Consider the following 144,179-nt stretch of genomic DNA (forward strand, 5'->3'; position numbering starts at 1 on the left):
CATGAAAGCTTATGCCCAAATAAATCTGTTAGTCTTTAAGGTGCCACCAGACTCCTTGTAGTTAATATAATAATGTTCACTTAAAAGCTCTTCCTCACACATTAGCACTTATGTCAGCAAAACTTTCGTCGCTCAGGTGTGTGAAAAAAACACACTCCAAGCAACGTAAGTTTTGCCGGCATAAGCGCTCATGAGCACAGCGCTTTGTCGGCAGGAGACACTCTCCCGCAGACATCGCTACCATCGCTTGTTGAGCTGGTTTTATTATGTTGAGAGGAGAGCTCTCTCCTGTCAGCATAATGCGGCTTCATGAGTGCTCTTCCAGCAGCACAGATTATCGGTACAGCTGTGCTGCCCACAGTAAGCTTGCAAGTGCAGACATGGCCTGAAGAGTGGTTTGTGAGGTAACCTGCAGTGTAATGATTAGCTGGGAATGACACAAGTTCATTTGCTTACAGGAAATATTCTCTTCCTCCTTCTTTTCTGAAAATTGTAAATAATAAGGAAATCATATATTCCAATGGGATTTCAATTGAAATGAGATTTTCATATAACCCTTTTAATACATTCTTTTAAAGAGACATACATATCATAACAGTAAGAGCATAATATTTTGTGCATGGAGCTGCAGGTGATAAGGTCCACATGGAGAAATAACTGATAGCCTGATCAGCTTACTTGCTTACTGCAGAAATTAAAATAAAGGAAAGGAAAAATAGCAATCAGGGATGGCTCACTGTCTAATATTCACATCTATTTCTGTGGAGTAGTAATCTACAGCTCCATGCAAGTTATTCAATAAATAAGTTTAGAAGGTAAAAGTTGTTATAGATACACACAAGAATCCAAAACTTCTACTTCCTTAGCCTTTGAACTTCTGTTTTATAATTCAGATGGCTAAAGTGATTTACCAAAGAAGCAAAACAAAACATAACAAAACAAAACCATGGAAAAATAGAAATTGGTTGCTGCAATGCCAAGATTCAACCCAGATTCCATTTCTTTTAAAAAGTTGTTGAATGACAAAACCCGTGGGAAGAGGCCTTTAGCAGTGCTGATTTAACTGTCATTATATTGCTGTTATAATAAAAAAGACAATTTCATTTGGTAAGTCTGACAATGTTTTTCAATGCGTTATAAAATCTCTCTCTTTTGTCGTATACCTTCCATAGCTGAAAAGAGTGTGATCTGATTAATGAATAGCCATCTATCTTTTTTTAACAAGTACCAGGTGCCTGTCAGTTAACATTTGTCAGTTTTCTATCATTACCTGTGAACAAATGTTTCTAGTTAAATAAAACAGGAGGCCTGGGGACTATGAAAGGGTGAGTCTGTACCTTGGACATTGTCAGCTTCATTTGTTATTTTAAAGCGAAATGTCTGGACTACTTAAGATCAGAAACCTGCTATTATACCATACAACCTACTTAGCCTAATCTTTTATGCCCCGACTGTAAAGATTGTCATCACTAAACATATGAAAATGGTGCAAGACATAACCAATCAGTCATATTAAATGACCAATTTTTTGTCATTAGAAAATAGGATATTATGATAAATAAATCACACTGGCAGCCTATGCACCTTTCATTCAAATCTATTTTATAGATCAACCAGGGTTTTAATAATCACTCAAGAAATTGCTATCATTGTGTAGGTGAGTAACTTAACTCAATAATGTACACTCAGTCCAAGTGTTCATTTATTGTTAAAGACTAATTTGATTCCTATATTCCTTCACCTACTGATTTTCTAACCATGAAAGAGAATTAGTAGAAGACAGGGACTATGTATTTTGTCATACAGAGTGAAAACGAAGAATACAATGGGGATCCCATTAGCAAATGTTTCTTAGTTTATTTTTAATTACATCAATTTTTAGTTCATGGCACAGCAGGATGATCAATGAGGCTGTATGTTTGTCTTCCTACCTAACTGCAAAAGCCATGGGGTTGCTTGAGCCCCTCCCCATCTTACTTCCCCCTTCTAGTTTAAAATGTAAGTTCCATTCTATTTTTATTCAGGTAGAGGAATTGACTTCGTTATAAGTAAAGTGCTTGTATTTTGTGGGGACCTTGGAATGACGTAACTTTTTTCATTTTATTTTCCTTGAGTCTTTGTTCATCATTTTCTTAGAGCTTATTTGCTAGTTTAAAACCTGTAACTGTTGAAACACAAAACATAATGAATGAAATGTCAAAGAAATGAAAACAAATGATCTGTGAACTCTAAGGAGAAAGAAAAGATCTTTATGAAAGCGGGGGAATGATCCCGCTATTGTGGGGAACTTTCCTGGCTTCTGCACTACCCCGGTGAAGTGGGCTAGCGAAAGGATCTGAGTCCTCGCTCCCACTTCCTTTACCCAGAGGCCTCCATGCCCTTGAGGTCTCCCCTTCCACTCTCCTGTCTGGCAGAGTCCTCGTAACCCCGACAAGGCTGGGCCCAGGATTCTTGGGGGTCTCAACCCCCAACCCTGCTGTGGTCACCCAGGACCGGGGCTAGGGTGTCCCCACTCCGGGGTACTCTCTCTGCACTGGGCACCTCCCTGACCCACTGATCATTTCATACAATTTAAAGCAAATACAAGTAGTTTAATTAACAATTAATTTAAAAAAAGAATAAGGAAAAATGGGAAAGGTTAAAGGAAAACACATCACCCTGCTCTGTGGCAGGGAACATCACAAACAGTGTCTCTGGAACGTCAGGGCAGGTCACAGTCTGTTCCTTGTAGGTCCCAGGCCTCCTTCTCAGGCCTGGCTCCGGACTGCTCCAGCCCCAGCTCCAGCTCCAGCTCCACTCGGCCTCAGCACGGCTGCTGCTCTGCCTTCAGCTCCCTGGGCTGCTTCTCTGGCCTCTCTGGCTCTGGTTGCTACAGCTCTGCCCCCGGGACAGGTCTGCTCTCTCTGGGCTGTTCTCTGGCTTTGGGGCTGCAGCTCTGCTTCCAGCAGCTTAGCTCGGGCCCCTGCTCTCTCCTTAGCTCGGCCCCACTCTGTCTGACCCAGGCAATTCCAGTTCACACGGAGGACAGGACCCCCCCTGGCCTCCTGAGTCTCTGATTAGCCTGCCCGCCTTGTCAATCAGGCTGATCTGGAGCATTGGCCTCTCCCCATTGTTCCTGGGGACTGTCAGTCTCAGGCTCCTGATTTCCCATCGACCCTTCCCCTTTTAGTGCTGGGAGCTAGCCAACCAAAACACCCCACTGAGTGTTAGTAAGGGGGCAACAGTCCCCTTACATTTAGTCAGGAATATTCCACACAAGCATTGTAGGAACACACAGACAATACAGGGGGAATTTAAGAGTCGATTATGGCAATATTTAATCTTATGCAAAACTATAAGCCAAATTCTGCCCTCACTTACACCCCTGAAGTCAGCTGGTTTGCAGGGATGTAATTACGGCAGGATTTGGTCCATCATTTTGATGGCTCATCAGTGTTTTCCTTAAGAGAAAAACAAAACATCCAACAGTTTTAATAACAAAAGTATTAAGAATACACTTCACTATATCTAGCTTAATTGGAGACTATTGGAAGTGGAAAGTGAGTATGGAAGATTTAAAAGATCTGTGAAAATATGTTTTACTTAAAAATAAGAGCAACAAGCATTTCCTATGATGAGTCATATTTAGAATTATGTTCTTCTCAACTAATCATACACTAGCTGATAAATATTTTAATATTTGGAATACAACACCATCTTTATCAGATTTAATAATGGATCCCTAATCCCAGGTTGATGCCTCTAGGCACTACTGCCATACAAACAATATTTGTTCCATTTCATTATTTCCTCCTGATAGAACACTCAGGAACTTTTTGACTTCTGCAGGAGCTGCTTGGTGCTCAGCTCTTCTCAGAATCAAGCCACTTATTTAAGTACCTAAATATGGATTTAGGCCCCTAACTACAAACACATATTAAAAATCTTGCTCTACTTTTTCACTAACAATGTCTCAGGTTGTTAGTCGATAAGTGGACAAGGCCCTTGCCAATACAGTTTGTCCCCAAAGCTGATATCTGTATTATGTATATCTGATGCTGGCTGAAGGGGGTATCATATGAACCAGTGAATGAAAATTCATGCTACAGTAGTGGTATTGAGTGTAGACAAATGCAATACTTTGTTGGACTCCACCTAGCCAGGCTTGGGCAATTAGTTTGGCTATTAAATACTAGGCTTACGTTTTTGTTTTGTCATTTAAGTGGAGAGTGTCCATGAAGGAGGTGCTGTAGTCATAATGAACAGGTCAGATTATGAACAGGAGGCTGCCAGGCAACTCTCCAAGACCACATTCTACAGGCCACTATCCTCTGATCCCACTGAGGAATACCAAAAGAAACTACACCATCTGCTCAAGAAACTCCCAGCTACAGTACGGGAACAAATCTACATGGACACACCCGCAGAACCCCGACCAGGGGTATTCTATCTGCTACCTAAGATCCATAAACCCGGAAACCCTGGACGCCCCAGCATCTCAGGCATTGGCACTCTGACAGCAGGATTATCTGGCTATTTAGACTCTCTCCTCAGACCCTATGCTACCAGCACTCCCAGCTATCTTCGAGACACCACCGACTTCCTGAGGAAACTACAATGCATTGATGTTCTTCCTGAAAATACCATCCTGGCCACCATGGATGTAGAAGCACTTTACACCAATATTCCACATGAGGATGGACTACAAGCTGTCAGGAACAGTATCCCTGATGAGGCCACAGCAAGCCTGGTGGCTGAGCTTTGTGACTTTGTCCTCACCCACAACCACTTCAGATTTGGGGACAACTTATACCTTCAAGTCAGTGGCACTGCTATGGGTACTCGCATGGCCCCACAGTATGCCAACATTTTTATGGCTGACTTAGAACAACGCTTCCTCAGCTCTCGTCCCCTAATGCCCCTCCTCTACTTGCGCTATATTGATGACATCTTCATCATATGGACCCACGGAAAGGAGGCCCTTGAAGAATTCCACAAGGACTTCAACAATTTCCACCCCACCATCAACCTCAGCCTGGACCAGTCCACACAAGAGATCCACTTCCTGGACACTACAGTACAAATAATTGATGGTCACATAAACACCACCCTATACCGGAAACCTACTGACCGCTATACGTACCTACATGCCTCCAGCTTCCATCCAAGACACATCACACGATCCATTGTCTACAGCCAAGCCCTAAGATACAACCGAATTTGCTCCAACCCCTCAGACAGAGACAAACACCTACAAGATCTTTATCAAGCATTCGTAAAACTACAATACCCACCTGGGGAAGTGAGGAAACAGATTGACAGAGAAGACGGGTACCCAGAAATCACCTACTGCAGGACAGGTCCAACAAGGACAATAACAGAACACCACTGGCCATCACATACAGCCCCCAGCTAAAACCTCTCCAGCGCATTATCCACGATCTACAACCTATCCTGGAAAATGATCCCTCACTCTCACAGACCTTGGGAGGCAGGCCAGTCCTCGCTTACAGACAACCCCCCAACCTGAAGCAAATACTCACCAGCAACTACACACCACACCACAGAAACACCAACCCAGGAACCTATCCCAGTAGCAAACCTCGTTGCCTACTTTGTCCCCATATCTACTCTGGCAATAGCATCAGAGGACCCAACCACATCAGCCACACCATCAGGGGCTCATTCACCTGCACATCCACTAATGTCATATATGCCATCATGTGCCAGCAATGCCCCTCTGCCATGTACATTGGCCAAACCGGACAGTCCCTCTGCAAAAGAATAAATGGACACAAATCGGACATCAGGAATGGTAACATACATAAGCCAGTAAGTGAACACTTCAATCTCCCTGGTCATTCTATTACAGATTTAAAAGTCACTATCATTGAACGAAAAAACTTCAGAAACAGACTTCAAAGAGAAACAGCAGAACTAAAATTCATTTGCAAATTCAACACCATTAATCTGGGCTTGAATAGGGACTGGGAGTGGCTGGCTCACTACAGAAGCAGCTTTTCCTCTCCTGGAATTGACACCTCCTCATCTATTATTGGGAGTGGACTACATCCACCCTGATTGAATTGGCACTGTCAACACTGGTTCTCCACTTGTGAAGTAACTCCCTACTCTCCATGTGTCAGTATATAATGCCTGCATCTGTAACTTTCACTCTATGCATCCGAAGAAGTGAGGTTTTTACTCACGAAAGTTTATGCCCAAATAAATCTGTTAGTCTTTAAGGTGCCACCAGACTCCTTGTTGTTTTTGTAGATACAGACTAACACGGCTACCCCCTGATACATGAAGAGTAGTTAATATGTCAATTCAATCCTATCACAAACCTTTCTTATTCTAAGGAAGTCAGTAAACGGTAATAATCTCCCAGCCAGATTGACAAGGGAGTTGGTACAACCTAAGTCTAGTTATCAAATTGTCATTTCTCTAGAGCCAGATCTGAGTGATTTGTTCTTCTGTATTCAGAAGACTTTTTAAAAGAGAAATTTAGATAGGAACAAATATTCTTTATGAAGATATACTATATGTTAAATATTAATTTACTATCAATGAGAATCTAATTAACTATATGAGAGATTATCACATGTGACTTGATCCATGTCATTACTTCTGTATGATATCGATGTTATTTAGTTCATTGCTCCTGAGAAGGTCATTTTTTTTTTCTCTCTAGCACATTATTTATCTAATCAAAGTTGAGACATTCTGTCTTTACATGGCTCCGCAGCACTTAAAATGAAAGCTGTTATGAAGACACAGTCAAGAGGATATTGAGTATTTTAATGGGAGTTAGTTACGCTCCATTACAGTATATCTTTATGGTTCCAGTATGACTTTCTCTGTTCTTCTAACTGTTTCACATGGAAAGACTTGCAAAATCATCAAAGTATATTCTCATCATAAAATAGATTATCAAACTGATTTTTTCCCTGATATTCAGAATAGAATCATCTATATATTAATGTATTCCAAACATGGTAGAATCGATCACAAGTTCTAAAATATATTAGGTCATTGCCACTAGTACTGGAAATAAGCTGTCCTGTTGACAGTCATATAACATCTATGAAACACAATTTAAATGGTTTATGTAAAAGAGTCATCTGGTTGTGTAGTACTCCTCTGTCTCTATTAATCTTCTTCAGCTCAGAATCAAAGATGATGCTAACCTGTTCATAATGATAGGTCCAATGAATTAATGCATAATATTCCATGTTCTGTGATATTTTTATTATGCCTTAGACTGAAAAATATGGCCTCATACATTATGTTATACCCAATAGAATTAAACAAGTTTCTTATAACTATGCGGTTTTCACCAGAATTTGAGTGCTGTCAAAGAATCCTCTATAATTTGCTTCCAAAAATTTGCAAACTCCTTCAGAACTGTAAAGTTTGCAATCAAGAACAAACAGAAAATTGTGCCACTGAATCACCAAGCAGGCAATCTGAGTAAAATCTAATAGCTTCACAAATGCCAGGAAGGGCTATTGGGGGGTACAACAGCATTAAGAGGGAAAACATTGCTTCATGGCTCTTGGTATGTGAATGCAGAAGATATGAGCAGGCAGAAAAATGGGGAATAGCATGTATGTGGATGAAGGAATGTTATGATTAAAAAGAAATTTCTTAAAGTATCTATTCTATTTCTGAGATATCCTTTGTCCTCTGAACATTTTAAAACAAAGTTTATTATTCTTTTGTAGCTCAAATATATTTTCTTGACACTATGGAGAATGTGAGGACATTTGTTTAAATCCACAAAACAAAAAAAGGGCTTTTTGGTGATGCAAGATTAATACTCGGTATTTTATATTCTGCCATCAACTGGTTATTGTAGTGAATTTTTACAATCTTTTGGAATAGAAATATGGATGTTACAAAGCACTCTGAAAATATCTTCCTCAAATGCTTTGAAACCCCCTCAAATCCTATGAACTCTTGCAAACTGCACTGCAGGGATCTAACTGATGACAATGAAAGTGAAGCAGAAATATTGTTTTATACCGTACAAAGAGACCAACTCTCAGAACCTAGACAGCATGTTTCAAAGTTCAGATTTTTTTTTTTGGCAATTTAGTAGTTCTACAATATCTGAAACTTGTGGGAAAGAGAACAGTATTACTTTAACTCAAGAAGCTGGGAATGGGTGACAGGGGATGGATCACTTGATGATTACCTGTTCTGTTCATTCCCTCAAGAACCTGGCATTGGCCACTGTCAGAAAACAGGATATTGGGTTAGATGGACCTTTGGTTTGACCCAATATGGCTGTTCTTATATTTTCTTATGTTCTTATGTAAGAAAAAAATCACAGTTACATTGCTTTTTTTAGTAGTGCAGCAGGAAAGAGACATTTATTTGGCGTTATTTCTTTTGACCAGTTAAAGAAGTGACTTTATGGCTTGTAACAAAAGCAACATATGGTTTATGCATTTTTCCTCAGAAATTTAAGAATGAAGTTCATGGGCAAGATTAAAATCTGTGTGATGCCATTGAAGTCAATGGAGCTACGCGGAGTTCCTCTGGCTTAGGACCTAGCCTTGAATGTTTAATTATTTACTATTTCTCCTTTTTAAATAGAAATGTAGGGATGGAAGGGAACCCAGGAAGCTTTGTAGTTCAGCCCCCTGCACTGAGGCAGGACCAAGTACACCTACTCATCCCTAACAGGTGTTTATCTGGCCTGTTCTAAACAACTTCCAGTGATGAGGATTCCAGAACTTCTTATATCCTACCTTCAATGGACATGGAGAACAATTGCTCACCATTGTCTTTATAACAGCCATTCAGTATTTGAAGACTATCAGGTCTTCTACTCCCTCCTCCCCCCACCATCTTCTTTTCTCAAGACTACATATACACAGGATTTTTTAACCTTTCCTCATAGATCAGGTTTTCTAAATCTTTTGTTACCCTTCTCTGGATTCTGTCCAATCTATCCACAACCTTCCTAAAGTGTGGAGCCCAAAACTAGACACGAAATTCCATCTGAGGCCTTATCAGTGCAAAAGTACAGTGGAAAATTTGCCTCTTGTGTCTTATCTATGATACTCCTGTTAATACATGCTAGAAAGATATTAGACTTTTTTGTAATTGCATCATATTGTTGACTCATATTCAAATTGTGATACAAGATAAACCCCAGATCCTCTTCTGCAGTGCCTAGCCACTTATTCCCCATTTTCTATTTGTACATTTGATTTTTCCTTCCCAAGTGTAGTACATTGCACTTATCTTTACTGAATTTCATCTTGTTGATTTCAGTCCAATTCTCCAATTTATTAAGGTTCTTCTGAATTCTAGTCCTGTCCTCCAAAGTTACAACCCATCCCAGATGGGGTTATCTACAAATTTTATAAGCATATTCTCCTCTTCATTATTCAAGTCATTAATGAATATATTGAATAGTACTCAGCCCAGGACAGACTTCTAAGGTGCCCCATAAGGTATATCCTCCCATTTTGACTGTGAGACATTGATAATTATTCTTTAAGTACATTTTTTTTCAACCCACTGTGCACCAAACGTATAGTAATTTCATCTAGGCATTTCACTTGTTTGCCAATGACAGTGTCATGTGGGTCTGTGCCAAAAGCTTTATATTAAGAGGCTGATCCTGCAATCCCTGTGTAGACAAACCACTCATTAAAGCCAATGGGAGTTTTGCCTGTATTAAGGTTGCAGGTTCATACCTCCTAAATGTTTTCTTCACTTTTAATTGAAGTTTTCCTAAGGTATGCAAGTTTGTGTGAATTTAGGTGATTATTTTTACAAGGCAAGTTTTCCAGTACCTGAGCTGCCACTGAAAACTCCAGACATCATGTAATTATTTGCAGTTTATCAAAATCTGTTTTAGACATTTCTTAGGTAATAACATATTGTGAAACCTCAGACATATATTTTGAGAAGAACTTTTAAAATTCTATCAATATAAATCTTCGTGAATAAAGAACAAAGAAAACAACCTATCAATAAGAACAATGAATATTAACTCGATGGTTGATTTTACATAAACAACAAATGGTAGGACAAGAATATACTATTATGGAGTGCCAGTGTTTTGTAGAAAGTACACATTATATGACTGTACCTGCCAATGTAGTGAGATTTATATTGAAAAATATGAACAGGTCTTTATGAACCAATATACCAAGAAAATATTAAATGCATAAATTACATAAAATGCTATTAAGGGTGTAACAACAAATGTAAGGAAATCTGCCACTCTGATTTAAATCTTCCTATCTGGAATTTGATGTTGCTTCTCACTTCCAAAGATGTTGCTTTAAATATTAGTGGTGTAACAAGGTGCTGGCCAGGAGGTCCTGGGCCAGGCCCCTGTTAGCTGAGCTCCAATTAAGAAGCATTAATTGGGGCTGGCTGAGTATGCCACACCTAATTGCTAGAAGAGAAGCACCTGCGGGCCTCATTATCCAGGGGGCTATAGAAGGCTGGCAGGAAGGAAGTGAGAAAGGAAAGGAAGGAGCCAAAGGCTGTGCATTCCAAAGGCTGGAGAAACTAACTGTCCCCCAGGTTGCTGGTTTGGAGCAGATTGTAAATAGAAGGTGGTGGGAACTGACACTGAAAATAAAAAGCACGATTGCACTCAGAAGAGGTATCTGGCTGCTTTGTTGCGAGGGCAAGCGAACTCCTCGTTACAAGTGGGTATAATAGGCTAATTAAATGATTTTCAAACTTGGGGATGGGTAACAGCCACACCACTTTTGCCATATTTTACATGGGAGGAGGTTCACAGATAGAGCCTAATTAAATAGGACGTGGTCCCCAGGATGGGAAAGGGGGTATTTATATGAAGAAGGTTGAGAACCACTGTACATTAGTACAGAAGGAATAGCAACCTTAATTATTATTTGTTCTTGTTGTTTCAGCCAAAGTAAGACTTTTAACATTATTTAACCTTTCCTTTTAGTTAATGAAAAATTTTAGTTTTTTTTAGTATTTTCAGCATTATTTTTAAAATGCTGTCATTCTCATTATATTGCATCTTCAGGTCATTCGGTGTTTTTTTTTTTCTGTTTTTTTTTTTCCTCACTGATGTTGGTTAATTTAATGGGAGTTGGTAAGAGTCAAATACAGTATCTTTAATAGTTAAAGTAGAATTTGTATAAATCTATACAGTATTTCTGCCCAGATTTTATTTGTTTGTATTTCTACAATAATAAATGTTGAATAGTAATACCAAGCACTGGCCATTCCACACCTTTGTATATGACTATAGTACAGTTTTAAAGCAATATATGCGTCACCGAATATTCTTGCAGATGTTTGTATATTGTGGCTGTTTGGATATACTCCATTTGGTGCAGCCTGAATGTCTGATGGACTTTCAAGGTTGTCCCTAAGTAGCACAATTTCCCTGGTTTGTCTTGAATTAAGATAAAGTTTTTTACTACGTATTGCATATTCTCTCCATTGCCATCTGTTAGCTGCCAGAATCATGTATCTCTGTCATTCATGCTTCAGGTTCTAAGGTAGAATTTAAATATCATAGGTTTTTTTTTCCCCAAAAAAGGGGGCAGTATAGCAATACTCATCCAGCTTAACTTCTTGGAAACATTTAATGCTACATATCTCCAGATTCTCCTGTATCACTTTCAAGAATCCTCAGTGATAAACAGAAGCATCCTAACATGGTTCCAGTCCTTCCTCTCAGACCAAAACCAGAGTCATTAATGATAACTGTTTCTCCAGCTACAAAGTCTTCAGAGTCGCACAAGACTGAATCCTCTCTCAGTGTTTTTCCACATCTATAATGCAGTGATTGGGAGAACTGGGGGCATAAATTGTGCTGATGTATACAGATGACATCCAACTCTACATCTCCTTTGCATCAAATATAGACAGCACCGTCTTTCAGCTTTCTCACTGCCTACTGGACAGCAGCACCTGGAGCTGGCTATAGCTGAACCCAGGCAAAATTTACATGATGCTGGTAAGAAGGGAAAAGAAATCTGAAGAACTTGCTTCCTTTCTAACATCCCCGACTATCGAGAGACTCTGCCCTCCAATCGTTAAATCATTCCACATCCTTGGGGTTTCTTTGGAATACTAATTGGTACGGGATGCTGAAAGAGACAGCCATTTCCTTCTGTGGTGGCTTGCATCACATAAATAAATCAATGCACTTGTCTACCAATTTGTTTACAACAGGGTGTGATGTTTATCAGTATTTGCATAGTGGTAGTGCCTAGAAGGCGCCAATCAGAGATCAGGGCCCATTGTGCTATACTCTGTACACACAACAAGTTGTCTGTTTTGTAACAAAAAAAATAATAATAATAAAAAAAAATCAGCACTACGGGAAGGATTGTTTTTAACAAGTGGCTCAAATCCATAAGGTACAAGTTAGTCAGTAGGACAATTGTAAAGCTGGGTTCATTTTAAGGTCTAACAAACTTGAGCATGTTCCTTCATTGCTGAGAGTGTAACCATGTATGCTAAATATGCAAAGTGCCATTGAAATCAGTGGGATTTTGTATATTATCTTTGCTTTGCACTGGGCATAGTATGCAACAATGTGATTTAGAAACATTTATGGAAGGGAGTTACTGTGCATATACAATTAAATCTTTACAAACTCATATAACCCAGCTCCTTCCAAATGTTTCTGTTAACATGCCAGAGGGGGCTAATTAATATTAAGGGCTAACAATATGCAGAGCTTTTCTTTATTTTTTTAAAAATTAAGCCTGTTTAAAAAGTCACAAGCACAAAAATTCCAAAATAAGGAAACAATGAACAAATGTCATGATTTAAATAAAATTTTATACTGAAGGGAGGAGAAAATCCCCCTGCAACTTTGCTAAAAGCTTCTGTGCCAAGTTGAAGCCCTTTGTGAATTAAAGTAATAAACTCTTCAAATGCAACATTTTTTAATGGAAGGATGACAGGCCCTTAAATCTAGTGGTACTGCTGGTGCAGCTAAAAAGAGTAAAAAGAAAGGATCAAACCTTCCACCTAGCAGGAAAAAAAATAGCTCACTCAGGGGACACATGTCATATTCTCTTATAAAACAGGAAAGAATCTAGACAGATAGTTACGCTTAGGGCCTTATTTTCAGAAAATTACATTAAAAATACCTTTAGAAAATCCATTTCAAGTATATCTGGTTCATATCACTTTCTAAAATAAACTTTCTATATGATGCTGATTATACATACCTATTAAACATACAACTTAACCCATTGTTTCCTGTATAGGTCTTGAAAAGAGTGTGTAGAACACCCAAGGGAATGTACTTCTTCAAGTACTGCCTGACATCTAAAGTATAGTTTTGAGACCCAAGAATGGTCTCTTTTCCTCCATCGTTTGCCTGTCCAGGGTTGGTTCAGCTGACAATACTAACAAGCTTGTAGTTTGTGCTCCCAATGAATCTCGGAAGACACTATGAAATCTCATTGGCTATATGTAGTACTAAGAGGTGGTATCTACTATCCTTAGAAGGCTCAGAGCCAGATTAAAATTCATTCTGAGGTCCTTACTTTTGATGGCAGCCCCAGGGTTTTACCAAGATCCTGGAAGTGCTGATGGTCCTTTGCTAGAAAAGGATAAATGTATACCCCAACCCTAGACCCCTTTGTCATCTGAGCATGGTATGCGTGAAAATTCTCACTTGCCTTGCTCAGCATGCCTTTGTTATCAACAGGGAGAAGTCAAGAGGAGCAAATTTAATTTGATCTCTTCTTATCAGCTATTCCATCTAGACTCTTATCAACTCAGATAGTTAGAGGGCCTTCATTCTTCCCTGACACAAGTTCTGTCTGGGTACCCAAATTCTCTCATCCCTGTGATGATGAACTGTCCATTAGGCCCCATGTCTAGATATTCTCCTTTGCCCCTATAAAATCCATTCATTAGCAGAACATGTCAGTGAGGTTAGATGTAAGAGACAGATGGAAACACAAGACTGCAATTTAGTTCAATTGGACTTGGATCAGACCCTATGCCAATAGACAAAGATATTCAGTGCACTTATTTGCTTTCATAAGCAGTGCTTCTGAGTGAATCCTTGGCATTTCACCCTCAAGGAAAAATAAATTCTTTGACAGTCTGGTTAGAAAGCAGACACTTATCCCTGTGATATGGGGTCTCAAATGGAATTCAGTGAATATTCAACAAACCCCCAAAATGTGTGTGATTCACTCATAGAAATGTAGGGCTGGAACAGACCTCAAGAAATCAACAAGTCCAGCCCCTTATGCTGTGGTAGGACCAGAGGTGAAAGTAAGCCGGTCCGGTCCAGCGTACTGCCAAGAGCCGATACACAGCCGACCATACTGGCAGGGGCAGCTTCCCCAGGTAGGCAATTTAAAAGGGCCCTGGACTCCTGGCAGTGGCTGGAGCCCCTGGCCCTTTAAATCACTGCCAAAACCCCAGGGCTCCCGGCCGCCACAGCTACAGTTACCATGGGGCTCCAGCAGCGATTTAAAGGTCCCGGGGCTCCCGGCCACCGCTACTGCAGCCAGACCCCAGGCCCTTTAAATTGCCGCCGGAGCCCTGGGGTAGAGGGAATGATTTAAAGGGCCTGGGGATTTAAAGGCCCCGTCCCTTCAGCCAGAGGCCCCGCCCCTTCTCCCCTCCCGCTCAGGACCCCAGCCTGTGTACCTGTAAGTCCCTTAAGTTACTTTCACTCCAGGGTTTTGGCCGCCCCAAGCAGCCCAAAAAAATAAAAAAAGCCGCGATCACGATCTGCGGCGGCACTTCGGCGGGAGGTCCTTCGCTCTGAGCGGGAGTGAGGGACCGTCCGCCGAATAGCTGGACCTGCCGCCCCCTCTGGAGTGGCCGCCCCAAGCAACTGCTTGCCAAGCTGGTGCCTGGAGCCGGCCCTGTGTTTAATCATTTGCTGCAGTATCTTTCCAGGGATTGAAGTTAGGCTGACTTGTCTATCATTTTCCGAGTCTTCATTGTTCCCCTTTTTAATGATCGGTACTATGTTTGCCCTGCTCCAGTCCTATGGGACTTCTCCCATCCCCCAGATGTTCTCAAAGATAATTGCTAAAGGCTCTGTGATTGCTTCAGCTAGTTTCTTAAGTACTCTAGGATGAATTTCATCAGGTCCTGCTGACTTGAATATATCTAACTTATCTAAATATACTTTGACCTTTTCTTTCCCTATTTTGGCTCGCATTCTCTCCCCCTGGGTGTCAATTTTAATTATGTTGAGTAATTAACCTTTTTAGTGAAGACTGAAGCAAAATGGGCATTAAGCATGTCAGCTTTCTTGATTTCTTCACTTATTAGCTCCCCTTCCCCACTTAGTAGAGGACCTACACTTTCTTCTTCTTTCTCTTGCTCCTAATCTATTTAAAGAACCTCTTCTTATTGCCTCTTATGTCCCTTGCCAGGTGTAATTTATGTTTTAAAACAAATTGGCTTTGTGCATATTTTCACCCTTTTTGTGTTGGCTTTTCATGACTATCCAGGAAGGTAATTACATTTTCAGGAGTGTTCACAGGAAGGATGAATATTAAAGTGATAGTGGAGAATACTGTCAAAGAATTAATGTGGAAATTGTAAATGTGCCTTATGGTACAGTACCATTTTAACAATCTCAAAGTGGCTAAGACTTGGGTCATTGAGATGAGGCTTGCAAATGAAAACAGAACAAAAACAAAAAATCCACAAACTTGCTTCCAAGCACAAAAGGATAAGTGATCTTGGATACTATAGTTACTTGGTCAACAAGGAGTTTCTGCAACAGGCTCCCAGATTGTGAACGTGAGGAGCAAAAGGAGGCAAATAGTCTTTATTGATAGAATTGATCTAACTCTGCCATTTCTTCCAGCCAGTTTCTACAGAATAACTTCTGTCAGCCTAGCTGCATTTCAGTCTAGACATATCTGGATCCAAGGCCCATGATCATGATGATAGGAAAGACAACTGGACATGTACTATGTTATCCCAACACTCCACAAAATCACAATGGCCCTCTGACTTCTTCAGAGCTTTTGTGTGCTTTTTTGTTTGCTTGTAGTTAGCATATCATTTGATAAAATAGTTTTATTGTCAAGAAGTTATGTAATAGAAAATATCTTGTGGGAAAGCTGCTTTATCAATTCATATTTCAAATGTTATTTTCAGCTTGATATTCAATTGTATAGAGTACACATGCAATTATATTTAAAAATTTTATTTAAAAACTACATATTAAGCATCTATCCTCTCTCCTAGCATAAAATCAGAAAGGACATGTCAATAGAACTTTGCATTTCTCATCAAAGTATAATCATGCTGCTGGACCAAGAAATAATTTCAGAGTCACAGTTCATAGACGGCAGTTCTATTTGGAATTGTAAGACACTAAAATCTGTGCCAAACATTTAAATGTTACCAGTTCAGAGAGCATAATCTTTATTACATATAAGAATGAACCATGAGATAAAATACCAGTGAGTGATTTAAAATATTATAACTATGAAATGCATCACAGAAAAATCCCTTACATGGATGTGCTCACTAGTGCAAATAGGTACATTTAATTTGTGTTTGATTTCAATGGGGTGCATGGGATATAGAAAGTAATTATGGATTTAATATTCTTGTTCTTGTATTTCTTTACACTAAAAAACACTCCCAAAGCTTTAGCTGGGTCATTTAGCTGTCAAGTACTTAAAGATTAATGACCACACAAGATAATTTATTGTGCCCTTATCAGCACTAAATATATATCTGTTACTTCTCCCAGTCCTCAGCATTTGATCTTTAGCACATCCATTACATGCAGTCTGGTTCTGATTATTTTACGGTGCATCACCAGACTTGTTTTCCTCTGCTTGCACAGAAAATAAATATGAACAAAAGTATGTATCTGAAGCCTTTTTGAGCACAACACGTTACAATTGTTGCAAATAGTAATTTCCTGATAATCTTGCTGGTCTAGACCAAGAAAATTCAACATATTAGCCATGCTTGATGTTCTGTGTTTGTAGATGTTGCAAAACTTGTATTGTTTACATATATATTTTCATAAAAAGTCTTCTCCCAAAATGAAATGACCCAACCCACTCCTAATCTGAGTCCTGATTCTACCTTCTATATTCACGGTGAGTATTATCAGTAGTACTACTCCTAGAGTATGGTACCACTCAGTGTCAACAAAGATGGCAGAATCAGACCATTGGTGGGAAGGCAACTAATATCATGGGTCAAAAATAGTATAAATTACATCAAATAAAAGAAGCGCTGTATGTTTTCTTATATTTTAAAATTGATGCCTGTGAAAGTCTCTTTGACTGAAACCTAATTTATCACTGAATGGAGAGGAACACCGGCACACAGCTTACACTTCAAATACCATTTAGGGTATTAGTTCTTAATTCCTTTCAAGATTGTATTATTATTACTCACTTTTTAATGGTAGAAAATGAAATAGTACCATTCAGTGTCCTCCAGTGCCAGAAATAATGCCTGCATTAAATTAGACCACATTACTGCCACAACATTTTGGCAATCTTTAATGATATATAATTTTGAATAGGATCTTTGGAGTCCTGTAACGGCTATACCTTACATAAAGCCAAAAGCTTCTAGGTAGGTATCTGATTGGATTCGGTGAAGAAAATACCAAAAATCATATACAAATATTAAAAGCAGTGCAAAATAATGATTTTTGCAACACACTGCCAATAAATAGGCAGTCCATGAAAGAAGTCACTGAAGCCCAAGATATTTTATATTGCTATAGTAACATGGAATATCTTCTTATTTATTAATTTTAACTGCTCTTCATAGGGACACTTAAAAAATCAATTGGCTTAATTTCTTCTTTGCAAAATAATTTCTGAATTTGGGTCATAAAACAGAGTAAAGCAGAGCTGCATAAATAATATAGAAATAAATAATTTATTAAATTAGTTTCAGTTCATGTTCTGATCACAGGCAGTTTTCAATTGTCTTTTGTTTATTATTAAAATCATTAACAGAATAATTTCTGTGAATAATTTTTGGTTGGTAGATATTTTAGGAGGTAGACTAGTTTTGATTAAACACATAAGTCACATAAGTCACATCATCTGTTTCTGTTCCATGACTGGATGAATGAAACAACTTAGAATCAGAATTCTGGTGTGTATACCCAATTTGTTAATATACCTTGATGTTTCCGGGAACATCTGTAGGTTCAATAACAGATCCTCCCAACAGCATTCCAGAATGCCCTTCACATGCCTCCCACGAGCTTCATGGTCAAGATAAGCAGATGTAAAATTTCACTTTTAAAACAGGATCACTCAGATTTGGATTCATGTTGTTTAGAGTTGAGCAAAAACTGGAATTTTTCATCTTGCAGGGAATTCCATTATTTCAACATTTGTTTATACCCGAAATGAGAACAAAAAATTGAAATACTGAAATTTCTCATGGATCAAAAAAAGTCTAAAATATTTTAATTCAAAAATGGCAAAACACCCTATGGCTTCTCTTTCTCTCTCTCTTTACAATAAAATGAAATATTTTGACATTCCCAAATTGAAATATTTCCTCTGATTTGTTGAGCTGATCCAAAACATTTAAAGTAAGTTCAACTTTAAACTGCATTTCCCTACAGTACCACATTGCCCCACGCGAGCTATAGTTGTTGTGCCTGGTGCCCATATTCTCTCATGACCTGGGCTTCCTGACTAGATTACATCTCCCATGATACACCCACATTCATATGACTCTCATAAAGTGCCAAATGGTTTCGTTGAAGGGTAGAAAGTTTAAAGTTGAACTATCTCAAAAGGACCTGCAGAGTGAGAATGGTCGCTACACAGGGTATTGTAACCCAGAGCCCAGTCTAAGTGTGGGAGAAATGCAAAATTTTCCCTTGCAATTTTTTCCCTTGAAGGCAAGAGGCCTGGCACCTCAGGGGTTGAACTCAGAGAGACGATGAAGGTGCACACACTAGCATTCCACCATCACACACTGTGACACTGTCTTCAAGGCAGCCCAGAACCCTAAACTACTGTGTTACCCCTCTGCCTTAGTAACAATGAGCATTGCTGGAGATGAGACTGTGTATCAACTCTCTACCACACCTGTCTGTCTGCTTCAGCAACAAACTTCTTGAGAGTCTGTGAATATCAACCTTGCCTTGCAGTTAACAATCAGTGAACACCAGTTCCCGATTTCCCAGAGACTTCTCCCTTAGTGGCCAGTCCCTCTCACAGCACACTCACAGAAATTAAGTTTGCTTCCTCCAAAGAAACAGGTACACATCAGACTGTTAGGTTGGCTGAGGACTCCCTCTATCCTGCAACAGAGCAGCACTAACTAAGACGGTTTATAGTAAAACTAAGAATAAGCTGATTAATAAAGAACAGAAATTTAAGTGATGCTAAGCAGAGATAACGCACAGAAATGCTTACCAACAAAACAAATTTTCGCACTCCTGTCAAGCCTCCAGCACCTGCAGTCTTTTTGGAATATACACGGAATTAGTTTGCCTTCCCCTATGTCCCCTAAGTGATGGATAACAAAGAGGTTCTCTCCCTTTCTTTTTGTAGTCCAATAAACCTTTGAAAGGTATTCTTTGAAAAGTTAAACCCAGGCAAAGTTCCTCTCCACTGATGGGATGTAGACATCATACTGTCTTCTCGTCCTGTGATCAAGTTGCTTTTTCTTATTCTCTTTCTCTCTCTTTCTCGCTCTCTCTCTATCACCCACCTACCCACATACACGCTTATTGCTAGTTATTTATCTACTATCATTATCATCGATACACCCTAATATACTGCCTAAAATAGCAGGAAACTGCCAGGAAAAAAAGATTTGATTCAAAGTATAAATTGCATGGTCATTCACCTCAGCTATTTTCACCAGCTTTATATTCACAACAAGGCCTTAAAAACAAAATCTTGACAAATGTCTAATCATGAGAAATGAATGAAGATTGTACACGGCAATCAGTAAATGTGAAGATATATTAAAATTAATTAATTGGTTCTGTACCAATTTCTGCAAATGCAAATAAATAAATGAAACAAAAATGAATTCTTGGTAAGATATTAAAACCACTGAAGTTTCCTACTGCAAAGCCACGCATTTAAGTCTAAATTGTATCCAATAATTATTTTTTCCCTACAACCCTTGGAATCAGCCTCCTGTTAAAATTGGAATTTAGTTGCTATAATGATTGAAGTTTAATTCAGACTCATGTAATTTTCATGGAACAAAGGTTCATTGCCCAAATTGCCTGGTAAGAAGAAGGAAATAAAACATCTGTTATTTGTTTTAATTAATATGTATTTATCAGATAACACTTTACTCATTGGATTTGTTGCTGAATCCACTGTTTCTAGCTCAGGCAGAACCATTTGCAACTGACACTAAGTGGGTAATTTTTTGGTTTAATAAATAGCGTCTTAACTGAGATGTCTATATTTTTGGTAAATACAATAGAGCTTAGTTGCAAATAAAGAGACTAATGTGGTTTCTAAGCAGAATATTTACATTCCATTCTGTATTTTGTTCACTAGACAACAGAGCAGAGAATTAGACTGATGTAATACAATTTAACATAAAAGCTTGTTTTCAATCTATTTTTGCAGGACAACTCTTAAATACTCATGCTTGAAATGAGTGTAAAAAACATAAATGAAGTGTGGCTAATTAGTATCCCTTTTCCCCTGCGTGTATTGAGAAGTGTCAAAATGAAGCTTGAATGCATGCATAGTGCATGTGTTCAGAGATCCCATTGGAGAGTATTTATAAATGTGTTTCAATGTTACCAGAGACAGAGTGCCAATTTTATGAAATCAAATTCTAGCTGGGGGAGCTGGGTTTTTTCTAATTCCCAGTCTGCTCTGATTCAGAATCTTAAGAGAAGTATCTGCAGGAGACAGCTTAGGTAATGTATAAAATTAAAGAATTGTTAGTAAGTGTCAGCTTGGATAAAATATAACAGCGGTGGTAGTATGTTTTATATATTTTTCCCTTTATGTTAGAGGTTCTTAAAAAGAAATGAGACAAAGAGAAAAAACAGCAAGTTTATCCTGGGAACGAGCTGGTTAAAGAAGTACTCAGAGAAGAGGACACCATTATTGATACCAACCAAGCCCTCAAGCTATGTTTCCTTTCTGTCTGTAACCTAAAAGTAGCATAAAGCAGCTCAGTCAACACTGACTATGCCTAAAGGGCTTGAAGCTACAAATATCTAAGAAACAACAATAGAAGGAGAAGCAGCTGCAGCAACCCACTTAGACTCTATGTCCCTTATGACTTCGCTAGAGTGTTTACAATAGCAGCATGCCACCTACATCCACACACAGCCCATAGGAGGATCTGTGCTCAGGTCAGGAGCCTGGTTCCAGAAAAGCTTCCTCTCTATTAAAATTGCAGGAAGAAGAGACTGTGGTGGCTGTTCAGTCTAAATTGCCATGGAAAAAGAAACAACACTATATTGGAATATTATATATTTATGTGAATTTAATTATATAGACAGCTGACCAAACAACTTGCAACAAATTTTTATCTGAGTTAGTCTTTTATTCTTCCCATGGAATATCCATGAGCAGATGATAATTTTCTCAAATTTATTTCGTATTTGATCATATCTTGTAAACACCTTTTCAAATATTTTAAGCTGTGGATTGATTGAGAATATTCAAAATTAATCTTGCATTGCATTTACCACCCCCACCGTACTCTCCTTGAACCAGGATTATAATGTTTCATTCTAATATGAAGGTTCATAGAGGTCGGACCCCTTTCCTGGTTGCCATTCTTATAAAAATTAAGAGCACCAATGAATGAGTTTACTTCAACAAATAGGCAGGCCATGTGATCAGTTAGCCAAGCTATCATTTTTAATGTAACATTAACACATGTAGAGACAAGCACAATCATAAGAAGTTCTCCATTCTCCGAGTTATGGTGCACGTTCTTTTTTAGAAAAGATCTATATAAGCAGAATCAAGGACTTGTGTGTGCACAACAACTTTTACCACACAGAATCAGAGTTGAGGCACTGTTTTGCTTACAAAATGCTTCCTTAGTGAGGCTGTCTGCTTGGGAGGATTGCACTGCTGACCTCCATGTTGTTCCAGTCTCCAGGGGTGCAAATGCCTTTTTGTGCCCACAATTTTGTCAGTACAAATAAATGCAGGCACAATTGATGTCACTTAGAGCAGGAACCCAGCCCATTGAAATCCATGGAAAGACTTCGATTGATTTCAAGGAGCTTTGCATCAATCCCTTAGGTCTAAATAGCCGACTGAACGCACATATCAAATAGCTAGATGTAGTGACTTCTTGCACCTTCGTTTGTTTGAACCTTCAAAACTGAAGGCCCAAATTGGAAAATCATGTTAAGCATCTTCCAAAATCTAGATATTTACATTTATGTTAAATCATTAAGCTAGATGTTTTTCAGTTAGTAACAGTGATAATGATCATTAGTTGCGACAGTTACTCTAAGGTTTATTGATATTTATAAAATAATAAACAGTGTTAGTGCCCTGTGCCATATCTTAAATAATTGATCACTTAATAGCTTTTTTCAGGGATCTTAATTCCCATTGAGATTGATGTAAGAGTGAGATGGATCTTCACTTACATTTTAGTGTAGATTCTCTTTATTGCTTGAGCTGACAGGCACTAGTGGGGTGGGAGGGGCAAACCTCAAAAGATGTATAAGGTTATTTTAATTTGGCTAAATCTGGAAATGCTGAAATATTTATCTGCAGTTTAAAGGCCAACTTGAAAATCTCATTCCGTCTGCACATTTTCTACCTCCTATAGTTACAAGAATGTTCTAACATTACTGTAACTGAAAAAAGATCAGCAATTAAAAAAAAAATCGATGGTTTCAGATTGTTTTATTTTGTGCATTTGGCAGCATTTTGTGGCCAGTCAATTTCATTGCTGTGTTAACTGTCAGCTGTCTCACGCACTTGCATCATGGCATCACTTCAAGCAGTGCTCTGATACCTGTCCTTCATCTGGCTCTGCAAGAGGGTGTTTACCCACAGCATCAGCAAAGCTGAAATTGAACAGGCAGCAAGCAGGCTGGTGTATAAAAAGGAAAGGGAGAGGGAGGATGAGGAATGGGCTTGGACATGTTTAAAAAATAAAAATCAGGACATACTATTTCAAAGGTGCTTTAAAGACAATTTTTTTTAAATAAATAAATTTAAAAAATCAGGCTGCCTCCTTTCAATATATCCTTTTCCACCCATCCTTCTCCTGTCCATATGCTATTCCCAAGCTTCTTGACCCTTCAACAGCCTTTCTTCAACAGGTTCCCTGACCCCATTTCATTCTCATTCACCCTCAGCATTGGATGGTGTTCCTGGCAGAGGAATAGGGGAAGTCGTATATCTGATTGTTTTTATTTTGTGCTGTAACTGGCTTCTTTATTCAAATTTCTCATGCTCAAGGGGCATCCCCTGGCTATAGCTTCCACTAATATGTTCCCACTCCACTGAAGACAGCAGAGATTGTTAGCCCAGTAAGGTTCTGAGATGGGGTATGAAAAATAGAGGGGACATTCTGGGGATCTGGAGAAAGAAGGGGGTACTTAGCTAAGTGTTTTCATTCTTGAGAGGGATGTTTAGGTTTGGTTCAATTTGAGATTTGGGCTGTGGTTTGAATCTGTTGATATATTAATCCATCTAGTGCAGTCGTCCCTAACAGAAACCAGTCACAGAGACTGAAATACTTCTAGTTAGAACAAAACGAAAACTCTCCTGTAAGTGACCTTTTTCCTGATAGGTTTATCTAATTTTATAATACTTTGGTGGCCAATAAAGGGAGAAAAAAAAAGACTTTTGATTTTGTGCCTTGAGTAATATTCATTGTAGAATCAAGACTAAAATGTAATGAGAGAGGGTGATGATGAGAGTGGCGGATTTTTATGTTATTTTAACATTTTTTTGGTCACTGGTTTAGGTTTTTTGTTTGTTTGTTCTGGTTTTTGGTTTTTAATCTTGTTTGTGAAGTCATTCCTTCTGTGAATTCCGTTTGTGAATTGAGGCAGATCCTCCATCTCCAACAAGGAGAGGTCTTACAGCAAATAGCTGTTTCGTAGGTAGGTGTAGTTCTCTGCATTCCATTGTTGATGTTCAGAACGTCTCTTACACACCATGGATGGGACTTTAAAAGTGCTCAGGCAATGGCCTAATTTTGCTCTCATTGGAATCTATTGTAAAACTCATATTGAGCTCAATGGGAGCAGAGTTAGACAAATGCTGAGTGCCTTTTAATATCTCACCAATAACATAGGTGCTGGAACTAGAGCTGTGGGGGGTGGGGAGGGAGATGCTTCAGCACCCCCTGACTTGAAGTGGTTTCCATTATATACAGGGTTTGCAATTTGGTTCAGTGACTCTCAGCACCCCCACTATAAAAATTGTTCCAGTACCCCTGCCCAATAATGATACTTTATCACCTTTGCCTCCATTCAAACTATGGATAAAAAGGGCCATATAAGTACTAAGTAGAGTTTGTTGGAAAATAAAACAATTTTTCATAATTTTTTCCTTTCTTTTTTAGTTTCATTTGGATGGACATTTTTGACAAGTTCCAGAGCTAAGTATTTTTCATTACTACTACTAAGTGATGTACTACATTGGATTTGAATAGAATCCACCAGAAAGAGCACAGCAAGAATTTGAAAACAGTTTTTAGTTATCTTACATTTTTTAAACCTTATGTTATGTTTTGTTTCTCTCTGCTCTAAAATCTTTGCTTAAAGTTATCAATTGATATTAAATACATTAACCTTTGGCTTCCAAGCTTGGAAAAAGCCCTAAAAGTTAAGACCTGGGTGGATTTTCTCAGCTTCTGAACATTTTAAAATAATCCTGTCATATTTTATACAGAAATTTTCATCTTGGTGGGTTTACAAAATTAAAAATAAGTCAAGGAAAAATTACCAGAAGTGGTTTAATGTCAGGAATAGGGTCCTCTTCCTTCAAAAAACTATCAAACAGAAATCTCAGGAGAAACAAGAAATGTTTATACAAGTGCATACAGGTTCTAAATAAACAATCATGACAGAATTTGTTCCAGTGAATCCTTCCCTTTAGTCCATTAAATTACTTATCTTGTCTTGGTGGCAACACATGCTATGATTTCTGGAGACATGTGTTTGAAATCAATAAAGGGCTTCCTCTTCCAAAATCCTGTAGAGATCAGACAGCATTGGCACTGGGGATTTGGGGGAAGAAAATGATTCTAACCGAGGTAGTGATAGATTCATGTATCAGCTCTACTAGTGGCCTCAGAGGAAGCTGTCTCTTTATACTGCAGTGGGGGGGATATGGCTATTAGCAATAGGGATGGAAGTTTGGGCAGGAAGATTTGGGGAAAAGCAGCAGACTTCGAATGTCCATAAAGGATCGTTGCTCTCACTTAAAATGCTTGTGAAAATCCAGAGAGATTATTCATTTTTACATAAAGCCAAGACTCAGTGATGAAAGTTTGTTCCTGAAATTAAAATCAGAATATCAGAGTATCTATAGCTGGATAAATAGTGAGAGTTCTGAACTCCAACCCCGGTGGCTCATTTGTGAACCTGAATTTTTCTACATATCATCTGAATTTCAGGGCCTTGCTTTTTAAAGGACTTCCAATGGAATCTTTATTCTTTATTACCAGAACTTATATTGAACTTTGCAATTTAGTGAGAATGGAGCTTTTTTGATTCTTTGGTAGCTAAATATTGGATATTTGGCTTTTGTCTGAAGCATTTTTTCTATACTCCAATTTAAATGCATTGTAAAGGACTGACATAAATACAAAGAAATAGAACTATAAATCTATCAAAACTGAAAATCCCAGATACTGGTGGAAACAACTGAAAAGTCATTATCCAGTTGATGTAATCTAAGTTTTACATGATTTGTTTTGAAAAATGGTATGTATCCAGAACATAATTCAAATATGCAGACAATACTGGAAAGCTTTTTATAATAGATTTATGAGAGATTTCATCTTCCCTGTTCTTTGTATGAAAATGAAATGCAACACACTGGGGATGAATAGTAAGAGCAAAGAATAATACAAAGTTTAGAGGAAAAATATTGTACTCTTGAACATCAGTGAAGTTCATGAATGTCCTGATTACCAACAGAACAACCAACTAGTGTTGCTAAGAAAGGCTAACTGTCTTGTTGCATTGCTCTTTAAAACTGCATCATATAGGTGTCTGGATAGTAAGTCTTCCAACTGGATGCAATAGCGCTGCAGCAAAGTGGTACGTAGTAACACCTGTGACATTTTGGGGTCCACCCAGACCAGGTTCTGTCACTGCTTGCTCTGTAATTTTGTAGGCCTTTGTGCTATGCAGTTATGGTTCAACTCTCTGACGCCATATTTGGGGAGACTCAGGACTGGAAGGGCTACTGGTGTCACCCTGCAAGGAGTAACTGGACTGGAGAGAGCGAGGCCGAGACCTTGTACTTGTGGGTTAGCTACTGGTGTCAGGGATCTGAGCCATAGCTGCACAGCATAAAGACCCCCCAGATTATAGGACAAGCAGTGACAGAGTCCCTCACTGGTGTTGGGTAGTCCCCAAAAGTTCCCACATCCCTCAGTGTTCCCGTTTATATCTCCAGTTTTCAGAGAGAGGGGAATGGAATATAACTCAGCCATAAATTTGATTCTGGGCTGAAACCTGAATTACAAATTCATCACAAATTATGTTTTTATTAATTATTTGATTCAAAATAAATAAAGTCAAGCCCTATATTCTCTGTCAAATATGACTCTCTCAACCAGAGTCCAGACCAAGATTTTCAGAAATAAGTGCCTAAAATTGGGCTCCTAAATCCATTTTTAGACACCTAAACAATTGTCCCGATGTTCAAAGGTACTGAGCATCCAACAGGCTCTTATAGAAGTTTGTGGGAGCTGTTGGGTATTCAACACTGCTGAAAATCAGGCTAATTAATATCTTTATATATGGACTCAGGAACCTGTTTTAGGCTACCTTTTTATTTTAAATTGGCCACTCCATTGCACTGACATGCACTTATCATCCATATACCCAAACTTCATTTTTCCCATGGTTTTGTTTTTTGCTCCCCAAGCAGGGGGGAAATGGGTGTTATTGTGGAATGGGGTTTTACTGTTTATCACATTTCAGAAGTTTCTGGTGTTTGAAAGGGAAAGGCTTGATCCAGTAAACCTTCCACATCTAGAACTCACATAGAATTCTATTTACCAGGGACTTGTAGAATCCTATGCCAAGGGCTCAATCCTGCAAGGTACCAAGCATTTCGTGAAGTTGCTGATCAACCCTCTCTGAAGTCAACAGGAGCTAAAGCACTCAGGGCCAGACTTTTAAAGGTATTTGGGCTGCTAAAATGCAGATAGGATTTTCAAAATCCCACTAGATCCCTAACTTCCATTGATTTCAATGGGAGTTAGGCACTTTGGGACTTTGAAAATCCCACTAGGTGCTATCTGCATCTTTAGGTGCATAAATACCATTAAAAGTTTGGCCTTCAGCCTCTCAGGGGATTGCTTGGCTATCTGCAGGATTGAATCCTGAGTGAGTGGCTAAACAGTTGGAGATAACTTTTTTTTTCCAATATGCTATTCCATGAACCTTTCATGATTTTAGTCTCCTGCATATTATTTATTAAAAACAATCTATCATTTACAAATGTTCTGAACACTTCTTTTTCTGAACACACTACTCTTGGGCAAGTCTCCAGGCTCTAAGTAGCAGGTCTAAAGTTATCAATGTTAAATTCTGAGATGCTGGTAATTTATCAAGTAAATCAGACCTTTCTATCGAGGGGATTTCTCCTTCTTGTATTCTAGGGTCCACAAATCAATCCAAGGAGGGGTTGGGGGAGATACTCCTGACTCTTCGTGCACCAGCTCTTGGCTTTGGGCTTCACACTGTAAAATCCAAAGGCAGGCTACAGAAAGCACGTTATTGTGTATGGCAGGGATTGTACCTCTGATGTATGTCTTCTCTGCACATTGCGCTGGGTTGCCCTAGTCTGGGTGTAAGCAGCCATACTGCAAAGCCCTACCTGAATTACTGTGTCCTCTCTAGTGCTGCACTCCCCCGTGGGTTTTGCTAGGATTTGTGGGAGCACGTCCCATGATTTCTAACACTTCAGTAAACTGAGCCGCTGCATGTTCCTTCCCAGTGAATTGTGGGATAACTTGTCTGCCCTTCTGGGAACACAGGGGGAATTGTAGGAAGGCAGTGGAGGATTATCAGCCCTCACCCTGTGTCCTGACTGCAAAGTGGACAGTTTACCAGCCCGAATGGAGTGGAACCCAATCTTTAACTTACACCCCCACTGTACCAGCTAGCCCAGATCAAAAGCTTCAGCTAAGCTCAAGTAAGAGAGCTATGTGTGTGAATGGGAAGGAGGCACCACTCAAATAAGAGCCTACACTAACTCTGCAGTGAAGACATATGACAAGTTATAATCTTCAGAGCTTCTCCCAGGCAATGGGGCTCTGCACCACTCCTAGTACAAACCGGTGGGAGGGCTATTCAATCTAACCATATGTAAATAGATACATAATAGATGATAATGGTTCCAAATGAAATGTTGTGAAAGGATTATTTCTCCTATGCCAAGGAAACAAAACAAAACAGGGAGGGAAGGAGAAAGGAGGGAATTTCCAAGCTTTATAGACTGGTTTTGGAGATGCAGAAAAGCCTTGGGATCTGACTTCTCAAGACTGCAGGTCCTAGGCTGCATGGAAGGGATGTCTCTGTATTGCATATGTAGAGAAATCTACATGGATGAATGACATCTTTGTAGCATTGTTTGACTGATTTCCCCTACTTTTCATCCCCAATAATATGGCTACTGCAGGAGGTGTCCTACCACTGGATTAATTTCTACATGGTGACTTCAAATTAGCAGCTTTGGAGGATCCCAGTGGGAGTTAATACAGTCTGAACCAGCATTAACTCACAAACAAATTTCTGATTGAACATCCACTGGGGATGATTCCATGGTGAGTGGCTGCATCTGTCTTCCTCATGTAATCCCTTTCCCAGGACAGGGTTCAAGCTTCCTCCTGCATGCTTGCTAACCAAGTGGCTTCTCCCCACACCACACATGGGTTGGGGTCTGGGTTCTTTGTTGTGGCACCTGGTAACTCCAGCTAAGGTGACTCCTCTCTGTGTCTAGGACATGAGGAGTACTGACTCATGGGAAAATAACTAATTCTACTGCTCTTATGACCCCGTATGACCCAGTACAAAAGAAACAAAATACAATAATACAAACCGCAACCAATGAAATCCCACATCCAACAATAACAAAGTGGGACTTCACTGGGGACCAGAAACAGAGGATCTAGGGAAGGAAAGGGCTAAGAGTAACTAAAAGGCTCAAACATCAACAATATAACAAATTCCCCATGTCCCAACATTCACAATTGTACCACAAACCCCAGCTCCCTCCCCAGCACTTTCCCAGGCAGATGCAATGCCTAGGATGAATCTGGAGATGGATGTAGCAATTCTGCAAAGATTGGCCAACTTAAATAACCCTTTAGGGCCAGCTTACAGTGTTTTCACTCCTGGGTGGAGCAGGGTCTTCCCCTGGCTCTCTGGTCTGGAGCCCTGTGAGGTCTCAGCCGGGTCTCAATAGCTGGCATGAGGTTGGTTCTCTGCCTCCCTGGAGGCTGGTCTCTACCAGGCTGGAACCATCCAGTCATGCACTAGATCCCAGCAGTCCAAAGTCTCTTTTTGTGGGGATCAGGAGCTAAGCAAAGGCCAAGCTGCTTCTCTCCCACCTCCAAACTCAAACAGCTCCAAAGTGATGCAAACTATATATGAAAAATCATGGGATCTAAATTATCCACAATGAAGAAAGAGATCTTAGAGTCATTGTGGATAGTTCTCTGAAAACATCTGCTCAGTGTGCAGTAGCAGTCAAAAAAGCTAACTAAATATTAGGAACCATTAGGAAAGGGATAGATAATTATCTATCTATTTGTTATAACAAAACAGAAAATAGCATAATGTCACTGTATAAATCCATGGTACTCCCCACACCTGGCATACTGCATGTAGTTCTGTTTGCCCCATCTCAAAAAAAGTTATATTAGATTTGGAAAAGGTACAAAGAAGGACAACAAAAATGAGGAGAGATTAAAAAGACTGGGATTGTTCAACTCTAAAAGAGATGAATAAGGGGGGGATATGATAGAGGTTTATAAAATCATGAACGGTGTGGAGACAGTGAATAAGGAAGAGTTATTTTCTCTTTCACATAACACAAGAACCAGAGGTCACCCTATGCAATTAATAGGCAGCAGGTTTAAAACAAACAAAAAGAAGTACTTCTTCACACAATACACAGTCAACCTATGGAACTCTTTGGTAGTGGCTGTTGTGAAGGCTAAAACTATAATAGGGTTAAAAAAAGAATTAGATAAATTCATGGAGGATAAGTCCATCAATGGCTATTAGCCAAGATGATCATGGATGCATCCCCATGCTCTGGGTATCCCTAACCTCTGACTGCCAGAAGCTGGGAGTGTATGACAGGGGACGGATGACTCGATGGTTATCTGTTCTGTTCATTCCCTCTGAAGCACCTGGCATTGGCCAGCGTCAGAAGACAGGATACTGGGCTAGATAGAACATTGGCCTTGCCCAGTATGGCTGCTCTTATGTTCTGATGTATGCTCTTATGTGAATCTAAATCTAGTCTCTTTGTTTCTGGGGCAGCCTGTCTCCTCCCACTGAGGGATTGAGCAGCCCTGGCTCCTCATTGGCTCAGAAAACTGTCTGTATAAATCATCCCATGAAAAACTCCCCATTGGCTTTTGTGGAGTGTCAAGTTTATTCCATCCCTATCTCAGACATTGGCTCCGTCCAATGTCTCAAGAGCTGACAAACTCCAAAGGGGAGGTTACACGTATGTGGTTCCAAATGAAAATCCTGAAAATTTATTCACAATAAATATCACACTGCTAATTGTTTTAAGAGAAACCTCAAGCTATTCTGAGATAATGGAAGTACAGTACTACCACTTTCCCCTCAATTCTAGCTTGAATCTATAATTTTGCTCATCATGTGCTCCACTACCTCAATAAAATCAGAGATGGACATGACAGCCTTAATTTTGAAGTTTTCTTAATTGTTTGGTTTAAAATCATGGTCACAATACTAAATGAAAGCAGGGCTTTTGCAGCTCCTGTGGTAGTATGAAATCCCTGTTATGAAAACCTGATCTCTTATAACCAACAAAAAAATTAGGGAACTATTACATTTCAGGAAATAAAGGCACAATAAAGTTAAAGGATTGGGTTGTAATTTATGTTAAGTGAAGCCCATTACTTAAACAGATACAGTCAGTGAGGTATGAAGGAGAGCTAACATATTTTGGAAAAACAAACACTCTGCCTGATTCCAATATAGGATACTGCCCACAAAAAGTCAGTTAATAAATATGCCGTGGCAGGAATTCCAGATTAATTTCCTTCCCAGTATTTCCCAGTGCCTCATGTCTTTTCTGTCAGGCTTGGACTGTAAACTATTTTAGATGGGAACCCTATCACTTTTGTGTCTTGTACAAAGCTGAACATACTGTCAATGCTTAACAAATGATAATAATGTATGGTTATGTGTCCAATTTGAAGACAATCTCATGTGCTTAAATGTCTTTGTGTATTGAGTATTAGAATGCCCCAAAGTTAACAAAGATGCACATATTGGAAACATGGCAAAAGTTACATGTTAGCATGGGATTGTGGTACAGGAATCTAATTCCATATATGAAATTCCATATATTTCAATATTGTAGTGAGATTCTTAAGTTAATGGGCTAATTTCTTATTACTTTGCCATGTTAAATAGTACTTTACACCACAAATAGCCCATAGACATACATGAGGCAACTTGTGGAGTAAGGTACTATTTATCATAAGTGAGGGAGTAAGAATTGCCCTTACATGATTAATTCATGGTAGAGTTGTTGAATATGAAGCACTAGTTCATTCAGGCAGTATTTCTGCGGAAGCTCACGCTGTCTTTAATCTCTCATTCATCTTGTGGATGTTTCCTTTTCTTTTTTTCTCTTCCCTCTAATTTTCTCTGATGGCTGGAGGGATAGGTCATATAGACAAAGGATGTGATATTTAAAAGAGGGACTGTTGCCTGTTCAATGCCAGATAGCATTGCTTTGTCATGTGGACCCAGACTATGGATTCTTCGTGACTGGCTGGGGAGGACATCACAAACATTATTTGCCTATTTTGCTAGTACAGCTAGGGCTGGAACTACTTTTTCTCCCCTTCTCTTTTTTTCCCATGCCAATAATGCACCAATGTGCCACTTAAAAGCTGCTCAACTGAACTCAGTGCCTTTTTTCAATCAAGAAACACTGTATTTGGTTTCAAAGCAGCAGTTCATCTTACTTAAGGCCGTATCCAAGTCTCACTGGAGTAAACTGGACCCTTACTAATAGTAGGTGCTAAATCCTGCGGTGCCCCATCAGTGCAGCACATTAGTTGGGAAAAGCAGATGATCTGGACAATGTTCTTTGCGGGGGGGGAGAAGAATGTTTTTCCTACATCCTTTCTGCATGCACCAGTGAGCTCAAGCTATGTATTATAAGAGGATTTCTATGCTGCTGTCTCTCTCCTTGTCACACATGACACATAAATAAATAAATAACATTAATTAACATAGGATTTTCCACTGAGTATGTGCTGAAAACTACTTGGCACTAAATGGCAACCATTTATTCTCTTCTAAGGCTTTACTTAACTCGAGAATGGATTCCATCTATGTTGGCACCTAAATAAAGTAACAACTATAATTAGACTTTGAAATTAAAGCAATTGCAAATGTGTGAAGCATCTTAAAGAAGTAAAGCAAAACTGTGATGATGCATAGTAAAAACTGAGTTAATACTCAGTTGTTCACTAGAACAACCTGGAGACAAACTTGGAACATAGCACATGGTAGCTTGGCTTTATGTGATGTTTACAGTAGACATGAGTGCTACACAGAAATAAAGAACTTGGCTAGGTAGTGAAACATAGGACACCACTGGCACAGATACAACACATGCAGAAGCAATTAAGGTATCCCCCAGTAACCAAACATCTCCGAGAAGACAGAGACAAAATGAGATGCAAACCATAAACTACCTGATCACCTCTGGGCAATGCTGCAATCTACACAATAAAAATGGTTACTAACCATATGGTTGTTTGTTTTTTGATGACAGTCTCTTCAAATTTGTAAAGCAGCATCAATAGCCTTCAGGGGGAAGATAAGGCAATTCTTTTATCTACAAAACAGGACCAAGAGGAGGATTGAGGCGGCAACATTCCAAGACTATGTGGCTCCTAAAGCATGTAAGTAATACTCCATGTAAACTGTGCAGAGGTCTCTCAAAAATGATCTGAAACTTGTTTCTATGAATAGAGCCCTATATATTGTTCAGGTGGCCACACATTAAATGTAAGGAAATACTTCACCTTTAACCTGGCCTATCAGATCTCTAGCTTTGGATAGATTAGTTTCAAGCAGTTCCTGCTAATCTTGTGGCAAAGGGAAGCCCAGTTCAGATAAGATGACCCAGCATAGAAAGCTCTAGTGTTAATTTTAGTCTGACAGCTGTGAAATACAGCCAACATAGGTTAGTGAGGGCAGTAGATGCTGTGCAGTGTTCCATAGGGAGACATTATGTTCTGTAAGCACAAAGGAAAATATAAAAGATTTCTTCACTCCCTCAGTTCCTCAGGAAATTAATTGGATGATTTCCAAATGTTCTTTCATATATTTAAAACTATGTTGCAATCGACTGTTGTTTTGGCTCATTGGTTCAGCTCACAAGCCTTGATTCAGGATTAGCTGGCATTGTTGATTTAGTTCCTTTCTGAAAATCACCTGCTTTGCAAATGTTTTGATAATACAAAGGAAACATTTACTGCCTATTAAACATATAAGCTACATGTCTGTTGCCTTAGCCAGAGTTTTAAATGTCTAATTTTTAATACCATATAGCTGAAAGCAATAAATGTGAAATACTGTACCTCCATCTTTGGAAGGGCAAACTGTGTTCGTTGTAGTGGGGGAAGCGTTGCTTAATCAGTCTGTGATAGTTCAAGTTGTAGGTTGCAACCAGGAGTAAGGAGTGTTATGATTTGCTAATTATTCTTATGAAATGAACGCTAATATTGTGGTGATATTATTATTATTACTGCAGAAAGGGGAATAATTTAAAGATTTTTGTGTAGTCTTTGTACAGAATAAAGTATCCTGTGCAAATGTATGGGACTGACACAAATTATTTCAAGCAATGAGGCTCTTGACATTTATATTTACTATTACATACAATACTTACTTGTTCCAGGTGAAGTGCTTTCACTGCACTAATCTGCCGTTTACATGTTGTCAATTTGCTTGTGCTTGAGACTTTAATTCTTCCATTGCATCCATCGTTGTTTTCATCTTGTGATAGTTTTTCTCACCTTCAACTTATTTCTAAAGAAATATGACCTGCAAAATTCAACCTCCCAAGCTCAGAAACAAAGACCTTCTAAGCAGCTCTTCTTTTATTCCAGTTGGCACCCTGTGTAAAGTACCGTTGCTCTTTATTGCTACTCAGCAGCCAGGCTCTTGATCCAGAATAGTTACCAATGGGTTGCTTCTGAGGGTGGCAAGAATGAATTATATTTAAGGCATTTTGAACCAACTCAGACACTTGAACATTACAAACAGGAAAACCCTTTTGTTAAGACAAAGAAGAGGAAACAACTTAACAAAGTGTGAAATGGTTGAAGGGGGAAAGAGACCATCAACGGGGAAAGAGAGAGGTGGCGGATTAAGACAGGGGGAGAGAGAATGTAGCTGAATGAATGTAATCTAATAATGCAGTGAAAGAGGTACTAGGGGCCTGACAACAGACAAGGGAAGTGGTCTAGCAAAATGAGAGAGGGAACGCGAGAGAGACCAACAAAGAGGTACAGAGAGACGCAGCATGGTTTGGCGGATGGAATACAGTGTTGGGTGTCAGGAGACATGGGTTTCTATTCCCTGCTTGCCTATCCACCTGCTGTGAAGGTATTTTACCTCTCTGTGCCTGTGTTCAAGTGTTATGCAGGAGGTCAGACTAGATCATAATAGCCCTTTCTGACCTTAAAATTTATGAAAGTAGAGATGATATGATGAAAAGATTAAACAAAACGTAATGCATTTCCAAGAGTTTTAGTACTTAGAGATATATTCAGCTCAGAGGCTGAGATTTTCAAAATAGTTTAAAGGAGTTAGGCAGTGCTTAAATTGTGCCAGGGCTTTCGAGGGCCGAGTCCCAGCACCTGTAGGCTTGGCAGTTCATAGCGCTGGCACTTCTGGGCTTGCTGCATTGTTATGACTGTAAAAAAAATTTACTTGAGCCCTAGGACATAATTGCTTGAGCTCCAGCACCTCTTTCATTACAAATTAAGCACTGGTGTTAGAACCCTAGAGAGTTGGATGCCTACTTCTTTTGAAAATCACAGCCCACATGTGTAAGATGTATAACCTCAACAAAAAGACAGTATGTACATTCATCTATTTTAATTTTAAAAAACCACCAAAATAGTTCAGCAACAAAATTGTTTCAGAGTTTTCTGGAAAATTCTAAAAGCTTCAAGAAAACACAGCCTGCTTCCAGGTTTGTGTTCTGTAGTCTGAAATTAGAAAGAAAGCATAATTTTATAAAGTATCCAGATTATGGGGGAATATATTTTCCCATGTACATCACATGTAGCCTGGTATACTTGAAGGGTGAGGTTTTCAAGAGCGCCCAGGAGCAGAAGTCTCAGTGACTCTCAACGTGCTCCGAAGTCACTCAGGTGGTTTTGAAAAATCCACCTGCAGATTTTTTCCCCCCAGTGTTGGCAAGGTTGATACCAGTGCAAAATTTTCAGAATGCATCACAGTAAAAGAGGGTCATATCATACCATTCACTTTCATGAGCACAGGATAAAGGGACCAGTGGATCTTGGCCCTAGGGATACAGAAGAGGGAAGTTCCATCTCTGTGTCACACTCTGAAGAAGTCTCTCTATAGGGATTTGGGATCTAATTGTATGTGGATGACAGTCCAAGGATGGCAGCACAGAATTTCAGGGGATAAGTAAATGTTTATTCAAGATCTTATCGAAGTCTGTGGGAATGTTTCTACTGATTTCAATGGATTTTGAATCAGGCCTGGAGTCAGCATTAATTTGCCCACCTTCCCCAAACCTCCATGCCCAGGAAGAGAGGGAAGGACCAAAAGCTAGTGTGGGGGTAGACTTGAGCCTTTGCAAAAACCAGAGCATCTTGCGTTTTGCAAGCCAAATCTTCTGCTGTTTCTGTGGGAAGTGATGGGTGAGGAAACATTCACGCTGAATGGAGGAATGTACAGGAAACTCAACAGAAGAACCACAGTCTTCAGGCAAGATCAGCCCACATTAGGGGACCATGGGCCCTGTAATTGTTAGGTTACCTCTGTATATGTTACAGCATAACCCAAGCTATTCCTCATCTCCTCATTCAGCCTTTTGTTTTTCCAAATAACCTCTCCTCTAATCATTTCTAGCACAAGAACCATTTTTCTCTAGCTAGAACAGAATTCATGCCATCCCCCTCAAGGTCAATAACACCAAGACTGTCTTGCAAATGGTGAACTTGTGCTTCCTCCTTCTCCCATTGCTCACCCAGCCTGTGTTTTGTCATCTCTAAGGTCCTGATCCAAAGACCGTGGATGTCTTCATGGAGTTTTGAATCTTGCTGTAATTGAATAAGGCCCATAATGTTTTCCTTGCACAGTCATTGTCTCTCTGAATTTCTATAATCCTCTTTCCATTTTGTGACTTCAAGAAAAAACAAACAAATTGCATCAAGGAACAGGTAAAGAAATGAAATTTGACAGACTAGTGTAAACTTGTTACTTTATGTAAAACACTAAAATAGCAAAACAGAACCTGAACCACAGCTGCCGTAATATGTCATCTCTGATTGCATCCACAGGAAGCCAAGCAATGAGCAACCGCTCTCCCAGTCTCTAGTTTCAAATATTCTTTATTGCTGCACTTATAAATTTGCAGTAACGGCCAATAATTACCAAAACCCCGGGAAAGTCTTCTATCCCAGCTGTTTCTATGAGAAAAAACTTCAGGCATCAGACCCATCAGAAGGATTTGATTTTCTATTTACATCATTTGCCTTTAGGCCAGAAATATTGGGAAATGTACATTGTAAAGATATCAAAAGCAATGGTGTTTGTGTGTGTGCGTGCGTGTATTGAAAGAGGGATGAAGGTGGCAAAATGGAGGAATCTGTTCACTGAACCCCAGTTCTACACAACGGGCAGGAAATATTTTTAATCCTGCTGCAGATTTTGTGATGGGCTGCAGGCCAAAAAGAGATGTCAGCTAAAAAGGTTACAAGAAGTAACTTGTTACTCTTGCCATGTGAGTGTTCAGGGATGTAGGGACATGCCAGAAGCCCTCTTGTGTAGCCTGTCAGTGACATCTTTCCCAATGTGGAGGAACAGCTTGGTGCTTGCTCACTTCAGGAAACAAATTGTTTGAAATGGGGCAGGAAGAAAGCAGGGCCATTCCCCTCCTGCTTTGCCACACCAGCTTGCAGAATGAGACTTACTTACTATGGAACATTTTTCTCCAGCAAAGTGTGTACACACCTTCCCCACTGAACAGCATGGGAAGATTGTGTATTCTGAAACCATTACCCACCCTGCTTTTGGCCCCATGTAAATTGTACAGTTCAGCCCAAAGTAAAAGAGTAGATATATCCTCAGACAATTAATAAATCTGAGACTAATCCTGGGTCCTACTACAAAGCCAGAGCCAGTAGGTTTGTTGTGTGGCTAATCAAAGGGTATAGAGAGGGACAGACATCTCCCACACACACACTAATCCAGGCCATGAAGCATCTGCACAATTATTGTGGTCTCAGAGTTCCATTACACGTAGTGACCCATATACTCTTTGAAGAGAGGGTAAGATTTCCACTCACTGCTTTTTCTTCCCAGAAAGAACTACTTTATAGTAATAAGATAATACCAAAGAATAGGGTTTTGTGGACTAGCACAAATATTCTTGCAATTTTTCTTTACATGTGTGTTGAGGTGTGGAGGTTCATGTACCATTGCATAAAATACAACTACCTGTTTTCTTTCATATCCTTGAACAGTCCAGCTGTGGTTTCCTTTTCATATAAGATTCCACCTGATGGGCTGGATTCATGAAAAGGGCAATGGGGAGAATTAGTTAACAACAACAGCAATAATCATCATTATTTTAATATATCTACATTTCAGTTTGTTTTTTTTTAAATTGTGTTACTTCCCAGGCTTTCTATCTTTAAATGAAATTCACCGCTGTGCAGACTGCCAGAAACAAGACCTCCGCATTACTTAATCTTCACTGCTCTGAAGACTTAAGTGGGACGTAAGCAGTATTGCAACCCCCAAGAATTAAAACATCATGAATCAGGCCATCAAAGTCATTAGATTGGCTTAAAGAACCATGAGATTTTAAAAGTAATACATTTAGGATTCTTTTTTATTTGTCTCCTTGTGTCTGAGCCACTAGGCTGCCTGCAGGTTATGTTTTCAGGTTTTTCTCTATAACCATTTTTATGTTGTAAATATAAGCTGAGATTCTCTTGTAATCACACATCTCCAGGAGCTGAGCTTAAAGAAAGCCACCAAATAACATGAAATTTGGTCATGAGATAATATTCTGTGATTTAGCAACACTGTTTAAATAGTAGCCTTATAGCCTTATAAACACCTGGTTCTTAATCCCATTAGAATCCTGACTATCTAAGAAATCTCTTTAGGGATGCAGGGGTACCACCACAGTTGTAACTTTTGAAGTGCTCAGGCTAACAACCTCCTAGTTTACATGGAAGGGAACTGGTGGCAGGGCATTCTCGGTTAGGAGGCCTTGCCTCTGGAATCCTCTTCCCTCGCTTCTTGACCTACCAGAGGCAGAACTTCAGGCTCTGTAAGACTTGTCTATTCTTCTTCGAGTAGTGTCCCTTTGGTTCTCCACTGTATGTGTATTTGCGCCCCTAATCAGAGATTTAGGTAGCAATGTCAATTTGGCCCACACATGCACTCTTCCTCTCTCATGGTTTGTCCCGTGGCTATCTAGCACTGCGCAGGTGAACCACTCCCAGTTCCTTCTCAACTGCATTTGGCCTTGAACAGAGTGAGCAGTATCTCTGCCTTATCTGTGTCATTAGCATAAATAGTAGTTTAAGTTTAGTCTTTTTTTTTGTTTCCTTTAATAGTTAGAGTTTTTGTTTCCCTGTTGTGAAATAAAAGTTTTATTTGTTTGATCTCATCTCCCATGTTTAGTAGTCTAGACTTTCTGTTGTTTTGGTTTGTTTTTTGTAAAAATAAATTTCTTTTTGCATTCCTTGCCTTTGGAAGCTGATAGTCCCATGAGGGGCATGCCCAACTCCCTTGTTTTAAGGGGTGCCTCTCCTGCAAAGAGGCAATTCCGGTGACAAACGGGTACTCTAGCTGTGTCCAATGCCTGGGAGAATCACACATCCCACAAAAGTGCACCCTTTGCCAGCAGCTAACAGTGAGATTGCATAAAAACTATGAGCTGAAGTTGAAGCTCCTCCTGATGGAGACTGCACTTCTGCCACCAACTGACACCAGCCGTCTCCAGGACATTCATGAAGCACCTTCAACCTTCAAATGGGTAGAATCATGGGAAAAAAATCAGTGGATTCCACCCACAAAGACTCAAGAAAAAGGGCTTCAAGCCCTGATGCAAAGTCCTTGGCCAGCCAGAGGGGTTTCTCAGCACGCTTGGCCACCTTGGTACCAACAGCACCAGTGGCTCTGAAGCACAATACACATAAACATCAGGGTCCTTCCTCTATGAGCTCTGATGCACCATGTAAGGATGCCAGGGGCTCAGGCTCCGGGGCAGCAGTACTGCCTCCTAGACAAAAGGACAAAGACCTCAGCACCTCAAAAAGACCAGCACCAAAGAAATCTGTACCAAGTGAGACAAAGCTCCCCTCAGTGGAGTATTCCTCTCACAAAGAACCATCAGTACCAACAACACAGCATCACCACTCCTTCACAGAATGGAGTCAGTCAAGAGTACCGCAAGAGTTCCAGTACCTTCTAGACTTGGTGGTCACAGAAGAACTGGAATCTCCATTAGTTGGGCCCTGGTATCAAGCAAGTCTCAATGCTCGTATTCACCAATGACACATGGCCATTTGCCACCAGCACCCCAGTCAGTACCTCCCTTACCCAGTGACGAATCAGATAGTGACCAGTTATTTCCCTGGCCTCTCACCAGGGTCTGCTGTCACAATATTGGGGACCTCCCAAACTCCACCAAAATGACAACCCAAACCTGATATGGGCCTCCTTGGGCACCTGCACCACCCATGCTATCCCACTCCAGTGGTTCTGTTGGGATCCCTGGGCAATTTACAGATACCACACTTCCCAGGCATCCAGTATGTCTCAAAGAGAGTCTGCCAGATGCTTTCCTCTGACTTTAGTATCCCGAGCCCCTGAACCTGAGGAGGAAACTTCTGATGGGCAGGAGGAAAGCCCAAAAATTGAGGCTACTCTACCAACAAACCTCTACTTCTCATCACCAGATGAGTCTGTGATGCCCCCCCCATCTCTAGCAGATGATTTTTGACATTTTAAGGATCCTACTAAGAGGGTGGTGGATGCACTTCAACCCCTAAAGGAGGTAGCAGATACACATCTCAAACTGGTTGATATTCTGCATACTTCCTCCTCGTTCAGAATTGCCCTCCCAAATAACAAGGCACTTCTAGATCCTGCCAAAGTCATCTGGCAGACACCAGCCTCCATCGTACCAACATTCAAGAAAGCCAATAAGAAATACTATGTCCCAACCAAAGAGGCATCCTCAATCCAACTTGATTGTAGTAGATTCAGTCAATGCATGTGGCAAGCAACATCATGTCAAGTCACCCTCATACAATCAAGATTGGAAAAGGCTAGATCTCTTTGGAAGGAAAGCATACTTGCCAGCGATGTTGCAGTTCAGAGGTATGAACTACTAGGCTGTAATAATGGCCAAATACGATTTTAGTAATTATGGGAAACTTGATGCGTTCATTAGACATTTACCAAAGGTGCAAAAAGAGCAGTTCCAGGCTATTGTCAAGGAAGGCCAGTTAGTGGCCAGAACAGTGCTATAGACAGCATTGGACACAGCAGATACGGCTGCCCACTCAATCTCCATGGCAGTTGTGTAACCAGGTCTCCTGTTGCAATACCTTTCTGGGTTTCCCAAAGAACTTCATACAACAGATGAGGCTCTCCCATTTAAAGGGCTCAGGCTCTTCACCAATAAGACTGATGCTTCTCTTCACACTCTGAAGGATTCTGGTGCCAAATTATGCTCCCTGGAATTTATATGGCTGGGCAAAAGAGAAAATATGGCTCTGAACCATAGCACAGGTCACGACCACCTTAATACCCACTGTCACAGTGCTATTATGAGCCACAATGTAAGAGACCCAGGGTGCAAAAATGAAAGCATTCAGTCCAATCCACGACCTCTCAGCCCTACTCCTCTAAGCACTTTTGACAGATTAATTGAGGGCCCAAATAGCTATCCCTTTCAACATCAGCTGCCATCTGTGCACCTGTCACGTCCCTTCTGAACTTGCCTGACCCTCTGTGATGGGATGGACTAGGTCAAGAGGCCCAGTGCTGGAGGCCTAAGGGTCCTGCCACACCGGTCCCGGGAAACTAGTAGTGGAGGTAAGTCCTCCAAGCAGCTTAGAGAGGCTGCGTGAGAATCAGTCAATCAGGAGGGGAGCCTGCAAGGGGATAGCCAATTGGAGGGGTGCAGGCTAGTATAAAAGGAGATGCAGTGCAGACCAGAGTCAGTTGCTGCTTGGAGCCTGAGGCGTGAAGGCAGTGCTCCTAGTAGCTGAAAGACTGCAGCACCACAGATAGCTCAGTGCTTGCAGGGACCAGGGGAGCAAGAAAGCGCTCTTGGCTGGCTGCTGGGCCTCAATTTAGAAGAGCCCTGACAAAAGGTGAAGGCTGGGGCTGTGGGGAACTGGACCAAGGAACTGAAATGCAGTTAGTTATTGGGAAATGACACATGGCTGCTACTTATATAGTCCCTGGATTAGGGCCTGGAGTAGTGTGCAAGCCTGGGTCCCTCACAACAGCCACTGGGGAGAGGCCCAGGGAAGGGACTGTACATGAAACCCCAATTTTGGATCCTCCACCTCCAGGCTCAACTCCTTCTTGGTTCCAGAACTTAGAGGTAGAATACTCTGATGAGGTGAAAGACATTATTACACAGCAGAAAATCGACCCCTTAGTACACTTCCCTGCAAAAATGAAAACTATTCCAAATGTGGTGTTATTCTAAGCACACAGACAGAACATCATCCTCCCTCCCTCCCTCCCTCTGATTTTAGAATATATTTTTGGACCATAAAAAATCAGGACTCCCTTTCTCAGCTCCCTTAAAATACATCTAAGTGGCCATAATGGCCTTCCACTGTCAAGTAGACAGATACTTGGTGTTCGCTCACCGACTGACATGTAGATTTCTTAAAGACATTGGAAACCTCTTCCCACATGTGAAACCACCAGCTCTAACCTGGTATCTTAAGCTAGATCTCAGAACTTTGATTAGCCCTCTCTTTGAGCCTATGGCAACTTGATTTTTCTTACACCTGTCCATAAAGACAGCATTCCTGCTGGCCATCACCTCAGCTAGGTGCATAGGAGAAATAGCGGTCCTGATGGTACATGTGCCATTCACAGTCTTTTTAAAGACAAAGTAACACTGAGGCCACATCCCAAGTTTCTCCCTAAAGTAGCCTCCACTTTTCATTTGACTCAATAAATCCATCTTCCTGTTTTCTTCCCAAAACCACATACTGTTAGAAGAACATTAGCATTTTACTTGAACAGGACTAAGGACTTTACAAAGTCTGCTACACTCTTCCTTTAGTTTGCAGAAAGATCCATAGGTGCCGCAATATTGGCTCAGAGACTATCCATATCTGGTTGTATTACTCACTGTTACCAAGGACACAACCTCTTGCCTCTGTCCAAAATCCACACACACGCCTCAAGGTCACTTTCTACCTTTATTGCATTCCTTAAATTTGCAGAGCTGCAACTTGGGCCTCTGTCCAAACTTTTCTGGGATACTGCGATCACTGGAGACTCAGCCTCTGACACCATCTTTGGCTCCACACTACTCTCCATAATAATGGACTCTACTCTGAAGCCTCATAGCCCTCCATGGGGAATACTGCTGTGAAGTCACCTACAGTGCAGTACCCATAGTGACACTACTCAAAGAAGATGAAGTTACTCACCTTGTGCAGTAATGATGGATCTTTGAGATGTGTCCTTCATGGGTGTTCCTCAACCTCCCCTCCACCCCTCTACCATTAGATAGCCTCAAGGCAAACCATGAGTGAGGGAGAGCGCATATGCAGGCCGAACAGATGCTGCTACCTAAAATCTCTGATTAGAAGCATGGGCACAAATATACCTACACCCATAGGGATACACATCTCAAAGAACCATAATTACTGCACAAGGTGAGTAACTTTGTTTTCTCCCAGGCTTTTGTTAATGGTAGCTGCTGGGTGAGTGGTTCATTGCTACGTTCACTGGGAGGTCAGTAAAATGATGTTCAGTGACCAATTGACGACATTGGTATGTTGATGGATTTTCACAAAACACAGAGCACAAAAAACACCAGCACTTAACTGAAGCACCATGTGAAGGTTGTCATCTTGCTCCCAATCATCCTCCAGATTAGCCTGGAAGTGCCTCTTCTGTGGTCTGAGCCAAAGCTGCATTGGAATTTCCACAAGGCTGACTTGTCCACCTACACATCAGAAACAGAATCTCAGATCCCACAGCTCAAACCAATACCTAGAAACTTCGGTCATCCTAAAATTTACCACTAAGAAGTACATCCCTCATGGTCACTGCAAGGCTTTCACCTCCTGCTGGACAAAAGAATCTGAGTCTCTCCAGGGGGAATATGAAAAGAGCAGCAACCCAGATAAAGCCATTGCACTGCTTGAATCCTTGAATTTGGTGCATCTGGAAAGGTGGAAAGAGACCATTGAAAGCCTCAATTTCACCCATTCGAGGCGTAAGACATGGACTTTTCTGCGGCAATTTGGAGGATCCCAGCCAATAATTCAACGGTCAGCAAAGGTGACAGCAAATGCTGTTGCCTCTCATCTTCTTTCTAACAGGAAGATGCCGACAGAGAAGATTACATGCCAGGAGGTCCAGAGGGAACTCCACAGAAAAATTCAACAATGACTGGAAAAATCCCCACTCTCTCCCACATATTCTGTGAAGGAGATCAATGTTGTGCAGTTGGAAACCAAAAGCCAGAAAGTTTCAGGGGTTGAAGGCATTCCACCAGAGTTTCTCAAGAATCTGGGGAGATGGGGAGAGGAATGGCTGGTGGTGCTTTTTACTGTCGTGCATAGAACCGGATAAGTGCCAACAAGCTGGTGACAGACAACAATGGTTGCCCTACTGAAGCCTAGGAACCCCTCAGAAGACGCAGCCAGTTACCACCACATCTTTCTCCTCTCAACCACCAGCAAGCTCATGGAATGGGTGCTGGTCCACCATCTGTATGATATTATTGAAGACATCCTCCCAGTGGAGTAGGCAGGAATTTACTTGAAGAGGAACTGTTGTGACCAAGTAGCTTCACTTACCAGCCCCATTGAGGCAGGATTCCAACGTAAGTTGAAGACAGGAATTGACCTTGTTGATCTGTCCTCGGCATACAACACTGTCTGGAGACAGGGCCTCCTCCTCAAGGTCTCCCACGTCATTCACTGCTGGCAAACGATCCGCCTCTTGGCGGCAATGACAGGGGACTGCCGCTATAAGGTACATCTTAATGTCCAGATCAGTAGACCAAGAATTCTTAACTCGGGCATCCCTCAGGGCTCTGTCCTGGCCCAAATACTTTTTAATCTATACACCACAGCTATACCAGCAACGGAGTCATGGAAATTCATGTATGTGGATGATATTGCCCTAGCTGTTCAGCATACAAGTCTCCATACCATCAGCTGCACCCTAACCTGAGACCTTAGCACAATGGCTGATTATTTGCAATGCTGGAAACTTAGGACTAATCCAAAAAAACATGGTAATTGCTTTCCACCTGAACAATAAAACGGCTAATACCAAACTTGATGTGCAGTTCTGAAGTGAGAGCGATAGCCACAAAGCTAATCCAAGTATCTTGGCGTTACACTGGACTGGACCTTGATGTTTAGATTAACATCAACACCTTTCGACAACACCTTGAGAAAACCCACGATAAAGTCAGGTGTCGTGTCACACTTATCAGAAAATTGGCTGGAACATCCTGGGGCTCCAGTCCACAGACCCGAACTGCAACAATTACCTTGGTATATTCTGCAGCTGAATATTGTGCATCAGTGTGGTCTCACAGCAGTCACACTAAACTCCTTGACAATCAACTCAATAATGCTATGCTCATAGTGTCGGGGATGCTCAAATCTACTCCAGTTGACTGGCTCCTGGTCCTATCGCACATCCAGCCTCTGCAGATTAAGAAAGCGAGATGTCTGACCAGCTCTTCTAATCATGTCAATGAAAATACAAGGCTCCCTCTTCACCATGACCTGCAGAACCTGCCAAAAATGAGATTAAAATCCTGCTACCCTCTATGAAACTGTATCAAGATCCCTACATCCAACTTTGATGCTGAGGCTCAATGGAGAGTCACATGGAGCACTTCAACTGCTCAAAACAAACAGTTCATCATTGTCCCTGTTGAAGAACCAACCTGTTTTGATTTATGTCAGAAAGACTGGTGCAGATTGAATCGCATCAGGACATCTCATGGGAGATGTGGACAAACCCTCCTTAAATGGAAAATGATGCAAACACCTGTATGCAACTGTGGTCACCAGGCACAAATGATAGCGCACATCATATCTGAATGTCCCCTTCGTTCTTTTGCTGGGAGCCTGAAGGACATTCACCAGCTCAATGCTGCAGCAATGTGCTGACTATCAAACTTAGATATACATTTGTAGTCGCTGCTACCTACCCAAGCCATACGAAAGAAGAAGAAGAAGGTGAGTGGTTAACTAGGGGAATGTGGCAGGAAATACCTTGTTCTGAGGTTAGAGAGGTGTTTGATTAATCCAAATTTGCATATCCAAAGTTCTTATGTTTATTTTAAACTTGGTCTGTACCTAGGAAATAACTAACCCTTGTGCAGAGTGCTGACACAAGCTTTACATACTTACTTCAGCCCTGTATGTACACTACATATACATTATGCTAATTCTCTGCTCGGGGATGAATTTCACCCCTAGAATGTTACTGATAGGAATAATGAATAAATCCACATGTCAGATTGAAACAATATCTACTGTAAACTTATTCTGTTTTTTTTTTTCCATTTTGGTACGAATTATTCAGAAAAAGGAATGTATTTTATGTTATAAATTAAAGTAGGGAACATTTTTCACAGCTTAGATGTACTGAATTATATGGAAGGTTTTGAAAGTGCTCTTATCCACTTTATTCATCTTTAGAAACACTAAAAATCAGAAATGATCACCAGAGCTGCACATTTTCAATAAAAAGAAAATATAGCAATTAAGAATGCCAATAACCCACTAACAAAACTGTATTCATTATTCCATCCATGACTCAGACCCAGTTTCCCTATTTTTTTAGTCAAATATCTATTGTTGATATTCATGTAGATAACTTTGAAATCCATATGTATCAGCATGTACTAAAGAACAGAGCCATGGCAAAACATGAATTCAGCTTCATGGCAAATATTGTAAATGGAAACAGAAAATGCTTCAAATATAACAGAGTCTCATGAGAATTTAAATATTATAATCTTTTGGTTGTCCTCAGACATACATATTTAATAAATGGTGCCCTACCAATAAATAAGAACATTAAAAAAATTGGAAAAACAAAGGTTAATCCAAATATCTCATTAGTACATGGAGTTTATTTATAAGTTAACCTGACTAGTAATTTAACTTGAACCTACAGTATTTGTGTCATAGTTCTCTTTCTATAATCTTCAATCATTGTGGGGCTTTTGCTGACATTCAATGTAAATGTTGAGCTGTGATTGGGGTCTATCAACCCCATCACACAGACTCACACTAAGGTAAAGGAGTGGTGGAACAGTATTGGACCATGAAGGTCGCACCCCTCATCAGCTGCTGGGCATGATTTCTATGGAGGACCTGCTTAAAGGGAGCTCTAGCTAGGGGGAGAGTTGGGTGCAAGAAGGTGGACAGCTGGTAACTGCTGGAGTAGGGTAATCTGGAGGGGGAAGACTGGGTCTGTGAATAAGACTCAGACCTGCCTCTTTTTCCCCCTTCTTCCTGATAGGGGAAGCAATTGGACTCTGGGAGTGGTCTGGGAAGGTCCCCCTCCCAGCTGGGGCTCTGAATTGTTGAGACTGTGCAAGGAGAAGGCTGGGGCAACACCACAAACTGAAGGAGAGCCAAGGAAGGCAGGAAGTGACCCAGGGGAGGTTGATCTGGAGTGGCAGCCACAAGAGACTGAGCCCCTCCTTGTTCTCTTCCCTTGAGCCCTGGGCTAGAAGCTGGTGGAAAGGGAAGACCTGGTCCCTCTATCCTTCTCCCTGGATGCCTGAGAGATCCTGGAGGACTTGTGGGGTAAGAGGAAGATGACCTGTGTGCTTGGCTGCTAGCACCCATAGACTGCCTAGAAGGGCTGTCTCAAGACTTGGAGAGACTGGTTGGATATGGTTTGACCTCTAGGCCTGCCGACCCCAGAATGAAGCCTGCTACAGTTTGTTACTAGATGGAAGAGCACATTATGATAAATCAGTTTAAAGATACCTTTTAAGTTACCAATCATTACAGCTGGCTGACTAATGTACTTGATTCACTTAGCCATTTATTACTAGGAGAATACAATTTTCTCACATTTATTCTTCATTCAGAGTTCCTCAAGAAATATTGAGTTATATTTTCCATGTATGGGATTATTGAACAGTTTGCATACAGAATTCAGAAGTCAATACTCTAAATTCAAACTGGTTAGTTAGTAAATTGTGACTGGTTTCATAAGCAGCATTGGCAACCTCAAATTTTCAAATACTGTGAATTGGACCCCAATCCAAGAGATTTCTTAACAAAAACATATTGGACTCTTCATTTTCCTTCTGGTTTTGGGGGCATTAAGATTCACATTTTCAAGTTTCTCTCTGTAACCATGAGGGCTATAAACTTCTCTTTTTCAAATCAAAGCTGAGAGTCTCATATAATTGCAGGATTCCAGGAGCTGGGGCTTTAAGAGGGACATCAAAGGTGAAATCCTGGCCCCACTGAAGTCAACACCAAAGCTTGTGTTAACTTTAGAAAAGGCAGGATTTAAACTCAGATAATCTGAGACTTGTGATAAAACCACCAGACTTGATTAAATCTCATAGAATCGTTTTTGCTTTCTGACTGGATGGTAATATAACCAGGAGGAGGACTTGAAGCAGCCACTGTGTCTTTGAAGATCTGAAAGAGGAGAAAAGATTTAGGGAAAGGTATTAGGTAAACAGGAGTAATATTTAGAAAATAGCTAGACTCATAGAATTTAAGGCCAGAAAGGATCATCAGATCATCTAGTCTGACCTACCACCAGCGTTCTAAACCCACCACCAAAATTTGGCCAAAATATTACAGCCTACAGGAGACTCAACTATTATGGGCCACACCTCTTCCTGCCCCTGCCCCACCTCTTCCCCTCCCTGAGCGTGCTATGCCCTCCCCCCTTCCCCTCCCCCCAGTGCCTCCAGACGCCGGAGGCTAAGTAACCCAGGGGAGCTAGCGAACAGGGGACCACAAACAGGGCAGTTTGAGAGGGGGAGAAGAAGATCCCCCTGCTGAACGAACAAGGTGTGAGTGCTAACCTTGGGGTGAGTGATTTTGTTTGGCTGTTTGTGTTTTTCTTTCTCTTTCAGGTTATTTCAGTTATTGGGTCAGTTGGGATTGTGTGTCTGGAGACTGTTTGAGCTGTTGTTCCCTGGATCATCCTTGATCATCTTTGATTAGCCTCAATCAGCCTTGCAATCTCCCTCCCCCCTGTATAATTAACAAGGGGGTAGGGCTGACCTAGGAGAGAAGGCCTTAAAAGCCAGAGGCTAAGCGACTCAGGGAAGCTAACGAACAGGGGACTGCAAACATGGGAGTTTGTAGGAGGGAGTTGTAACATAATTGCTATGATTAGGAAGGGCCACATCGCCAGTCCCAACGCTGCTTTTGTCTCCTCCACCTGCGCCTGTATCCAAACAGAGAACCTAACCATGGGTTCCTCTACCCAGATCCTGGTGTAGATTTGCAGAGACTGTGGCCTGCATTTCCCACTCACAGAAAGCCAGGCTGGAGGGACCATCCAGTGTGAAAGGTGCCTGCTGGTAGAATCTCTCAGGAAGCAGGTGGGAGAGCTACAGGAGGAGGTGGCTAGGCTGATGAGCATCCATGCCCATGAAGAATTCCTCAAGAGTATTCATATGGAGACATCCAAGGCTGAGGAAGCTATCCAGTTACAGAGGATTTCTGTCATGCCAGCAGGGGAGGAGGATATGGCTCTGTCACATATCCAGGGAGGACACTGGCAGTTGGTTATTTCTGGCAGGAGGCAGTGCTTGACCCCTACTCCCAATCCAACCCCTCGCCCCCCCGGCGATGGAATACTCATATGCTGCCCTGGCAACAAGTGATGAGGAATCACCCCCAGAGGTGGAGGAGAAGCCATGTACTCCCAAGGCTGGGAGGATCACAGCCACCACTCCCAGGAGTAAGCACAGGGTAGTGGTGGTTGGTGACTCTCTTCTGAGCAAAACAAATCTAAGGGGAAAAACAAATGAAAACAGTTGGCAGTTTTTCAAACAGATATTATTAAGAGCACAAAAGCAAACTACCCACTGCATAGGAAAGATAGGAAGTATGGCAAGAGACCACCCTGGCTTAACCAGGAGATCTTCAATGATCTAAAAATAAAAAAAAAAGTACTACAAAAAGTGGAAACAAGGTCAAATTACAAAGGATGAATATAAACAAATAATACAAGTATGTAGAGACAAAATTAGAAAGGCCAAGGCACAAAATGAGACCAAACTAGCTAGAGACATAAAGGGTAACGAGAAAACATTTTGCAAATACATTAGAAGCAAGAGGAAGACCAAGGACAGGGTAGGACCATTACTCAATGAGGGGGAAACACAATAACAGAAAATGTTTCGGTTTTCATCAAGAAGGTTGGTGTTGATTGGACATCTAACATAGTGAATACCAGTGAAAATGAGGTAAGACCAGAAGAGGCTAAAATAGGGAAAGAACAAGTTAAAAAATACTTAGACAAATTAGATGTGTTCAAGTCACCAGGGCCTGATGAAATGCATCCTAGAATACTCAAGGATCCGACTGAGGAGATATCTGAGCCATTAGCAATTATCTTTGAAAAGTCATGGAAGACGGGAGAGATTCCAGAAGACTGGAAAAGGGCAAATATACTGCCCATCTAAGAAAAGGGAAATAAGAACTACCCAGAGAATTACAGACTAGTCAGCTTATCTTCTGTACCCAGAAAGATAATGGAGCAAATAATTAAGCAATCAATTTGCAAACATCTAAAAGATAATAAGGTGATGAGTAACAGTCAGCATGGATTTGTCAAGAACAAATCATGTCAAACGAACCTGAATGCTTTCTTTGACAGGGTAACAAGAATTGTGGTTAGGGGGGAAGTGGTAGACATGGTATATCTTGACTTTAGAAAAGCTTTTGATACTGTCTCCCATTACCTTCTTGTAAACAAACTAGAGAAATGCAAGCTAGATGGAGCTACTGTAAGGTGGGTGCAAAACTGGTTGGAAAACCATTCCCAGAGAGTAGTTATCAGTGGTTCACGGTCATGCTGGAAGGACATAATGAGTGGGGTCCCGCAGGGATCAGTTCTGGGTGCGGTTCTATTCAATATCTTCATCGATGATTTAGATAATGGCATAGAGAATACATTTATAAAGTTTGCTGTTGATACCAAGATGGGAGGGGTTGCAAGTGCTTTGGAGGATAGGATTAAAATTCAAAATGATTTGAGAACTGGAGAAATGGTCTGAAGTAAATAGGATGAAATTCAATAAGGACAAATGCAAAGTACTCCATTTAGGAAGGAACAATCAATTGCACACACACAAAATGGGAAATTACTGCCTAGGAAGGAGCATTGCGGAAAGGGATCTGGGGGTCATAGTGGACTACAAACTAAATATGTGTCAATAGTGTAATGCGGTTGCAAAAAAAGTGAACATCATTCTGGGATGTATTAGCAGGAGTGTGTAAGCAAGACACAAGAAGTAATTCTTTCACCCTACTCTGCGCTGATTAGGCCTCAATTGGAGTATTGTGTCCAGTTCTGGGTGCCACATTTCGGGAAGGATGTGAACAAATTGGAGAGAGTACAGAGAAAAGCAACAAAAATGATTAAAGGTCTATAAAACATGACCTATGAGGGAAGATTGAAGATATTTGGTTTGTTTAATCTGGAAAAGAGAAGACTGAGAGCGGACATGATAACAGTTTTCAAGCACGTAAAAGGTTGTTACAAGGAGGAGGGAGAGAAATTGTTTTTCTTAACCTCTGAGGATAGGACAAGAAGCAAAATTTGCAACAAGGGAAGTTTAGGTTGGAAAATAGGAAAAACTTCCTAACTGTCAAGGTGGTTAAGCACTGGAATAAATTGCCTAGGGATGTTGTAGAATCTCCATCATTGGAGATTTTTAAGAGAAGATTAGACAAACACCCATCAGGAATGGTCTAGATCATACTTAGTCCTGCTATGAGTGCAGGGGACTGGACTAGAGGACCACTCAAGGTCCCTTCCAGTCCTATGATTCTATGAAACAACTGATCCGCGGTAGGCGCTGGGAGGTAGGGGGAGGCGCTGATCGGCAGGGCCCGCCGGCGGGCAAGAGGTGCAGGGGGGAGAGAGGAATTGATCATTTTTTCCCCATGGGTGCTCCAGGGCTGGAGCACCCACAGAGTCAGCACCTATGAGTGTAATATACCCCACTGATCCTGGCCGGTGACCTGCACTCCGTGCTCCAGAAGAAGGTGCAAATCCCCCAAGGACACTGCCAGTTTGACCTGGGGGGTGGGGAGATTTCTTCCCAATGCCACATATGGTGATCAGTTAAACCCTGAACATGTGAGCAAGAGATAGGAAGCTTAATATGTGAAAGAGAGAATGCTTGGTGCCACCTCAGAGCCCATCCTCTCCAGTGTCCTGTCTCCAGCTGTGTCCACTCCTGATGTGTCAGAGGAAGGAGACAAAAAAACACACCAGGATACAAAGGTGAAAAATATCCCTTACTGACCCCTACTGGTGACTGTCTGTCTGAAGCCCTGAAACATGAGCTTTAGGGACATAAGATGTAAACCAGAAGGGATCACCAGGGCTGTCGAGCCCTGCCCCCCACCATCACAAGCTACCCCATCATACAAGCACAGTCATAAATGTGGACAGTTCTTCCTTAAAACTAAGATGTTTGCCTCCACATTCCTATTAAAAGGCTGTTCCAGAACCTCACCCCTCTGACAGTTAAACCTTCTTCTAGTTTTCAGCCTGAATTTGTTCAGGGTTAAAGCTTTTCCCTTCTAGGTCACACTGGCCGTGCCTGAGGCAGTATTGATAGAAAAAAATAGGCTTCTGTAATATTTATTGGCTGGGTGCACAGTTTAAATTCAATGTGTCACATTGCCATGAAGTAGTTGTGTGTGAATGCTTAGTTCTTGTTGTGAAGGATGCAATCAGACCCTTGTCTGGCTTGTTTAATTGCCTCTAAGTCAAGACTCTGAGGGATTTGGGGAATCTTGCTATTCCCAACAGTGTCTCATCCCATATAAATTATACTCAAGCGTGCAAGCTTAACAATCACTTTCCTTAAGCATTTGTACAACTCAAATTCAATTACTTGAATGTTTACAGAAAGCCAACTTAAAAGGGGTGTGAACTTGTTTGTCTGAATGAATTCCTTTTTAAATTCACATGAACACTCATGAGAATTTGTTGTTATATTCATCCAGCTCTAGAAATCACTCATCCAAGAGTTTATTGGTAGGGGTGGAGGAGGGATTGCTCTTCAGTTATGAGTATTTCAGTTCAAGGATGACTGCTAATACAATAGTATCATTACTGTGCTTCCTAGTTTAAGCAGTAATTTCTTAGAGGATTAAAAAGGATTTACCATATTGCATACTGTATATGCAGAAAATCTAATGCCAAGAAGTGAATCGTAGGGTTATACAATATAAACTTTGTCTGTTAGTAATGAAGTGAGACTTGTTTAAGTATAAGGATTCATGCTAAGGAACTAGCTATACCTCATTAGTAAGCATTATAACCAGAGTCTGTGAGGTTGTTCAGAGACCTATTTGTGGCAAATAATTTCACTATTAGCACTCTAGTAGCGCAGGCTACTCCTCACTCTGGAGGTGTTTATCTTGAGTAAATTCTCCCCTTGCCTCTAGAGGCATTTTTTTCTTTACAAAAATAAAATGTCCCTCTCACAGGTCTTGCCAGCATTAGAAAATGTTATCCTGTTTACACATGATTTAGGATGTTTGAGTTAGATGACACAATGCTGATTATGACTGTGCAGTCAATGTAACCAAGACTAGCTGACATACATGCTCAGTAGTCTACTTGTCTTAGTCTACAATGACTGCAGAATTGTGGCCAGAATGATGTTTTCTAATTCAAATGTTCCCAATTGTATTTAAACATAACTAAAGTGCATAAAAATTACCCATTCTGTGCATGTGTGTATTTCCCTGAGATATGTCTATTTTTTGACAAAGTAACCATTTTGTGTAATATAGATACTTATAAAGAAAAAATGGCTCCTTTGTAAAAATTAATTGGTTTCAGTTTTTTTACCTGAACCCCAAAAAATTAATAGAGAAAATTTGATAAACAAAACAAAAAAAAACCCAGCTGACTCTAACACTAACATTTTCTAATACAAACCCTAGGATGTTTTAGTACTGTCAGTGGTCATTTCAGTTTGTCTATGACTGAACAAGAAGTTTTGTATTAATGGAAGAAAATCTTGGTCCCATTGAAGTCAATAGGAGTTTTGCCATTGATTTCAAGGGGGCCAAGATTTCCCTCATAGAGTTTAGGAAGGAAACTTTTGTTTATTGAATAGGTCTGAAGTTTTCAATGGCTTCTACTGTGAAAGACCTGGGGGAGGGGCAGGGCCGGCTCCAGGCACCACTCTCTCTCCCCCCGCTCCCTCCCTATCCCCCTGCTTGCCAGGGCACATCTGCAGGGCAGGGAGTCTCCCTGCACCCTGGCTCTGGCCGCGCCGCAGGGTTTTTTTTTTTTTGCCTTGCTGTTCTAGCCGCCGCAGTTATTTATTTATTTATTTATTTGCTTGGGGGGAAGGGGAAGATGAAACACTTAAAAATATTTTAAAGATCTTTTGTTTTCTGATTTTTTTTCTTCTTCTTAGAGAATTAAGAGCTCTTTTGGCTGGGATTGTATGTGGTCCTCCATAGTTTTACCATTTGGAAACATTAGAATCTCTACTTTGCTGAAGGGGATTTTGTCCGCTCGACAGCTGAATTCTATTAAATATCATTGAGCTGCCATAAGAAACTCCCTTTTTTCAGGCCTGGTAGTTTTTTAAAGCTCCAGGTCTGTATATTACTTGTGTTGTCTAGTTGCAATACAGTTTTCATTGTAAGCCGTATCACACAACCTTGGACACACAACATTGATATTTCAGTTTTTCCAGTAGCATTTGTGTTAATATGTTCTGTTTCTTAGTAAAATTCTTTTTTTCCAGGCTCCTCCATAAGACATGACTTTGTAACAAATATTAGTTTAAATCCATGATGTAAAGGAGAAAATTATAAAAACAGAACAGCAACAGCAAAAGCCATTCACAAGTACTGGCAGTACTTCTGCTACTGTTAGAAATAGGGAGGTTACAGTTTCTTCTGTTCTCAATGCCATATTCTTATCAAAGGTACTGCCCAGACCACAGGCATCGACTTTCCAAGTGTTGGGGGGTGCTTGTCCCCCAGCTCTGCCCCAGGCCGCACCCCCACTCCACCCAAGGCCCCATCCCACCCCACCTCTTCCCGCCCCTGTTCCACCCCACCCTGAGCATGTGCTGTGTCCCCGCTCCTCCCTTTCCCCTCCCCCCCCACCTCCTGCATACTGCGAAACAGTTACCCGCAGGCAAGAGGCACTGGGAGGGAGGGGAGGAGCTGACGGGGGTTGCCGGTGGGTTCTCAGCACCCACCATTTTTTTGCCCGTGGGTGCTCCCGCCCCAGAGCACCCACAGAGTCAGCACCTATGTTGAGGAATTTTAAAAACACCATAATAGAGCTAAATATATAACCCCAATCAGAAAAAGATAATAAAAGGACCAAAACCATGGCTAAACAGGAGAGTAGTGGAGGTCATTAGAGGCAAAAAGGCATCCTTTAAAATTTGGAAGTAAAATCCTTATGAGGATAATAGGAAGGTGCACAAACTCTGGCAGGCTAAGTATAAAAGTATAATGAGGCAGGCCAGGAAAGAAGTCAAGGTGCAAATCTCATAGACGTTAAGGTGAGAAGGGACCATCATGCTCACCTAGTCAAACCTCCTGCACATTGCACAGAATGTTTTTTAGTGTATCAGGAGCAGGAAGCCTGTCAAAAAGTCAGTGGGGCCACTAGATGATCCAGGTGTTAGAGAAGACAAAGCCATTGCAGAAAAGCTAACTGAATTTTTTGCATATATAACCTTTCTGTCAGGTGGAGTTGGTGGCAATGAGGGCCAGGTTCAATATCCAGGTGTTCCTTTTAACAATGCAAAACAGAACTGGCTTGAGCCCCCACCCAGTAATCTGGGCAAACTCAACACTACCCTGGGATGCCTCTAAGAGGCAATACTTGCCCACTTGTAAGCACTGAGTCTGTGTAGAACAAAAGAAAACTTTTAGTAAAAGGAAAAGGAAACCCAGCATTAATTTGGGAAAACACCAGAACCATGATTCAAAAGCATGTAACTATAAGCAAACACCCACCCCACAGTACGTGGGGCAGTGTCCTTTACCTCATTTTCCCACCTGGTGCTGTGAAAGTTTGATGAATGAATGCCCCTTTTACAAGCCACTCCCATTTCCCTCCACTGCACCCTACTCACAGATGGCTGTCCTTAGTGTAAACTAGGAGTTCAGAGGTTCATTCATATGGGTCTACCTCCTATCCCTGAAAAAACGGAGGGAGGCATCGAGCAATACCTCTGCTACTGTTGTCACATCTGCAAATGGCTTGCTGTCGCTGATGCTGCTCACTGCCATGTCTGGGATGCCACATTTTGAGGTTCCCCCACTTAGGCCAGCATTTAGTGATTTCAGATCTATTGATTTCTGTGAGTAGAAGGGGACTTCTTTGCTGATGCCTTTTCATTGTCTTGCACTCAACAGTGTTCCCATACCAGATCTAAGGCTTAACCCTTGCAGCAGCTCATCAGTGATTTCAGCTTTAGTAATCACTGAACAGAAACGGGGACTCTGAGTCCAGTCAACTCCTTTCTTTAAGCACTAGAACAGAGAGTCAAAGGGTGTCTAGGACTCTTAATGCAAAGTCCATATCAGCAGGCAGGAACACCTGTTCTAACCCCCTTTCGTGTTCAGTGGGATCTGACATGCCTGCCCCCTTCTTGGCAACTGAGGTTCAGTTTAGGGTGACACCCTCAATCAAAGCATGCTAGGTATAGTTCTGCTGCCCTTTACTCATTCAATAAGGGTAAGAATATTTCATTACCCCTGCATTCAATCCAAAACCAGCCAAAGTTGACCACTTTGGTAAAGCAGGTCTGTTGGCTGAACACTTATACAGAGTAGGTGTGTCTATGAAAATGCAGTCTGCTCCTGAAGTCTCTTCCCCAGTGTATTGCTACCCGTCAGGGGAGAGCTTATTTAGACCCAACTTACACATCTGTTTTCACTGCAGAGGATGTGGGAGAGATACCCACACCAGAGTTTTATTTTTTGGGAGACAAATCTAAAGTACTGTCCCACACTGATGAGTCAATAGGGTTTTGTAACAAATTGATAAATTAAGCAGTAATAAATCACCAGAACCAGATGGTATTCATCCATGAGTTCTGAAGGCACTCATATATGGAGTTGCAGAACTACTGACTGTGATATGTTTCAGAGTGGTAGCTGTGTTAGTCTGTATCAGCAAAAACAACAAGGAGTCCTTGTGGCATCTTAGAAACTATTCAGTTTGGCCAATGTACATGGCAGAGGAGCATATACCATGTACATTGGCCAAACCAGACAGTCTCTACACAAAAGAATAAATGGACACAAATCTGACCTCAGGAATTATAAATTCAAAAACCAGTAGGAGAATACTTCCATCTCCCTGGTCACTCAATAACAGTCTTAAAAGTGGCAATTCTTCAACAAAAAAACTTCAAAAACAGACTCTAATGTGAAACTGCAGAACTGGAATGAATTTGCAAACTGGACACCATCAAATTAGGCCTGAATAAAGACTGGGAGTGGATGGGTCATTCAAAAACTAATTTCCCCATACTAATTTCCCCCTACTGTTACTCACACCTTCTTGTCAACTGTTTGAAATGGGCCACCCTCATTACCTCTACAAAAGTGATTTTTCCTCCCTTGGTATTCTACTGTTAATTGAATTGTCTCATTAGACTGATCCCCCACTTGGTAAGGCAACTCCCATCTTTTTATGTAGATATACCTGCTACTGTATTTTCTACTCTGTGCATCTGATGAAGTGAGTTCTAGCCCATGAAAACTTATGCCCAAATAAATGTGTTAGTCTCTAAGGTGCCATAGGGACTCCTCCTTGTTTTAACTGTGACATATTGCTGAAACAAGCCTCTGTATGAGATGACTGGAAGGTAGGTCATGTAACAGTGGTTTTTAAAAATGGCTCCTGGTGATCCTGGCAATTACAGACTGATGAACTTAAATTCAGTACTGGGCAACTTGGTAAAAATTAAAGAACAGAATGATCAGACACATAGATAAACACAATATGTTATGGAAAAGTCAACAATGCTTTTGTAAGGGGAAGTCATGCCTCACCAATATATTAGAATTCTTTGAGGATATCAAAAAGCATGTGGATAAGGGTGATCGAGTTGGTATAGTGTACTTGCATTTTCAGAAAGCCTTTGACAAGGTGCCTCACCAAAGGCTCTTAAGGAATGTAAGTCATCATAGGCTAACAGGGAAGGTCCTCTCAGGGCCGGCTCTAGGCACCAGCAAAACAAGCAGGTGCTTGGGGTGACACATTTCTAGGGGCGGTATTCTGGCGCCGGCCATCATAGGCACCGACTCAGTGGCATGGAGAAAAAGTGCCCCCGTTGCCCCAGCTCGCCTCCGCACTGCTTCTGCCTGGTCCCCTGAGTGCGCCACTGCCACTGCCACTCTGCTTCTCCCCCCTCCCTCCCAGGCTTGCTGGGCACAAAAATGCTGTTTCACGCAGCAAGGCTGGGAGGGAGGAGATGCCGAGCAGCGGGGCGCTCGGGGGAGGCAGTGGTGGTGGAGCAGAGGTGAGCTGGAGAGGAGAGTGGTTCCTCTTCCTGCTTCCCCCCCCCTTCCTCACCTGAGAGAGGGAGGGGGGAGAAGCGGAGCGGCGGCATGCCTGGGGGAGCAGGTGGAGCGGAGGTGAGCTAGGGCGGGAGGTCGTGGGGGGGCCACAGGAAGCAATGGGGGGGAATGCGGCACCCCCGGGGGAGGAGGTGGGGCCAGGGATTTGGGGAAGGGGTTCAGAAGGGGCGGAGTTGGGGCGGAGCTGGGGGTGGGGGGGGCACGAAAAACACGGGGGGAGGCCAAACATATTTTTGCTTGGGGTGGCAAAAATCCTAGAGCCGGCCCTGGGTCCTCTCATGGCTTAGTAATTGGTTAAAAGATAGGAAACAAAGGGTAGGAATAAATAGTCAGTTTTCAGAGTGGAGACTGGTACTCCCCTATGGATCTACACTGGGACCTGTGCTGTTCAACGTATCACTAATGATTTAGAAAATTGAGTGAACAGTGAAGTGGCAAAGTTTGCAATAAAACAAAATTTTCCAAAGCTGACTGCAAAGAGTTACAGAGGGATCTCATAAAACTGTGTGACTGGGCAACAAAATGGCAGATGAAATTCAATATTGATAACTGCAAAGTAATGCACATGGGAAAACATAATCCCAACTACACATATATAACGATGGGTCTAATTTAGTTTTAACCATTCAAGAAAGAGATTGTGGAGTCACTGTGGACAGTTCTCTAAAAACTTCAGCTCAATCCACAGCTAACAGAATGTTTGGAACTATTAGGAAATGATTCCCATGTCACAGGCATCCACACCTTGAATTCTTTGCCCAGTTCTTGTCACTCCATCTTGAAAAGGATATAGTGGAACCAGAAAAGGTTCAAAAAATGGCAACAAGGACGATCAAGGGTATGGAACAGCTTCCATACAAGGAGAGACTAAAAAGATTAGGGCTATTCATCTTACAAAAGAGATGACTACGGTGGGATATGATGGAGGACTACAAAATAATGAATAGTGTGAAAAAAGTGAATAGAGAAGAGTTATATACCCTCTCCTACCATACAAAAACCAGTGGCCACCTGCTGAAATTAATATGCAGCAAGTTTAATACAAACAAGAGAAAGTACTTTTTCTACCTGTGGAAGTCATTGCCATGATATGCTGTGATTGCCAATAGCATAACTGGGTTCAAAAAATAATTAGGGGAGCTCATGGAGGGAAAGTCCATAAATGGCTGTTAGCCAAGATTATTAGAAATGCTACACACAGGGGTGACCCTAAACCTCTGACTGCCAGAAGCCAGGAAGGGAAGCCAGGGATGGATTACTCCAATTGCCCTGTTCTGTACACTCACTCTGAACTTCTGGTACTGGTCACTGTCGGAGGCAGGATAGTGTGCTAGATGGACCATTGATCTGACTCAGTATGACCATTCTTATTTTCTTAATATGTTCTGAGGAATAGTATAATGTCATGCATACTGGCATCTGGGCAGAAGTGCTCATATAGTATGTAATGACACCAATGGATAACTTGACCTTTTCCCTCCTCCATTCAATGAACCAATAGATGGCCATTGTAGCAATGTGAAATTAAGAATTTGAAACATGAGCTATAGTGGCAGCAGTAATTCTCATGATAGTTCAGAAACAATTTTTCAGGCATATAACCACCTATACTTGGGAAATCTCAATTTTAAAATCTGACCAAGGAGTAATTTCATCCTGTTCATTCTATGGCATTTGCTCTCTATGCTGTTTACATGTGTAGCCTTTGAACATATTGACATAGGTGCAGGTGTTCCCCCCCCCCCCTCCTCACTACCAGGGGAGTGAAGTAATTTATCCTGCTATTTCTGGAGATTAGCATGAAGTACAAGTTGTGTTAATTCCACATTAAGTCATTTGTGTGATAGTGATGAAAATACGAGAGATGTATTAACATCCTTTTTGCATCCAAGTCATTACCGCTTTAAGGTTATGAGTCAGACACAACCCAAGAGGCCTATTTAAACCATTAAGGAATTAAACTAAAGTAGAAGTACACAATACACTATACTGGTGGCATCTCTAGGTGCCCTACCGCCAAAAAAAAAAAAAAATGTAATGGGTGAAATCCTATCTCCATTGATTTCAGTTGTGTCAGGATTTTACCCAATGTATTTTCACAAACTTATACATAGTAGTATCTGTGCATCTTATGCCAATATTGTGATAAGGTTTATAGATACAGCATTTAGTTAATCTGGATTCAGGAAACACTTTAATATAATGCATTTTACATGATGCAAATAACTATATTTAAAAAGCTAAATAATATCTAAAAGAAAAGTGAAAATAATGTTATTTCCTAGTATTTCCAGAACACAATACTCAGAAGGGATTCTGCCAGATGTTTTGGTTATCAGTTCACAGTCTATTATTTGGAAAAAAAATAGGTTTATGAGAAGATCTGAATTTATTCATCCAAGAAATTTGATCTCAGTGTTTTTTGTCAGGACTATTCTATTTATTAGAATGGACTCCATGCTGATGATTCCCAAATTTCAAATGTGTTTTAATTTTGATTAAACTAACCTTATAAGATTGCATTGATTAACAAAATGTATTTTGTATGCATATCTTCAAAAAAAATTCTACAGAAATAGCCTTCAGACAAGGTAGTGAAAATTGCAGAGACTTCTGTATGTGGAGAAATGTAAAAGACTGAGACTCTTGTTTGGAGAGGAAAGGTGACATTCAATGAAATTGAAAGGCAGCAAATTTAAAATGGACAGAAATATTTTTTTACATAATGTATGCTAAACCTGTAGAATTCATTACCACAAGATATCAATGAGGGCAAGAGCTTAGTAGGATTCAAAAAGATTAGCTATTAATATAGACCACCCACCATTAAATGGGTAATTTTTTATCATTATTATTTTGATGAAGGATATAGTCCTCATTACTTCTGGACATAAGACAGCCCCAAATTAATGGGGATTAGAAAGAGATTTCTTCCAAGGCAGTTTATTTCATTCAGTTGAGGTTTTCTTGCACCTTAGTCTAAAGCATCTGATACTCACCACCGTCACAGACAGCATATTGGACTAGATGGATCCACTGGTCTGCTCTGGTTTGCCAGTTTCTCTAGTCATATGACACATTACCCATAATCACCCAAGAATGAATTATTGTTGCATGACTGTGGAGTGCACTGCTCATCTAAATCACTTTATTAGGTTTTTTTTAAAAAAAACAATGCTCCAAAGCTCATTGCGATAAAGAGTTTTACAGGGCTAACAGTTCACATACTAGTGCTTTCAGGAAGCATATTATGGAAGTGCTTAGATGTGAATCAGTTCCTCAGGCTAAAAGTCAGATTGTACAGGGTAAACTAGGACTAGAAATGACTATTTGAATTATTTCATAAACATTTTTTTGGCATGGAGAAATACAGATTCAACAGCTTCCTGCAACAGATATGAAATCAGTTTTTATAATAGGCTAAACTGGAACTGAACTCTGACAAGCGCAGATTTTGTCTGAGACTATCTTGGCTGACAGTATGGATATAACAGATTAGTGCTAGAAGAAAAGATATTCTTGAATGATTTAATTTTTACATCGTTCTTTTGGGATTTTATTCTTATCAACCTGAAAGATGCTCACGTATTATACTTTAGTGAGGGGCAACCCGTGAGAACCTGAATAGATGGCAATTCATTTGAGGACAGAAGTGTGCCAGAATTTTATACCAAGAGACAATTTGTATTGTGGTCTTATCTACATACTCACCCACATCCTAGCATTTTCAGGAACATTACATTATAAAAACAGCATTTCTGAAAAGGAAGGAACTTTGCCATCTTACCAAATGACATCCCTTAATGTCTTGAAATACACTTCACTCTGGGTGGCAAACTATCAGCTAAGATTTTTCCGGTAAATGAGGTAGATTCTTGAGTCTGAGGACTTAGCCCTGCATTGTCAAGGACCATTTGTCAACCACATTTTCAGAAACCATGACATTTTGATAACCGTGTGGATAACATTTTCACAAAACTCCAAAAAAACTTGGCTGTAGGAAGATGGAAAACTAGTGAGTCTGCCAGACCAGGGGCTATTGGCTTAATTTTGCTGGATAGCCCTGCATAGAAGGAGATCTCAGTGTCAATACAGGACAGAGAAGAGGAACCTGCCACAGTGGTTGGCTCTCACAGTATCAGCCTGGAGGGGGTCTATAAAGTCACCTTCTTCTCTCCTTACATGGAGTTGTAGGTCATCTATGAAAAACAAAGGAAAAATTTGAAAAATGTAGACTTCCCGGGTGCTGCTCTCCCTGGATGAGGTACACCACATGTTGTGATCAGAATGTGTAGGATCCATGGATCTTGAAAGGTGGGGGGTCATTGTAGCAGTAGAGATATAGCTGCAGATTTTGCATCTGTTGTTCTCCCATGGTCTGGTGTGCTTTCAGTTGGTGTGTCCTGGTCAGAGGTGTTAATGGGCCCTTTCACTTTGAATGGTAACTTAGAAAATGTGCTAACTACTTATGCTAAATGATCTGTTCAATCTTGTTTTTAGCTGTGACACTTAGTACCTTTCCCAGACCTGAAGAAAAGCTCCATGTAGCTTGAAAGCTTGTCTCTCTCACCAACAGAAGTTGGTCCAATGCAAGATATTACCTCATACACCTTGTATCTCTTACATCCTGGGACCGAGATGGCAACAACAACACTGCATACATCTCAGCTGTCATAGCAGATTTGGAGCTTATTCCTTTTTTGGAAAGGGGACCTTGAGGTGCTGCTAACATTTCATCTACTCTTCCCTAGGGAAAATATAAAATATGTCACACCCACATTGGGCAATCATTGACTTTTTATTTTTTTACAAACTGAAGGTTAGCATAATTTAAGAATCAGACTTTTCAATTAATAATGAAGAACCAAAACCACAGGGACTAGATTTGCAAAAGGATTTAGATGCATAAGTTCCACTTTAGGTGCCTAAACCCCCAAATCAGGCCCCACTGGGATCATCAAAACCGTCGCTTAACTATTGCCAAACTGTAGGTGCCTAAACTTACTCAGTCTTAAATTTTTGCAGTAAAAATTTGCTCTCCAGTTGGGCTCAATGGAACAGTCCTGGACCTTACAAAAGAAGAGCTACCATGAGCAGAAGTCTTCTGCAGAATACCCCAGACTGGCAGAAGGTTTTGGTCTTGAAAACTAGAACCACAACGCTGAGCTCCAGCTAGAAAGGACTGGGAGTGGTGGCTTCATGAAGATTAGACTGAGCCAGAAAAGCTCTGGGTGTGGTGGTAAATGACAGAGCTCTGTGTGGATTTTTGTGTTGTGGTGATGGACTTTATTTTGAGGATTGTTGAACTGTTTCTGTTATTACATCAACCTGAGGTGGGGGTGATGTTAGCCCCAGGAAAGACTGTATAGAGTCCTTAAGGGGCTCTGAAGAGGGGATACAGAGGCAGGGCACTTGAGGAGCCATCCTTGGCTATGAGCCAGTGACCACCCTGCTACCCTTCCTTTCTCCTTCTTTTGTCTACTTTTTCTCTTCAGATTGTAACCTCTTTTGAGACAGGTAAATCGACATAGTGAACAAAAGTTGGTAGAAAGGAAGTATCCCCATTTTACAAATGGGGAGCTGAGACTCAGAGATTAAGTGACAGGTTTCAGAGTGGTAGCTGTGTTAGTCTGTATCAGCAAAAAGAACGGGAGGAGTACTGGTGGCACCTTAGACACTAACAAATTTATTTGGGTATAAGCTTTTGTGGGCTAACACCCACTTCATCAAATGTATGCCGTGGAAAATACAGTAGGAAGATATATATACACAGAGAACATGAAAAAAATGGGTGTTACCATACCAACTCTAACGAGACTAATCAATTAAGGTGGGCTATTATCAGCAGGAAAAAAAAACAAACTTTTGTGGTGATAATCAGGATGGCCCATTTCCAACAGTTGACAAGAAGGTGTGAGTAACAGTAAGGGAAATATTAGCCTGGGGAAATAGTTTTTACTTTGTGTAATGACCCATCCACTCCCAGTCTTATTCAAGCCTAATTTAATGGTGTCCAGTTTGCAAATTAATTCCAATTCTGCAGTTTCTCATTGGAGTCTGTTTTTGAAGGTTTTTTGTTGGAGAATTGTGACTTTTAGGTCTGTAATTGAGTGACCAGGGAGGTTGAAGTGTTTTCCGACTGGTTTTTGAATGTTATAATTCTTGATGTCTGATTTGTGTCCATTTATTCTTTTGCATAGAGACTGTCCGGTTTGGACAATGTATATAGCAGAGGGGCATTGCTGGCCCATGATGGCATATATCATATTGGTAGATGTGCAGGTGAATGAGCCTCTGATAGTGTGGCTGATGTGATTAGGTCCTATAATGGTGTCCCTTAAATAGATATGTGGACAGAGTTGACAATCCAGAAGTCACCTACTCCAGTACAGGCTCAACCATGGCCTTGGCTACACTTACCCGGTAGTTCGACGGCTGGAAATCGAACTTCTGGGTTCGACTTATCGCGTCTAGTCTGGACGTGATAAGTCGAACCCGGAAGTGCTCGCCGTCGACTGCGGTACTCCAGCTCGCCGAGAGGAGTACCGCGGAGTCGACGGGGGAGCCTGCCTGCCGCGTGTGGACCAAGGTAAGTTCGAACTAATTCGAACTAAGGTACTTCGAACTTCAGCTACGTTATTCACGTAGCTGAAGTTGCGTACCTTAGTTCGAATTAGGGGGGTAGTGTAGACCAAGCCAAAGAAAGTAACAGAACGCCACTAGCCGTCACCTTCAGCCCCCAACCAAAACCTCTCAAACGCATCATCAAGGATCTACAACCTATCCTGAAGGACGATCCCTCACTCTCACAGATCTTGGGAGACAGACCAGTCCTCGCTTACAGACAGCCCTCTAACCTGAAGCAAATACTCACTAGCAACCACACACCACACATCAAAAACACTAACCCAGGAACCTATCCTTGCAACAAAGCTCACTCCCAATTCTGTCCACATATCTATACAAGAGACACCATCATAGGATTAGCCTAGATTGCTAGTCACATAGGAAGTTGTTAGATCCATATCTACTGAATACAACTATAATACTTTAGGCATAGTTTATACTTAAATATTTACTAACATAGCTATAGTGGCAAAAAAAAAGCCCATTTTCCGGTATAGCTTGTTATGTTCAGGGAACTGGAATAAACTGTACCAGCAAAAGAACTCCTTAGCTGGATATAAAGTGACCATCAGTAAGTTTAGACTTGAAATTAGATGAAGATTTCTAACCATCAGAGGAGTGAAGTTCTGGAACAGCCTTCCAAGGGGAGCAGTGGGGGCAAAAGACATATCTGGCTTCAAGACTAAGCTTGATAAGTTTATGGAGGGGATGGTATGATGGGATAACCTAATTTTGGCAATTAATTGATCTTTGACAATAGCAGTAAATATGCCCAATGGCCTGTGATGGGATGTTAGAGGGGGTGGGATCTGAGTTACTACAGAGAATTCTTTCTTGGGTGTCTGGCTGGTGAGTCTTGCCCACATGCTCAGGGTTTAGCTGATTGCCATATTTGGAGTCGATAAGGAATTTTCCTCCAGGGCAGATTGGCAGAGGCCCTGGGGTTTTTTTGCCTTCCTCTGCAGTGTGGGGCAAGGGTCACTTGCTGGAGGATTCTCTGCACCTTGAAGTCTTTAAACCACAATTTGAGGACTTCAATAGCTCAGACATAGGTTAGGGGTTTGATACAGGAGTGGGTGGGTGAGATTCTGTGGCCTGCGTTGTGCAGGAGGTCAGACTAGATGATCATAATGGTCCCTTCTGACCTCAAAGTCTATGATTCTATGAACTATGTCTCAGCTAGCACTATTTGCTTGTTAATAGCTTTGCCAATATAGTTGTACTGACAAATCCTTTCTAGTAAAGATAAGTCCTCAATCACATTACTATTCTTCCTGCCAAAAGAAGCAGAAGGCTGCTATAACATTTGAGGTTTGCAAACATATTTAACTTCTGTAAATAATATTTAAGAAAGCATTGATGGTTTATATTTATGTCTTGGCACTATTTGAAATAATTCATTATTTTCCATTGATACTAATTAACTTAAAGTTCACCAAACCTAATTATGTTTGTTATTTCTATGAACTAATGTGTTGTGAGGTTAAACAGCTGTGTCACATTAATAGTCCCTGAGATGGTTACCATGTCAGCTTTTCCATAGACGAAAGCTTCTTCACTAGCATTTGACATTGCAGCTAAGCCTAGTGTCTCTCCTTTTGTTGTTACTGCTTTGCAATTCTGCATTCTCCAAACTTTGAGATAATATTGATATGTTATTTTTAATGCCCTTTTCCTCCTTTGTCGTTTTGGAGCACTTGGGACATAAGCAGAGTAATAAACAATTTACAAACTCTTAAAGTTCAAACAAATAATGTATCTAGTAGACAGGTCTGATACAGAGGAACAAGTGTGTCTCAGAGATAAATGGGGAGACAATCATAGGCACCGGCAGCCCCCTTTCAGCTCCCCACCCCCAACCCAGTGCCTCCTGTTTGCTGGTAGGCCCACGGATCAGCGCCTCCCCCTCCCTTCCCATGCCTCCTGGCCACCACAATCACCTGTTTTGGTGTGCAGGAGGCTGGGAGGGAGGAGGAGGAACAAGGATGTGGTGTGCTCAGGGGAGGAGGTGAACTGGACGAGGAGGGGTGGAGCAGGGGTAGGAAGAGGCGGAGCAGGGATGGGGCCTTGGAGAAAGGGGTGGAGTGGGGGTGGGGCCTGGGACAGAGCTGGGGGTCATGTACCCCAGGCACTTTGGAAAGTTGGAGCCTGTGAAGACAATTGTGGTCAGACTAGAAAATAATCTGAGATGAAAAGAGAGATGAAAAGCCATGCAAATGGAATCAGAATGAGCAACTGGATAAATTAGAATATTTATTTTAATTTAATTGATTTAATTTAATTTATTTTAATTGAGTGAAACTAGTGGAGCAAAAATGTTTTTCTTCCATTATGTTATTCAGTTTCTTCATTCTTTTACTTTTATGAGACTTTAATATAATATACTGATATTTATTGTATATGTGTATAAATATATATAGTGATAGACCCAGACCAGTTGGGTACAGCAGAGTAGTCAAAGGCAGATATATTGGCCACTGGATAAGCAGTTTTCGGTTCCCTGACTGACCAGATCACCTGACTCCAATTAACCTGCAAAGAGTCAGGTGAGGCCATTAAGCTAATGTGAACACCTGACTCTAATTAAGGTCCCTCTGATACTGTAAAAGGGCTCACTGTGGTCAGTCCAGAGAAAGCCAAGGAGCCAGAGGAGAGGAAATACTGCTGAAGGGTTGGGTAATGAAAATACCCTCAAGCCACTGGAGAGGGAGCCCTAAGGTAAGGGTGAAGAAGGCGTTAAGAGAGAGAAGCGGGAGAGCTGTGGGGAAGTTGCCCAGGGAGGTGTAGCAGCTCTGGCAATGAAATGTCGGCTGCCAACAGCTGCTGCCACTAGGGTCCCTGGTTCAGAACCTGGAGTAGAGGGCGGGCCAGGGTTCCCCCCAACCCGCCACTACAGAACCACCTCTTGGGAGGGGAAGACAGGCCCCTGTCAGGACAGGAGGCTAAATTGTTCTTGAATAAGCCTGTAGGGACAACAGAGACTGTGGGAGTTCTCTCACCAACCTCCTTGCTGGCTTATGATGAAAAGGGCTCAGTAGACTGTAACCCTGGCCCTAGAGAGAGAAGGGCTACATGGAGGGCTGTAGTGAGCCTCTGAGGCTAGCATAAACCACCTGGAAGTGCGGGACCCAGAGGGACAAGGTCAGAGCTCTGCCACAATACATACATACATATAAAGGAGTAGAACTTACAGTAGATTCAATCAGCATTCTCATTAGTAGTCTGTTCTTTTGATAAGATGTCATGAAAGGTCTTGAATATCTTTTATTGAAAGATGTGGAAAGCATGAATGAGTATGCTCTTATATCTTTTCTATGTGTACTTAGCTGATTAAGAGATTGCATTTACTGTGATTGTAAATTTTGAATGCTTTCCTATGTCATGCCTGGGTCTTGTATAGTGCAGATTATAATGATATTATAGGCTGTAAGAAGCACACTTCATTCATGTAATCTATTTGAAGAACTATGAATGATTCTAGTGACACCATATGACAAGAAGGTCCATTTCTAGGGTCTTTATTTTCCAAGTTTAGATTGCCTTGCAAAAGTTTCTTTACTATTGTATGATTCTCCCTACATAGTGCTTGTGGATTACTGGACTTTTTGGTGATGGTGGTGGTTGTTTCTATTACAGTAGTGTCAAGAGGCCCAAAAGACATCAAATCCCATTGTGTACAAAAAGAGAAACTGACAGTTCTTGCCCCTCAAAAGCTGAACTGGTCTAATTTAAATGACCTTAGTTAAATCAGCACAACTTTGTGTGTGTACTTGTATACTGGTTTAGAAATGGTTATATCTGTATATCTTGTGCCTATAAATGTACAGAAACAAGCTAAGTCAATGTAAGCCAGGTTTAAACACAAACAGTGGTTTAACAAAAATTGGTTTTAAAAAATCATACGTTTATTTACATTTCTCTGTAGATGAAGACTAAATAAACAAAACAAGACAAAACAAAATGGGCAGGACAGGTTTAGAAAGATGAACTGAGAATTTAGAAAGGTGTTTTGATTCTGCAGCTGCGACTTTAGAAAGAGATTGCATGAGATTTTTCATTTAAAAAAAGCTTCAAGCCCGGAAGGTTTTAGAGAAAACCTTGAAAATGAGAAGCAAGTGTAGTGCAATGTCTCAGGAAGCAGAAGGCAAATTAAAAACTGCCCAAAGAACCAAAATTAGCTAATTAGTTTAAAAAGTGGGAGGTGTTTTATTTTTTTTTTTTAATCTCATGATTCTTGGTGACCTTGACTCATGTGTTTTGAAAGCTTGAGACTGGCAATACCAAAATAGTTTATTTTTGTCTATACCCCAAAAGTCTGTTTAATCCAATGTTTTTCTTCTAAGTCAGTATTCTGTATGAGCAGCATTAAAATCGATCAGTAAATGTTTTGATTCATTTTAGTTTCATATCTTGTCATATGACTAGATTTTAGTCAGGAGCAATATTACCTACAGAGCAAACTATTTATTCACAGTAAACATGCAGCAGATGGTACATGGGGATTGGTGAATTTTAAAAAGTTTAGCGGTTCTGCTGGGATACATGTATTAAATACCTGAAACCTTGGTTGCTTATCAAAAAGCTTATTCACACTTGTCAAGGTTCCTCAAATGACCTTTTGGCCAATTGAACCTTTTCTTTATTTCACTTGTCCCCCAGGCTTTTAGCTCAATATACCCTAACATAAGTAGTCCCTGATATTCCATATTTTCCCCCAACTAGGTTCAGGACCCCCCATAAATCATCTTGTAAGGGCCAAGTCACTTTGGCCCTACACATGTTCCTCACACATTTCCCTCATTCCCTTTGATACTCTGCCGCTTAATACTTCCTTTTCTTTTGACTTATCCACACCAAAATTTTTGATTGTGCTGTAACTCTGGCTATCTGACTACCAAGTAACTAACACAATGGTAAATTCTAGTGCTGGACACTCAAATGTTTGTAATTACTAAAAGAGACACTCATAAACAGCCCTGGCGGAGTTTACCCTAGAGATCTGTGTAGGGTACACCACAATCAGGAACCAGTATGTGTCTCTAGGGATGAATGTTTGTGACATGTATCAGACATAATTTACGATTTCATGTTAGTTCACTGGGGTCAATTGACTATCAGTTAGCTTGAGTTACAACATGCAAAACAAAGTCATACAATGCAAACAACAAAAACTCATGTATAGATACTCTGTTTCATGCTAAAGCTGCAGGACCTACATGAAAACATTATCTAGCTACACTTGAAAATGGAATAAAAAGTCATTTCGGAGACAGTCCTGTTTGTCTGTTTATATTTTTCTTACTACTTCATAGGGTCTAATTAGCAAAATCTTACTTCCTTTTGTTCAACAAAAACAGATATAATTTCTTCAGAAACAAAAACTGGAAATTCTAGAAAGCGTGTATATATAAGCACATAACAAATGACTCCACTCATTAATTGACATGTTATATATTTTCCATATTTAATCATTCTCAGGAAATGTATTATGCCAATAGATGGATTATGGTTGGAAAGAATGGTTTACATTTAAATGGAATGCTAATCAAGTGTATTTCTTATATTTTCATTTTTAAAAGCTTGGGAGTAGAGAATGGAACATTAAGTTGTTTTTGCTCACTTGGGCTTCCTGCATTGAGAGGCTGCATTTAGTTGAAATAAGTGTCTTCCTCTTTTTATTTTCTTAATTTGACCGGCATATATGTGACATTAAGTAGCTTGTGCAATATGAAACTTCTGGTTTAATGATGCCACTTTCCAAAAATGACCTTTAAACTGTATCCTTGAAAAAGACGGGTGGATTTGTAGCTTCAAACTTAAGAATCTTGAGATCTTTTTCTGAACTGTCTGGAAACATCAGTAAATTATAATTGCTAAGAACCTGATTTTGATCCCAATGAAATCAGTAATAAAACTCCAGATTTCACAGTAATTAAAGTGTTAAATAAGATTGGTCCCAAGACTGATCCTGAGGAACCCCACTCATAGCCTTCCTCCAGCCTGAAAGTTCACCTTTCAGAATGTCCCTGTTGTAGTCTCCCCTTTAACAAGTTCCTCATCCACCTTTCAATTCTCATATTAATCCCCATCTTCTCCAATTTAATGAGTAATTTCCCATGTAGAACTGTATCAAATGCCTTACTGAAATCCAGGTAGATTAGATGTACTGAATTTTCTTTGTCTAAAAAAATTAGTTATCTTCTCAAAGAAAGAGATCAGGTTGGTCTGGCATGATCTGCCTTTTGTAAAACCATGTTGTATTTTATTACATTTACCATTCACCTCTATGTCCTTATCAGGGGGTAGCTGTGTTAGTCAGTATCTACAAAAATAACAAAGAGTCTGGTGGCACCTTCAAGACTAACAGATTTCTTTGAGCATAAGCTTTCGTGGGTAAAAACCTCACTTCTTCAGATGCATAGAGTGAAAGTTACAGATGCAGGCATTATATACTGACACATAGAGAGCAGGGAGTTACTTCGCAAGTGGAGAACCAGTGTTGACAGGGCCAATTCAATCAGGGTGGATGTAGTCCACTCCCAATAATAGATGAGGAGGTGTCAATTCCAGGAGAGGAAAAGCTGCTTCTGTAATGAGCCAGCCACTCCCAGTCCCTATTCAAGCCCAGATTAATGGTGTTAAATTTGCAAATGAATTTTAGTTCTGCTGTTTCTCTTTGAAGTCTGTTTCTGAAGTTTTTTTGTTCAATGATAGTGACTTTTAAATCTGTAATAGAATGACCAGGGAGATTGAAGTGTTCACTTACTGGCTTATGTATGTTACCATTCCTGATGTCCGATTTGTGTCCATTTATTCTTTTGCGGAGGGACTGTCCGGTTTGACCAATGTACATGGCAGTCCCTGCTCTCCATGTGTCAGTATATAATGCCTGCATCTGTAACTTTCACTCTGTGCATCTGAAGAGGTGAGGTTTTTACCCACGAAAGCTTATGCCCAAATAAATCTGTTAGTCTTTAAGGTGCCACCAGACTCCTTGTTGTTTTTCTATGTCCTTAGTTACTTTCCCTTTCAAAATTTATTCCAGTTGAGGTCAAATTAGCAGGCCTATAGTTTCCTGGATCACTTCCCCCCCCCCCCCCCCCCCCCCATTAAAACTAAGAACTATATTAGCAGTTCTCCAGTCATAGGTACGACTCCTGAGTTTACAGATTCAATAAAAATCCTTGCTATTGTGACCATTCATTTAATATAATCCATGCCTCCTGATTTAGTCCTATTAAATTGTTTGAGTTTGACTTCTACCTTGGATGTGGTAATTTCTATATCCTCGTTGCCATTAGCCACCCTGCCACTACCCCTAAGCTCTTCGTTAGTCTCATTAAAACCTGAGGCAAAGTATTGTTTAGGTGTTAGACCACACTTATACTATCTTTAATCTCCACCCCATCCTCAATGCTTAGTGGTCACACTTCTTTTCTTTTTATTCATATGGCTATAGAGGCTTTTATTACTAGTTTTAATTCCCTTTCCAAGGTCCAACTCTGCTTGTTTTTTGTCAGGTCTGACTTTATTCCTGCACTTTCTGACCTCCAAGAGGTAACTTTCCTTGCTGATCCTTTCCTTATAGGCTTTCTGCTTTCTCTTAATAACCTGTTTGAGATGCTTGATCATCCAGTTTGGTCTGCTACCCTTCCCTACAATTTTTTTTCCTTGCTTGGGATGCAGGCGTCAGATAGCTTCTGAAACTTTCACTTAAAGTAATTCCAAGCGTCCTCCACATTCAGATCCTTGAGTTCTTCAGTACAGTCCATGTCCCTAACTAATTCCCTTAATTTTTTAAAGTTAGCTCTTTTGAGTTCTTGTTGCAAATCTATTTTTGTTTGTTCTTCCATTTAGTTTAAACTGAATTAGCTCATGATGACTTGAACCAAGGTTGTCCTCTAAAACCAATTCTTCTATGAGGTCCTCACTACTCCCAATACCAAATCTAAAATGGCATCCCCTCTTGTTGGTTCAGCAACTATTTGGTGAAGAAATTTGTCATCTATCACATCCGAGAAAATCTGGTCCCTACTATGATTAGTAACACTTGACCTCCAATCTATATCTGGGAAGTTAGTTTCCCATAATCACACAATTCCATTAAAGAGCTCTTGATCCATATCCAGAGTGAATTCTGGTGGTCTGTAGCACACCCCAACCATTATATCAGGGGTATCTCTGGTAGCTTTCTTTCCCAAAGTGATTTTGGCCCAAACAGATTCTGTCTTATCCATTCCATTACTTCTAATTTCTTTACAGTCTACCTCATCATTAATATATAAGCCTACTCTACCACCTTTGCCTTTATTTCCGTCTTTCCTGAACAGCACATACCCTTCAATACCTTTACTGCAGTCATGACTATTATTCCACCATGTGTCTATTATCCCTATAATAGCTGGTTTCACTTCCTGCACTGATAGTTCTAGTTCCTCCATTTTGTTACCCAGGCTCCTTGCATTTGTACAAACATGTTGATTGTTGCTGTTTGGCTTTGCCCACATTCCTTGCCCGATTGGGTAGTTATTTTACTGCCAGTATTGCCTATCTGACTGGTATCAGCACTATCCTTCCTCTTAATGTGCATTCTCCTACCTTCAGCTGTTCCTTTCACATTCCTGCATCTTTTCTTACTTGATTTTCCTCCCTCTCAATGTTAAAATCAGGCATGGAAATTACATGAGCATCTCACAACCATATCCCCTGAGGTCCTATTTTAAAACTCTTTAAATAAGTTGTGCCAACCTCCATCCCAGAACTCTATTTCTCTCCCTACGCAGATGGAGTCCATCCCACAAGAACTTTCCACTGGCAATTAATGTGTCACAGTGGTCAAACATCTCAAAGCCCTCCTTATAGCACCTGCCTGAGCCATCTGTTGATCATCGTGATCTTGTCTCCCCTTCATTCTCCTCCTCTAGGGACAGGCAGAATCCCATTGAAGATCACCTGAGCCTTCATTTTCTTAAGCATCTTTCCCAGCCTGGCACAGTCTCCCTTGATACATTCCAGTGAGAATCTGGCTGTGTCATTTGTTCTCACATGAAGGACAATAAGTGGATTCTTTTCTGCTCTCATTAGGATCCTCTTTAGCCAGATCCCATATCTTAGCTCCCAGCAGACAGCACAACCCTTCTGTTCTCCAAACCAGCTCTAGTGTCAGACCTGTCCCCTTCGAGGCAGGGGATCCCCAATCACATATACCTGCCTTTTCTTGGTGATTCTCCATCCTTCCTTCTGTTATTTCTGGTTGCACGTCCTCTTATCTTTTATTCACCCTTTCAATCTTCTGCAAGTCATCCTTTATCCTCCTGGGGCTTTGAGCTCTGGGTATCTCCATTGGTTCTTCTTCTCTTCTTACAGGACTAGCTGCTCTTCTTTTCTTCTTTGCCCTCCCTCCTTCAGTTACAGCCTGCTATACCCCTTCTTCATTTTCCAACTCAGGAAACCTGTTCATGAACTGTATTTCTCCTTCACTATCTGGTCTTTTCCTCTGCCTCATTCTCATAATCACATGCTTCCACTGACTGTTTCCTCATCCAGCAGCCTCCCCTTGGAGTTCTTCAGGCCAGCTTTCACCTGCAAGTCTAGACTTGTCCCTTCAACCTCCGCCTGCCTTTGCTCTATCATCTGCTTGAATCCCCTTTGAAACTCAGGGTATGTCTACACTATGAAATTAGGTCGAATTAATAGAAGCCGGTTTTATAGAAATTGGTTGTATACAGCCGATTGTGTGTGTCCCCACATAAAATGCTCTAAATGCTCTAGTCCACAGTACCGAGGCTAGCGTTGACTTCCGGAGCATTGCACTATGGGTAGCTATCCCACAGTTCCCGCAGTCTCCGCCGCCCATTGGAATTCTGGGTTGAGATCCCAATGCCTGGATGATGCAAAACAGTGTCGCGGGAGGTTCTGGGTACATGTCGTCAGGCCCCTCCCCCTCCGTCAGAGCAATGGCAGACAATAGATACCACGGCAAACATGGAGCCCGCTCAGCTCACCGTCACCATATGTCATCTGGGGGCCGGCAGACGTGGGACTGCATTGCTACACAGCAGAAGCTAACTGCCTTTTGGCGGTAGAAGGTGCAGCATGACTAGTAGCCTTCATCAGCGATCTGGGTGCTGGCAGCTGTGGGGCTGGCAGCCGTAGGGCTGCATTGCACCAGCCCCTTGCCTTTTGCCTTTTGGCAGTAGATGGTGTATTACGACTGGTAACCGTCCTATTACAAGTTGGATCATCGCACATTAGCAGAGTCTTCCCTGAGCAGCAGATCGTGCAATAGGCCTGAAGGCCATCGTAGTACACTAACTGCCAAGCGCCCAGTATTTGCTGCCAAGCACTCAGAAGATGCCGAGGGCTATCAGTCATGCTGCACCGTCGTCTTAAGATGTAAAAAATACATTTGTTCTGTATTCATTTGCTTCCCCCTTCCTCCGTCAAATCAACGGCCTGCTAAACCTATGGTTTTCAGTTTAATCTTTGGGGGGACCATTCTGTGTGACAGTTGTTTGTGTTTCTCCCTGATGCACAGCCACCTTTCTTGATTTTAATTCCCTGTACCTGTACGTCATGTCGTCACTCGGCCCGCCCTCCCTCCCTCCTTCCCCTGGTCCGTCAGATACTAGTTTCGCACCTTTTTTTCAGACCAGGCGCCATAGCTAGCACTGGGATCATGGAGCCCGCTCAGATCACCGCGGCAATTATGAGCACTATGAACACCACGTGCATTGTCCTGGAGTATATGCAGAGCCAGGATATGCCAAGGCAAAACCCGGACCAGCTGAGGAGGCGATTGCAGTGCGGTGAAGAGAGTGATGAGGAAATTGACATGGACATAGACCTCTCACAAGGCACAGGCCCCAGCAATGTGGAAATAATGGTGTTACTGGGACAGGTTCATGGCGTGGAACGCCGATTCTGGGCCCAGGAAACAAGCACAGACTGATGGGACCGCATCCTGCTGCAGGTGTGGGACGATTCCCAGTGGCTGCGAAACTTTCGCATGCGTAAGGGCACTTTCATGGAACTTTGTGACTTGCTTTCCCCTGCCCTGAAGCACCAGAATACCAGGATGAGAGCAGCCCTCACAGTTGAGAAGCGAGTGGCGATAGCCCTGTGGAAGCTTGCAACACCAGACAGCTCTACCAGTCAGTCGGGAATCAATTTGGAGTGGGCAAATCTACTGTGGGGGCTGCTGTGATCCAAGTTGCCAGGGCAATGAAAGACCTTGTGATATCAAGGGTAGTGACTCTGGGCAACGTGCAGGCAATAGTGGATGGTTTTGCTGAGATGGGATTCCCAAACTGTGGTGGGGCCATAGACGGAACCCATATCCCTATCTTGGCACCGGAGCACCAAGCCACCGAGTACATAAACTGCAAGGGGTACTTTTCAATGCTGCTGCAAGCCCTGGTGGATCACAAGGGACGTTTCACCAACATCAACGTGGGATGGCCAGGAAAGGTACATGATGCTCGCGTCTTCAGGCACTCTGGTCTGTTTCAAAAGCTGGAGGAAGGGACTTTCTTCCCGGACCAGAAAGTAACCGTTGGGGATGTTGAAATGCCTATCGTGATCCTTGGGGACCCAGCCTACCCCTTAATGCCATGGCTCATGAAGCCGTACACAGGCAGCCTGGACAGGAGTCAGGACCTGTTCAACTATAGGCTGAGCAAGTGCCGAATAGTGGTGGAATGTGCATTTGGAAGTTTAAAAGCGCGCTGGTGCAGCTTACTGACTCGCTCAGACCTCAGTGAAAAGAATATCCCCATTGTTATTGCTGCTTGCTGTGCGCTCCACAATATCTGTGAGAGTAAGGGGGAGACATTTATGGCGGAGTGGGAGGTTGAGGCAAGTCGCCTGGCCGCTGATTACGCGCAACCAGACACCAGGGCGGTTAGAGGAGCACAGCAGGGCGCGGTGCGCATCAGAGAAGCTTTGAAAACGAGTTTTGTGACTGGCCAGGCTACGGTGTGAAACTTCTGTTTGTTTCTTCTTGATGAATCCTCCGCCCCCCCCACCTGGTTCACTCTACTTCCCTGTAAACCAACCACCCTCACCCTCCCCTCCCCACTTCGAGCTCTGCTTGCAGAGGCAATAAAGTCATTGTTATTTCACATTCATGCATTCTTTATTAATTCCTCAAACAAGTAGGGGGATAATTGCCAAGGTAGCCTGGGATGGGTGGGGGAGGAGGGATGGAGAAGGACACACTGCATTTTAAAACTTTAACTCTTATTGAAGGCCAGCCTTCTGATACTTAGGCAATCATCTGGGGTGGAGTGACTGGGTGGCCAGAGGCCCCCGCCACCGTGTTCTTGGGCATCTGGGTGAGGAGGCTATGGAACTTGGGGAGGAGGGCTGTTGGTTACACAGGGGCTGTAGCGGTGGTCTCTGCTCCTGCTGCCTTTCCTGCAGCTCACCCATACGCTGGAGCATATCAGTTTGATGCTCCAGCAGATGGAGCATTGACTCTTGCCTTCTGTCTGCAAGCTGACGCCACCTATCATCTTCAGCCCGCCACTTGCTCTTTTCATCCCGCCATTCAGCCCGCCACCTCTCCTCTCGTTCATATTGTGCTTTTCTCATGTCTGACATTGACTGCCTCCACACATTCTGCTGTGCTCTATCAGCGTGGGAGGACATCTGGAGCTCCGTGAACATATCGTCCCGCGTCCTCCGTTTTCTCTTTCTAATGTTCACTAGCCTCTGCGAAGGAGAAACATTTGCAGCTGGTGGAGGAGAAGGGAGAGGTGGTTAAAAAAGACACATTTTAGAGAACAATGGGTACACTCTTTCATTACAAGGTCGCATTTTTCCTCTGCCTGCCTGTTTGGTATGAGAGATCACTCATGCAGTGCCAGGCAACAGATTTCGGCTTGCAGCCAGCCATGGTAATCCACAGTCTTTTGGCTTTTTTAACCTTCTTAACATGTGGGAATGGTTTCAAACAGCAGCGCATTTCCCATAGTCAAGGATGAATTGGGTTGGCCATTTAAAATGGGTTTTCAATGTAAAAGGAGGGGCTGTGGTTTCCAGGTTAACATGCAGCACAAACCCAAGTAAACCACCCCGCCCCACACACACACGATTCTCTGGGATGATCACTTCACCCCTCCCCCCACTGCGTGGTTAACAGCGGGGAACATTTCTGTTCAGAAGAGCAGGAACGGGCACCTCTGAATGTCCCCTTAATAAAATCACCCCATTTCAACCAGGTGACCGTGAATGATATCACTCTCCTGAGGATAACAAAGAGAGATAAGGAATGGATGTTGTCTGCATGCCAGCAAACACCGGGACCATACGCTGCCATGCTTTGTTATGCAATGATTCCAGACTACGTGCTACTGGCCTGGCATGATAAAGTGTCCTACCATGGCGGACGGGATAAGGCAGCCCTCCCCAGAAACCTTTTGCAAAGGCTTTGGGAGTACATGAAGGAGAGCTTTCTGGAGATGTCCCTGGAGGATTTCCGCTCCATCCCCATACACATTAACAGACGTTTCCAGTAGCTGTACTGGCCACGATTGCCAGGGCAAATTAATCATTAATCATTAAACACGCTTGCTTTTAAACCATGTGTAATATTTACAAAGGTACACTCACCAGAGGTCTCCTGTGTGCCCTCAGGGTCTTGGGTGAGTTCGGGGGTTACTGGTTCCAGGTCCAGGGTGACAAACATATCCTGACTGTTGGGGAAACCGGTTTCTCCGCTTCCTTGCTGCTGTGAGCTACCTACATTACCTCCATCCTCATCTTCCTCATTCCCCTAACCCTCTTCCCTGTGTGTTTCTCCATTGATGGAGTCATAGCACACGGTTGGGGTAGTGGTGGCTGCACCCCCTAGAATGGCATGCAGCTCCGCGTAGAAGCGGCAAGTTTGCGGCTCTGCCCCGGACCTTCCATTTGCTTCTCTGGCTTTGTGGTAGGCTTGCCGTAGCTCCTTAATTTTCACGCGACACTGCTGTGTGTCCCTGTTATGGTCTCGGTCCTTCATGGAATTGGAGACCTTTTCTAATACTTTGCCATTTCTTTTACTGCTACGGAGTTCAGCTAGCACTGATTCATCTCCCCATATGATGAGCAGATCCCGTACCTCCCGTTCGGTCCATGCTGGAGCTCTTTGGCGATCCTGGGACTCCATCACGGTTACCTGTGCTGATGAGCTCTGCGTGGTCACCTGTGCTCTCCACGCTGAGCAAACAGGAAATGAAATTCAAACGTTCGCATGTCTTTTCCTGTCTATCTGGTCATTGCATCTGAGTTGAGAGTGCTGTCCAGAGTGGTCACAATGAAGCACTGTGGGATAGCTCCCGGAGGCCAATAACGTCGAATTCCGTCCACACTACCCCAATTCTGACCCGCAAAGGCCGATTTTATCGCTAATCCCCTCGTCGAAGGTGGTGTAAAGAAACCGGTTTAAAGGGCCCTTTAAGTCGAAAGAAAGGGCTTCGTCGTGTGAACGTGTCCAGGCTTAATTCGTTTTAACGCTGCTAAAGTCGACCTAAACCCGTAGTGTAGACCAGGCCTCTGCCATAGTTTACACCTGCATCTCCAAGACTTGGAGGTTTAGCAGGTGGCACTTCATACAATGTTCTTTTCAAGTACCCATTCTAGGATCATGTACATGCTGCAGCTTCAACATCTGGTCATCTTTATTGTCTCTTCCATTTCTTGGGTCACTACTACTGCTACCTCTGTATCTGTCGTAGCCTTCCAGCCTAAACTCCTGTCACGGAAAAAGAAACCAAACAAAAGCCAAAAAGAAAACATCCAAAAATCCAAAACAAAAACAAAACACCACACACTCCTTCCCCACACCCCCTTTCAAACTCCCCTGTTCACAGCTCTATTTGCTGGCTCCTGTGTTGCTGGCTAACCGTTTGTCTGTCTTTATAGGCCCCCCTAATTAGGGAAGCTGTGCCTGCTAATTAGGGCTCTCCTTCTCTCACACTGCACTGCCCCCTATAAGCCTTCACAAACTGAACAAAGGGAAAAAAACCCCCATACAAAACAGAAAAAAACACACAGATCATCCACAAAAAGATCCCTCATTGCCCCTAAAGACCAGTCTCCTCCCTTCTCCTCCAACAGAACTCCCACTCAAACTCCCCAGCTTACAGATCTATTTGCTGACTCCTGTGCAGTTGCACCTGTTGCCTGAGGCCCAGCTTTGTAAAGCACTTGGTGCGGTCCAGATTAAATCAACAAGATGAAATTCAATAAAGACAAGTGTATAATACTGCACTTAAGAAGGAAAAATCAAATGCATGAACATAAAATGGGAAATAACTAGTGAGGCAGTAGCACTGCAGAAAAGGATCTGCAGGTATAGTGGATCACAAGTTGAATATGAGCCATTATTATGATGCAGTTGTGAAAAGCAAGAATTCTGGCACATATTAATAGGAGTGTCCTATATGACACAGGAGGCAATTATTCCCCTATACTTGGCTCTGCTGAGGCATTAGATATAATATAGACTCCAGTTTTGGACACCACACTTTAGGAAGGATGTGGACAGGTTGGAGAGAATCTAGAGGAGACCAACAAAAATGATAAAAGGTTTAGAAAACCTGACTTTTGAGAAAAAGTTAAAATGGGAATGTTTTGTCTTGATAAAAGAAGACTGAAGGGGGACCTTCTGCATTCTCCAAACTTTGAGATAATATTAATATGTTATTTTTAATGCCCTTTTCCGCCTTTGTCGTTTTGGAGCACTTGGGACATAAGCAGAGTAATAAACAATTTACAAACTCTTAAAGTTCAAACAAATAATGCATTTAGTAGACAGGTCTGATACAGAGACAAGAGGAACAAGTGTGTCTCAGAGATAAATGGGGAGACAATCATAGGCACCAGCAGCCCACTTTCAGCTCCCCACCCCCAACCCAGTGCCTCCTGTCTGCTGGTAGGCCCACGGATCAGCACCTCCCCCTCCCTTCCCGTGCCTCCTGGCCACCACAATCAGCTGTTTTGTGGTGTGCAGGAGGCTGGGAGGGAGGGGGAGGAGCAAGGATGTGCTGTGCTCAGTGGAGCGGGCGGAACTGGTCATGGAGCAGGGGTAGGAAGAGGCGGAGCAGGGATGGGGCCTTGGAGAAAGGGGTGGGGTGGGGGTGGGGCCTGGGACAGAGCTGGGGGTCATGTACCCCAGACACTTTGAAAAGTTGGAGCCTGTGAAGACAATTGTGGTCAGAGTAGAAAATAATCTGAGATGAAAAGAGAGATGAAAAGCCATGCAAATGGAATCAGAATGAGCGACAGGATAAATTAGAATATTTATTTTAATTGAGTGAAACTAGTGGAGCAAAAAATGTTTTTCTTCCATTATGTTATTCAGTTTCTTCATTCTTTTACTTTTATGAGACTTTAATATAATATACTGATATTTATTGTGTATGTGTATAAATATATATAGTGATAGACACAGGCCAGTTGGGTACAGCAGAGTAGTCAAAGGCAGATATATTGGCCACTGGATCAGCAGTTTTCGGTTCCCTGACTGACCAGAGCGGGGACTGCTCCAGGCTAGGATGATCACCTGACTCCAATTAACCTGCAAAGAGTCAGGTGAGGCCGTTAAGCTAATGTGAACACCTGACTCTAATTAAGGTCCCTCTGATACTGTAAAAGGGCTCACTGTGGTCAGACCAGAGAAAGCCAAGGCGCCAGAGAAGAGGAAATACTGCTGAAGGGCTGGATAATGAAGATACCCTCAAGCCACTGGAGAGGGAGCCCTAAGGTAAGGGTGAAGAAGGCGTTAAGAGAGAGAAGCAGGAGAGCTGTGGGGGATGATTAAAAAAAGACTGAAGGGGGACCCGATAAGTCTTTAAATAGGTCAAGAGCTGTTATAAAGATGACTGTGATCACCTGTTCTCTATGTATACTGATCATAGGACAAGAAGTAAAAGACTTAAACTGAAGCAAGGTGACTTATTTCAGATTCCAGCAAAAAATAAATAATAAGTCTCCAGAAGACAGATATCACAGTAACTTGCTTTGTATTCCACATCTGAAATGAAACAAAATGGGAATTGCCTCTATTGAAAGATGCAGAAATAATGAGAACATTTCCTTTCAAGTATCTAGATAAGCATCATAATTTGCAAGATATAATGCGCTGAATTCAACCCCAGTGTAACTCCATTGACCTAACTGGAGATGCATTAGGGATAAATTGAGTGCTAAAATCCAAATAAAAGCCCAAGTCAATATTCAGCACTGCAAGCACTGTGAGAACTAGTACTGCGTCACTTCCAGATCTGAGTAACCTCAGACTTGCACTTGTTTGTTTGAGATCACTATCTGATCCTATGGGTTGACTGCTAGAATAAAAATGTTATATTATTATGTCAAAAGTTGGGCATATTGAATGTTGTATTGCCTTCTAGATTTTAAATCTTGGGCTATAAAATTTGAATTCTATGTATGCTATTGAAGCTGATCTTCTGTAGTAGATTGAGATTGGGATAAAAGAAGAGTGCTTCTTAATCTTAGCCCAAAAATCAAACCACATCCCAACTCAAATATTTTGAGGTGCAAAATAGTTAACTTTTTTCTTCATTATTTTCCAATTTTGCCTGCTACCACTCCCTGCAGCCACCAGATGCAAAATTAGAGAAATTTCACATAGATGTTCTTTCGATATTTCTACCCCAAATAGAAGGAAGACAGTAAGTTCAGAGTTAGTATGCACACTTCAGAATTGTTTATCTGAATCAAAACACTAAACCATTTGATGTTCACCCATCATTAGTCAATCTACACATTGGACCTGTTAATAGTGATTATACAGGAAAAAAATTACAAATGAAATTAGAAACCGAGATTTCCAACTCCCTAGGCAAATTCCACCTCACCTCACTGAAAAAACAGTGACAATTCTTGAAATTGATATAAGTTCACATACCAATTTAAATACTAACACAGAGATCTAATTGCTTTCATATGGTTAACTAAGTTAAGAATTCAGTAAATACTAACCAATAGTCTTGATTAATGGTTGTAATTGATGTTGAATGCTATAATAATTCCAGTTATCTGATACACTATATTAACATTAAGTTGGAGAACAGTAGTTTGAAGTATTTTTTGCAAATCTCTGAATGTTCATTGCATTGGAATGAATATCACATGGTATAGGTTTGGCCATATCTGAGTTTACAAGCTCAATTTGCTTCAAGTACTCTAATAACATGCTTGGTAAAGTGTATTTTTACAGTTTGTCTAGCTCCTGTAGACCAGCTAGTCTATTATTCTACTGTCAAACTACATTTAAAGTCTTTTGTGCTTCAGCTTCTTTTACTTCCTGGTAAATTCCTGCTGAGCATGAGAGACTGATTTTCCCTGGGAAAGGACTACTAAGCAGTGGGAAAACAAGAAAATATTCTGTGACAGGCGAATTATGTATATTTTTGTTTAATTTAACAGTTGGGTAGAGCCTATCACCAAGACAAACCCTTCCTGAAACTTTGTTTTCACACCTAATCCATTCCTCCCAGTTACTACCTGTGACCCAGTTCTCATGCTTCAATGTATTTCTAGAGTTCCTTCACACCCCTTCCAAATAATAGTGTTTTGTGTCTTCACTAAGGGCCCAATCCAACCTCTTTGACTTGAGTGGAAACTGGAACAAAGCCTAAATTTCTCATACTCTACTTCCTTCCCATCCTAACCACACCCATCCTGAAGGCTGACACACATAGCTAGGGTGACAAGATGTTCCGATTTTAAAGGGACAGTCCTGATATTTGGGGCTTTTTCTCATGTAGGCGCCTGTCCTGATTTTTCACACATGCTATCTGGTCACCCTACACTTAGCTGTGAGATTGACACATTCAATATAATATCAATATATTTAATGTTACTTCTGATTGGTTTATTGCTATATTTGGTGCAAAAATTAAGCCAGACCTTATACAGAGTACACATTATCTTGAGTGGAAATAATTAATGCTTTTATTCTAGAAGGGGATCTAGAAAGCTACAAATGCAAGATGGGTATAATGGGGCAAATCCAGATTATCATAATTTAAAGAGTCATCAGTACTCATGATAAACCTTCAAAACGTTCAATTTGAAGAGCTTTCTGACATCAAGGCACTCATTTTCAGAAATTTCTTCCCATGTTTTAATTTCTGGGGAGACTTTCTTGAAAATAAAAGTTTGTTATTCAAAGTCTGCTCCTGCCCGCTTTCATTTGCTGCTTCCTAATCCTGTCTTCGTGACAACACAATTTGCTTGTTGAGAAGTTGTTAAAATGTTACAAACCTAGAATGATTTCAGGTGAGGGATAACTAACAGGAAAATATCAATTATTAACAAAAATCCTATTCCAAGCACAGAATGTAAGATGCCTATAGATCAGTAGGTACATTTCTTCCAAATAATATTTTTCATGTTTTCCTCCATAAAGTACCATTGGTTCTATAAAGCTGATTATCTTTACAGTCCATATACTCTTTTTATTATTCACATCAGAGACTATATGCAATAAACTTGATGAATTTTGAGGAAGAACCAAATAATTTACAGAACAAGGTATGGGTTTAATTTACCTGGACATATGAAATGCTTTTGATTTCATGATGCACAAGAGACTAATTTGCAAGTAGGAATTTCAGGGGTGAGCTACTTCACAGGATAAAAAAAATGGCTTGTCTTTTATATTGAAATTAGAGAGTACTGTGCTTATAAAATCAATTTGGGACTAAGGAAAATGACTAATGGAGTGCCAAGGAAGATTGGTGTTAGGTAGGGATGGGTGAATTCATTTTGTCTAGTTTTGAACCCATGTGAAAATCTTGGGCTTGAAATGTTAGCTCAAGTTTGAATTATTGGCTTTGTGGTCCTCTAAGGAAATCCTGTGATAAAAGGAGCAGAGATATAAAAAGCTGGTGTGTGTGTGCAAGTGACTATGGTGAAAAACAAAAGAGAGGGGACACCGTAAAATAATAGTAATGATGTACAGAGACTGCAAAACAGGAGTCAGAGATAAGAGGAAAAAATTCTGGTGAAAACAGTATTCATGATGAAAGGACTCAATTTTCTCCTAAATCAAAGTTGAAGCTAGCTTCCCATTATATGCCTGACTTGAACCCCCATCCTAGCTTTCCTGGAATCTGAATTAGCCTGCCTGAAATTCCAGATACATGATCTTAGGCCATGGTATTTCTTTTTGGACAGACTTGTGAAAGCATTTGGGTGATGGATTTAGTCGGAAATTCAGATAGTGTTCACGTTCCTAAATTTATTTAATCTTATCGTTATTGTCTCCAAGATGGCTTGATCAAATGTGTTGGGCTTGGCAAGGAGCATGGGTTTTTGGAAGGGAATTACTGAAAGACTCAGAACTGTTTTCACATGCACAGTGAAGTCCTTCCGGCTTAGCGCATAAACTAGTTTGTGCATTACAATCTTTTTGTTAAACCGGAAACATCGAATGAAAGGTTTTCAAACCTTGAGCTTCATGACATTCTTCCACTCCTTATACTGGGGCTAATTTTACATCTAACTTGTATGGAGCACTGGCTACAGCTATGTCTTAGATTGTGTCTATATTTCTACAATGTTGTCTTTTCTGTAATTCATGACATACAGAAAGGTGAAACTTTCTGTATGAAATATTTTAGGTCTGGTTTCTGCACAGTCCCCTATGTGGCTCCCAGCTACTATAGATTTTGATGATTGTCATCTTCTTTTTTTTAAGGAGCAGAGACACAAGGACTCGGATGTTCCATGCCACATGCTGTGCTGCCCTGAATCGTCTGTGAATCTTAACATGCTGGCCCACAGCTATTGTCAAATGGATTTGGTCTTTCTTAGGCAAGATGCTAAAACAACTATCTAAGCTGGTGTGAAATGCAAGAACTTGAGGGCACTAACTTGTGCTACAAAATGATGGCTATTGAAGGAGTTCAGGCAGGGGTTATGCATGGAGAGCATAGCTAGTACAAAGAACAGTTGCCTTTGTGATTAGCTACATATAATCACAGCAGGTACAATACATTTTGCCTCTATTTGCAAGGGGAAATAGACAACTATGTGGAGGGTCCAACTGTTCAATATAAACCGAGCACCAGATCATCTCCCCGTCACCTTCTAATTTCAAATTTCCTACATTTCTGTAAAACTGTTTTCCTTATTTATGTTGATTTAAGAAAGCCAAGAAGACACATTGGAGAAATAAACAACATACTTCCACATTTTGGTGGTAACATTGCTTTTTTCAGCTGTTATTTTTTTGGGGGGGAAGGGGAAAAGGAGGTTAGGCATGTCTCAGACTCAAAGTATGAACAAAAGGTGGTTGTTTCAATCTGATATGTTGTGTTTAATTTGCCTAGTATGTTATCAGAAAACAGCTTTAAATCTTAATGTCCTTAGGCTTTTTGTCCCCTATCAAAATCCTCCTCTCTTGGCCCTGTAGGCTGTCCCTTATTCCTTCCTCGGGACCTGAGCCCGCTGATATAACTTCATACTCCCTAGCCACCTTAACTTCCCCATCTATCAGATTTCAAGGAATCATTTTGTGGCTCAATGACTATACTAACTCCCCTCATTCTTCCATTACCCAATGAATTCTTTCGACAGCTTCTTATTGTGAATAGTTGAGGTTTTGGTTTGGTGGCTGAACTGAAAAATTGGGCTGGGGGGGAGGATCTTGGGTTTACCTGAAAATGAAACTTTTTCTCACCAAAATGAAAAAACAAAATAATTGGTTCAGATAAGAACATAAGAACAGCCACACTGCATCAGATCAATGGCTCATCCAGCCTGGTATCCTGTCCCCTTCCAGTGGCCAGTGCCAGATGCTTCACAGGGAATGAGCAGAACAGGGCAATTATCAAATGATCCATCCCTGGTTGTCCAGTCCCTGCTTCTGTCAGTCAAAGGCTTGGGATTGCATCCCTGACAATCTTGGTTAATAGCTGTTGATGGACCTATCTTCCAGGAAGTTATCTTGTTCTTTTTTTTGAACCCAGTTATAATTTTGCCTTTGCATTATTCCATGGTAACAAGATCTACAAGTTGACTGCGTATTGTGTGAAGAAGTACTTCCTCATGTTTGTCTGCTACCTATTAATTTCATTGGGTGACCCCTGGTTCTTGTGTTATGTGAAAGGTTAAATAACACTTCCTTTTCACTTTTAGGAGGCCTGTCCTGCAGTCATAAACCTTCCCTTCTTTCCAGCACAACACCCCAGCTGGCCTTTTTCAAACTGTTAGGCACTAGCTAAATTTGGAGGGTTAAAACCTCTTGTGAATGGCTACTATCCTAACACTGACCAGTTCAGACACACACATGAGATATTTGTAATTTCAGTGTATGACAATGTAAATTTTGTAATGAAAAGTTTGGGCTGGAAAGTAACTCTGTTTCTAAAAAAAACTCCAAAAAAACCCCTTTATATGAAGGGGGGAGAAACCACCCTCGATGCTTATGAATCAGCGTCCTAACAAATGAAGTACTAAATGGGGTATTAGTTGGTGTATGCAACAGACCACCATATAACACAACGAAACAGGTTGACTGGGTTCTTATGCACCTATCTGTAATTTTAGGGGGAAATAGCTGTGTAATTATGGGGGACTTCAAGCTGAGTGACATATGGGGGTAGTCTCATGAGGCCAGAATTAAAACACCCTTTGAATTTCTAAATATGATAAATGGCAATTTCCTAACTCAAAGTGTTGCATCGAACATGCATCCAACATCCAATATTAGACCTTGTCTTGACAATAAAGAGGAATTGATCACAGAACTAAAAATTAATGGTAGCTTAGGTACAAGTGATCATGACTTGATCACATTTATAATGAGCAAACAGAATAAAGTGCTGACCAGTGAGATATAGAAGAAATTGACACGGTAAGCAAGAGAAATCTATAGCCAGCAGAGTTTAACATAATAAGGAGGAGGGCTTTTAAAGCTTATTAGGGAAAAAAATAATCTTAACCATGGTATTAGTCCAATATTATCCATAATAATGCATAAAATGCAGAAGTGTTCAATAAATATTTGTTCTGTAGTTGGAGGGAAAAACAGATGATAGTTATATCATGATAACACTCTATTCTATTAGTATCTCAGGAGCATGTTAAACAGGAGTTACTAAAGTTAGATATTTTAAAATCAGCAGGTATGTATCACTTGCATTTAAGAGTTTTAAAATAACTGGCTGAGGTGCTACTAGACCATTAATTTTCAATAAGTCTGGGAACACTGGGGAAGTTCCAGAAGGTTGGAAGAAAGCTAATATTTTAAAAAGGGTAAACAATGACCCAAGTAATTATAGGCCCGTCAGTCTAGCATCAATCTCAGTAAAAATAATAAAGCAACTGGTATGGGACTTGATTAATAAAGAATTAAAGGATTGTAATATAATGAATGCCAGTCAACACAGGTTTATGAAAAATAGATCCTTTCAAACTACCTTGATTTTTTTTTTATAAGATTACAAGTTTGGCTGATAAATGTAATAGGGTTGACACAATATACTTAGACTTCTATAAAGCATTTGACATGGTACTTCATGACATTGTGATTAAAAAACTAGAACAATATAATATTAACATGGCACACATTAAATGGATTAAAAACTGGCTGAATGATAGGTCTCAAAATGTATTTGTAAATGGGGAATCATCATAGAACATGTGTTTTTTTTTCTAGAGGGTACCCACTGAGATTGGTTCTTGGCCCTACTCTATTTAACAATTTTATTAATGATCTGGAAGAAAACATAAAGTCAGCACTTATAAAATTTACAGATGAACCAAAAACTGGGTGAGTGGTAAATAATGAACAGGACACGTCACTGATACAGGGTGATCTGGATTGCTTGATAAGATGGGTGCAAGCAATAATATGCCTTTTAAAATGGCTAAATTGAAATGTATACATCAAGGAACAAAGAATGTAGGCCATACTCACAGGATGTGGGGTGGGCTCTATCCTGAGAAGGAGTAATTCTGAAAAAAGATTGGGGGTTGAGGTGGACAATCAGCTGAACATGAGCTCCCAATGTGATGCTGTGGTCCAAAGGGCTAATTCAGTCCTTGGATGCATATACGTGGGAATCTTGAGTAGGAGTAGAGAGATTATTTTACTGTATTTGGTACAGGTACGACCACAGCTGGAAGACTGTATCCAGCTCTCGTGTTCACAATCCAAGAAGGATATTGATAAATTAGAGAGAGTCCCGAGAAGAGCCATGAGAATGGTTAAAGGATTGGAAAGCGTGTCTTATAGTGATAAGCTAAATAAATTTAGCTCTTTGAATCTACAAAGAGAAAGTTAAGGGTCTGACTTAATTAGTCTATAAGTATGTACATGGGGAACAAATATTTAATAATGGGCTCTTCATCTAGCAAAAAAAGGTATAACATGGTCCAATGGCTGGAAATTAAAGCTAGACAAATCCAGATTGTTAAAAATGTATGTCTTGTTACCTATGGGAATAATTAACCATTGGAACAGCATACCAAGGGTCATGGTGGATTCTCCTTCCTTCATTGACCATTTTAAAATCAAGATTGGATATTTTTCTAAAGGATCTATCTATCTATCTTTAGAAAATATATATATATATAAGATATCCTAGGAATTATTTTGGGGACGTTCTATGGCCTGTGTTATACAGGAAGTCAGACTACATGGTCCCATCTGGCCTTAAAATCTATAAATCTCTGAAAAGTTTTGTATAAAAAGAGCTTAGGTAGTAAAAAGAATTATATACTAGAAATAATGATTTTTCAGCTCTTTATGGAAAATATCTAATTTACATTAACGGAGCAAAAACAGTTGTTGTATTTGTGAACTTTCCCTATCTTCATAATGAAACATTGAAGCTGCCATTGACACTGCTTGCTTAAGTGTTTTCTATGAAATCATCAATACCTGTTAGAACCTGCCTGGGATTAAACTCATAACATCTGGTCAACAAATATAGTGTAAGATTGTTGAGAAACTACTAATCTAGAGCAATGTTTGCTTTCATAAGGCATCTGATGCACAGCTATAACATCAAGAAAAATGTGTATTATAATACCAGAACTTGGATATTACTAAGTTTTGTTTACTTAAACCTGCATTTGATTATAATGGAAACATCAATATTAGATATGGAAGGGAACCAGTTAAAGTGGGTGTCATTAAAAATTTAACCTTCATTCCCTCAGGAGCCACCGGATTTTTTGTAAAACTTACAATATACTTCACATTATGTAAAACATTATGTAAAACAAAATAAAGGACTGTCTTTCAGTGTTTGTTTTTATTGTTACATAGAGACTAGAGATGGGCCCAAATCATGATGTTTGGATCACAATTTTGATATAAATCTGAAGTCAGTAGGAGTCTTTTCATTGACTTCGGTGTGCCCAGGGACTGGTACTTTATAGAGGTTGACCAAGCTAGAAAGGTTTGAATCTGGATTTGAACTTCCTCATAGGGCAGCAGGGCTTGGACCTGGTGTTCAAAAGAGGTGGTGTTATAAAAATGACAAAACAATGATTGAACATTATTAATAGGGATAGTCAGACTGGTTAAAATAAGAATTAGCACAACCCTTTTTGGCATTTTGATAGAATCAAGTTTAAGTTTTGAAAAATGTGCGTCACTTGCTTCCTCTTATAGAATAGTTTGTGTATGTTTTTACACTGCCTCATTCTAGGCAGGACTGAAACAGAAGTGCTGAAGTACATAATCTTATGAGACTTCCAGCCCAGCTGTGCAGAATCATGTACTTTTTGACAGTTGAGATATAATTCAGAAGAGCAGCCACAGTTTTTGTTGCTTATCCAAGCATTGTACCTTTTTGTGGTTTGCCTATCGCTCCTTATAATGCACTGGGAAGTAAACACTTTCTGTCAATGAATAAAAGTGATATGAAAGTAAATCTGATCCTGATCCTGCAATCCTCTTGCATGCATGATTCTGATTTATTTCAATGGTAGTTACATATATGGAATGGCTGCAGGATTAGGCATCTGCACCGTGAACTAGATAATTTGTAGTAATGTGTGTTTTCTCTCTGGAATCAATTAATAGTGAGAAAAGAAAACGGATTATAATAACTTTCCCATGGATTCAGACTTTATGGCCTCTGCAATTCATCTATACAATAGTTTTATTTTGTATAGTTAAGTCATAGCAGAGGGAGATAGAAATTAGGAGGTATAGGCAAGAGAGAAAGCAATGTTTTCAGCTAATATTAGAAATGAAATGAAGAGTTGATGAGGCAGAGAAATAGAAATGCTTGGTTTACACAATAGGGGCTGCAAAGAAGTCTCTTCCCATTAGTCCCAGCATTGTCTGGAGGGGCAGATAGGAGTCCTCTCTGAGTCAGATGGGAAATTCCACTGTGTGTGTTTGTGACACTGAGCCAATGAGGGTTAAGCAACTAGTGAACCAAGTGACCTAAAATCAACCTTTAAGGACATATTAGAAAAGTATTGAAATGGTAATCAGGGCCATTCCTTGTTGATAATTATCAAAGACATGTTAAATTGATTAGAGTTCTGTATTGTTAGAGGATTAGAGGTAAATACTAATTGTATTTGTCTGTGTTTACCTATATCTTGTTAAAAGATTCACAATGTGATCTCATTAGCTTGTAGATGATAAAATTCTGTTCCTGTCTGTTACTATATTCTATTGCTTCAGAGATCAAAAGGAAATATTAACATTTAGATGAAATTTGTGGCATAATAATATCATTGTCTTTATTTCTTTTTGAAGTTGGTAGTAAACTATGAATTGCTTGAATGGTTAATTATCTTATGCTAATGAATAAATTTAATCAAAGTAACAATATATATTACCTATTGTTCATCCAAGAAATGCTTGCTGTGATGCCTGCTGTCAAGAGGATATTATAGAAACTATAAAAAAGGCCTCAGGCCTGATCCTTACCATCTCAGATCTGCTTAAACTTTGTCAGGGGAAGTTCAAGCCGCAAGACTGACTTCTCCAGGTCTGTCTGGATCAGCCCTGTAATTTCTCCTGGAAGAATTTAAACAAATGCACATGGACTGCCTATTGAATTGTTTCTGGAAGAACTTTAACAAAATCAGCTGCTCACCATCTCTGCTATGAAACTGACTTAAGAACTTTATTCATGTATGTATAATAATCTTTTAACCACAGTAACTCTCTTTTCTTTTTAAATAAATCTTGGTGTTAGTTAATAAGGATTGGCTGTAGGCCTGTATTGGGCTAAAATGTGAAATATTCATTGACCTGGTGTGTAATGTATCCAATCTCTTTGGATTGGTAGAATTTTCTATACGGTGAATAAGATTTTAAGTAACCCTCTGTTTGACTTGGCTGTCTGGGTGGGAGCCCAAGGCTGGATTGCTTTAGGGGAGCTGTATTTTTGGGCTTCTTGGTAACCAGGAAGGTATTACAGAAGCTGGTTTGTGACTGGTTTGGTGCAGCTAATTATGAGAATAAACCACTAGTTTTGGGGGATCATCTGCCCCATTCTTTGCAGCTTGCCCTGATTGAGCAGTCTCAGTGTGCCCCCTCCAGAAGCGACGCTCACAGTGTAATAAACAATGGGACAGAATTACCTAAATTGGTACAATGAAGTCTAAATGTACATCTCTCAGAGACAGCCTGACCCTTTGTGTATTAGGCTGATTCACCACCATCTGTTCCCCATTAGGGGGTGACTGCCTGGGAAGGACATCTTTGAGTTGCAGCCAGGACTCCACAAGAACCCTGCCAATGGTGGCTGAATGTCCATAGGAGTTGCACCAACAGAAGTTGCCACAGGAATCTGCTAAATTAGAGCATCCCCTGGCCATCCTACCCGTGTACCCATTGCTTTGGGCAGTGCTAACGCACCACAGGTTCCCAGTGGAGGAGAAGTTTTCTATTCTCCATCACTGCATGCAGACCCTCAGAGGACTTTCCACCATTTCAGGACTCACTGGGATTTATGCGGGCTGAAAGTTATACAGATACTTGGATGAATATGGGTCAGGGAAGACAATTTTGAACTGTATCCTGAAATAAATTGGGAGCCAATAAGGTTTTGGTGAATGTTGTCATGCCTCCTTGTACATGAGAGAAAGTGAGCAACTATACATGCTGGAGTCAATAGAGCTTAGACTTGGGAGAAGCATATTGGAATAGTCAGGACTAAAGACGGCATGAAAGAGAATTCCAGGAGAGGTGGAGGCAAGATAGTGGTATACATAGGGAATGTTGTGGAAGTGATTATGCACAGCTATGTGAATTATGGGAAGAGGAGTGTTCAAAGTCAAGAATGACTAGAAGGTAGTCCAGTGCCTCATTATGTACTTAATCCTGCACTAAACAAAATCCACAATTCGTATACATAGCCACATATTTGGTTTTGTAAAGAGATATCTGACTGGGCCATAGAGAGTGTACAGATCCCCTTCATAAAGTGCCTTTTGCACCAGTCATACAGTCCAGGACTGGTGGTAGCTGTGTCATTTCCTTGTGGGAGACATAATCTACTTTTCTATTTACATGGGCATTTGCTTTGTGATAGTGTAAAGAGCAGGCAACAAAAAGCAGTGGCATTTAAGATTTTAAAATAATATGAAACTGCATGTAATTTAGACAATAGCATTTGGAATATTAACATAGCAAATGTATATGTGAAAATACATCAGCTGTCTTTAGAGTCCCATAAGAAGTTACTGCATAGGGAGAATTACTGCTGGTCTGGGCTAGTTACTCTACCCAGGAAAAGAGATGCATAGTTACTATTGTTGTAGTAGCATGGCTTACCCATCTATTTGTACTTGATACATACTTTTGTCATGTCAACCATTTCCTGTCCACTGTTCTGAAGATAGTTACCCAGACAACCCAGAGGTTGCAGCCTTCGCACAAAGCTATGTAAAATATGAAGTCAATACTGCTGCAATGCCTGGCCTGCTTGCACATTGGAAGTGAAGTGTAAACCGATGTGCTACATGTAATATACAATAGATAGTAGTGCATATCTTGTTTCTACTAACTCTTAGGCCCAGTACTTTACTATTTGAACACAGAGGGCAATTGCCCATATCTTAGTAAATATAAAAGTATTTCATATCATGCAGATGACATTTTAAACCATTTAATGGGGTTTATTATCAAAAGTAATTAAAATATATCAGTTTAAAAAATAATTTAATCTGTCAGCTAAATAAAGTCCAGTTCACAGCTGGAACTATTTTGTTCTTTGAAATACTGCTAACCACACTGCTGGAGAAAGCATGAAGTGAAATTCTTGAAAACTTTTTTTGCTATATAATTTATTTTTCTTTCTATTCCAGATATTTTCCTAATTAATAGTTTTCCCTTTTGTGAGGCGCTTGGAATGACTTTTCCTTAGATAGTGCTAAAACGTAACTAAGGTCAGAATTTAAACTCAGATCATTTGGCCCTTGGCAGTAGTTTATACTGAAACCAAACCCCAGTACAATACCAAATGTATTTCCACTTAATAATGCTATCCTGAATGCACATTATTACTTATGTTTGGAACAAAAGAAGGAAAATGTTAAATGCTGCTCATGAAATTATTTCAATTTTATAAATCACACAGGTTTTTTTTTTTTTTTTTCATTTTAAATCATCAGTGTCAAAGGCCACGTAGATTTAGCACTGACTGTTTAAGACCTACCAGTAGAACAAAGAAAAAAAATAAAGAGAGAATGTTTCACACAGAAACTTTCACTGCTAGATTTTCATCATCTATTACTACTCAGATGAAACCAAATCGATAAATAGATCAGGACACTAAGCCCGAAGAAAAAAAATGATTGTGGCAGAATGAATTTTTTACACTCTGTTAATGTACTCTACTGGGTCCACCAATCACAGTGTATGGCACTGTGGAAAAATTTACAGTCTGAAGGTCTTATTTCTGAATCCACTGATTATCCTTAGATTGAATATCTATGAAGTATTTATGGGTCTGACATTAACTATTAACCTGGCACATCAGTGTAAGTGGTATGGCATATAAAACTGACTCATCCTGTTTAAAACATTTCAGAGATACACTAGAGTTTGTTTTACAGGTTAAGTAATCACAGCTTGGAAAGCTCTGTGGGTAATGCTATGATGATAGTCAACCAGCTGGATAGAGCAGTAAATTATAACACTATTCAGTGCTGACAGTTGTGATGACCCCACTTTCTGGCTGTTATATCTTTCTGAGAGCTGAGTTGTCCTTGCTCTGCCTTTCACTTAAATAATTCCAAATCTCCAGGCTTGTGTAATCCAAAGAAGGTTTAGGTCAGGAAAAGTAAGTATTGCATGTCTGGTCACATTTTTTGTTTTTTACACTTTCCTAATGTGCTGTCAGAAAAGTGACTCTGTAAACATTGAACCTTCTTACTCTGTTCCCTGGGTGTATTTCTGTGTATCTACTTACTTTGCCTCTTTTTGCCGAAGAAAAAAGGCAGGAAGGGGAGAATGAGCTGTATTCTATTCTGGCTCATACATCAACAGAATTGTTAACAAAATTCCAATTGCAGACTCTTTACATTGAGTTCAACTACCTCTATATAGTAATTAGTTAGTTCAGGTTTACTAGTGATTTTGCATGAGTCGGACAACCCAGCTTGTCTTTCAGATCCCAGACTGAGTTGCAGGGCAGATTTTGTAAAAAAAAAAAAAATTGTCAACTAGAAAAAACAAATGGTCTGGAAGCCATTCAGAAATCCTAAACAATTAGGACTGTGTGAATATTAAAGTTGGGTACAGGTATAAAAAACAGATTTTTTTTTGATCAGCCCAAAATGAAAAGTTTTGAAGGTTTCAAGAACCAAAATGTCAAATAAAAAAAAATCCTTTGTTTTGTGTTGACTGAAATGTTTCAGTTGAACCAAAATTAAATTGTTTTGATTTTTGAGTTTTTAGACACATTTATATAATTGTTTTTTAAATAAAAATAAGGGACATTCTAAACAAAATGTCTTCTTGAAATGAAGTTAAAAAGCTTAGTTTCAGAAATGCCAAAATGAAGCATTACAACATTTCCAAATTTTATTTTTTGTTCAACCAAAACAGTTCCTTGAAATGAATCAGAATTTGTCAATTGTTTCAGTTGACCCAAATCTGCATTTTTCAGTGAAAAATATTTTGCATTGAAAATTTCCCCAATGCCATTGTTATGGGTTGTTTTTCAGAAGCTCTGCTTCTGGATCTGGATGTGTTTAGATAATGTCACAGTAAGAGCTGACCACATGCTATGCCAAAAAACAAAGAAACAAAACAAAAAGCAAACCCTTGTGAATGTATGTTTGCATTAGATGTGAATTAGTTTTGCAACTCCTTTTATTCATTTTTGCAAATATATAGTTGAGTAAAATTTGGTGTTAAGTAGTGTTTGCTGAAACAGAGTAATGAATGCAATATCCATATAAATATCTATCTAAGGTACTTACGACACTCATTATCATAGGATATGACTGTCTCATAATTCTTTTAATGTACGTATCCTCACAACAACCCTGTGAGGTAGGCAAGTGCTATTATCCCCATTTTACAGATGGGGAACTGAAGGAGAGAGAGACTAGGTGACTTTTGCAAGGTAATCCAGGAAACCTGCTGTGGGGAAGGGAATTGAACCCAAGTGTCTTAAGTCCTATATTAGCACGCTATCCACTGGTCCATCGTTGCACTCTCATGGAGATATGAATGAAGGTATGCATTCATCTTTGGGTATTACATGTAAATGTTTGTACAGCTCTCTTGAAAATTGTGGGCTTGGGAATCATTCAGTCACAAAGCAGAAGTGGTATCATGTGATTCAGGTAACCAGTCATTCACTATGAATAACAAATTACAAATAGTGAATACTCCAAGCAACAGTTGAGGCAAATAGTACACATGGAAAATAAACTGTTTAAATTAACAAACATGCCCCTAAAAATCTGTTTGTGGATAATCTCTTAATAGAAAAAGAGGCAACATTTCTCAAATTGTTGCCTGCAAATAATTTGTCAGTTCTTAACCAAATACCCCTCATTTTACCTTTTGACCTCTTCCCCCTCAACATTCCCTTCACTGTTTACCCTTAGCTTTTCTTACCTTAAAGAATTTCTCTCAGACTGTGGTGGCAGGAGAGTAGTCACACAACAGGCTGCCTTAAAAAAAAAAAAAATTAAACAAAGCAAGATTCAGTTCATTTTAACAGTCTCATAGGATTAAAAGCTCAGAAGTCTGGAAACTGGTCAGAAAATTAGTTAGAAGAGGAAACAGCACAAAGTAACCCAGTGGATTTATCTAAACAGCTTTCCTCCTTTGGAAAGATTTTAATTTTTACTCTGAACATAAATGAAAAGTGTTTGAGACATCCAAATTCCCATGGGAGCAGCGAAACTACAAAATAAAACAAACATATAAGGGATACCATTGGCAGTGTCTGCTAGGACAATGTCAGGAATGATTATACTTGGATCAACCTTTCACCACAGGAAAGCCTTATCGAGTTTATTGGTATTGCACTGTTGAGGAGTTGCAACTGTAAACTATAACAGCATATCACACTTAGCCAAGGAATGAAGTAAGGCATTTCTTCTAACAGCATTAGCCCATCTTCTTTTACTTAAACCAAATGCAATTGATTAAAATTAAATTAAAGCAAAAGAAATTAACTCAGCTAGGAACAGTACAGGAAACAAAAAAATTGAAATTAGATGGAAAATATTAAAGTAGACAATTAATTAGTATATTATTTACCTTCATTTAACTTTCAAGGCTGACTGATACCACTAGCCTTACTTTCAATTAAAGTGGGGGTCATGTTGGGTAATAGATGGGCTTGTACCATTTTTTTTCTGAACAGAAAGAGAAGGAATTGTCCATAAAGATCCTCATGCAGAATTCCACAGCCTACCCAGAAGGCCACAACTTTCTGAAGCTCTTTCAGCCCCTGTCACATCTCCCCATCCTGTTATCCCCAGCAGGCAGCTCGATTGGATTTGAGCTACCAGGAATTCCCCTGAGAAAAGCGCCCCCATGGAGGCTCTGAAGGAAAAAAAAACCCTCATTGATTTTTTGGCAAAATTATTTCTTTATTTTTCAACCAGCTCTAGGGAGAAGGTTGATGGTGCTGCAGAAGTTGGCTTCTCCCTCCTCCTTTTTACATGCAGAAGATTCTCCTGAGTACATGGATCTGGGGTGGAGGCACACAGAGCCTCTGTCAGCAGTAGGACTGGGATAGCAGCAGGAAGAGACTGCTAATGCTGCCTAAACTCTAGCAATGTCTGAATCCATCAGCAGGAAAAACAGCTGATAAGAGTGGGGTTCTGAGGAGAGCAGCATTTGTAGTGCTAGACGAGGGGATGTCAGTGAAGCACCCTAAATCCTTCAGACAGTGGGAATGTCTGAATAAGGCTAGGTATTAGCAACTGTGACTGGATAGGAAAACAGGAAGCAAGGAAGATGTTGCTGGTCTCTCTAGGACTGGGGTTTCCAAATTTGGTTCATGGATTGTTCAAGGTAAGCCCCTGGCGGGCCACGAGACGCTTTGTTTACCTGAGCATCTGCAATTACAGCCACTTGCAGCTCCCAGTGGAGGTGGTTTGCTGTTCCCAGCCAATGGGAGCTGTGGGAAGCGGTGGCCCGGCACAATATACAGAGAGCATGTAAGAGTGAGACTAGAATAAGGGCAGGAGAGCCACAACTTTACTGAGATAAGAACATCGACAAAGCAAACTGTATAAAATATTTAATCTTCAGAGTGTGCTGGTAGCTTTTTTATTGTTACTGTGTTTTATTGCTCTTGTAATACTAGGACTGTTTGTTCTGAGGTGTGAAATTAAAAAATAGAGAATAGTTTCTACCCTGAATGTTTTTTAAAGTTTTTTTTTTTTTAAATCTAATTTTTCTGCTTTTAAAATGGATAAGACTTAGCACAAAACCTCATGTCATTGCAAAAGATATTTTTACCTGGTCCTCAGCAACAACATAAGAATTTAGTTTTCAGGAGATATGTAGTGTTTTGATAGTCAAACGCCTTTACAGCTATGGACAACACAAGAAAAATTGCACAAGCAAGGAAAACAAATGTATTTCTTACCCTTTTGAAAAAAACAGGGTAGAAACCAATGTTTACCAAGTTTTGTTTTAGATGTAAAATTGTAACAGAATCAAGTTTTAAAAGAAAGCCCTGAAGGGAGTATCTTTTCCAACAACTAAAGCTCTGCAAGTTGTTGGCTAGGGCTACATTAAATCAGTATGTCATCAGTCTGAGCTCTCACCATTAGAACTCAAACAGATGTGCTGCCTGTGAGCATTTAAAGAAGCTGCTACTTTTCAAAGTCCATCCAACTGTGCTACTATTGGCAATTCTCCCTTGCTTGCCATCAGACAATTAACCAAGGATTTTAATAAAACACATATAGAACTCTTAGCACACTTTTGGACACAACTCAAGCACATTAGTGTTAGGATACCCCTCCTTAGGTCACCTGTCACCCAGGACCATATGGATTGCTAAAGTCAGTGGGAGTTTGGCACCTGCTTTTGTTCATCTTCCTATGTACCTATTTGCATCTTTAGCTGTGTAAATATCTTGGTAAATAAGACTATTAGTTCATAGACAGTAGCAGTGTCAAACTTGTAAATGTGGTGTAGCTACCACAGGAAGACAAAGAACCTTTTGTAAGTGGATTACATTAATTTATAATGTAAGCAAATTCCAGCTATTAGTACAAATATGAAATCATTACTGATGAGCTGGACCAAATAGTGTCTAAACCTTCCATACTTCACAACACTAGTTTACTAACATCAATGCTTTTTCAATTTTCCATCCAAGCACCTGGATTAAGAAGGATATTTCTGGACCCTCCGACATTCTGTGATTATGTACAGATGAGATATACAGTAGAACCTCAGAGCTATGAACACCAGAGCTACAAACTGACCTGTCAACAACACCTCTCATTTGGAACTGAAAGTATGCAATCAGGCAACAGCAGAGATAAAGAAAAAAAAGGCAAATTCAGTAAAGTGCTGTAAAGGGAAAGTTTTAAAAAAGATTTGACAAGGTAAGGAAACTGTTTCTGTGCTTGTTTCATTTAAATTGAGACGGTTAAAAGCAGCATTTTTCTTCTGCATACTATAGTTTCAAAGCTCTATTAAGTTAATGTTCAGTTGCAAATTTTTGAAAGAACAACCATAACATTTTGTTCAGAGTTCCGAGTATTTCAGAGTTACAAACAACCTCCATTCCTGAGGTGTTCATAACTCTGAGGTTCTACTGTATAAGCATTCTATTTCCATGCACCTATGTCCAGACTCTGCTGTCCCCAGGTATTTGTTAATGTGAGGGTGTTGGAGAAAAAGTTGCTCCATCCTTCCAAATCAGATTAGGACATGTGTGTGTTTCGAGATAGGAAAGGGAAGAGAATTTACCCTGTGTGGGAACAGGCAGGAAGAAATCATGACTGGGATACAGACTGGACAAATGCAGTGACGCTGGCCCAATGAGCTTCTTCCTGAGCTCCACCAGGTCTTCAACCTAATCTCAGATCCAGAGTCAATAAATACTCTGTCCCTGACTTCCCAAAAGGGTGAGAAGGAATTAAGGGAAGAACCACCAATAGGGCTTCTCCCATCCGTAGAGGGGGATGTTGCTACAATTAAGTTATTCAGTTTACAGTTAAATGATTGGTGTATCCATTTGTAACTTTAGCGCCCTCGTGGCCAAGATGGAGTCCGCTCTGCAGGCAGCTCTGGCCAAGAGAAAGTGTGCACAGGAATGCAGCAGGAGAAATCCCTTCCACCCCAGGGGCACCTGTTCCAAAGCCCCCAGAGTGAACACTAGGTGTGACAATGCGGTTCTGGCGGAACCCAACTGAGTGTGCCAACTCAGGACAAATTGCTCAAACAGGGCAGTTACAGCCCACGGCTGGGGTTTTTTCCACCTCTAAGGCAAACCAAACCAGCCAGACTAGGAGGACTTCGGTCTTACCCCACTGGCTAACCACAAGTCTCACAAGCAATCTCCTTAGACACTCCAGTTTCCCAGTATTACCACCAGTGCCACTCGTTATGGGGACAAATGGTTATGAAAACCAATACCCCAGTAAAAGAAAAAGGTTCTCCTGATCCCAAAGGACCAAGCCCCAGACCCAGGTCAATATACAAATCAGATCTTACCCACAAATCACGCTGTTGCCATTCCTTTAGAATCTAAAATCTAAAGGTTTATTCATAAAAGGAAAAAGATAGAGATGAGAGTTAGAATTGGTTAAATGGAATCAATTACATACAGTAATGGCAAAGTTCTTGGTTCAGGCTTGCAGCAGAGACAGAATAAACTGCAGGTTCAAATCAAATCTCTGGAATACATCCCCTGCTGGGATGGGTCCTCAGTCCTTTGTTCAAAGCTTCAGCTTGTAGCAAAGTTCCTCCAGAGGTATGAAGCAGGATTGAAGATAAGATGGAGATGAGGCATCAGCCTTATATAGTCTTTTCCAGGTGTAAGAACACCTCTTTGTTCTTACTGTGGAAAATTACAGCAAAATGGAGTCTGGCAAGTCCCTGCATACTTTGCTGAGTCTCAAGGCATATTTGCCTTCTCTCAATGGGTCCATTGTATAGCTGATGGTCCTTAATAGGCCATCAAGCAGGCTAGGAAGAGCTAACACCAGTTTGTCTGGGATGTCACCCAGCAGCATAGCATAAGTTTGAAATACAGACAGTATAGAGCCAATATTCATAACTTCAACTACAGAATTGATACACACATATAGACAGCATAATCATAACCAGTAAACCATAAGCTTGTCTTAGACACCCCATTTGACCCCCTTTATACAAGATTTGCATGCACTACAGGACCTTGGTTGCAACAATGATCTATATGGTCCCAGATTATATCAATAACGTCACACTAAGGTTACCATATTCAAACATTTAAAAAAGAGGACACTCCACGGGGTCCCAGTCCCGCCCCCTGCCCCGCCCCAACTACGCCCCTTCCCCGCCCAAACCCCATCCCTTCCCTGCCCCCATTCCAACCCCTTTCCCAAAGTCCCTGCCCCAACTCTGCCCCCTCCTCTGAGCACCCCGCATTCCCCCTCCTCCCTCCCGCTCTGATCTTGGTTGGAGGTTGCTAAGTGCTTCCCTGCTCCCCACTCGCCCTGCAGCCCCTGCACCCCCCCAACCCTGCAGCCTCTGTGCCCCCCCACCTGCCCTGCCCCTGCACCCCCTGCCCCTGCAGCCTCTATGCCCCTGCTTGCCCTGCTCCTCCTCGCCCTGCAGCCTCTGCACCCCACCGCCTGCCCTGCTCCTGCGCCCCCCTGCCCCTGCCTGCCCGCCCTACTCCTCCTCGCCCTGCAGCCCCTGCACCCCTCCGCCCCTGCAGCTTCTGCGCCCCCCGCCTGCCCTGCCCCTGTGCCCCCCTGCCTGCCCTGCTCCTCCTCGCCCTGCAGCCTCTGCACCCCCCCCCACCTGCCCTGCTCCCCCGCTCACCCAGCAGCCTCTGCCTGGCAGGGGCTTCGGATGCTCAGCGGCGACCGGGGCAGCGTGAGTTCCTGCAGCCCCGGCACATGCTGCACTCCCCGCCCCGTGCTGCAGCCTCCTTCCTGCTGCGTGGGGTGACGGGGCCACAGGAAGGGTCCCCCAGTGGCCAGGGAGTCCCGCCCGCAAGGGAAGCCCGAGCCGCTGGCTGGGCCCGGCCTCCCCATGGTCCTGCAGGCTCGGCTGGGGCGCGCGGTCCGCCCGGCCTCCGGGGGTAGTTGCGGCCCCTTCGCTGCCTTCTGCGGCTGCGCCCTGCCCCTTCCCCTGTCCAAGCTCGCTACAATGTAGCCGGGTGGCTGGGCTGCGCTGTGGACGCGACGTGTTATACTGGGGCCGGGCGGACCCTGGCTTATGTTGCCTCCCTATTTCCCCGGACATGTCCAGCTTTTTGGCAATTCCCCCCGGACGGGGATTTGAGTACCAAAAAGCCGGACATGTCCGGGGAAATCCGGACGTATGGTAACCCTAGTGAACACATACACCCACAGGAAAAGTACAGTGGATATAACAAAGGGAAATATTTATTTACAGAGGGATGAGAGGAGAAAAACAACAAGGGAAATATAGGGGGAGCAGTAGAACAGGGTTGCATCCAAGCCAAGGCCCCACAGGCCCAGCGGTAGCACAGTCTGGAAGGACAGACACTGAGCAATGTGTCTGCACACAGAGTTCAGGAGTCCTGAGCAAAGGTCCAGTCCAATGGTGAGTCTTGGGTGCTCCTGGTCGTCTTCGGCACCAGTGAACTTTCCCCCAACAAACCCCTCTGGTGCCCTCTTCTGCCGCTCTCTGCAAAGCCACCCAGAGCGACCACCTCCCCACTTAACTAGCTACAGCCTCCCTCGTTCCCAATGCAGAGTCACAAGCCCCAGTGCTCACAGCTCTGGGAAGCAGTGATACTTCAGGCAGGTTCTCTCTGCTTCACTTTTCCAGGGCCTGCAGGTTGCCTCTCCCTTTCCTTGGAGCTCCAGCGCTGCCCCTTGGAGTTTCCCTCCTTTTTTCTTACTCTCCCTCTCCCCCATGCTTTCTAAACCCCAAAGGGGTTACACATTTATGTAAATTAGAACAAACAGTCATTGGAAAACAGAGCTGTGGTGGGTGAGAAGCAGGCATCTCAGCTTAGGGAGCACAGCAAACTAATCAATTTTGGGGGCAGGTGTTTTTGTTTTTGGGGTGTTTGGGGGTGTTTTTCAATACCAAACTATTTTTTCTAGTTTTTTCATTTCATTTTCTTGTTGGGTGTTTTTCACTTTTGTGTGTGTGTTTTTAAATAAATATAGCTAAGTTCTGAAATAGAATGTTTAATTTCAAAATGGTTAAAAACTGTCATTTTGACTTTTTTAAAAAAATCTTATTTTTTTTCCCAGCCAAAAGTATTTGCAAAATTAGTGAGTAGTTTTGATGTCCTGAAAAAGTCATTTTGGGGCAAATTTACTATTAAGCATAATACAATTCAACCACTACTACTGGTAATCTTGTAAAATGGGGATAATAGCACTCCCCTACCTCTCAGACTACCATACATTAAAGGATAGAACACATATGGTAGTAATAGGAGCCATAGGAGTATAAAATATCTAGGAGTTACAGGCTACTCCCAAGTTATGCCAACTGGCTGTGTTCTCCAAAGGACCATATGCAAGCTGAGAATTGATATAGCACTACTCTGTCCCCCAAACAGCTCCTCCTACTTGGTACAGGATCTAGCTATACCAGTTAAGAACTCCCCCACATCAGAGAGTGTCAGAATAGGAGGAGCAAATCTGGCCCAGTATTTGCTTGGACCTGAAGAACCTACCCTCTAGCAGCCAATGCTGAGGCAGACATGCGAGGAAGAGATGGCGAAGAAGAGGATATTTGATTTTTCCATGGGGAGGGCCAGTTTCTTTGCCCTAGTTACTGTAAATGGGTGTTCCCTTCAGGCTCCACACTTCATGCTACTTTTGACTGAATGCTTTTGTTTTGACCACTGCTCCCTTCCTACTACTTTCAATCAGCCTGACTGGAGATTGATTCCAAGGACTCCTGTCCAAGTAGCTTCTAGTCCTCTGACTAACACCTCAGCTGCTGCTGCCATCCTTTGCAGGGGAACTGAATTCCACCTACTCTTCCGAGTCTCTTCAAAATTTAGTTAATTATAAGTGTTATTTGAGGAGGAATGAGTAACTAAATAGGCTTCAAAGTAGCAGCCGTGTTAGTCTGTATCCGCAAAAAGAACAGGAGTACTTGTTGCATCTTAGAGACTAACAAATTTATTTCAGCATAAGCTTTCGTGGGCTGCAGCTCACTTCTTCAGATGCATAGAGTGGAACACACAGACAGAAGATATTTATACATACAGAGAACATGAAAAGGCGGAAGTAGCCATACCAATTGTAAGAGGCCAATCAATTGAGATGAGCTATCAGTAGCAGCAGAAGAAAAAACTTTGAAGTGATAATCGAGATGACCCATAGAAGGTGTNAGCCTCAGCTGTAAATTTCCAGGCAGGTAATCAGTTAATCTAAAACACTTGTACCCTAATGTATGCAGGTCAGGCATGTGGTAGTCTAGTCAGGGCTGGATCAAGTACACGTGGGCTAGCCTATTCGTTTGGGGCTACCCTATTTAGTTACTAACAAATTTATTTCAGCATAAGCTTTCGTGGGCTGCAGCTCACTTCTTCAGATGCATAGAGTGGAACACACAGACAGAAGATATTTATACATACAGAGGCTGCCTTTTCATGTTCTCTGTATGTATAAATATCTTCTGTCTGTGTGTTCCACTCTATGCATCTGAAGAAGTGAGCTGCAGCCCACGAAAGCTTATGCTGAAATAAATTTGTTAGTAACTAAATAGGGTAGCCCCAAACGAATAGGCTAGCCCACGTGTACTTGATCCAGCCCTGACTAGACTACCACATGCCTGACCTGCATACATTAGGGTACAAGTGTTTTAGATTAACTGATTACCTGCCTGGAAATTTACAGCTGAGGCTGAAACTTCATCCTCCAACCCAGTGTGATACACAAGTATTAATTAATGGGGTTTCCAACCAGTGAATTTTTTTGACATACCACAAGTGTAGCAATACCGAACTAAAAATGTAGTGGGCTTATGTATGAAGTTACAGTTTGGACTAGAAATTGGATGGGGTTTGGCAGTTGAGACTTCTAAGGTTATTGTAACAATTTGGGGGTTTTAAAATTTGATTTGGCTTTTATTGAAAGGGAACTATGTTTTAAAGAAAAATCATCAGACTACATCGTCTAGTAGGGGGGAAAAAAGCTCTTAATTCCTTTTCAGTTATACAAACTGAAACCTATATTTTTAAGTGATAAATATACATTGCATTTTTCATGTGCTTTCATTCCCAACAATTGATATGTATGAGAGCTCAAAGTGTGCTCTGGACACAAACACCAGTAAATGTTTATGAATTTTAATGAGTTAGCATTCATATAGTGCTTTATTTGTGTAAAATGCTTTACAAACAGTAAAAGTCTTGGATAAGGAAAAAAAATTAACATATTTAGTGCTGGAATGAGGTGTAGAATGGCAACTTTGCTGCGTGTCTATTTGTACAACTAATTTCTTCATTGCTGAATGAAAGGTTTTATTAATGGACAGTCTGTTATAACTAGTGGTACTAAGGAATACTCTTCCAAACACATTGTTCACTTTTGTAAAGAAAATGATTTAGACTACTTGTCTAATATTGCAATGTGACCTTATTCTAGCCCCCCACCTTCACTCTAGGAGGGGGCAAAGTTATTTTCATGCTTGTTTGGCTGAAAACAGCCAACATCTGAAAAGCAGTAGAGAATTCTATAAAAAATAAACAGATGAGAGCTGTTTGCAGCTGGCAACCCATACTCCAGCTGCCTAAAAAATTCCACCAAAAGGCATAGGGATTTAGCAATAATTTCTCCAGCAGCTCAACGTGTGCTCTGGACACAAACACCAGTAAATGTTTATGAATTTTAATGAGTTAGCATTCATATAGTGCTTTATATGTGCAAAATGCTTTACAAACAGTAAAAGTTATTCTTTATTAGATTGAACAGGACTGTGGAGAGAAGAATGAAAAGAGTAATATGATTACTTAACTTGGATATGTTTAGTGTCCAGTTTCTGCTTCTGTGACGTAAGTGGCTTTTGGCATGGACCTTAGGTTAGGTGGCCAACAGCAAACTTCTGTCCAGATATCTGGAGGTTTCTATGGCAATAAGAAGCTATACGTTTTAGTAGTATTAGTATAGCAGAAACTCTCTGCCTAATAAATTTTATGTAATCACCCAGGTGGAGGATGCATTACTACTGAAACTTAGTTAACACCGCTATTAAATCTGTGGCATTTGCTGATTTTAATATAATATTGGTTTTGTAATCAGCAATTTTAAGATTGACACACTTTAGATGAAACTAAACTTCTTGCTTTGCCCTTGTTCTTTTTGGGCATATGATGTTTAAAGAAATTCCCCACAACACATAAACCAGAATTCTCATATCAAGATGAGCTTGCAATGTTCCTTTCATTGAGTCTGGAAAAGTGTATTAAACACTACTACAGGCAGAAATGGAAACACATAAAATGCCAGGTGGAAATACAATATGTTGTACTGAACAACTTCAGAATATGGGAATCCATTATTAGAGTTCAGGACCAATTGAGCTCCTTGGACAGGTCCTCCACTAGTGCAAATTGTACAGTGACATTGACGTCAAGTGAGGGATGGACTGCTAAATCAAAGCCTAACTGTAGAATCTGGCTCCTGTTGAAGAGCAGAATATAAAGCAAAGGTGGGCTCCAAAATGTGAGGATAAGCAGACGGACACAAGTTATAGCACAAATCCCCGGGGACGGTCATGTGGAGGGGAAAAGCTACTATAAAGAATCTATCATATTAATGCATAGCTACAAACAGATTTTCTGTACGGTATCGGTACCAGAACCAGTATGCATTACAAAAGATCAGCTGTCATAATGGGAGGAAGGAATCTGAATAGACTTGCTTCCAGTATGTGGTGAGTTACCTTTGACAAGTAGCATAATATCCCCCTCTAACCTGTAAGATAGCACAGACAACAACTATAGTCCAGGAATTAGAAATAGTTCCTGCAGTTCATGATAATCATGTGCTACATCTGCCACAATCATCTGAATAACCTTAGGAAAGCAAAAGGCCAGCAACATGTTTGGAGTGCACAGTACCAAACACAGTAGGACCTCTGAGTGGGATCTTGGGGAGTGTGAAGGGACACACCCTCACTTTGGTGGACAAAAGAATTAGGAGCTCATCTGGGCCCGTTCAACACCAATCAGGCACATTCTGCAAGGCTTATTCTGCCTAGAGGTGGGGGGGGAGGGGAGCTTAAAAGGAAAACCTGCTACAGGAAAAAGTGGTGAACAGGAAGAAGGTTATCCTTGCCCTCCACCCTCAGCTGTGGATCTGCAGATGCATGATCTAGTCTCTAAGCAGTATGACCCCAGAGGAGAGGCTGGAGGTAGACCCCCATTTCATAGTAATGGCCAAAGGGCTGTCCCAGGAAGACTGCCTGCTACTGTGGTCACCCTTGCCTTTCTTTGTTTTCCTGCCGACTCCCCTCTCTCATAAGGAAAAGAAGGGGGGGGGAGGAGAACTTTTTGCTTGTTTGCTTGAAGGAACCCCCTTGGGTGTCTGCTGGTGGGGAGAGAAAGATATTGTAAATGAGTGGAAGTGGGCTCTGGAGGGGACATGAGGAAACTCTTGCCTAACCCCTCCCTCCAGGGAATTAGTTCAATACAAAGAATAAATAATAACGTGTATACCACAGGTAGTTTTACTGGATCTATCTGGTGCCAGCAGATCTGTGAGGATGGCATCAACCAACATAGATTCCCTAGACACTGTTTACACTTCCCCTCTCTTTATAATTTTCTTTTCAGCTATGACCCCTTTTCTCTCTTACTACTTGTAATTTGCTCTTATTGGAAACCATGGAATGGTTCATTTTCTGTATCCCTGTTTCATTAAAGGATACAATACGGCCCTTAGTTTTCAATTCATACAGCATATTTGAGCAGTATGTCTAATAGAGACATACACTTTCCATGTCATCTGGTCTATTTAGATAGTGGGAGTCCATTAAATTGGTACTTAGCAAATCTGTACCCGTGGGATTCTTCTCTATTTCTGAGCAGGGATTTAGTACCTGCTGACAATTTTTCTTTTAATTAAGATCCATATCTAAACCTTCATGAACTGCTAGCAGAGAGCTACTTACTCAACTGATAGCAGAGGAAAAAAGAAAAAGAAAAAGAAAAGAGAGCTGCTGCATCAGAATATGGCCTGTAAACATAACAAAATGGTTATTAAATGGTGCTGTCCTTGGATGCCTATGTTCATATTAGCATATTGCTATTTAGTCTAAAATCAAGTATGAAAAGAAATGGGAATTAGCAAGCATTTCTGAAGGCTTAAATTATTAACTCATTTTCTCATGTCTGCAGTGAAGAAATACAGTGGACATAGTTAAAATCCTTTAACCCTTTCACTGGGGTTTCAATGGGTGAGTACTCACATGCTTAAAGTTAGGCATGGACCAGATTTTCAAAGATATATAGACCCAGTGTCTAGTGGGATTTTCAAATGTCCCTTGGTGCCTAACTCTCATTGATGGCCTTATGAACCTAGCTGGACTGGTTGGAGCAGGCATCCCTACTTGGGTAATGGGGAGCACTGCTCTAACCAGTCACGCATTCATAAAAATTCATAAAAATATAAAGCATTGCTTTTAGCTGTGAACTTTGCATAATGACACTCTTTCACAATATTCCTGTGCCATCCAGAAACAGGAAGTACTGGTAATTATATGTTCTTGGAGCCAAGTTTGAATTGCCTTTCCTCTTCCATACGCTCCTCACGAAAAAGGACTGCTATCAGACAGAATGCCCAGATACTAAAGTATTGCTGTTATAAGAATTAGAATGTTAGGTCATTATTCTAGTACCTTTTGTCTAAAGACATACATGTGGATTGCTACCAAACATATTAATTATTACCATGAGCGACCCTATAAAAGTAATTGGGACTTGGTGGCAAGCACTACACTCAGTAGTGGATGTTTGCAGGATTGAGTCTGTGATGGTAAGATTTTCTTTGCAAGAGAAGGGGCTGTAGACCAGCAGGTAATGAAGGAGATAAATGCATGAGGCCAATAGTTCTTTAGGGGAGTAAATAAATTATCTGATAGCTAGTGAATAGCGTTTAATAACCCATTAAGAAATGCAGGAAAATTTATTTTTCTCTGCCTTGATATTCATTCTTTCTGAATAGATAGGTTTTTTAAAATAACCCTACTGGTATTACTTAGAGAAATTTATTCTTTACATTTTGTCTTTTAATGACCTTACAGTATTATTTAAGGATCTCATTACCATGAATATCACATTGTGTTTCTCTGGTTGCTGCTCTGATTATTTTTCTGAATACCCCTGCTATGTATGAAATTCTCAGATTACCTCAGTCATACACATTGTAATTTTTATAGTGGCTGATGGAAAAATTTCACTGACTACACACAAAATATTAATTTTCAGATTTAGTGATTTGTTTTTATCCTGGTCTCAGATACTGGACATTCAGAAAATACATTTTCTCATCTGGAGTAAAGTCAATGTGATTATTAACATCTGCACAGGCACAGGTGAGTGCCATATTTTATTTAATTTTATTATGAAGATGGATCTGCTTTCCAAATATCATATTGGCCCAAGTCATGTCTTTGGGATCTTCATGCAGCTGTTAAGGTAGCAATAATGAAAACCTGCTTTCCCAACTGCCAGCAATGCACAGATGCTGTGGACGGCACTGTGGGAGCAGAAAAGTCCTCCAAACTGTTGAAAATCAAATCAACAGTATAGCAAGGAGTTAAAACTTCACAAGGAAAACTGCTGAAAGAGCAAATGTAAGCAATTCATGAAACAGACAAGTAGAATATTCTATTACCCTCCTCCACTGACTTCTAAAAATGTTTCTTCTGATCCCCTGTCTGAAGTATCCTGTGGACTAACAAAATAATCAGAGATCACTGGTAGACAGCGGGGCTAAATTCCAAGCTCTCAATACATGCAGACTTTACATGTTCTTGTTTAACCATTCATTTTTCTGGATCCATGACCCTATTCTTCTAAAGAATTATGACTTTAAAAAGTAGTCACTGATGTTTTTGTACATCTGTCTTCTACAAAGCTTCATTCCAGTCAAGTAGTTACTGTATATACAAGGGCCTCATTGTCCAGTGGGCTAACATACCCTTTGCAATTAAAGGTAATTTTTACTAGCATATCACTATGAAATTCAGTGTGTACCATATTTAAGGGTAGCAAAGGGACTGAAGTTGGATATAACCAATGCCCAATAATAAAGTGAAGTATAATACAAATTATTTCATCATAGTAGCCTGCATAGATAGTCCCTTAAAGCTTTACAGTTAGTCACAAGTTTAAAGAAAAAGTCAAGAATTTTAAAGTGAGCTTTGATGAGGGGAATTGGCTCAGTGTATTTGAAAGAGTTAGAGTGAGAATTCCAGATAGATGGTGAGGTACTGCCAGTAATACACATTCAATGTGTACCCACAAGCAAATCTAAAACCTGTTACTCTCCACTGTATTATTGCTATATAACAGCTGTTTACTGAAAGAGTATAATTAGTTTTGACACGCAAATAAGCATGACACGCATTTCACTGTACATGAAAAGTTAGACACAATATAGCTTTTATAAATGAAATCATTTCTTACACAAGAATGTTCATTAGATAATAGAGTCCAAAGTAGCCAAATAAACAATATGCAAGAAGAGAAGTAAAAACTGAGTGAAAAGAACACAGGAGGAAATATAAGACAATAGATGGCAGGCCAGCTTTCCAAAGGTCCAAAGTGAATTTCACAAAAAATCTGAGTTTTTAGGCAAAAACTAACTAAATAAATCAAACCATCCCTTCCGTTCCCCAGTAGCACAGCTAATTTTACTAGAATCTTCTTGGGTGCCATTGCACCTAGCTAGTTAAAGAGAAATATACACCTTCAGGGGCAGATCATCTTCCAGCTTGTGTAAATTGTCATAGCTCCACTGAAGTCAAAATATCCATTTGATTTCAAAGGAGCTATGACAGTTTACATCAGCTGAGGACCTGCCCCTTAGTGTCCTGTATGACTCCTTTGACTTCTGCATGGTTAGTTTGGCCAATCCTTGGTGAGCCACCTTCTTGGCCAGGAAGATAATGAGTCAACACACAACCTGTTGCCCATCTGGGAGGAAAAATTGGGAACAAAAAGTTTCCCAAGGAAAAACAATTTAACCAATTAAACTGGAATCCTCCTCTGGATGACAGGCTGCTACCTAAGAAGCAAAACAACAAACAATCCTTCAAGAATCAGTATTTTAAAAATTACTGTTTGCTTGATATTTCAACACCTAAAATTTGGTGAGAATCAGAATATCTGCCACCTAGCAAAATTGTTGCTGAAATGCATTGAAAAGGAACATAAATTCTGTTCTCCACCAGGAAATGTTGATGTCCTTTCTAAAACAAGCATGCAGGAAGATATATAACCTTATCTGTGAATTGCAAACTACAACAGAAGCAAGGCTAAACCTGTGCAAAATAATTTTCACTACCAATGAAAATAATGCAATCTCACATTTTTGCTGGTTCCTAATATAGCACAATATTTGGTTCTTTACATTTCTAGTGAAAATGAAGAACAACTTTTGCAAACAAAAATCTTTGGGGGAATGGAGGTCATGAAAGAGAGAAAATTCCTCTGTCAAAGTTTTTTTCGGTCAGAACAATTCAATTAATTTTTTTTGTTTTTGCCAGAGTCAGAATTCTGGCATTTTTGCTGCCAATATTGCCCCTTCGCCCCCTTCTTCCCAGTCCCCAGAAAATCTTGCCCTGGGACATTCAGTAATTGACCTATCAATGATTTGCATATCTACACCTGCAAATACAAATTTACAATGAGCCCACACAGCCACAGGAGTGATCCAGTTGCAAAACTTGGCCATTAGTTTTGCAGTATTCTTCTCATGTTTGAGGTACTTTAAGCCAGAGGGAAAAGAAGAAAGACAAACCCAAATATTGTGTGGCTTCTGCTTATTGTTTCTGTTTACAAAATTATGGAGATACTCTTGTGCATCTTTAATTTTTATAAAGTAGAATCATTTCAAAGAATAATCACCTAAATAGATTTTAATTCAAGTATATTTGAATCTGATAAAGAATTTGTTCATCTCTAGATGAGATCAATACTTTTCTCAGGAGTCGTAGCTATGGGGATAAAAGAGGGAAAAGTACTGGAATTGCTTCCAGTCAGGTTTGAACTGTATTGACAGCACTTTCAATAATCTAACTCTAGTGCCTGGAGGCCTGGAAAGAAGGTTTAAAGGCTACTGGTCCTGACAGGTGCTATTGGATAGATCCAAAGATCTAGGTCCAAGTTGTAGCCCAGTGGGCTAGCTTACCTCTATTATATTCACTGCTTTGCGTTCTATTCCGCTTTATTATATTCAGCAGTAATGCAAGGAACCTACAGGTTTGTATCCTGTAAGACATTGGCTTCAGCAGTTAGCATGAGGCTTGAGGCCTATGAATTTTGGGGAACTGGAAGTAGAGTGTAGGGTGAAATTTTGTCCATAATGACATCAGCCAATCACAGAATATGAACTGACACCAGCTTCTGGAAGGTTTTGGACGGAACATCCAACCACAAGAATGCCATGGCAATGAATTGACATATATGATAATGGGGTAAAATCATAAAAAACACTAACCTTTAGAAAAAGGACACCTTAACATTGCTAAGGGGATGAAATACAAATAAGGAAGAGGGCAGAAACCCCTGCTGAATATGCATTAGATATGGTAATGTCAGAGTAACATATTATAAGAGTGGCATCCCAACTTGGGGCAGTAGGAGAGAGATAGATGTAGCCCATGGGAGGAGCCCGAATGATGACCACTGGTGAAGATGAGGAAGGTGACGGTGTTGAGTAAGATAATGGCTAACACTTCCGGTTGTTCTGCAAGGGATGGTGTGAGTACGGATGTTCAGATGTACTTTCTGTACTATCTCTAGCTATCTTACTGAGTTAGAGTGTGTATGACTTTGCTAAATGTATTAATAAATTATTTATTTGTAAATATAAGAGTTCCTATAGTGTAAGTGTTGCACCTGTGCACATCAGGGTTCCCAACTATATAATAATTTTAACAATACTGGCCTTGATCTTAGGGCAAGAACCTGACAACCCTCAAAGTGATAACAGAATTTTTATTGATAATCTCTAGATCAGGCTACATATGTCCTCAGCAGGGACATATTCCTTACATTGGTGCCCAGTTAGTGGTTACAGTTCTGCCTGTGTTGAATCTGATGCAGATTAGTGCACACTGCACTGGCATGCTATGTATGTCAAGAATGTAATGTGCTGGAACAGTTTTTTGTGCTTGGCACTTGGGATGGAACACTTTGTTAGAGCAGGGAAACTACTGTACATAGTGTCAAGTATCAGGGGGTAGCCGTGTTAGTCTGTATCTACAAAAACAACAAGGAGTCTGGTGGCACCTTAAAGACTAACAGATTTATTTGGGCATAAACTTTCGTGGGTAAAAACCTCACTTCTTCAGATGCATCTTTAAGGTGCCACCAGACTCCTTGTTGTTACTGTACATAATGGTCTTGCCCTCTTGTGTACAGATACACAGAAAAGAGCTGAAATGCTAAAATTAGAACAAAGGGAGAATCTACTTGATCTCAAATGGTAAAGCAGATGCATTGGGACATTAGAGTCCTTGCACAGGACATATCTCTTAAAAGCTTTGTATGTTTGGAGCTTTATCCGTTTAATACGCTGGTAAGAAGCATATGATAAAAACCCAGACAGTGTAGATAACCACTTCCATATTACAAGCACAGGTTATTCCTTCAGATCCAACAAAAACCTGTATCTACCAGGTCAATTTACTTTTCCTATTTCTAGTTAGTAAGTATTTTACAGTGAAAAATGTAGATTTGGTGATACCAAAATGTTTTGCAAATTCATGTTGCTTATGTTGAATTTAGGGCTGTCGATTAATCACAGTTAACTCACATGATTAACTCAAAAAAATTGATCGCAATTAAAAAATTAAGTGCGAGTAATTACAGTTTTAATCGCACTGTTAAACAGTAGAATACCAATTGAAATGTATTAATTATTTTTGGATGTTTTTCTACATTTTCAAATATATTGATTTGAATTACAACACAGAATACAAAGTGTACAGTGCTCATTTTATATTATAATTTTTATTACAAATATTTGCACTGTAAAAGTGATAAACAAAAGAAATTGTATTTTTAAATTTTCACCTCATACAAGTACCATAAGGCAATCTCTTTATCGTGAAAGTGCATCTTACAAATGTAGATTTTTTTTTTGTTACATAACTGCACTCAGTCCAACTTCTTATTCAGCCAATTGCTAAGACAAACAAATTTGTTAACATTTACAGGAGATAATGCTGCCGTCTTCTTATTTACAATCTCACCTGAAAGTCAGAACAGGCATACACATGGCACTTTTGTAGCCAGCATTGCAAGGGATTTACGTGTCAGATATGCTAAACATTCGTATTCCCCTTCATGCTTCGGCTACCATTCCAGAGGACATGCTTCCATGCTGATGACTCTCATTTAAAAATAATGCGTTAATTAAATTTTGACTGAACACCTTGGGGGGGAGTAGTTTGTCTCTTGCTTTGTTTTATCCACATTCTGCCAGGTATTTCATATTATAGCGGTCTCAGATGATGACCCTGCAGATGTTGTTCATTTTAAGAACACTTTCACTGCAGATTTGACAAAACACAAAGAAGGTACCAATGTGAGATTTCTAAAGATAGCTACAGCCCTCAACCTAAGGTTTTAGAATCTGAAGTGCCTTCCAAAATCTGAAAGGGACGAGGTGTGGAGCATGCTTTCAGAAGTACAGAACCCGAACCATCAAAAAAGAAAATCAACCTTTTGTTGGTGGCATCTGACTCAGATGGTGAAAGTGAACATGTCAGTCTGCACTGCTTTGGATCGTTATTGAGGAGAACCCGTCAGTGCGATTAATTGTGATTAATTTTTTTAATTTAATTTTTTAATTGCGTGATTAATCGCGATTAATTTTTTTAGTCAGTTGAATTGTTTATTTTGAAAAAAACAAATGGTTTGTTTCAACATTTTCTAAATGAAACATTTCAATTTGATATGAATTTTAGTTTCAAAATTTCCTTTAATTTTATTTAATCCCCCCAATCATTAGTCAAAACTGAAACAAAACAACTTGTGATTTTATAAAAATGAAATGTTCCATTTGACCCAAAATGATGTTTTGTTACTTTCTGAAATTGCCAGTGAATCAAAAAAAAAAAATCTGTTATTCTACTCACTATTCTACTCAACTAATACTCAGTAATGTGATCTCAATAATATGTTTTACACACATGCTTTGTTCTTGAATATTTTCGGAAGGAATCAAGTTTGGGACACCCGTGATTTGACATGCCCTTTTTCATCTGTTTGATAAAGTCCATATAATCATTTGTGTTTGGGTCAGGGTCCTTTCTCCCACCAAAACAAACAAGCAAACATACAGTGTTTTCTTCAAAACAAAAAAAGCCAACATTCTAACACTCATGTGTAATCTTACAATGATAAAACTAATGTGTTAAGTATCAGAGGGGTAGCCGTGTTAGTCTGAATCTGTAAAAAGTAACAGAGGGTCCTGTGGCACCTTTAAGACTAACAGAAGTATTGGGAGCATAAGCTTTCGTGGGTAAGAACTTCACTTCTTCAGATGCAAGTAATGGAAATCTCCAGAGGCAGGTATAAATCAGTATGGAGATAACGAGGTTAGTTCAATCAGGGAGGGTGAGGTGCTCTGCTAGCAGTTGAGGTGTGAACACCAAGGGAGGAGAAACTGCTTCTGTAGTTGGATAGCCATTCACAGTCTTTGTTTAATCCTGATCTGATGGTGTCAAATTTGCAAATGAACTGGAGCTCAGCAGTTTCTCTTTGGAGTCTGGTCCTGAAGTTTTTTTGCTGTAAGATGGCTACCTTTACATCTGCTATTGTGTGGCCAGGGAGGTTGAAGTGTTCTCCTACAGGTTTTTGTATATTGCCATTCCTGATAATTGACTTGTGTCCATTTATCCTCTTGCGTAGTGACTGTCCAGTTTGGCCAATGTACATAGCAGAGGGGCATTGCTGGCATATGGTGACATATATAACATTGGTGGACGTGCAGGTGAATGAGCCGGTGATGTTGTAGCTGATCTGGTTAGGTCCTGTGATGGTGTTGCTGGTGTAGATATGTGGGCAGAGTTGGCATCGAGGTTTGTTGCATGGGTTGGTTCCTGAGTTAGAGTTGTTATGGTGCGGTGCGTGGTTGCTGGTGTGAATATGCTTAAGGTTGGCAGGTTGTCTGTGGGCGAGGACTGGCCTGCCTCCCAAGCTCTGTGAAAGTGAGGGATCATTGTCCAGGATGGGTTGTGGATCACTGATGATGCGTTGGAGAGGTTTAAGCTGAGGACTGTAGGTGATGGCCAGTGGAGTTCTGTTGGTTTCTTTTTTGGGCCTGTCTTGTAGCAGGAGGCTTCTGGGTACACGTCTGGCTCTGTTGATTTGTTTCTTTATTTTCTTGTGTGGGTATCGTAGTTTTGAGAATGGTTGGTGAAGATCTTGTAGGTGTTGGTCTCTGTCTGAGGGGTTGGAGCAGATGCGATTGTACCTCACTGCTTGGCTGTAGAGGATGGATCGTGTGGTGTTACTGGGGTGGAAGCTGGAGGCCTGAAGGTAGGCGTAGCGGTCGGTGGGTTTTCGGTATAGGGTGGTGTTAATGTGGCCATCGCTTATTTGTACAGTGGTGTCTAGGAAGTGGACCTCCCGTGTAGATTGGACCAGGCTGAGGTTGATGGTGGGGTGGAAGCTGTTGAAATCATGGTGGAATTCTTCCAGAGTCTCCTTCCCATGGGTCCAGATGATGAAGATGTAATCAACATAGCGTAGGTAGAGAAGGGGCATGAGTGGACGAGAGCTGAGGAAGCGTTGTTCCAGGTCAGCCATAAAAATGTTGGCATATTGTGGGGCCATGCGGGTGCCCATAGCGGTGCCACTGGTCTGGAGGTATATGTTGTCACCAAATTTGAAATAATTGTGTGTGAGGATAAAGTCACAGAGCTCAGCAATAAGTTGTGCTGTGTCATCATCAGGGATACTGTTCCTGACAGCTTGTATTCCATCTGTGTGTGGGATGTTTGTGTAGAGAGCCTCTACATCCATGGTGGCTAGGATGGTGTTTTCTGGGAGGTCACCAATGCATTGTAGTTTTCTCAGGAAATCTGTGGTGTCACGGAGATAGCTGGGAGTGCTGGTGGCGTAGGGTCTAAGTAGGGAGTCCACATATCCAGACAGTCCTTCAGTGAGAGTGCCAATGCCCGAGATGATGGGGCGTCCAGGATTTCCAGGTTTGTGGATCTTAGGTAGTAGATAGAATAACCCTGGTCGGGGTTCTAAGGGTATGTTGATTTGTTCCTGTGTTAGTGTAGGGAGTGTCCTGAGTAGATGGTGCAGTTTCTTAGTGTATTCCTCAGTGGGATCTGAGGAAAGTGGCCTGTAGAAGCTGGTATTGGAGAGTTGTCTGGCAGCCTCCTTCTGGTAGTCAGACCTGTTCATGATGACAACAGCACCTCCTTTATCAGCCTCTTTGATGATAATGTCAGGGTGGTTTCTGAGGCTGTGGATGGCATTGCGTTCTGCACGACTTAGGTTATGAGGCAAGCAATGTTGTTTTTCCACAATTTCTGCCTGTGCACCTCGGCGGAAGCATTCTATGTATAGGTCCAGACTGTCATTTCGACCCACAGGAGGAGTCCATGTGGAGTTCTTCTTCCTGTGTTGTTGGTGGGAGGGTATCTGTGTATCAGTGCGCTGTTCATTGTTATCTTGAAAGTAATGTGCTTTCATGGGAGAAGAACGAATACGAAATGTTATGCTTACAAGAGGTTATGAGAGAAAATATTTCAAAAATATTTATATTTTTTGATCATTTTTAAAATGTCCTTAAAGATTTATGGTGTTGATGAATTCCGTTTCAGCTTAGTTTTGAGATACTTTGCGATTTATGTCCTGGATGATTTTGTTCATGAGTCCAGGAAAAATGGCCTAGTACTTTCTTCCTTCAATCAGTCCCACACCTTTGGAATGAGGGCTATTATATGTTGTAAACCTTGGATGTTTCTCATTCTAGAAATTCTATTTCTCCAACAATGTCAGGACCAAATGTTGTGCTCCTTCCTCTGTTTTCAGCCTAAATTAAAAAAAACAATGCTTAATGATTTGACTGCCCAACCTGAGGCACCTTTATGGCATGGGCATTATTTGAGGGAGATGAAGGGGAGCATTGCCCCCCCCCAATAGAGACATGGTGTGGGGGGGTCACACAGGGGTCATGTGCTGCTACCCCACCTCCCCCAATTTTTGCAAGTGCCGAGCTGCCCTGCAGGGCTTGCTCTGCATGGCTGCAGGGAGGGGGAGCTCTGTCCTTCAGACACTGCGCTTGCCCCTTCCCCCCTCCCGCCCCGTAGCCAAGTAGAGAAAGCCAGGCAGCTAGGTCAGGGCAGGGAGCAGTAATAAGCAGAAGGGTGCTGCCTCCTGGGTCCTGTACAAGGTGAGTGCCCACAGGGGGTAGGGCAAGAAGGGCAGGGTGGGGCTGGGGGAAGGGGGCTAGGGGCAGGGGGAAGAAAGTCGATGGGGCAGTGTGGGGAAGGGATAGGACACTAGGTAGTGCGGAGGGGAAGGGGGATGTGATGGGGAAGAGAAGGGAATACAGAAAAGCAGCAGAGGGGAAGCGGGAGCCAGCATGGTATGGGGTCCCCTCGCTAGCAGCAGCAGCCCCAGCAGAGAGGCGGCCGCAGCAGCACAGGGAGGAACCAGAGCAACCACATTGCTCCTGGCCAGTGAGCCAAGGGAACTGGCTTCAGTGTGCACGTGTGTGTATGTGTTTGAATGTGTGTGCATGCGTGGCCACGTCTCTCCCTCCCCAAATACAGCAGTCAAATTATGCCTATGCTTTATGGGGCCTGATTTTCAGAAGGTGCTGAGCCCCCACCCTGTGAAAATCAGGCACTTTTAAAAGGGTCTCAATTTATGTCCCACAAAAATGAGGCACCTACAATCAATAGTCACTTTGCACATCCTTAGCCTCAGTCCTTATTCCAGCAAATTTCTACTGAAGTCTAAGGATGGAGGGAAAACACATATTTTCAACATCTGTCTGAAAACATATTTCTTTGTCCTGACATTCTTGTAGCTAAATACCTGAGTTTCAATATAGCTCTTCTGTAAAACACCTTGGGAAAACGTTATGAAAGAGATTCTGGTAGGGCGGTCTGGTTTAATATCTGGACATTTTACTTCACTACTATTATTTCTTCTGCCTTCTTACTGTCTCCCCTTTTCTCAGAAAATAAACTCTTTTCATAACTGTATATTGTCTTTTCCTTCCTTTTGTCATTTATTTGTTTAGTTTCAAAGGGATAAAAGTGAGAAAAGAGATGAATCAGACATGATGGAACCAAAAGAAAAAATATGTATTATCACACTTCAGAGATGATAATAGCAACTCTTGGACAAAAGTTGTAACAAAACAGCAGAATTAAGTCATGTGTTAACAGAAAGAGGAAGTGACCTCTTAATATTTATTGTATATGTCTTTGAAATGTTGGCCATCTTTATTTAAATGAAATGGAAAAATATAGTGAAATGCTGTCAGGACATAACTTAGGTATGTTTGTGTAATGTGTCTTTGGCTGTAAGGAATATTGCAACATCCCACACACATAGCGTGAGAGTAGAGACTGGGTTTTTGTAAAGTTAAAAGCTGATGATGTATATTTTGACTTTGTTAGCAATACCACACATCACTGTGAATTTAAGATTTATCATATGGATCTGAACAATATTAAACAATGGATGGATCCAGTTAATAGAATATTACAAATATCCTCAGTTTGTACTTCAAAGAGCTGAGAGTAACCAAGAACTTAGTCACATTTGCTGAGGTTTGTGACTATCAAGAATTTCAAAATGTATTGTGATCCATAGGGAATGTGACTTATGATCCTGCAAGTACATGAATTGTGAGGCAGTTGATTCAGCTGTTGTCTGGAGGGATTTGCTTTCACAAGAGGACAGGTGGTGTTTGAACTGTGATCTTCCCCGGGGGTTTGTGCTTGGAGAAGTCATCTTTAAAGTTCAGCTGCCAATAGAATCTGACTTGGAGACATGATTTGCTGTTTTCCCCCAGAGGGGTATGTCTACACTGCAAATAGACACCCATGGCTGGCCTGTGCCAGCTGACTCAGACTCGAGGGGTTTGGACTCCAGGGAGGTGTTTAATTGTGGTGTAGTGTTTGGGCTCAGGCAGGAGCCTGTGATGGGGGAGGGTTCCAGAGTTTGGGTTGCAGCCCCAGCCCAGACATCTAAAGTGCAGTTAAACAGCCCCTTAGCCCAATCCCCATGAGCCCGAGTTAGTTGGCACGGACCAGTTGTGGGTGTCTAATTGCACTATAGAATACCCCGAGAGATATGGGCTATGCCCCCTCTTAACCAGTACCACCCACTTTTGTGGTAGTACTTGACAGTTATGGTGAACTGGTGGAGCAGTGATTGTGGATAATTTTTGCCACCAGAATTCCGCCTCCAAGTAAACTATCCTCCACCTCTGATCCTGCACCGAGGGTTTATCCTGTGCCCTGGACATAGCAGAAACCTGGCATTTACCAACCCTGACTTATACTAAAAGAGTAGGCACTCTGCATGGAGTAAGCAACTGACGTGATTGTAGGTTTGAGAGGCTTCTAAAGCGGCTGGGATGAAAAGGAAGAGAGAATTTAAAAGAAACGAAACCAGTTCCCAAATAGGGAGTTAAAGGCTGAACATATAGACTGAGAAGGGGAGGGGAAATAGATTCATAACTATGGGGTCAGATGATGGACAATTCTTGTGTGAGTCTGCAAGTGGGAGGAGGCAAAAAGAGACTCCTCACCCCGGTCACCAGTTGTACCTCCCTCACACAGGCTGGATATCATTGCAATCTGTGTGCTTCCTTGAGCACAAGAATTGCTCCTGGCTAGCATCAAAACAGGCTGGAAGGGCAGGAGGTGGGATCACAGCCACTTCCACTACCAGCAGCCCTGTTTGGCCAAGGAGGGGAGAGCACACTAAATACCCTTAAGGGATACAGAGATGGGCTGGCTCCCCTTGAACACTTGGCTGTTGCAGGTGGTATCAGTGGGCCAATGCCCTTAAATGAGCAATTGAGCCCAAAATAAACTGTAGGACTCATTATAGATCTGATACATATGAAAGTGGATTTGGGTAAGATGTTAACTAATTCATGGTTGGAGCTTCACTGACATGGCACGAAGGCAGAAAATAGAAGACAAAATAAGAATGGGGAGATTTAAACAAAACGTGTAAAGCAAGGTGTTCTACTTACTGTGCTCTCTAATGAATCCTCCTCTCAGTTACAGATGGGCTGGGATAAATGTAATGATGAATTAGATGTGCAATGCCTTTTGCTAATAGAGTCCCTGCCTATCACACACACACACAACCACATCAAATTGTCATACCTCTTTGGATTTGTTTGTTTTATTGCAAATGATTTTTGTAAGAGGACTGGGAAAAGCGAGTGAAGGAAATTGCATCCTTTCATTTTTAAAAACAAAAAAACACAGTAACAATTTGCCAGGTTTTAAATTGAGAGCCCCTGCCTTGTTGGCCAGTGAAAATCCACTGAGGGCTTTGAGTGGCAGCTGTATCTTTCTGATTCAAAAGAAATTTCGTCCAGCCTGAGTAGCTAGAGCCTTTGGCCTACTGCCTGGAGGTACGTTGGCATATGTTCAGATCACATATTTATAAACACTATAAACCTGTATCTGTCTGGATACAAACAATAGGACCACAATTCTTGTCCATATTTTCTGGTATCTTGTCTTTCTAAAATGGCAAATAACAATGTTTGATTATTTAATTATTTTATTTATTTTAAAAGTATGTTACTGGTTGTGGAGGTGGAAGGAGTGTGGTGGAAAGATGCAATTTGAAGTGATGTCTTTGCCATAAAAAATACATTTAACAAGAGAAAAGAGAGGCTCTTATAAACAGAGGCCTTATATAAGGGAGGCAGGAGGTGGTATTGTTTAAAACAAATACTTTTTCTTTTTTCCCCTCACCTATTAAATATAATGGGCATAAGATATATTTTTGAATGATGAGGTCTCCACTATGCTCCATTGAGAGATAGTACCTCAGAAAGGTCAAATGAGAGTGCTACTTTGGACAATTAGTTGACACTGAAACCTGGTCGAGTGAGGACAATAAATGGGACACAATCATTCCGGGATACAAAATATATCAGAAGGACAGAACAGGTTGGGGGGTGGGGAGAGGGAAGTGGCACTATATGTGAAAGAAAATGTAGATTCAAATGAAGTAAAATTTTTAAATGAATCCACATGTTCCATAGAATCTCTAGGGATAGTAATTCCATGCTCTAATAAGAATATAACAGTAGAGATCTATTATCGACCACCTGAGCAGCACACTGATAGTAACGATGAAATGCTAAGTGAGATTAGAGAGGCTATCAAAATAAAGAACTCAATAATAGTGGGGGATTTCAATTATCCCCATATTGACTGGGTACATGTCACCTCAGGACGAAATGCAGAGATAAAATTTCTCCATACTTTAAATGACTGCTTCTTGAAGCAGCTGGTACAGGAACCTACAAGGGGAGAGGCAATTCTTGATTTAGTCCTGAGTGGAGTGCAGGATCTGGTCCAAGAGGTAACTATAACAGGACCGCTTGGAAATAGTGGCCATAATATAATAACATTTAATATTCCTGTTGTGGGAAGAACACCTCAACAGCCCAACACTGTGGCCTTTAATTTCAGAAAGGGGAACTATGCAAAAATGAGGAGGCTAGTTAAACAGAAATTAAAAGGTATAGTGACTAGGGTGAAATCCCTGCAAGCTGCATGGACACTTTTCAAAGACACCATACTAGAGGCCCAACTTAAATGTATACCCCAAATTAAAAAAAACACAGTTAAAGAACTAAAAAGGAGCCACCATGGCTTAACAACCATGTAAAAGAAGTAGAGAGAGATAAAAAGGCATCTTTTAAAAAGTGTAAGTCAAATCCTAGTGAGGTAAATAGAAAGGAGCCAAATAAAGTGTAAAAATGTAATAAGAAAAGCCAAAAAGGAGTTTGAAGAACAGCTAGCGAAAAACTCAAAAGGTAATAACAATGTTTTTTAAGTACATCAGAAGCAGGAAGCCTGCTAAACAACCAGTGAGGCCCCTGGACGATCAAGATACAAAAGGAGCACTTAAAGACGATAAAGCCATTGCAGAAAAACTAAATGAATTCTTTGCTTCAATCTTCATGGCTGAGGATGCTAGGGAGATTCCCAAACCTGAGCCATCCTTTGTAGGTGACAAAACTGAGGAATTGTCACAGATTGAAGTGTCATTAGAGGAGGTTTTGGAATTAATTGATAAATTTAACAGTAACAAGTCACCGGGACCAGATGGCATTCACCCAAGAGTTCTGAAAGAACTCAAATGTGAAATTGCAGAACTATTAACTATGGTTTGTAACCTGTCCTTTAAATCAGCTTCTGTACCCAATGACTGAAAGATAGCTAATGTAACGCCAGTACTTAAAAAGGGCTTTAGAGGTGATCCCGGCAATTACAGATTGGTAAATCTAACATCAGTACCGGGCAAATTAGTTGAAACAATAGTAAAGAATAAAATTGTCAGACACATGGAAGAACATAAATTGTTGGGCAAAAGTCAACATGGTTTCTGTAAAGGGAAATCAAGTCTTACTAATCTATTAGAGTTCTTCTAAGGGGTCAACAAACATGTGGACAAGGGATCCAGTGGACATAGTGTACTTAGATTTCCAGAAAGCCTTTGACAAGGTCCCTCAATAAAGGCTCTTACGTAAATGAAGTATTCATGGGATAAGAGGGAAGATCCTTTCCTGGATTGAGAACTGGTTAAAAGAGAACAAAAGGTAGGAATAATGGTAAATTTTCAGAATGAAGAGGGGTAACTACTGGTGTTCCCCAAGGGTCAGTCCTAGGACCAATCCCATTCAACTTATTCATAAATGATCTGGAGAAAGGAATAAACAGTGAGGTGGCAAAGTGTGCAGACGATACTAAACTGCTCAAGATAGTTAAGACCAAAGCAGACTGTGAAGAACTTCAAAAAGATCTTGCAAAACTAAGTGATTGGGCAACAAAATGGCAAATGAATTTTAATGTGGATAAATGTAAAGTAATACACATTGGAAAAAATAACCCCAACTATACATACAATATGATGGGGGCTAATTTAGCTACAACTAATCAGGAAAGAGATCTTGGAGTCATCGTGGATAGTTCTCTGATGACGTCCACACAGTGTGCAGTGGCAGTCAAAAAAGCAAACAGGATGTTAGGAATCATTAAAAAAGGGATAGAGAATAAGACGGAAAATATCTTGTTGCCCTTATATAAATCCTTGGTATGCCCACTTCTTGAATGCTGCATACAGATGTGGTCTCCTCATCTCAAAAAAGATATACTGGCATTAGAAGAGGTTCAGAGAAAATGATTAAGGGTTTGGAACGGGTCCCATATGAGGAGAGATTAAAGAAGCTAGGACTTTTCAGCTTGGAAAAGAGGAGACTAAGGGGGGATATGATAGAAGTATATAAAATCATGAGTGATGTGGAGAAAGTAGATAAGGAAAAGTTATTTACTTATTCCCGTAATACAAGAACTAGGAGCCACCAAATGAAATCAATGGGCAGCAGGTTTAAAACAAATAAAAAGAAGTTCTTCTTCACACAGCGCACAGTCAACCTGTGGAACTCCTTGCCTGAGGAGATTGTGAAGGCTAGGACTATAACAGCATTTAAAAGAAAACTAGATAAATTCATGGAGGTTAAGTCCATTAATGGCTATTAGCCAGGATGGGTAAGGAATGGTGTCCCTAACCTCTGTTTGTCAGAGGGTGGAGATGGATGGCAGGAGAGAGATCACTTGATCATTACCTGTTAGGTTCACTCCCTTTGGGGGACTTGGCATTGGCCACTGTCGGTAGACAGGATACTGGGCTGGATGGACCTTTTGTCTGACCCAGTATGGCCCATCTTATTTTCTTATGTTCTTAGTGCCCCAGCCATAATCTCATTTAAATTAAATTATATAGGACTCCTGCCTGAAGGTTGAGACTTTTAAACAATCCCTGAAATGAGTGATTTATCCTTAGGCTCAGAGAGAGATTTCTTCTAAGACATTTGTTTGTCATTGGAATGCACAAGAGCATGCCAAGGGATAGGTAGTTCAGAATTTTCCAGTGAAGGATACACTTGGACTCCCCACCCTATCTGCAAGGTTTTCATGTATTTTTGTCTCCCCTAAACCATGCCCATTTTCAGATGGTACAAACTGAACATTGTTCTGAACTACTGATATGTCTTTGCTCAGTATCCTTTTTCAATAATAAATTATATATTTCAAAATGGGGTTTTGGGTCCAAGTTGAATTGCCTCCCATCCTTGAGAGAGGTTCCCCCACCCCACCTCCCATTTAAATTGAACAGCTAATGAAGATGTATGTTCCCCACTTCCTCACCTTTTTCACTCTGCAATGCCATGCTTTTGTTACATAGAGTTTATCAGAGACTACAAGGGCTTGTGAGGGTTCATTGTTTAAAATATTGGCAGCACATAACTAGTTGATTACTATGTAATATAGTGTATTTTCAAAAGCTCCTAAGTCACATTGGCTTTTCACTTATGCCCCAGGTATAAAGAAGCATTGGACAAATAAAGGACAGCAACAATATATGTACCTTTTATTTAAAAAGTACTATAATATTCTACTGTGATGGTTCAAAATAGTATGTGCCTGAATCCATACTGTTTTATTCCAGTTTAACACAGTTTTGGCCCTGTTGAAACCAATGGAGTGGCACCAATATAAACTATAGTAATGTTTTGGAGTGTCTTGTCCTACATCTTTCAATAATGTGTTTGACAACAGGATTTTGAATAATATTCCCAATGTTTTCCTACATAGGGGATGCAATCCAATATTTGGTCCACATTGATATTTGGAAATCTTTCTTAGCTACAAAATGTACAAGACAGTTTTGTCACTGTGTGACATTGTGTAATCTACTAATTCAGAATTAATTAGACACTAAAAAGTCTGCAAGGGTCTTAAAATAGAATGCGTGAGCAAGATAATCATTTTCTAAGTTTCAACGTATGCAAAATATCTCCAAAATCAAATAGTAAAATACGTCCGTGCTGCCCTCTAGTAAGTGTTGCTTTATGAATGATAGTAAATCATTTTATAAATGTAAGCAGGCTCTGAATGAGCTCTCTTCTGACATTTAGTGATGGAACTAAGGAAAAGACTTCAGGAGCAGACCATAGACACTCCTATTCTTCTGTCTAGGTGCACAGCAAAATGCAAAATGATCATTTTGGGGCTGATTTTGGTTTACAAATCACTCTAGTATTTGAATGCAGGGTTAATGAAATGTTATCCTTACTGTCTGAGTAAAGGGCAGCTGAAGTGTGCTTAGCATGCCTTGACTGGGGGGGGGGAGGGGGATCATCCTAAACTGAATCTCACTAAGCTGGGGGAAGGGAAGTAAAATCCCAGTGAAGATGAGTGGATAGGGGACTGGTGTTTCAACCTGGCAGTGTGGACTCTGCTTAAAAAGTCCTAGACACCAGTTGACCTGCCCCCCCTCCTCCCCCCGCCCCGCATCATTTAATGACAGAGCTGATTAGACTCAATTGAGAGGCCTTGTCTCTGGTTGGTGACCCCTAAAGCTGACATCAGTGCTGAGCAGGTCTACGGGCTAAGACTTAGACCTTGCTGGGGGACAGTCAAAGACAACACAGAGGCTACACTGGTTGTGAGGTTCCCTACTACCTGCTGAAATCACTAAGAACCGGGCTAAGTGGCAGAACCTCGGAACGTGAATCACAGGAGCAGCAAGCAGCAGCGGCCAGCAGCTGCAAAGAGACAGTGGCAGCTGTGAGCTGGTTGCAGAGGTAGAAGAAGAGGCACTGCTTGACCCCCTCCCCTCCTTCCAGGGGTGGGAAGTGAACTCCTGTGAACACACCTCTGAATTCTGGGTCTTCGCTAACCAAGGACAGCCAACTGGGGTCCAGAAGGTGAGAGGGGAGTGATGTGTTAAAGGGACACTCATTTGTCAGACTTTGCCACCACAAAGTGGGAAACTGAGGCAAAGGATATTGCCCAATGCACTGTGAGTTCAGGTTTTCTTATGGTTACAAGTTTTTGATTGTGGTTGTGTTGCTTTCCCAAACTAAGTTGTAAACAGACTCATTTCTTGCAAGAAGGGAAATACTATCCCTTAGAAGCACCCAAAAGTGGAGTTAATTACTGGATGGGTGCTTTGTATTGTTGGCAGGAATCCCTGCCCTTGTTGCTGCCAACTCTGTCTGGCAGAAGGGTTACATAAACATTCAGAATTTCCTATGGGCCTGCTATAATGATCACTGAAATCAATAGGCAGCCTTAATTCTGGCATTTCCTAACATTTCTGAGTGCTTGATTTTCCAACCTTACCATTCTTTTAAAATGTCGATGGATGTGGGGGTGGGGATGTAATGTAATGTCCACGTTTTAAAAAGGACTTTGATTTTCCACCCAGTGTTTATCATATGGAATCAAATTGCCATCCTACATGGATCATTAGCAGAGTTAAGCTCTTTAGGTCCACAACACGATCCTCTATCTCTTGAGGTAACAGAGCCACTGGTAGCAGTAGAAGGCTCTAATCTGCTGTACAGACCTGTCACTAGAGACAGATGGAGATGCATGCTTTGCTAGTGGGTTTCACAGCTATTTGCTAAGACATCAAAGCAATATTGAGACTCCAAAATAATGGATCCAGTTTCAGGCTCTGGAGAGGAGTGAGCCCATGAACCCCATCCTCTTCAGCATCTCCCTGTCCCTTTTGCTTCTATCTCCCACCCATCCCCCAGTTCCCATCACATCTCCTGCTGCTATCTCCTTGGATCTTACCCTTTGCTTCACTCTTGCCATTGTCCCTAGTTTCTGCGTATTCTCTTCCCACCCCTTACAGGTCCTGACCCTCTTCCCCCCGCCCAATCTTCTGTCTCTTTTGCTCCAGGTTCCTACCCTCCTCCCTGCACCATACCTCACCCCTTATGTGTTTGAGTAAGGCTGCCTTCTTCTGCTCCATGCTGCCTGGGCACCAGCAAAGGAGAATGGATAGTCTCCCAGCTCTCAGTTCTTGTGCTCAATTCCACCAAGATCCCAGGTTGTGGCCATGAGCAATTGCAAAGAAAGTCCTACTATGCTCCTGGATGGAGCATGTTCAGTGAACACAGACTTTTAGGAAAAGTTGGCTGCCAGACTCAAACAAGTCTTTACTGAGCATGTACAAAATTCAATTTTTTTCCAGAGACATAACTTTTCCACATGTAGATGATTTTTTTTCACAAGTATGTCAAAAGGCACATGCCTAAGCCCATAGCAACCACTGTTTCCTGCCAAATTTCAAGTCCCTACACCACAGCATGGAGGCATAGAGCTTCTATGTGAAATGGTTGAAAGTGCTTTTTTAACATGAACTGTACAATGCATCTTTCCCTAACCTTTTTCTTGGAAATGGCTGGATTGTTTTATCTGAAAATGTCCACTCAAATTCAGCCCAAGGCAGACACCTGACATAGACAATTTTAGCCCAATTTAAGTTTGACAAACTTAAAAGCAACTAAAGTCAAGATCTTATAAGAGAAAGTGTTGGGTAACCTTTACTATAGGTGTAGCTATCTGTACCTCCTATAACAACATGAAACTAAATTGCCCAAAGTATAAACTGTGTTTTTCACTGATATACAGTGCTGTGCAAACAAGTGATGAACAGAATAAGTTCCAAGTTTAACAGACATTTCCTGTTATTTAGTTTGGGGCTCCTTAATCTTTGTGGTTTGAAATTATGATAGTAGGGGACTTCTTAATACATTTTTGGCATTGGAAAGGGCTTTTTTCCTAACGTCGTTGGTGTAAAATATATGGTTATGTTGTTTTTGGATTTTATCCAGACTCCAGATTTCATAAGTGAACTTTCAACACCTTTGACAATAATAAAACATAACGGGCAGCTAGGAATTTACTTAGATTGCACCAAACCAAGCCATCAAAGTCATGGAGTCACCACTAAAATGTGAAGTTTTCACATCTGAAAAGCAAAAAATACTTTTGAGATTGCAAATTTACTTTCCCAAATGCTGGGACGCTGGTATGATGATGATACTGGGACAAAAGCACTGCTGGGTGAGCAATGAATGCAGTGGAGTTGCTTTGTTTTGTGCCATGGCTAAATTGGGCTCATTAATTTGAAATAGCTAGAGTCCAGTATGAAATAATTCCAATGGCTACAAACAATTTACCACATGATCATTTCTGTAGGTTAATAAAGTTCAGTTTCACAGTAGATAGAATAGAATAGAACTGAAGTGAAGAATAACATATAGGAATTACAGATAGAGAACACTCCCCTTCATACTTTAAGAAGTATAGAGGAGGAGAACTGATTTATGACTCTTGAGCCTCTGCCACAGGATTTTATTTTGAAGGTGGCCATGAAGTATTATGGCCATCATAAGGTGTGGAGTAGGAATGCTTAAAAATTATAAATATTTTCTGTGGAAAATTTTCAAATGTAACTCTTTTTTGGGGGTAAATTTTTTTCATTGAATTTTGTTTTATTATTATTTGTATTTTTTTTCCAGTGGAGAAAAGGGGAAAAGGTAGAGAAAGGGAGGATGAAAAAAAACAAACAAAAATTGAAAAATGTTTTCAATTCATATTGAAACAAAACAAACATTTGCATTTGGATTAGTTTAAAAAAATCTTCAGATTTAAAAGGGAGGAAACCTTTGTCATGATAATTTTAATTTCCTGCCAAAAGCTACTGTTCATAAAAACAAAAGTTGATGAAAATGTCAAGCAGCGCTAGTGCAGACACTGTCATCCAGATGAAGGAATTTGTCAGTGATATCTCCTTCTTCCCCTGAGGCAAAGCTTAATGGTGCACCACATTGGTGCTTAAAAAGGAATGGTGGAGGAAATTACTGCTGCTTCCAGCATAGCAAAAATACCTTATAATTAGAGCGGGCATATTTTCCCTATCCTATGAACATTGCTGAGATTTCAAAAAATGTCCCATTCTACACTGGGACAAAACCAAGGCCTTTCAAATGTTTCATTAAAATATCAGAGACTAGACAGTAGACTGGTGATTAGGGTCCTCACCAAGTGTGGAGGGGACTCAGCTGGACCCAAATCAGGCAGAGCAGGGGACTTAAATCCTGATCTCTCTCATCCCAGGTGAGTGACCTAATGAGCAGGCAACTGGCTAGTCTGGGATCTCTCATTCTGGCTTTGGGCAGAAATTCCACCCTGGACCTAAGAAGCCTCTTCTGGCGAAAGTTTCATTTAAACTGGTATATGTTTCTGCTAAATTTTTGTTTTGATGAATCATCATTCTCCGAAGACAAACTGCTTCATTGAAAAATTCCTGACCAGCTCCAATTATGATGCTTCAAGTGCTGTACATCACTATGATCTTTGAGGGGAAAATGCCATGTACAACATCTGATCCTTCAGCTCCTCTCTGCTTCCCAACCGTGCACATCAGGGCTTGAACTCAAAAGCTGTAGAGGGGAAAGGTGGTGAGTATATGGAGGGTTACAGTGAAGGGAATGAAAAAAGCAATGTATTGTCATACACATACAGTGCAATTTATATTCCTATGGCATTGTAAAGGGGTCTCAAGTGACTGTAAACTACCTCAGCTGGTCAGGAAACTTATTTTTTCCTCTGCACAAGAATGATGATGAAAGAGTGATTTTTTTTGTTTGTTTGTTTTTGAAAATTTCTTTGCATCTTTTGAATTTTTATGGGAAATTTGAAAACCAATCAGAGAAGTTTTGGACAAATAACTGATTTATTTTCACAAAAAATTGTTTTGTCAAAAAGCAAGTTTCTCTCATTTTGGGGGTGTGTGTCTATGTCTGGGCAGGAAGTGAGGGGGAAGCTTCAGTGAAGATCTTTTGACCAGCTCTATAAATTCTTTTTATATCCACGTTAAGACCCCTTTACTCTGCCAGAGCCATATAAAAAGGCCTTTGCATAAATGGGAATTAGGTCCAGGGACTTTCCCTTCCACATGCCCTCATGACTCCATTTGAAAAGATATTGATCTGTTCAGCTATCTTCTTTGTTTTATAAGTAGAGTGGAACACAAGTGTCCCATTGTTCAGATCTTCTCTTCTTCTTCTTCAATGCTTAGCCGACGAGTCAGCTGTAGTGATGGTTCACCATGTTGGTCTGTTCCTTGTGACCATGAGGGCTTGATGGGCTAGGAGTCCAATGTCGGAACAGACTAGATGCACCCATGTAATAGGGGGTCTGCCTTTGGGCCACCTCCACCCCTTGAGTGGTTGAATTTTATCTCCTATGTTACAAGCCCCGGAGAATGTCATTTGCCAGAACATCTTGTGGCATTCTGGCGACATGTCTGAAAAGCATTAGATGTCATCTGTGGACAATGGCCCCCGTAGTCTGTAGATAATCAGCTCTGTAAACATCTGCATTACAAATGAAGTCATTCCACTTTATGCCCAACATACAATGTTGATATTTTGTGTGTAAAGCCTCGAACTTTGCCCAGTCTGCATGGCATGGTGTCTGTGTTTCACAACTGTATACCAGTACAGAGAGGATACAGCACAAATAGATCCTGAACTTGGTTGTCATGCCGAGAGGATGTTGATTCCATATTCATTGTAAATGACCCATGGCAGACACCACAATGCCAATGTGGTAGACAATCTTTGTGTGAAAGTTGGAGAAACGGTGAGTATAGAACCCAAATAGCAAAAGCTGGAGACTGCTTTGACATTTTCATTATTCAAAGAGATTGTAATCGCGGGTGGAGCTGATCCTAGATTTTGCTGCTTTGTCTTTGACCACGAAACATGGAGACCAACTTTAGTTGACGCCACCTCCATTTTCTGGAGTGCCTCAGGAAATCTGTCTGGGCTCTGTTCTAGAAGAACAATGTCATCAGCATATCAAGGTCTGAAAGCGAGAGATCATTGATCTTAATTCCTATGGACCTGATGGAATGCTGCATTAAGTAATCCACTGCCTGATATTTAATAGTTCATAGTTAATAGTATCATAGCTTCTCCAGAGCATCTTAAGGTTCTGTTTTATGGTGTAGGAGGTGTGGAGAGTACAGCTGAATCAGGAAGCTGTAATTTTATACTATGTATTTCTAGAACTTGCTTGTGATAATGCATTTTTAGCCCAGAATAGGTGGTTTGCTGGACTCCTATTATCTTAATAGAATGGAGAATTAGGTTGTGGAAAAAAAAAATATTTTTTCTTCGGTACACATTGATGCTTCAGTTGCAGAAAACTAACTGATTGATTGAAAGTATCATCAAATGGGGAAAGCTGGAGGGGATACAACTAGACAAAAGTGTATAACATGATGTTCGGTAAGAAGGTAGATAGGGAAACTAACTACTCTTGCAATAAAAAGCTACGTAATATTTAGTGTCAGTGCAAAACAGACAGACTGCTCAATTTAATGTTTCATCCAAAAGATCCTGTGACAAATACTTTGTATGTAATAAGGTACTGTTCATTCTCACCCATAATATGCTTTTCCTTTGCTTCAAAAACAATAAACACCATGTATCAGAGAGACCACCTGGGGTGAGACTGAAGAACCTCCTGCAGGAGGAAAACGCCAATTTACATTTGAAAGTTCTCTCCTCCCCACATCTCCCCCAAAAAGGGATGTTTTCCCAAGGGACTTTCTTTGAAGATACAAGGGGTGAAATTCATCACTGATGTAACTCTGTTAATTCCAGTGAAGTTGCATCTGTAATGAAATTGGCCAAAGTTGTCAAAGATAGCTAGTACAAGATTGTGTATTCAACCTAAAAAGACAATTCCTGATGAAACAATTCTCTGAAATAGGCCAACAGCTTTTTAAATATTTTTTTGCTTATTACAAGGGCCTCTGTTAGGCTTTTGTAGGAGAGAAAACAGAACAATAAACTTAATAAAAAGTTGTAACATGGAGATATTTTTCTGAAGATGTAAATGTGTATAAGTGCGCTGATTTTTAAGATATAAGCTGGTCTTGTATTTGATGAGTTCATGGGTTCTTTTAAAAACTAGTTTTTAAAGTCCAGTAAGTAGAAGCTGGTTACCAAAAGAAAAAGATATCAATTACATGAACTATTGGAGGTGGGGGGAAGAGAGAGAAACTATAATTGTCATAGATGGCTATTATAAGCCTTAGTACAGATAGTTTGAAAGCTAACAGATTCCGTGAGTTGTGGACTGAGAGCACATAAGGTTGCTGTTAGGATAATTGACAGAGAAGGTGGGTAAGGTAATATCTTATATGGGACCAACTTCTGTTGGTGATCCAGACAAATTTTTGAGCTTACACAGAGCTCTTCTTCAGGTTCAGCCCCAGACATGAATAGCTGTGTGTAGCTCGAAAGCTTGTCTCTTTCTCCAACAGAAGTTGGTCCCATAAAAGATATTACCTCACCCACCTTGTCTCTTTAATATCCTGGGACCAACATGGCTACAACTGCAAACATAATAATTATTTAACACCGCCGTTAGACTAGGTAATCCTACCCATACTATAACAGCTTTTTTGGTAGCTCACAAATAACTGAGAATATATTTCAAGGATTTTCTTTATTTGTGTCTGTGTGTTTTATTATTTTTTGTTTGCTTGCTTGAATGAAACTGCAAATTCAATTTGACTAGTATTATGGTAGCGACATTGCTCACTGAAAAAAATCCCCACTTGAGTCTATCCTGCTGGAATAAACATCTATCGGTCTATGAAATATAGGTGCTTGTTTCTTGGGCCACTAAATCATATTCTCAAAAGGGATAGATGAAACACCTGTTATAACTGTACCAATACCTATCTTTGGAATTTAGTCTCCTAGTAGCTTTTGATGTGGAAATCAGATGTAGTTATAGACTGTACCATTGATAAAAATACATAGAGAGAGAGAGAAAGAAAAATTAATCACATCATATTTTTAGGAAAATAAGTTATATATAAATAATTGTCCTACTACTATTGCCATTATAAAAACAAAGAAAAAATCCCAATAAATGAAAGCTTAGTTTTATTTCTTTCATGTTAATTATGGCTGGACTTAGACAAAAAAGGAAAGTATCTTTAGAGAGCAGTACAGACTTTTTTTTGGCATCATGGGACAGAGTTTGCTATTTGGGGTGAAATTGTTTTTCAGACTCAGCACAAAGCCTAAGGGTCATTTAAATCCCAAACAAGCCTTACTGATTTCTGTGGGACTTAAGTGCTGGTCTTCTACAGAGGGTTGCATTCTTGCTAACATCGGACCTGCTAACACTCCATAGCATTTGTGATTTGAAGACACGATGAAGCCAAAAATGAAATCTTTCTAGAACAACTGTGAAAATGAGCTGATGGGAGACTTGATTATATGATCATGTGTCCGGCGTTAAATTCAGCTAAATAAATAGTATCAAAGATATAGAACAAACTTTAAGGCCATCTTTACAATGTAAAAAGAAAATCCACTGAAGAAAATGTAATCATGGCTCACGCTGACCAAGAGTGAAAACATGATTCACAATAAGAAACAAATGGGGAATCTTTGAAAAAGGGATCACAAATTAAACTTGATTAAGAGGAAATTAAAAACAAAAGTAGCCCCAGAGTCTTAGTAGCACAAAAAGCTGACTGTACAAAACAGAGATTTTCCAAGGAAGTTTCATTTCACTTTTGTTCATAACACAATCGATCAAACAAATAAATCTAACATGGAAGGGAATGGAGCACCCTAAAAGACACTGCAAAGCAAACACAGCAGGCCTCTATTTGGCAACCAGACACAGAGCGATTGAATCACGGCCTATGAAGAATACATAGCTAACGCCAAGTTGTGTTGGAAATAGAAAACTGGCAAGGACGTGAAACATGATTACATGGTTGGAGTCAAATCATGCAAGAATAAAAGCAGCATTAAAAAAGAAACAGGATTTCTTGACTCACTGAAGAGATTATAGAACTACTGTACATCAAGGCTAATACAAATTGTAAAGGAAAATTTTACCTGCTGAAAAGCAGTAAGATCAATTAAATATAGTAAGTGATTCCAAATGAATAGCTATTTTGTATCCACTTTTAATGAGAAGTGGCATAGCTGTTTCTCTCTCTATCTCTCAAGCATAAATTTAGTCTTTGGAATTATGAAACCACAATAAGATAGGAAATTAAACATCTGTATCAGAAAGTGTCTGTCTCTCTTTGTTATGTACACCTGACTCTTGCGGAAATCATTGGACAAGCTACTGGTTATTTCACTTTCAATTATGAAAACCTGAGTAGCTTCCAGGGCACTACTGAAATGTCTGCGGTGTACTAATCTGTGAAAAAATTGCAGAAAAGGGCAATTGTGTTATATTTACCAATGCTATCTCTTTGTTAAATGGAATAGCATACATTTATAAATAAGATGTCAGTGGGAATCTGATGTTTCTTCTATAATTTGTTTTCAATAGAGCTGGTTGAAATTTTTCTGAAAGCAATTTTTACATGGAAAATGCTTATTTGATTAAACTGAAACATTTCATGGAAACATTGAATTCATTGACTTTTTTTGTGAAATTATCAATGTTTTGAGAAGGTCAAAATGTTTAATTTAAATGTATGTTGTTGTATTATAACTTATAATATATTTAATAACGCAATAATCAAAACAAAAAATTCAGAATATTTTTTCTTGTGAAACATTTTGAGATTTCAACCTTTTATCCCAATTCAGGATGAAACCAATTGTGTAAAAAGAATTTCTCAAAGCACAGAAATTCCATTTTTGGCCAGCTCTAGTTTTCCTCACCGCCCCCCCCCCCCGCTGATTGTGACGGGTTCGGTCACAGAGACCCCCTTGGAACTGTCACCTGACGTGCTGAAGTAACCTCTGAGCCTGTTTTCCCTGCCAGCTTAGGACTCCAGAACCCAGCCTTGTTGAGCCAGACACACTAGCCTGCTGCAATACAGACCCAGGTCTGGTCCACGCCCCCAAAGCTGCAGACTTAACTGAAAACCACTCAGCAGGTTACATGCCTCCAGCACCCAGACACCCAGTTCCCAATGAGATCCAAACCCCAAATAAATGTTTTACTCTGTATAAAGCTTATACAGGGTAAACTAATAGATTGTCCACCCTCTGTAACACAGATAGAGAGAGATGAACAAATGTTTTCTCCCCCAGGTATTAATCACTTACTCTGGGTTCATTAATAAACAAAAGTGATTTTATTAAGTATGAAAAGTAGGATTTAAGTGGTTTCAAGTAATAAAAGACAGAACAAAGTAAGTTGCCAAGCAAAATAAAGCAAAAACATGCATGTCTAAGCCTAATACATTACGAAACTGTTTACAGGTAAAATCTCACCCTCAGAGATGATCCAATAAGCTTCTTTCACAGACTAGACTCCTTCCTAGTCTGGAACCAATCCTTTCCCCTGGTACAATCCTTGTTAGTTCCATCAGACATCTTAGGTGGAAAGCAGGGGTGTTCTTATGACTGCAGCCCCCTTTGTTCTGTTCCACACCCTTTTATAGCTTTGGGACAAGGCAGGAATCTTTTGTCTCTCTGGGTCTCCACCCCTCCTTCTAAATGGAAAAGCACCTGGTTTAAGATGGATTCCAGTATCAGGTGACATAGTCACATGTTCTGTGGGACCCCAGATTCCATTCTTCCAGGGCTGCCCCACACTCACCTAGGAAGGTTTGCAAGTAAACAGACCATTTACAACCAATTGTCCTAGTCAATGGGAGCCATCAATCTTCCAAACCACCATTAATGGCCCACACTTTGCATAATTACAATAGGACCTCAGAGTTATACTTCATATTCCTAATTTCAGATACAAGAATGATACATTCATGTAAATAGGATGAACACACTCAGTAGATTATAAACTTTGTAATGATATCTTACAAGCGACCTTTTGCAAAGAGCATGTTCCAGTTACATTATATTCAAACTCATAAGCATATTTCCATAACACATTATGGAGTGCAATGTCACACTGATGTTTTTCCTGTGTTTGAAGTTGTTCTGTCACCTCAGTTTTTTTGGATACCCCCTCTTCACTACTTGTAAAGTTAGGATTCCTTGACAAGAGGATTGGGCTCTAATTCAAGGAGAACAGGAGGTTGAACAGGAATTTAAAAAGCCTTCTTATAAGAGAACAGAGGAACTAGCAAACAGGACAGTTTTGTTAGGGAGTTTAGAGAGGGAGTGTGAGACCCAGATGCATCTAATAAACATTCTCTACATTTAGGCCAATAATCTCTCTTCCCTTCCCTCCCTCATACCCCCTCCCCCACCCCCCACAAAACAATCAAACAAAAAACCCTGAAAGAGTAAAAAACAGTGCAGGCAGAAGTCCTGCAGCAGAATGGGGACTATTCATTGTATTGCACTCAATGCAGTGTGTATGAATACCTGTCTTGTGTGCATATTCGGTGCAAGCAGCTCATGACCCTCAGAGATTGAGCATGGGCTCTTGAGACCAGAGTGGTTGAACTGAAGGAGGTAAATGAGACAGAGAGGTACCTAGACAAGACTTTCCAGCATACAGTTGAGGAGTCACACCCCTAGTCCAACAGCCTCTGTGCTGATGAGGAGGATGAAAGTCTCAGGGAATGAGAACATCAAGCAGGTGCAGAGGGAAACAATCCCATAGTTGGGACACTACTTCCAGATGATGTTATGGTATCCTCTCGTACTGAGGATACCACTCCAGGGGAGTGGACCCCAGTTATTAGGAATAAACAGGCAATAGTAAAGGGGGATTCAATTATTAGAAATATAGACAGCTGGGTTTGTGATGAGTGGGAGAACCACATGGTGAATTGCCTGCTGGCTACAAAGGTTGCAGACCTCTCAAGACATCAATATAGACTTACGTGCAGTACTGGGGAAGAGTCAGTGGTCCTGGTACATGTAGGTACCAGTGACACAGGGAAAGGTAGGAGAGAGATCCTGGAGCCCAAATTTAGGCTGCTAGGTAAGAGATTAAAATCCAGGACTTCCATGGTAGTATTCTCTGAAATGCTTCTAATTCCACACACTGGGCCAATTAGATAGGTGGAACTGCAGGGTCCCAATGCATGGATGAAACTATGATGTTCAGAGGAGGGATTTAGATTTATTAGGAACTGGGGAACATTTTGGAAAAGGAGGAGCCCATACAGGAAGGATGGGCTTCACCTAAACCAAAATGGAACCAGATTGCTGACATGTAAAATTAAAAAGATCATAGAGACATTTTTAATTTAAGGGTTGGGGGAAAGCCAACAGGTGTAGAGGAGCACATGGTTCAGAGAAAGATATCCTTTAGGGGAGGATTTATTAAAGGAGACACTCTATATCCTAGGGAAGAGGAGAGGATAGAAGTGGACAGAGTACTTGTAGGAGCTAAAGAGACAGTCAAATGGAAAAGAGTCCCATTCAATTACATCACATGAAGGCGGACAACTAAATATTGACAAATGTAATAAGTGTTTCCAGGGGCAACGGATTCCTCCTAAAAGCCCCTCCTCTTCCATCCAAGGCCTTGGCCAATCTGGAAGCTGGAGCCAGGTTGGTGAGCCCAGACCCCTCCACCTGCCTGGGGCTGGGGGCCCAAGAGCAGCCCCTGGCCCTTGTCCCCGCCCATGGCAGGTGGAGTGTCCGAGGCTCCCCACAACTGCCCTCACAGCTCTTCCCCCGACCCAGCTCTGGCTTCTGGCCTGGCCTGGTGACAGGATCTCAGGAGCCAAAGAGCTGCAACCAGGCCATGGTAATAGCTGCCCGGGCAGGAGTGGGGAGCCACGGACCCTCCACCTGCATTGGATGGAAGGCCTGGGGGGTGGGGCCAGGGGGCTGCTCTCTGGCCCCCCCACCCTGGGCTGCCTGGGCTCCCCGGGGCAGGATCCAGCTTTTGGCCTGGCTAGGAGGTGGGGCCTTGGGGGAGAGAGGAGGGGAAGGGGGCCAAGCCAGTGATGAAAAGTGGACAGGCCAGGCTCATCCACTTTCAGAAGTTGGAGGGCCATGATCCCTTGTCTCTCCCTGTTCCGTCACCCCTGAGTGTTGTGTACAAATGCAAGAAGTTTAAATACTAAGATGGGTAAACTTGAGCAGGGGGGTCATGTTATTGCTACCTTTACTTCTGCGCTCATGCTGATGGAGGTGCTGCCTTCAGAGTTGGGCAGCCGGACAGTAGTAGGCAGAGTAGATGTGAGGGTCACTTGGCATGGGAGGGAGTCATCCCTTTTAGGGCCAGCTTTATGTGTGGGTGACCAGCCAGAGCCCCATGGTCAGAGAGGTGATGTGGTCCTCACATACACACCCAAGACCCCTTTAACTCCCGAGCATTGGGCCAGGATCTAGGAAAGGACAGGGCTGACCCCAAGGGTGCCGGAACCTTTGTAGAAGTTGGGGGGTCACTGGTGCTGGACCCGATGGAGGGTAGGAACTACACCCTCCACTTTTTAATATGGGCATAATTTGGGGGTAGGGGGGTGCTGCCCCCACACAATGCAAGCCTCGGGCAGCACAGGGCAGCGCCGAAAGGGGCTGCATTTCATGGCAGTTTTGCCCCCCCCCCCCCCCCCCCAAAAATGCAGGACAGTTATGGAATGGTGCCAGAAGCCTCCGCTGGCACTCCTTTACACCTGCCTGACGCTTGCAGTTAGGGGAGGCAACGTCATCCCTGCCCCTCAAACTATGCCCTCCCCCGGTTCTGCCGCCATTGGCTGGAGGTTCCCCAGCTAGGGGCTTCTACTGTGTGCTTGGCTCCAGCTGATAGTCCTCGCTGGGCTGGGGAAGGATGGGACTTCCTCTTCTCCTCTGGGGACTGCTCCCAGGTCAGACCCACCTCCACGGCTGCTCCCTGTACAGTGACCCCTCCCTCCGCTGCTGGAGAGTGATTGGGAGAAGAGGAAGTCCTTTCCCTCCCCAGCCCAGTAATAGCTGGAGCTTCTGCATGTTAGGAGTCCCCGCTGGGATGCCTCCAGCCCTGCCTCTTCCTAGCAAATTTTACAGGGGAGACCAGATTTCATGGTCCATGATGAACACGTTTTTCCATGGCTGTGAATTTGGTAGGGCCCTAATAATAATACTGAAAGTATCATAATGCCACAATCTAAATCCATCGGATGCCCATATCTTGAATATTGTGGACAGTTTTGGTTGCCCCATCTCAATATATATATTAGAATTAGAAAAAGTCCAGAGAAGGACAACAAAAATGAATAGGGATATGGACCAGCTTCTAAATGAGGAGCGATTGAAAAGACTGAGACTATTTAGCTTACAAAAGAGAAGATTAAGGGTTAGATACAATAGATGTCTATACAATGATGACTAGTGTGGAGAAAATTAATTAAATTAATATGTTTAAAACAAATACAAGGAAGTACTTCTTCACACAATGCATGTTCATTGCCAGAAGATGTTTTGAAGGCCAAAAATATAATAGGGTTAAAAAAAGAATTAGATAAATTCATGGAGGATAGGTCCATCAATGGCTGTTAGCCAAGATGGCCATGGATGCATCTCTTTGCTCTAGGTGTCCCTAAATCTCTGACTGCAAGAAGCTGGGACTGAACAATAGAGGATGGATCACTTGATAAATTGTCCTGTTCCATTCATCCTCTCTGAAGCATCTGGCATCAGCCAGAAGACAGGATACCAGGCTAGATGGATCACTCGTCTCATCCAATATGGCCATTCTATTCTTATATTCTTAATTTCTTTCCTTCTCTACTATTTCCATACCCTAACTCTGTGTCTTTACTATTTATTTACCTGAAGATTGACCTATTTTTTTTCCTCCATGTCTTTTATGAAAAGTCTCTATTTGGAAAAATATTTAAGAATAGACCTAAGTTACTGATGCAAAAAAATGTACAACAAATGTTTATTTTTTTTAAATTCACATTCAGCTGTATCTATGTTGCTTTTTTGTGAATGAATTTACTGTTGATAATGATCATGAAAACAGCTTCTTTTAAGCAGCTACTGGATAACATTTTACCAAGGTTGAATCTGAATTTACAAATCTGAGTAGCAAGGAGCAGATTTTTCATAGTGCCATATGCATTTCAGAGCTAGAGGTAGATTCCTTAATGAGAGCCTCATGCTCATAGTTTTCTTGATTTCTAATTTGCTCCTTATTTTCCCCTTTTCCCACTTGAAATATACATAGCAACAAGAAATTGTCTACCTGAAAAAGGAAATGACTGCATCTCCAGATTGTCTTATGCTGCTTCCTTCTATGGACTTCATTCTTGCAGTACATACTCAGAAGGTACTGTCTCTCTCTCCTACTCAATCAAGATCTCAGTTAGGTCTCTTAGAGTGCTGTAATGTTATACAGATTTCTTGGGCTGTGAAAAATTCATTGTTCTTTACAAATGTGTAAAACTGAAAACAAAAAGACCTTTTTCTTTTAACATTCAAAAATATTTTCATGTTACCACACACCCTTAGTCTTAGCAAATATGTTTGGAAATGAACCTTAGAAGCAAAGCCAACACACTGAGAATGCATCCAAAGTTCCAGTCTACATTTGTGTTAAATTTGTGCCAGCACACATTTATAATTAAAATGTAGCTGGTTCAAGTTAAGCAGAATTTAAAATTTAACATTGTAAAGAACTGGAAAGTTTCATATAGGCTACCTAAAATGATGTGCTATAGAATGTGAAAGGTTAGTTTATCCTCTTACTAAATAATTCCACTATTATTTGTATCACATAAAGGGTGTACTTTATAATTTTATTTCTTACTATACGTGATGGGGTGTAAACCTCACATTGGTACTAGGATGGTTAACAGGAGCCTGAGAACTCAATTAACCCATCTACTGGCATCATTAGTAGGACCACCTGGAAAGGAGCCAGGTTTTCTTTAAAAGGAATGAAAAAACTCAACTAGAGAGAAGTCTTAGGAGAGAAGAGGTTGGGCGTTTTTGGGCTCTGTTGAGTATTGTGTGATAGACTTTAGGAGAGAGAAGATATGGGAAAAGTTACAAGAGAGGAGTTAGCTCCTGGGGTATGTGAGTTTTATAATGGGGGCAAGACTCCAGGAAAGCAGCCCTTGAGTGTTCAGCTGAGGAACAGGTATAGAGGAAGACTTGTGAAGGATTAAAGCTCAAGCCTAGAGAGGATGGAAGTGGTTTAAGTTTTTATATTTTTGGTTTGGGATTTGTTGCACAACTTGGGGGAGGGGAGAATCCTGTGAGCCATGGCCCTTAAGGAAGGAAAAGCCTGAACCCTTGTGGGGCCTGAGATGAATGTAGGTACACAGTGTGCCCAGGAAGGGGTTGTTGCATAGGTGCTGGAACTAGGGGTGTGGTTTGAAGTGGTTTTCATTATACACAAGATTTACAGTTTGGCTCAGTAGCTCTCACCACCTGAACTATAAAAATGTTCCAGCACCCCTGGATTGTTGGGAAGCCTGTGGGTGACCAGGGTAGGAAGTAGTCCTGGGAAGGTGTAGGGGGCCTGAATAGGCAGACCTTCCCTGCTCACTACCGAGTCCCTGGGCTGGAATTCAGAGAAGAGAGAGAGCCTGGGTTCTCCTAGTGACCACTGGAAAAGGGGTGCAAAGACCTAAGTGATATGGAGTAGAAGGACTACAGAATTGGGACTCAGCTTCAGGATTACTGTTTGGACTTCCTGTTACCCTGGAAGGGATGGGACTAAAAGTGGTCTGGCTTAGGGACTGAGTCATGAAAAGAAGCAGATGACCACAAGGCCAGAGTGGCTGTCATCAGTAAGGGATGCTAGATAAGGAAAACCTGTGGTGCCACACCAGCCATGAGGGGATGTGCCAGCAGTGAGCCCGCTATTTTATGTTTGGGGGAGAAGGCAAGTGGGTCCTGCAGGGACAAGACAAAGCAATGGGGTAAAGAGAAGTTGGGGTTAGAATTCCAGTGTATCTCCTGGAGAATGAAAAAAGGGGATTTCATATATGCCTAGTGGAGGCATCCAGGACAAAAGATTTTCTACTTGAGAAGCTGGACAAACT

At 41.0% G+C, this 144,179-nt stretch overlaps 1 long non-coding RNA gene across 1 annotated transcript; it reads left to right on the top strand.

The window, feature by feature from the left end:
* Positions 1-27,372: 27,372 nt before the first annotated feature.
* LOC117869095 lies at positions 27,373-86,518 on the top strand. The gene is made up of 3 exons (XR_004643773.1): positions 27,373-28,941; positions 33,177-33,306; positions 86,036-86,518. It is a non-coding gene; the product is annotated as an uncharacterized LOC117869095 (long non-coding RNA).
* The last annotated feature ends 57,661 nt before the right edge of the window (positions 86,519-144,179 follow it).

Source organism: Trachemys scripta, chromosome 1 (assembly GCF_013100865.1).
Source record: "Trachemys scripta elegans isolate TJP31775 chromosome 1, CAS_Tse_1.0, whole genome shotgun sequence".
NCBI lineage: Eukaryota > Metazoa > Chordata > Testudines > Emydidae > Trachemys > Trachemys scripta.